This window comes from Natrix helvetica (genome assembly GCF_964273705.1).
Source record: "Natrix helvetica genome assembly, chromosome: 5".
Lineage (NCBI taxonomy): Eukaryota > Metazoa > Chordata > Lepidosauria > Squamata > Natricidae > Natrix > Natrix helvetica.
In genome coordinates, this window is record NC_138551.1 from 47,048,191 (window position 1) to 47,190,913 (window position 142,723).

At 37.0% G+C, this 142,723-nt stretch overlaps 3 protein-coding genes across 13 annotated transcripts; 1 reads left to right on the plus strand and 2 right to left on the minus strand.

Annotated features, from left to right (window-relative positions):
• Positions 1-3,418: 3,418 nt before the first annotated feature.
• AMMECR1L (AMMECR1 like) lies at positions 3,419-29,171 on the minus strand. Of its 3 annotated transcripts, none has more exons than XM_081953507.1 (8): positions 29,053-29,171; positions 27,354-27,463; positions 25,301-25,745; positions 13,005-13,115; positions 12,734-12,848; positions 11,596-11,686; positions 10,730-10,826; positions 3,419-4,132 (listed from the first exon to the last, which is right to left on the minus strand). In XM_081953507.1, the coding sequence occupies exons 3-8, from the start codon at positions 25,705-25,707 to the stop codon at positions 4,021-4,023; spliced, it is 933 nt and encodes a 310-aa protein (XP_081809633.1). In that variant the 5' UTR covers positions 25,708-25,745; positions 27,354-27,463; positions 29,053-29,171; the 3' UTR covers positions 3,419-4,020. The 3 variants fall into 3 exon arrangements, with proteins under 3 accessions (XP_081809633.1, XP_081809632.1, XP_081809634.1); XM_081953506.1 differs by lacking the exon at positions 29,053-29,171 and adding an exon at positions 28,662-29,026; XM_081953508.1 differs by lacking the exon at positions 29,053-29,171 and adding an exon at positions 28,118-28,141.
• A 5,020-nt stretch (positions 29,172-34,191) lies between these two features.
• On the minus strand, positions 34,192-61,286 carry SAP130 (Sin3A associated protein 130). Of its 7 annotated transcripts, none has more exons than XM_081953505.1 (21): positions 59,830-60,255; positions 58,889-59,003; positions 58,511-58,749; positions 56,423-56,590; positions 56,054-56,165; positions 53,735-53,859; positions 53,165-53,289; positions 52,635-52,785; positions 52,233-52,323; positions 52,042-52,146; positions 50,393-50,534; positions 49,284-49,402; positions 47,969-48,271; positions 47,032-47,206; positions 46,476-46,580; positions 44,857-45,215; positions 43,149-43,259; positions 42,589-42,714; positions 38,501-38,604; positions 36,055-36,168; positions 34,192-35,120 (listed from the first exon to the last, which is right to left on the minus strand). In XM_081953505.1, exons 1-21 carry the CDS (start codon positions 59,830-59,832, stop codon positions 34,962-34,964), a joined length of 3,051 nt encoding a protein of 1,016 aa, XP_081809631.1. In that variant the 5' UTR covers positions 59,833-60,255; the 3' UTR covers positions 34,192-34,961. The 7 variants fall into 7 exon arrangements, with proteins under 7 accessions (XP_081809631.1, XP_081809630.1, XP_081809627.1 ...); XM_081953504.1 differs by having other exon boundaries at positions 34,194-35,120; positions 43,149-43,262; positions 59,830-60,254; XM_081953501.1 differs by having other exon boundaries at positions 34,194-35,120; positions 38,501-38,601; positions 43,014-43,262; positions 59,830-60,254.
• A 2,210-nt stretch (positions 61,287-63,496) lies between these two features.
• On the plus strand, positions 63,497-113,944 carry UGGT1 (UDP-glucose glycoprotein glucosyltransferase 1). 3 transcript variants are annotated; one of them, XM_081954785.1, is made up of 41 exons: positions 63,497-63,626; positions 65,353-65,489; positions 65,811-65,893; positions 66,251-66,381; positions 67,157-67,269; positions 68,222-68,396; positions 69,330-69,426; positions 72,350-72,428; positions 72,636-72,736; positions 73,766-73,865; positions 74,758-74,818; positions 77,204-77,295; positions 77,409-77,559; positions 77,999-78,118; positions 78,872-78,957; positions 79,882-80,017; positions 81,069-81,200; positions 82,013-82,177; positions 82,533-82,653; positions 83,689-83,787; positions 86,357-86,380; positions 86,861-86,955; positions 87,849-88,055; positions 88,220-88,351; positions 90,135-90,265; positions 91,749-91,844; positions 92,170-92,272; positions 93,737-93,816; positions 94,261-94,450; positions 95,936-96,094; positions 98,798-98,883; positions 99,774-99,858; positions 100,200-100,288; positions 100,904-101,008; positions 102,506-102,590; positions 105,522-105,704; positions 107,276-107,436; positions 107,597-107,711; positions 109,797-109,913; positions 111,879-112,047; positions 113,026-113,944. In XM_081954785.1, exons 1-41 carry the CDS (start codon positions 63,588-63,590, stop codon positions 113,049-113,051), a joined length of 4,656 nt encoding a protein of 1,551 aa, XP_081810911.1. In that variant the 5' UTR covers positions 63,497-63,587; the 3' UTR covers positions 113,052-113,944. The 3 variants fall into 3 exon arrangements, with proteins under 3 accessions (XP_081810911.1, XP_081810910.1, XP_081810912.1); XM_081954784.1 differs by lacking the exon at positions 63,497-63,626 and adding an exon at positions 63,803-63,926; XM_081954786.1 differs by lacking the exons at positions 63,497-63,626; positions 86,357-86,380 and adding an exon at positions 63,803-63,926.
• Positions 113,945-142,723: the final 28,779 nt, after the last annotated feature.

Sequence of the window (142,723 nt, forward strand, 5' to 3'; positions counted from 1 at the left end):
ACTTCTACGTTCGCGCTAATCATTTCTCTTTTTACAATTTTGAGTTTTCCCAAGGGAACTGCTGCTAACATTCCATATTCTAATTTGATATAAAATGCTTTATTAGATAAACTAAAAAGGGCAAGACAAACTTTACTGTCTTAAGTGACTTATTTTAAAAATAATTTGCATTGATACTGGTATTCCTAGAATATAATCTCAATTCTTGTTTATAAAAGGGAAAAAAAACCATACAAGGCCTATTACTCAATATTCTATATGGAACACAAGACAAAATACTACAGCCAAACAAATGTGAAGGCTTTATTTTATTTTTTTAACGAAATGTCGAATCTCATTCTTTCTGAGACTTTATCTTGTAAAACACAGTAGTTAACGATCCCCTCCCCCTTTTCATGCTGATTTTGCCACATCTTAGAATTCAATTAATTTTTTTAGAAAGAGAATTTGTATTATTAGATTTCTATGTGAAAAGTCAAAACGGACAGACTCCAATAAAAAAGGGACAAGATAAAAATGTATCCACTACAATTTATTTTCTACAATACTTCATTAGAGGGTAAAGTTCAATGATTTACACTCAGAAGTTATATAGCTAGGAGGCAACCAAGTGTAATAACAAAGAATTGGTCTGACATCTCTTCACTGAAGGTTTAAAGAGGTTCTTTAAAAGGAACAACTTAAATTAACCAAAGCATTATTCATTTTAGAATTGGGGAAAAGGTACAAAACAGCACTCAGTCAGAGAAGACTGCAATGTTAAAATGAGTAGAGAAAAGGGTTATGTGCAAAACTTGAAATGTGGAAGGTTAAAATATGCAATTAAAAATAATATTCAGAACAGGTTGATGTAATACGTTGACTGTAACATCTTTTGAATTGAAATGCCTCTATTGAGATTGCTATTTATTATGAAAAGAAAATCTCTTGGAAAATATTAAGAATAGTGAACCTCTGATGATTAATGATATCCTCTGCTGTTAGTTGGAAGGGATGGGAACTTAAAAAAATCCCTTAAGAGTTTCTAGGCTGCAACAAAGGAGATTCTCAACCACTTAAAATAAATTCTCCTAGACCAAAAGGCACTTGCTTGTAGCTAAGGATGAGCCATTTCCCAATCACACCAGAATACTATTGCTAAATTCGCTGTACAGTTACATCATCAGATGGAAAATACAACATTTAGGACTCTTGAAAAGACAGCGCTCTTCTGGCTTTTTTGTTGGTTTCCATATCTTTTCTGTATTGGGCTCATCACAGAACATCACTATAATATATAGATCCATGATCAATTCATTCTGTAGCATTGACATACCATACTGTGACTGAACTACTGTGATCAATGTAATTATATCATTTATCTTACTGTTCTGTGTGTTCCATTGCCTGTTGCTGTTTTACCGACTAAAAGAAAATCACAATCCAACTTTAACAGAGGCATTTCCATTACTATGGATTAGGGGATTAGATGGAAACGGGGGCATGGAATGGGACCAGCTCTCACTCCAAAACTATTTTGATTTATTTCATTATAATAATAAAATTAGACCAAATAAGTTGTCTCTCTTAAAAGTCTGTTCTTTAAAATATTAAGGCCCCCATCTGACTCCTAAACTCCCCTATACTCATTAAAACAAAATCAAATAATTAATGCTATACACTGCTGATTACATGTAACGGCAAACATTTTCTTTTCTTTTTTTTTTAAAAAAAGCAATATTGATACGGCACTATATGCTTGCATGACCAGTCTTACCAAATGTGCCCAGGGGTGAAAGTTTAGCACCATTTTTTTTCCTTTTTCCTTAAAAAAAATCTTTACAATTGAAATTCTAACATAGAACACTAAGAGTAATTTGTGTAGCCCTATAGTTCAATACTGTCTGAGAGCAGAGATGGATGGCATGACCGGAGCTTAATTTTCCCTTCCCGTTCTACAGTTTCTTTTCAATTGAGGGCAGCAGTAAGAGTAATAACAATTCATTTTAATTTGTAAGAAGACTAATTTACTCTCAGTAATAGGAAACTGGAAAAATCCCTTCATGTATATTTACTTTTCAGCATAATCAGAAGGTAAAAAGTAGTAGTCCAAATGAATAATCCCAGTGCAAAACTAAACACTTAACAATATTGTGCATGGCTAGTGTGTATTCCTCTTTTACCCCTCCCTTCTACAAGTATTAAATAAACAATGTGATTTTTCTTCCTGAAATACATGAAGAGTGCTAGAAAAATAATGCAGTTTGAACGAATTCTGGATTCTCTGAAGTAGGCCTGTTGCAAAGAAGGTAATATACAGTTGTCATTTTCTAGACAGCAGTTTAAGTGTTGCCAAATAACGTTTACCTCAATATATAAGCAATTCATATTTACTTATACTTCTTTCTAAGAATGGGGCATCTGCTTGGTCTTAGAGGCTTTGCTTTGAGATTGCTTTTAATCTTCTGTCTTGCCATGATAAGATTAATTTGTTCAAAAGATATGCAGATTTTTTTATCCTGTATTCAAAAGGGATTTCTAGATACTTTTTTTTGTTTTTTGTTTTACAAAAGCAACTGCTGTTCCACATAGTGCAATATGATATCATACTGCCATTATGCCGAGTTCATCATCTGATTGTTCCTGGTTTTCAAGATGATTATCACTTTTTTCAGAAACCCTGCATTTCATTTCATTTAGAAAATTAATGCTACCATTTTATGAATTAACTTTGGGGATATTGCTGTTCTTACGATAACACTTAATGGACTCACACAGGAAAATTGAGATAGTGAATATTTTGGGGGAAAAAAATCTTGTTTACTATTCAGTGTCCTGCATATTCAATTAACAATGGAAAATCTACAGGATATTAAAACTTGGATCCCAGTTAAATTTTTTGGTGGGTAAATAACATTGTTTAGGTTCCAATTCTAAGTACAATTAACTGGAAGCAATTAATTTAAACTAATTTGTTTTACTTCCAATTACTGTATATTATTTAGAACTGAAGCATCGGTGCAGCAAGGACACATGCAGATCTGATAACCCACTTCAGCTAACATTTAATGTGTTTTATTACCTATTAATGTTACACTAGCAAAAAAACCCACTGCCTATGAAAAACACAGGTTTCATGGAATATTTTCAATAACAAAAACCCACACTCTTTTTATTACAAAAAAGGATAGCTTTGTGGGAAAAGATCTGCTGCAATTCATTTTCAAATCCTACTACCTCAACTTTAAGTAAGACACCCAAAACCCCCCAAAGATTATGCTTTTGGGATACAAGGAAACCTATGCTACTTCCATACACAACCCATGGTTTGCCTTCTTGCATGCAGTATCTTATCTAGTAAGTTACTTTCTTTTTGTGTCAAAAGTAAAAGTAGCTAGGTGTATAAATTAAAACCTTCCGGATATGAATAGGCAATGCATTTTATCTGCAGTAAATTTTATTTTACCTTTTAAATCTTTGATTAATTGCCATTTTCTGCAAGGAGAACTTCCAGACATACCATCCTTATAACAAGTCCTAAAATGTTTGCTTGGGACATGTTAGGACTACGTAGCTTATGGCAGATAAATATTAGAGATTAAAAAAAAGAAAATACAAATAACCTAAAAATCTTTTGTTGGACTCCGTTGCCAGACTGCCAGAAGAAATCTCCTACTTGATCAGGGGGCATTGTAATTAACAATTCAAATGAACACAGTGCAATTTAACACAGAGACAGAGCAATCTGAAAAGGTACTGCCATTCTTCAAGTTTCTCTCTATCCAACGGCAATGGTCCCAGGTACTCAATCCAAATGAACCCTCATTCTGAAAATGAAGTAAGCTTGGGCCTCTGAAATTCAGTTGCACTCACTTGATATCCCCCACCACCCATAATCAACTGGAAGGCAGACTTGGCAACGGAAGCTAGCATCATAAAATGGTGCAGTAATAGAAGTAACTGGACCAGGAAGAGGAGGCATCTGCTCCAATGATGTCATAGCTGGCAGCTGGGGGGTGGGACTGGTCATGCAGCTTTGTGTCAGGAGTAATGATTGTAGAGGGGTGGGGCATGAAGAGTGCCATTTTGAAAACAATGCTGTCGTGAAGCCATGTATTCTGCATAACTGATTGTCACCTTCTCACTGCGGTATCTGAAAGAAAAAATGATGGGTTTTTAAAAATACATTTATAAATAAAACAGATCAAATTTTTCATAGATGAAACTGAAATCCTATTGCTATATGTTGATGCAATAACCTATTGAATTTTCTATCAATACAGTTCTCTTAATTTAGGCTTCTTCAATCTGCTATCGGCCAGACATAAACTTCAGTTATTGAAGCTGTAGTCCAATAAACTGAGACAATAACAATTTTGTAGGAAAGGCTTTTTATATTGCTAAGTATTCAAATAATATGAAAAGATCAATATTCCAATAAAAAGTGATATATTATTACTGTGGCCTTCCACTCAACTCTGGAAGCAGAATTGAAAAAGGCTTTGAAGTTGCTTCTGGTCTGAGGAGATATTTCCTTACAGGTTTTGGAATGACAAACCAGAAAGTGCAAGGGTTATGAAAATGTGACGTGTATATAAATTCAGTGTACCATTTTCTCACAGCAGAAGCAGGCATTTCTACAGTGGACCGTTCCAGAGGGATCCCTGAGAATGGATCCCTTTTTACAAAGTAATGGAGTTACCTTTTAGCTAAGGTACAATTTAAGGTTATAATGCTTTTAAAAAGAGTACATAGAGATCTATGTGAAAACCCTACAGGTGCCTTTCTGGATCATAAAACTAACAGAATAAAAACAATAATCAAGTCAAGGACAAACATACTGCAACTGATTACCAATGAATTCAGCAACCAACCCACCTTGCTTCAATTAACTTTTCAACACTGGCGTTAGCTGCTCAACCAAGGACTCATAAATAATTCTGATATGAGAAATGGGGAACAGTCTAGCTCTGTGATGGCGAACCTATGGCATGCATGCCAGAGTGGCCCGCAGAGCCCTCTCTGCTGGCACGCGCATCGTCAACCCAGGTCAGATCTCCGTGGCATTTCTTTCGTGAACTTCTGTTTCCCTGTAAACGATGAGACAGAAGCTCACAAAAGAAAAAGATCTCACCTCTTGCTGCACTGCTGATGTTGGGATGCCCCGCCTCCTGTCGGCCAGCTGGTCTTTGGGTCTCTGCTGTACATGCCCATGCATGCGCATGCTAGTGCATGTCCATGCACACATGTGCACGTCCGCACATGAGTGCACGCACCTTTCAGTTTGGGCATGTGCACACTTGCAGTTTGGGCACTCGGTGTCTAAAAGGTTCACCATCACTGGTCTAGCTTTTTGGTCTCCCTTTCTGTCCCTCATGACTTGGAATAGTTGGGAAGTCCCAACATAGGCTTTCTTGCTTTTTATTTTGCTCTGATGTATGGTTAATTACTGTATGTGCCTGGTTCAGTGAGTCTGCAGCCTGCCTGGGAATGCTTTGGATTTTCCCATTAGCATCTGGGAAGAGAAGATTGTTATGAGTGGGAGTGTGGAGAAATTAAATGATTGAACTAGTTAGGAAGGTTGGAGGTGGTTGCTGTTTTGGTGAATGGATTGTGGAACTGGGTAAACAGTATGGGCAGTTAACATCCCCTCTGGTGTCTAGGCCAACTGGGTCCCTGGGGTGCAGTCTCTGTTGGCCAGTACATCTGTGGAGAGTGCAGTGGGGAAATGAGGGAGCACGTTGGTATTTCGCTGGAGATTGGACCTCAGGACTGGCCATAGTTGTTGGAGAAGTCATCTGCTATAACCTCAGGCAGCAAACTGCTATACATGTGGCAAACATGGAAGAGTTGAGGGATCCATGTGCTTTTTGTAGTGACATGCCAAACTGAGAAGAGGTTATCACCTCCCACTCCTCTGAACATCAAAATAGTTCTCAGCTCATGTAACTTCCAATGTAATATTGATGCATGCTTGATAAGGGGAAAATCATAGAAGGAATCAGCTATAATTGAATAGTTTTAGTATCTATTTCTCCATCGTTTTCTTTGTGCTTCCTTTTTAGTTCAACTAAATCCACTAATGGCAGTAGTGACCAATAGTTCTCAATGTTCTTTTAATTAGTATGGTAGGTGTTATTGCTATCTGGTGTTCCACTCACTACTAGATTCAAAATGTAAACGTGGAGAAGGAATTGTTAATGTTATATTGGAAAAAAAGTGATGAAGTACCAGCACACACATATTGAAATTATGAATAGAAAAACAGAACATTAGCTAATCAAGTGAAACTAGGATGGCTCTAGGAGAAGAGTCCACAGATCTGGGGGAGATAGTTAAGTGCATCATAAGCTTAGAGTTGTTATATTCCCCTAAACGGCCTAATATATTCTGCTGATGTTTATCTGATGCCAATTTGGTATTGAACTTTAGTTGACTGGATTCTTTTGTATAGGCTTGAGTAATAAATCTTCTGAACTGCAACTTAAGTAATGTCCTGATTCTTTATGCCTGACATTAATCTAGTCAGCTGAAGTTCAATACTAAAATGACACAAGAATCAAAAGGAGTTGGACTTGGACCGTTAGTAGGAACATAATGACTCTAAGTTGATGGGACAGACACTGCATTGGTCACACTTATGGATGATCTCTAGTGACGGTGGTATGGTGTTAGTGCAGCCATCCTGATTCTCCTGGACCTCTTAGCAGCCTTCGAGACCATTGATGATGGTATCTTTTGGTCCAGCTACAGAGTTTAGGACTGGGTGGCACAGTTCTGTGCTAGTTTAGCTCCCTTCTCCAAGACCACTCCCAATCGGTATTGATAGGGAGTGAGAGATCCAGCCCCCGGCCGCTCTCTTATGCTGTATTGCAAGGCTTAGTACTCTCTCCACTCCTGTTTAACATCCACATGAAGTCGCTGGGTGAGATCACCATGGGTTGACATATCAATTTGCTGATACTGATGCTCTACATCTTGTGACCCAAGTGATGCTATTGTTATCCTCTCATAGTGTCTGGAGGCCTGGGGCCTGGAAGGGGACAACAAGCTGCGACTGAACCTGGCAAGTGGCTTTGGGTGAATGGAGTTTCAAGATTCGGGTCTGAATGGGGTTGTCCTACCCCATTCAGACTCAGTTCACAATTTAGGATTTCTCCTGAACTTGCAATTCCTGCTCGAAGTTCAGGTGGTGGTCATGACTTTGACAGCCTTTGCACAGCTTTGGTTTGTGCACCAGCTGCAATCTTTCCTTTTTAAAAAAACAAACAAACAATTTTTATTTGTTTTTGAACAAGGACAAACAAACATAAAAATAAAAAATAAAAAAGTCATCTTCCATTACAAATTGTAGAAAGTGTGTCAGTTGGTTACAGTATTTCCATGCATCTCTTCCATAGTCACCGCCTTTTTTCATATCAAATCACATATTTTAAATTCACCTATATTCATGTATATCACAATTATTATATCTCAACCCTAATTTGACTATAATTGTTTTTACGTCCTTTTATATATAATATTCAAAATCTAGAATAGGATTATATGATAACATTCCATTAAATCATCCTAAAATCATCCAATCCCAATATATCTTTATAATATATCCTAGATAAAGCTTTTAAACCTCCTCTCATAATCTCCATATATTGTTTATATAAAATTTCATATTATCAAAGTGATATATCTATATTTGTTATAATTATTAATCATTATTTAACTATAGCTATTGTCGCTTCATTTTATACATACTACTAGTAAATTAAATTTAGCTTAATTTTTATTATACATTTTCATTGCATCAACCTGTATCCCTCCAGCAATAGTGCAGTCTTATATCTCTTACCATTTGTAACATTAATGTTCTAGTTACATTCTTAATAAATCTTGTATAAACCTCCCTTGGCAACATGCTGTTCCTTCTGTATCTCACAAAAGCTTGAAACACAACATCTGCTCTTTCCATCAGCTTATCTTTGGTTATCGCTAGTGCTTCTATCAAGATTTCTCTCCTTCTCTCCGTCATTTTCTCTCTCTTTTCTTCTTCTGTGCTTTGAAGACTGAGGTAGAGTTCCAATCCATCCATCTCCCCTTTCCATATTCCACTCTTGCCATTACCAACCAGGCTCACTTTGTTGTCAGTATCCACAGTTTATTATCTCTTGGCTCATTTTTTTCTTCCATCTTTTGAACTCTGTCCTCCACTTTCTTCATTTGGTAAACATCCTCAGTTTCTTCATCAGATTTTTCTGTTTTGTATTCCATATTCTCCAATCTCATTTCAGTTGTCTCTGTCACAACTAATAGATTTTGAATTTCAAACATAATCATTTGCAATGTTAGTGTTTCTTTTTCCTGTTGGGCCATTTTTTCAATTTTGCAGATACTGCCACTATAGGGTTCAAGGCTATTTTAATAAACTTCAAACAGGTTCATTTATTATCTTCCAAGTCAAACTGTTGTCTTCCCTCCAATAGCTAGTGATAGAACTTCCAAAAGGTACCTGTATAAACAACTTGTGCTCTTCCTACTATCACTGTCAGTAAACAAACTGAAAGAACCTTGAATCTCAAGTGATCAAAGAGAAAGAAGAAAAAACAATGTATCCAGCCTCCAGCCTCTAAGTGGCAGTGTAGCTGCTTTTCCTCCTGTTGTTACAACCCTCTTTATAATCCTTATTTTCTTCTTTATATTCCAAGCTTAAGAAAGAAAAAAAAACCTTAAATGGAGATCAAAAACAAGTCCAATCAATCAAATCAAGCATTATATAAAAAATGAGAATTTTAATCCATAGGTACAAGCAAAAGTGAAAAAAGAAGAAGAAAGAATTAATCCATTCAGTTTAAAAAATAGGGAGCCCCTGCAAAAGTTCCATCCATGGGAAAAAAAATAGAAACTGGATAACACACTAAGTTCAATGCAGATCAATCTCGCCGCCTACAGTCTTCTGTCTTCAATCTTAACTTAAATTTTTTTCTTGGGTAGTCTCTTCCTCTAATAAAATTTCCTCACCAATTCAACACACTTTCTCTTTCCGCTTTCTTCCCGTTCCGGAGCTGTCCCAACTTCAGCAGCTTCATTAGCTGTGTTTCCGTTGCCGGAAAAAAAGGGTATTCCTGGATCTTTCAGGGACTTTGTGGTGTCCCTGAGATCAGCAGGAAGTGCCCTTCTCGATCACTGTCTCTGCGGGACAGTTTAGGTCCGAATGGACCGTCCAGCGGCTGAAATTCGACTGCAATCTCGAAGCACCAAGATTGCACGACGTGCCATTGCGACATCAGCTCTCTTCTCAGCTGCAATCTTTCCTGATCAGGACTTCCTGTGCTCATTCATTCAAGCCCCAATCATCTCTTGTCTGAATTACTACAATGCATTTTACATGAGGCTACCCTTGAAATCCCTTTGGAAGCTTCCACTGGTACAAAGTGTAGCAACATGAACAAGCTGTGGGGCCGGTAGAATGACCCATGTTATGCCACTGCTCTGTGACCTACACTGACTGCTGCTTTCCTTCTGAGTGCAATTCAAGGTGTTGATTATGACCTTTAAAGCTCCTCATGGCATAGGTCCAAATTACTTGATGAGCCGTCTCATCTTGCTAAGACAAGCCTGCCCTACCTGTACTGGCAGAACACTTGTTGAGGATCCTGTTGGTCAAGGAACTCTTGACTGACAGGATCTAGGAGAAGAGTATTTTCTCCTGTAGCGCCAGCTCTCTAGAACTTCCTGCCCTTTGGGGTAAGGTTTGCCCCACCCTCCTATCCTTCCACAAGGGCCTAAAGACCTGGCTTTGTGGGATGGCCTGGGAACCGAATTGGGAAGTATGTCACTAGAGGTGGCTACTAGACTAATTAGCTCTGTCTACTCTTTTCATACAAGAGCTGACTTAAATACCTGTTACAAAAGAGCAACAATGGAAGAGGACATTTACAATTCATGAAATTAAACAATTAATTTTCATATTATTAAAATAAAGTGGTTAGTCTACCCCACATTATGATACTTCTAGAAATATCAAAGCCTAAATGTTCCCTAATGTTTCCATTTTATGGTTCTTTTTAAATTTTTTGACTGTTAATTATTTCAAAATTATTGAAAATCTTGTTTTTGAATGAGCAGAAAAAATAAGCAAGATTCCACTAATTAATTCATAGAGTATATCCCCTACTTTTTGGAATATTCTCCCCTCATAGATTAGGATGGTGCTAACACCACTGACCTTTCATAAAAGGCTTGGAATGTGTTAGGAGCCCTGTTTCTTTGCTTTACTGTTTAGCTTAATTATCTCAGTTGCTGTATGAAATTATACTTTGGATGTTTTTATTGTTTTTAATTGCTTTAATTGTGTTATAGTTTTATAATTGTAAGCTGCCCAGAGTCACTTGGGTGAGATGGGCGGCTGTAGAAACTATAGAATAAATAAATAAATAAATAAATAAAAATAGTTTAATACTGTTAAAACAGTAAAATAAATGTTAAAAGATAACACAGATGTTATTTTTTCAAGATGTCATCCCCCCCCCCCCTAAAATTTCTTTGTAGATTTTTTAAAAAACCCATAAAAATGTAAAATAAATTCAAATTGTTAGCAATTTGGCGAATGGGGTGATGGTGGTGGTGGTAGTAACTACAGGATCAGGAACATCTAATTTAAAATTTAAAACCTGGCATGAAAAAAACAATTTTCAGAAACAATTAGAAACAGAAGCAGTGATAATAATACTAAAACAAAAATTACAAGAAAGTTTACCTGGTGAGTTTAATAGTTTTCCTAAAGTCATTGGTAATTGGAGCCTTAAAACCACCTTTCCTGAGCAGGGAGTCTATTGTTTGAATCTGATCCCAATCTGTTGAAAATGACAGCAGCAGACTTATAAATACAAGCTTAATTTAAAAGAGAAAGCCCCTTAAAAAAAGCTCAAGTTACTCAGGTTATGATACGTTGCTGATAAATAGCTACTGATAAATAGAATAGTAACTGTGAATATTGAAAACTACATGATTAAAATTTCATGCATACTTATTTCAATAATAAACATCCAAAATTATCACTTCTAATATTAGAGGAATTCATACTATTTTATCTATATAGTAAACAAATCTAATCATGCTTAAAAGTGAAGTATACTATAGCTATAATTTAAAATTTTAAATCTACTAAATTTCCCTGTAGGGTTTAAATTATATTTTGGTATTTTCATGCAGGAAGAGAAAATGTGATTTTCTTCATGCTGGAATAAATAATTTGCGGAATTGTATTATATTTCAGGGCAAAACATCAAAATAAATCATTGACTCAAACCATAATCTGTTTTCTCGGTTTCAAATATTTAAAAGTCCAAATAGTTACGAATAACGCAGCATTTAAAACAAGACTGCCACGTTGTTCCTTAACAAAAATTAGCATATAAATCTAACAAATAAATAAAAATAAAATACCTTAAAAAATCACCACCCACTGAACATATTACTATTTTGAGCCATTTAAAGTCAAAGCCTCTGAATATTTCAGCCAGATGAAATGGTTTGATTCAGTACATCACTATTTCATGATTTACATTCTTTCATTTATACAGTTTTTACTTAATATAGAATTACATTTTATTCCTAACTCACCTTGTTCCTTAGCAACTTCAGGTAAATATGTAGCTGTGCGTTTAACACCTTTCTCATTGATGAACTCAATCCTGATCCCATGGATTCCAACCTAAAAATAGAAATATTAAGTCAGTTGGGATGTATTTTCTGGGAAAAAGGATTCACCCTTGCCATGGATCTTATTCAAACATCAACCAAAAAAAGTCTTGCCTTGCCACCAATTCTTGTATTAGTCCCTACTGACCACAAAGATAGCTTCTCAGGGTGATTTTTGCTTGGCATTTATTATCCAAGAGTAAAAGGTGACTGATTTATCCTTCTTGCTTTGTTATTCTTAACAACTGTTTCCAAATCCCTAATTTAAATGTACCCATTTCTTTTCTCTTTCTACAGTGTAACTGTAATTTCTGTTGTCATTGTCAAGATTATAAAAGATATGTATATTTTTAAATTTGTCTTCCTCATTAGAACTGTTCTTTTTATTTTTCCAGTGAAATGTCCGTCTTTATTCCTTAGCTTAAGCCTTAAGAAAACAAAACCGTGTATCACCCTTTAACATTAACTTTGCTTTTTTCATTTTCATAATGAGATGGTGAAATATTTTCCATATCACAATTGGCTCATGGTTTGATTTCTAATGTTTATTTCAGCTCCTATCTCATCCAAACCTTCCATTCTTATAGTGTATTTGCAAAACAAATATTGGAAAAATATTCATCTCTATCTCATTCACTTTCCTGTTCTGAAATGTTTTGTTTCTCCAATCTCAGTTCTTCCTGCAACTTTTCCTAGGAAGTTGGCATCCTTTATTTCTATGGAGGCCTATCAGCTCACATGTAAATTACTCTTAGCTTCATCTATTCCTCTGATTTTGAATTTAATTAGGTGTCCTTATGAGGAATCCATGTTTATATTGGCACCATTCCCAGGTTCACTGAAGCTATGAAGTCCTGCCTATGTATCAAGGTAATAATCATTTGGGAGGGACTGAAGTAATTTATTCAGTAATTCAGTTTTAATCATCCCTTTTTTAAAATTTCATTATTTAAATTCTATCATTATAACTTACCCTTACTATGTATGCGTAGTACAAAATATTGATCTGAATCCAAATGGCACAAAAGGGGTGATAGAAAATTCAGATTCACAGTTTTACCTCCCAGTCCAAGTAGTCAGTGGCATCCTCAAAATTAGTGAGGAGGGAGACAGAGCAGAAAAGTTTAGGCAGCTCTTCACGAGTCAGGGGTGGAAATCTGCTGTCCTTAAGTGCACTAAAGTGGAAAGAGAACATGCTCACAAACATATAAAACAGCTCATCATGGGATAATTTGGAAGTTTTACTACATTCTAAGAATTATTTAGTCACAATTAAAATTTATACAGAAGAAATCGGGCTTGGTTTTCTGAGAGATCACTGTTGAATTTACCTGGTTAATGTGTATTCCCTGAGTCCTGAGTGAAGATTCATGGCAGAGAAAGTTCCAATGCAGCCCCGAAGTCGTTTGTCTCGGCCTGTCTTCCATGTCACAAAGAGTGGGCTGAAAATGCATAACACACAACTTTCAAACAATTCTTGCTAAGAAAAACGAATTAAAATACCAAAAATATGACTGCATTTGTAATTAAAAATCAATCTACGCCTTTTTCATCTTTCAATGCCTCCTTTTCAATGAACTAATATTGAAAATTACAATCTGTTTTCCTTCTTTTATACTTTCCAAAACCTTAGAAGTACTTAAAACGAAAGGTTACATTGTTTTTACCTGCTTCCTTTCTGTGCAAGAAGAGAGAAAATTGCTTCTTTTGGGGGGCAGGACTTGGCAATATGTTTGGATGACCTAAATCAGGTTATGTAGGCAGCATAATCCTATTGATTCTTCTGACGTATTCAAATGAAGGGCAGGGAATCTGAGGCCCTAACAAATTTTGCTAAATGTCAGCTACCAACTTTACTGTTTCTTTATCAGCCTGTTGACCGCTTTTATTTAGCAACATCTGAAAGGCCACAGGTTTCCTGCTGCTCTGCTAGTCACTTTTAATAACTCTGGTAATGGTTTAGTACTTGACTGATGTTCCAGTCCAGAAGCAAGATTTTATGATGGCTCTTTCCTCAAAACAACAGGTTCCAGAAGTGTTGGGAGTATGATGTTCTTCCTCATGGAAGCCATCTTATCCTCAATGTTCATTTCATTGTCTGTATTGTTCACATTGGGGAGCCAGTTTGCTGTAGTGGTTAAGACATCAGGCTAGAAACCAGGATCAATATTACAAGAATTTTTGTTACTCTGGATGTAAAATACCACATTAAAAAATTCTGATCAGACAATCAAATTGCATATCTAAGAGCACTTTAGACCCCATGCAGAAAATAAACTTAAGCTCAATTACCACAGAAGAGTTGGACAAACTCACTTACCGGTAACTGCTGCCAGGAAAAGTATCTGTTCTTGGACAATAAACTCTTTTGTCTAAAATACTAGCTTTGAACTGGGGGAAGGGATACTTGATATTTGTGTGAGTTTGAAAAAAGGTACTCTTGTTTTCATATTAAATTTAATAAGTAGATTCCTTAAAGCAATAACACTTTTTCACATTCACTGGATAGCCTGAAAATATTGGGCTTTTTATATTAATAGAGAGAAATAAGGGCAGGAATGCTTCTAAAACATTTTCAAAGTTTGCAGTCCTGGTGTACTAATTCCCTAAAGACTGGAAACAAACTTTTGTATTTCATTTCCTTTTTTACACTTTATGTTTACAGACATAGCTTTAGCTTGGAATTACCAGTAGTGTTAAAACATAAATAGGTGACTTTTTAAGTCAGGTACAATGAGCTATAGTCAACAGCATATTACACTTGTATTTTAGTTTGAGCTTGAACATTGTATAAAATACTAAATTATCACTGAGGAGAAAGAATCTGAAAGCTCACATGAAAAGAAAAAGGTGCAACCAAGCCTGAAATTTTTGGGTCTATTGTCTATTGTGACAATTTGCAACCGCCAACTCGACACAGCCAACTCGCTGCAGTACAAGACTTACACTAATAAAGAAATAGTGGAATAAAATGATTAAAGAAAGGATGCAAAAGGAGGGACAGAATGAAATGTGAATGACAAAAATTAAAACACATTTTTATTTATTTCAAATAATTAAATTGAATTGTTAAAGTGTCCCATGGCAAGTTGTTCTTTGGCAAGTTGTCCTGTGGTGAGTTGGGTGTGGTGAGTTAGTTGCGGCAAGCTGTCCCAGTCTGGACATTTTTCTGACTTCTTGAGTCTTGAACTTTTCTTAAAGGTAATTTGAAAACTCTGAATGTATCCAATTATTAGTAAATGTAGAATTGGAATTGCTTAGGTAAATGTTATATAGGTTATGTTTTCAACATCTAAGCCCAATGCAAAGTGCTATTTTTTATTTATAAAATCCTAAATAATTTGACTCTGTACTTTGGTGAAGTTTTCTGATTATGCCTTTTATAATAACAAATAAGATCCTGTTTCAAGAGTCATGTTATGTGGGTGCTAAATGTCATGCACCTACAGCATTTTGTACTGATTTCTGCAGTACAGGTTGTTTAACCCTCTTATCTTTGCTATCAATATTTTTTGAAATAAAGCCTTTTGACACATTTTCTGCTAATATATTTATTTGTATTATTTTGTGTTGTTTGCTTAATCAAGCATATACTAAATGCTTCTACTACCATGTTATCTGTTTTTTTTTAAATTTGTTTATATTTAAGTTTAATATAGTAACCTTCTAATGGCAATTGTTTTCTTTGTCATATGAAGCCTGCACAAACAACCAAAATATGCTTTCACAATGTCTAAGAATACTTAGATGGCCTGCATAATAGAAGTTTTATAACAATCTGACTCTGTTTCAAGTGTTCTCACACATAAACGCTAAACAGTAATATGTGATGGAACTCAAGAAATAAGCCATAATTATAGGCAACTATAAATGAATTAATGCATACCTACTTTTATCTCTATTTCTCTTTTCCATGATGTCATACAGTACTGCCAAAAACCATATTTAAGAACCAAACTAAATACTGTATGGCAGATCTTGCGGAAATGAAGAAAATATGTATCATATGCTTTTTGAAGGAATTCCATTCTTTTTAGCGGGATTCTCGTACTTTTTTCTCCCCGTTATGATTCTAATTTAGAGTGCTCTTCCATGATGGTTATTTATCCTAAGAGGACAGATAATTGGAACTGCTACAGTGTTAAAGTGTCCTCTGAATCAAATCTAAATAAATTCTTCAAGAATTATTTTTATGAAGAAATTCTAAAGCCAGGATAATGTTATGCCTAATTTAGATTAAACTTATCTAACTCTTAAAGGTAATCAGAGAAAATACAGTAGTTGTGGTACCATTTGCTTCTAATTTGTTGGCTATGCATATTCATGCATCTATCAAATCTGTGTTTTTAATGTTATATTAGTCCAATGTGCTTTTAAATAAATCTTAACTGTTCTCCTCTGTATTACCTCCTGATCAGGTTTCTGAGTTCTTCAGTATGCTACACTTCTGTTGATATCCAATGATTAAGAATATCAATGGAATTAAACTAGTTTTAATAAGTATTTCATATCTAAATCTAAAGCTCGTTCTAGCTTTCTAGTACATAATTTTCAATTTTGTTTCTATTTTTAACATGGCTAAAGATGCTACAAAAAACTAGTTTGCTAGACAATTAATTCAAGCATACAATAATCTGGATGAAAATTAACGTTGCCATGTCTATCTAAAAAATAAGCCTGCTGTTCCATTTCTTCATCTGAACAGCAAATAATCTATTAACATTTATCTTCTATTTGTTATATTTTAAATTAGCTCTTACGAATTGTAATGTTATTGTTACATAAACTATTTTTAAATATGAGCCTTAAATCCTTGATAACAACAGTAAACCCATGCTCTTTTTAGCCTCTCTGCTTAGAATTTCTTTAGATTTAGACTTATCCATACAAAGGGAACAAAGCAAAGTCAGAAATAGAGATGATTTTTTTTCGCTCCAAAAACTGGTATTGACTACAGTACATCACTGACTTTATGCTTTTGGTGTTCCAAGCTGGAAGCCAAGAATTCTGTACTGCTAGGATTGTTAGCCTCTGGTACAACGTTTAATAAATTCTCAGTGTCATGGATTGAACAGATACACTGAAATCGCTCTCATATATTAAAAAAACAGGATTAAAAGAAATAAAAAACTGCATTTTTTAAAAAATAAGCTAACTTTAAAATATAGGCATTGAACATAGCTATGTTCAAATAACATAGCTTAAAACAAACAAACAGTATAGTATCTTAATTAAGGCCAATTGATACATTACAAAGTAGCAAACAAGTTTTGAACTCAGAGTTACTATTCAAACAGACTTTTAGGCAAATAGGTGGGTATGACTTAAAAAAACATGCCTCCTGATACACTCTGTCTTGTAAAAATTGTAAATTTGATTTAAATCTCAAGTGGAATCTCCAACACTCTACACTGCAATGTAGAGTGCTCTTGTACAGGATAACAACTAACATCTTCTTTTTCAGGGCAATTTCTCCTTACACTCTTTATCTGCTTCCTTTTAAGATGAACATCTTTCATACACACTGTGCAAAGACAATGTGCATCATTCACTTGCTCCTCTCAAGAACTTTTTCAGTGAAGCTTTTCCATTACTTTTGCAAACCTCAGAGGTAACAGAAGATTCCCAATTATTCCTCCTCATTATTGGATAATGTTACTTACTGCATAAAGAGTCTCACTTATGGAACAAAAGCCTTTTTTGTAGCTCTAGATTTTGCTACATGTTTTATATATAATTTGATACCTACCCTTGCAATAAAAACAGGTAAGACTAAATTTGAAAAAAGCAAAACACATATATAAAAGTAAAAACTGTTGCATGCCACACTGCCAAACCTAGAATAATCTTAACATGGAGAAAATGTTCTCTTCTCCAACAGTAGCCAAGCACAAAGAACTTCACCTATAATGGTGTTTGTTTCATTTTAGTGAGTTCTGTGTGTGAACTCACCAAGCAGAGTTTATTCCAACAGCCATGGTTAAACAATTTTAACACTGTGATGAGTAATCCAGCAACTTCTGCACTGTGATAAGAAACTATCCCCAATCACCTTTTTCTACCAAATAAAACATGATTACCAATACATATATTATATGTCATGGCACACTGAGGTTCAGTTAGCAAAAATCTAGCAAGTGTGAATCTCTCAGAATTAATATGCAATTTTCATTTACTGTATGGAACAATCATTATTTATCAAGGAGGCTCTAAAAACCTGAAAACATAAATTCAAGCTCTATTGTGAGAAATGGTAGAGTAAGATCCAATTCATCTTCCGCATACATTGATAGCTAAAATTAAGTTAGACACAAGCATGAAATAGTAGGCAGAACGAACTCACACTATAGTCTAGAGCAACTCCTTATTCCATCATCAAATATATTCCCTATATATTATATATATATACATGTTCAGACATTTACACCTTTAGTTCACAGGCTGTAAAGGAACATTAGATCTTTATTGTATTATAGCAGTAACATATACAATAATTTTAAGTTCAAGCTATGGATGCAGTCTCACAACAAAAGACTTTGGGAGAAGTCCACACAAACAGATATAGATATGTTCTTTTAAGTAATCAAGGGAATGCCAAATAGACATGCATACGACAGCTTGCTATTAATAAGATATCTTTTCTCCATCAAGCAATGTTAAACGACTGTCTTGTTTACCGAACAAGAAACCAGGCTTCCTGTTTGAAAGCTGAGGGGCCTACTTCCTTAGTATAACTAACACTCAAGTGGCTGGATAATAGAACCATCCACGCACCAAACCTTAATATTAAGAAATCTCTCTTTTTACCTAGTATGATTATAAAAAATAGAAACCAGATGTTAAGTGAACATTACCATCTATACTAACAAAAAGACAAGAGCTGCAATAAAGTGAAATCCTTATTTTTATTGTAAATATATACCCCACCCTTCTACATGTAGCACTTATAGGGCTGTAGTTCTAAAATAAAACCACACAGAAGGGATCGCAAACCACCCTGTCACATTTTATAAACAGAAAACTGTATAATAGTGGTGGGTATTCTTGCTTAATTTTCCATATAGAACATTTTTTCACTTGTTATGTAACTGGTTGCTGAAATACGGAACCTATTGGAATATGTTTGGCAACCACACAATGGAATAGTTGGAGTCACATTGGTCTGGTTTTGCTGTAAATTTTCCTTGTAGTCTGCATGGCACCGAGAATGGAAAATATCTAGCCCTCCACATCTAGCAAACAGAGTATGTAGAATCTAAAGAGATAAAGAGAGAGTAACAATTAGCAGGTATAAAGCACAAGTCTCTGGATCTAAACACATAGTATTTATTTGTGAAGAAACCACTTGATACTCCTGCAGGTGCTCAAATGGTATAGCAAATCTTACCCTAAATACCCACCTTTCACTGAAGAAAACCTCTGTATGTTTATTCTTGTGTTCAGGTTTTGATGCTGTGAGGCAAAAGGGATCATAGGTATATGATTAAGAGGAGCAAGATTTAGAATATCTAGCTTTCACTAACAGCTATTTATTTGCATTTACTGTTTTCATGGCTATACTGGAGCACATACGCTAAGCCTGCATCAAAGTATTATAGAATAAAATATAAATTTGCTGATAAAATTAGTCAAAATGCAGCTTTCATTTTTTTATTGGAAGGGGTGAGAATATTTATGGAAACTCTTATTCTTAAGTATAGTTTCAAGCTCTACAAGCCTGGCTAGTTTCGGAAACAAAAATCTGAAAAGATTCCTCAAACATTCTTTATTGCTTATAGAGTAATGTAACAATATTGAAATGAAATTTACCAAGTAAATTCATAGCTTGTATGGACTGTAATTAAGGTACAGTTAATCTGGATCATCTTTTTCATGTTTCTCCTCTTCCCCAGATTCAACAATCTGCTTCACAGTGCCCCTATTTCCTCCTCCCTTAACTGTTTTGTTACCTCTCTGTGTTCCCAAAGCCTCTTTGGCATTCCATCATACATAGCTTACCTGTTCAAGATGCTTTGTCCTTTTATCCCAGTTGTAGGAGTATTGTTGATGATAGACGTTCATGTCTTAGGATAAGGTAGCTGTTGGGAGTTCTCTAACAAATGTCAGCAGTATCCTCTGGGCAGGGTGAGCTATTGTGCAAAGTATTCTTCTTTTGTATTTCTCATCATCACACAGTCCCTTGGTCAGTTGCAAATGTTCAACATATTTGTAAGCAATTTGATTAAAGGATTACTATCTATGGTTATCAAATTTGCTCAAGACATGCACATGGAGGGACAGCAAACTTCTCAATACATAATATAAAGATTCAGGAAGATCCTGATAAACTAAAATAAGTAGCAAGAGCAGCAAGATGAAATTCATAGCAACAAATCTAGAGCCTTATACTGAAATATGAAAAAATTAAAAGTGTATGTACGACACAGGCAGCAATATATATCAAAAGGATCTAGTACCATGATGGTGAACCTATGGTACATGTGCCAGAGGTGGCACACAGAGCCCTCTCTGTGGGCACGGGCGCCATTGCCCCAGCTCAACCACTGGTCATTTGGTTTCTGAGGCGCGCATGCATGCGCACACATGCACCTTCTGGTTTCGGCACTCTGTGCCTAAAAGGTTTGCCATCACTGATCTAGTAGATTACAAGCTGAATATGACCCAACAATGTTATGCAGTTCTAAATAATGAAACAAGAAAAAGCAATCCTAAACTGTATTAATAGAAGTACAATATCAGGATCAATATAAATCATGGGTGTCAAACTCAATTTCATTGAGGGCCACATCAGGGTTGTTGTGTTTGACCTCATGGCCAGCTCGAGATCACTGTCGGGGTGCCTGTGGCGGCCTAAACACTATGCCAAGGAAAACAGGCCTTGAATTTGACACTCTTGATATAAATCATTGTTCTTCCTACTTCTCACTTAATCATCCTACTTCTAGAATACTACATCCAGTTATGAGCACATATTTTAGAAAAGACATGGTCAAAGTAGACCATGCCCAATGAGAGCAACCAATATGATAAAAGGCTGGAAAGCAAAAAAAAAAAAAAAAGTTATGAGGAGCAGGTGGAGGTTTTGGTACAGTGGGGCAAAAAAGTATTTAGTCAGCCACCAATTGTGCAAGTTCTCCTACTTAAAAAGATGAGAGAGGCCTGTAATTGGCATCATAGGTAGACCTCAACTATGAGAAAGAAAATGAGAAAACAAATACAGACAATCACATTGGCTGATTTGGCAAAAAATTATTTGCAAATTATGGTGGAAAATAAGTATTTGGTCAATATCAAAAGTTCATCTCAATACTTTGTTATATATCCTTTGTTGGCAATGACAGAGGTCAAACGTTTCCTGTAAGTCTTCACAAGGTTGGCACACACTGTTGCTGGTATGTTGGCCCATTCCTCCATGCAGATCTCCTCTAGAGCAGTGATGTTTTGAGGCTGTTGCTGGACAACACGAACTTTCAACTCCCTCCAAAGGTTTTCTATGGAGTTGAGATCTGGAGACTGGCTAGGCCACTCCAGGACCTTGAAATGCTTCTTACGAAGCCACTCTTTCGTTGCCCGGGCGGTATGTTTGGGATCATTGTCATGTTGAAAGACCCAGCCAAGTTTCATCTTCAGTGCCCTTGCTGATGGAAGGAGGTTTGCACTCAAAATCTCACGATACATGGCCCCATTCATTTTGTCCTGTACACGGATCAGTCATCCTGGTCCCTTTGCAGAGAAACAGCCCCAAAGCATGATGTTGCCACCCCCATGCTTCACAGTAGGTATGGTGTTCTTTGGATGCAACTCAGCATTCTCTCTCCTCCAAACACGACGAGTTGTGTTTCTACCAAACAGTTCTATTTTGGTTTCATCTGACCATATGACATCCTCCCAATCCTCTTCTGGATCATTCAAATGCTCTCTAGCAAACTTCAGATGGGCTCGGACATGTACTGGCTTAAGCAGGGGGACACGTCTGGCACTGCAGGATCTGAGTCCCTGGCGGCGTAATGTGTTACTGATGGTAGCCTTTGTTACGTTGGTCCCAGCTCTCTGCAGGTCATTCACTAGGTCCCCCCATGTGGTCCTGGGATTTTTGCTCACTGTTCTTGTGATCATTTTGACACCACGGGGTGAGATCTTGCGTGGAGCCCCAGATCGAGGGAGATTATCAGTGGTCTTGTATGTCTTCCATTTTCTAATTATTGCTCCCACAGTTGATTTGATCACACCAAGCTGCTTGCCTATTGCAGATTCAGTCTTCCCAGCCTGGTGCAGGTCTACAATTTTGTGTCTGGTGTCCTTCGACAGCTCTTTGGTCTTCACCATAGTAGAGTTTGGAGTGTGACTGTTTGAGGTTGTGGACAGGTGTCTTTTATACTGATAACAAATTCAAATAGGTGCCATTGATACAGGTAATAAGTGCAGGACAGGGGAGCCTCTTAAAGAAGAAGGTACAGGTCTATGAGAACCAGAAATCTTGCTTGTTTGTAGGTGACCAAATACTTATTTTCCACCATAATTTGCAAATAAATTATTTCCAAATCAGCCAATGTGATTGTCTGTATTTGTTTTCTCATTTTGTCTCTCATAGTTGAGGTCTACCTATGATGCCAATTACAGGTCTCTCTCAACTTTTTAAGTGGGAGAACTTGCACAATTGGTGGCTGACTAAATACTTTTTTGTCCCACTGTATGTTTAGCTTGAAGAAGAAAACATTGCAGAGAAAAGGTGGATGTCATCAAATCTCTGAAAGGCAATCCTATCGGACAGAACTGTTTAGAGCTGTTCCAGAAAATGGGACAACCAAAAATGGGTTTGATTTAGCAGGTTTTACTAGAACATAAAAAAAATGGTAAGAACTGTACAGTATGGAGCAGATTGCCTCACAAAGTGGTGGATTGTTTAAACAAAGAAGGTGTTAAATCAGTGGGTCTCAACCTTCCTAATGCTGCGACCCTTTAATACAGTTCCTCATGTTGTGGTGACCCCCAACCATAAAATTATTTTATGTTTTCCATATTTTTTGGAAAATATGTCTTTTCCGATGGTCTTAGGCGACCCCTGTGAAAGGGTTGTTTGATCCCCAAAGGGGTCCCGACCCACAGGTTGAGAACCACTGTATTAAATAGAGGCTGGATTAGCAGCTGTAGGCAATGTTGTATTATTACCGTAGATTTGTGCATCATCAGGAGGATGAATCTCCAAGTTAACTTCCAACGCAAGTTAACTTCCAACCCTTACATTATACAAGTAGCATTTCATGGAGAATACAAATTACAGGAAAAAATATCCAACTATTGAAGTCAAATGTTATAAGTGTGGCTGACAACACATGGGCCAAGAAACTGTCAAAGTATCAACAGCATTCATATATATATATTATTTTGCAGAAATATTTTGCCATGGGATAAAACTCTATTAAGTAGATGTCTAGATATTTATTACATTTATATCTGACTTTTCCTTCAGGTATTCAATGTGCCATATATAACACTTTCTCTCTAATACTTCTCACAACATCATGGGGAGTTTAGGCAGAAAAGAGCCAGGCAGAAAGACACTCAGTGAGCTTCCATGGCTGAGAGTAATTTGAACCTAAGTTTCCCTAGACTTCATTCAACATGTTCACCACTAACCCATACTGCTTTGTTAAAGTCTTACTGGTTATTAATTATTAAAATATTTCCAGTTATTAATATATTCATAATTTTCTCCTATTCTTCTAAAAATTATAACTGTACAGAGCAAAATGTTCACAGGCACATCTTGATGTAGCTACAGTTGAACGCTACACTAATCCAAGATTACTGAATTAATCAAAATGCTTGGTTCACATAACAATTTAAACCATAAACTAAGCACAGTAATAAACACAATTTATTAAACCATGAAGTAGCCAATCATATTTTATCCTAAAATATTGTGCAAAGTCACCCATATCTTTAATTACAAACTATGATTCAGGAAATGTATGAGTTACAAACTGGGAAACAGTATAAATTGACCCTATATGTTTATTTAAACCATGACTTTTAATATTTGAATCTGATATTGAATTCTCCAATTTTTCTTGGTATAAGCATGTTTTAAAAAGCATAGGATATATACTATATTCTATTAGATTATATTGCTTTATCCCAATACCCCCCCTTTGGTAACTAGCAATGCTTCCCAAACATATGCAAGAAACTATGTAAAATTGTCATCATTCAACATACTACTTATTGCTCTACTGGTGAGGCCTTCATGTATAGTCAATTTTGTTTAACATAAATTGAATTCAGAGTGATTCTTAACTAATTACATGAGCAATACAGGGGATCAGTGCTGTATAACTGGTCAGTAAAATTGACCATTTCAGTTATACTACATGAGGTTTTATTCCTTTAAGAAACCCTTTGCTTTTCAAAAAAAGCAATACGCATCCTGAATCAGGACAATCTTCCTTGGTACCCATCATGAATCCAACAGCAATGATGAGAAGTCGCTGTTGTATCCAGATTTCTGATGCAGGAAAAAGTCATGGAAATGTATCATATACATCAGAAACTCTAGAAAAGAAGTGCAACAAGGTACCATTGTTGCATTTCATTTTCTACATGGATTCTGTAAGTATCAATAATCTATAAGTCAGTGGATACTAAAAAAATAAGGAAGCATAGCACTCATTGCTTCAAGAAGAGAACATTCTGGATAACTCACAAACCTTCTGTTCCCCCTCTAGAGTTTGCTGTTCTGGGGATAGTTCTGTAGTTTCCAGGTAAAAAATCCTTGAGACTGGATTTTGGAATACCATGCTCCAGATTACTTTCAGTTCAGGGGATTTACATTTAGAAACTAGTAATTGTCTCTAGAATAGCATAGTCCAGAGGAGCTTCAGCACAGCCTAGGTAGTAGAACAGAACACTCCTGAACTGTTTTGTATATCTTCCCACTCAAAAAACAAAGACTACATTGTATAAATATGAAATATTTAGGTAATTTTAAAAAACTCTCTAGCAGATCTTCGATCTCTATCATTTGTGTACTTCTCTATTCTTATCACAATATTAAACTAGCACTACATAAATATTTCTGTTCTTACAAGTATTATTATCCATTGCCAGTAACAAGTTATAGGACTTTAATTTTGTTGATAGGCTGATCAAATTGAGCTATTCTGTTTTTTGTGAAAAACTAATCAGAAACCGTGACCAATCAACTAATTTCTTGGGTAAATAAATTATAGAAAGGAAAATTCTATATTCCTTGAAATCATTTGTAATTACAGCTCTTTTTGACACCTTCATTATGAAGTCTTATTCAATAAGCTCAATTCCCAATTACAATGAAAAAGATAGGTACAAGCTAGAATAGCTGTTTTAGTCTACTGCTGGGACTCTCTTTCCTCAGCCCTCCAAGATCTAATGCTCTCCAACTACCACTGCACAGAGCTGTTTTATCTCATAAACACCAATATAATGCATGCTTTCTGTTTATAGCAGACAGTTTTATTGTATACGTTAAGCCATCTACAAAAACGACTCTTTTAGATTTCTTAGCAGATAACCTGTATTTTGAATAACCCTTCCATTATCCTTCTGGATGGATATTCAGTTTCCCTCCCATGCCCATAAATTTACTCACTAGGGATCATTGGTAAATCGAGGAAGTCGTGGCTGAGGGAAACCATAAAGATGACAGTAGAGTACATCAAAGCAGTAGCAGCACATCTCCGCTGTCACGACTAGATTTTTGGTGCTGTTGGCAGTTCCATTAGGGCGGGCAAGTGGGCTCAATGCTCCTGAAGTGGGATTCATTCGAGTAATTGGAGAATTTCCAGGGCATAAAGTCAAATCTGATACATTCTCCCTTCCACTGCCCCCATCTGCATGCTGGTGGTTCTGAAGAGGACCTGAACTAGAGACTGGCACAGTTGTGGCTTGATTCCCGTGACTATGTGTTCCACTTCCAGACAATTTGGGTTTCTTTACCCCACAACAGCCTGCTGCCAACTTGGGCTCAAGTGGAGGAACACAGCGTCTTTTTCCCATCCTGATTCAGCACCTACTGTCTGAAGCACTGTAGAACCCTGATAAAATACACAATATGCACAATATGTCATTTCATTAATGAAAAAAATATACACCAAAGTACTTTTTCCAGTAATAAAACAGCGTAGTTCACATTATGACATATATATTATATAAGAAAACTGGCACATGACATAGCCAAAAATTAAACAGAAACAAACTGAAATTACATGACATCAAAAGTTAATTAATTTAAAAATGTATCAGCAATTCAAGACTAACCAGAAAACGCTGGAGTACCATTTTATATAGTCCTCAAATTATGACAGCAATTGGGGCCAGGATTGCTGTCGCTAAGTAATGTGGTATTCATAAAGTGTGATGTCATATGAATGCATAACTTAGCAATGGCAATCCTAGTTAGCGTTGTAAACCCTAGATTTGCTGGTTGGTAAATGGAAAGTGGCAGGAGTTCTAGGGGAAGGTGTATGGGAATGACACAGGGGTGGTGGTGTTGCGGGGGTACATCAAGCAAGGGAAGGCCTGGGAAGGCTGATGCAAGCTGTGCAAGTTACGGAAGATAGGAGAGAAGCTTTCAAGTGTGAAGCTCCAACTATCTTGTCTGGAGTGCAGCTTGACTGCTTGAGTGTTTTGGAAGTATTCCAAGCTGAAACCAGAATGAGTTCTAAAATGTTTGAAACTGCATGTTTCATACTTGAAATGGGACATGTTGTGAAATTTGAACTTGAAAAATTTAAAAATTTAAAAACCCAAGAATGATATTTCTTCTTGGTTAGGCTTCTGCTCCTATTAAAAAAATATTCTGGATCAAGACAGATGATTATCCATACCTGGTATTTATTAGGAGAAAGACATTTTTTACTTCCTTGCAGCCACCCTGCACGGTCTTCTAGAAACAAAATGGCTGTATCTTGTTATCTTTATATCTAGTGAATGCATCCATTCTTGGAAATGTTATTTCCTCAGTTATAATTGGGCAATTTGCGCAATGTGGTATAAGCGATCCCTAATGACTTTGATTAGGGAATCCCAAATGATAACATAGATACTTCAATCTCTGGCAGAAGAACTGTTTCTGCAGCATAACTAGCTATTTTTCAAATTATAAGGTGAGCAGAAAAACAGTCCTAGCTGTAGGCCTCTTATTTAACAAGTCTGAAACAAATTGTTACCCAAAGTGAGATAAGAATATGCAAAATTTGCAAAAATATAAAAAAGTGTTAAATTACATATTTTTCCACTGGCAATTAAATTAATATGCTGAGTAAAACTTCAGCATGCAATATATTTATAAATATGTTTATAAATATGTTTATGCTAAATTGATATTGTTTACAGCTATGTGAAGGAACTGTATACTAATACTATGTGCAAAAACTCTGAAAATGTGTATACACAATACTTCATGTTCAATATTTGTAAACATCAACCTCCAAAAAATTAAGAATTAAGTACCTATTCAGTTCCTTTTAAGAGAGAAATAAAATAAGGGGAAAAGTTATACAGCTAGAAGATGACCTTTTCCATTTTGCTGGAGTGTAGAATAGCAACAGCTGTCACAACTGTTAATATCACTATTTACAAGCTATTTGTTTTTTTTTTATACTAACAAGCTTTTATATATTAGGCTTCAGATAAATGCTTACTGAAAGGAGAAACCTTGTACTGCCAAGGGGGAAGTGGACAGGTGGAAGGGGAAGCTATTTTATTTCTGGAATGAATTTCCTTTTCTCACGGCCCATTCCTGTTTCCAAATCTGAAAAGAAAGACATAAAACCCATAAATTTTTAGATGTAGTTCAACACCATTAGACTGTTAGACTGTCAACAGACCTGCAAAAGTGACTAAAATACATTGTAAAATATTTCCTATATGAGAGAAAAACTTTTTTCCTTCTCTCCCCATTCATCTTTCTTATATTTCACTCTTGAAATCTTTATTTAAATACATTTTATGTTACAAATAAAATGTTCTCTCTCTCTCTCTCTCTCTCTCTCTCTCTCTCTCTCTCTCTCTCTCTCTCTAACTATCTCAATGTCTGGAACAATTTTTCTTTAATATATAACATATATGGGGAGCATTGTAGAAAAAAGTGAGAAAAGTAGAAGAATACAAATTATTAGAAATATCCCCCCCCCCAAAAGGAGGGACAAGGACATGAACTTATCACTGAAATATGTAACACTGGTGTGGAATAAAAAGATTAGAGGGAAAAAAGTGTTTTCAGAAAATCCTCAGCATATTTCTCGCTACATTCAAGTTGTGAATTTTACTTCTAATTAAGGCACAATTATATGCAGACTTTCTCTTGACTCCCACCCCAAGTAAAAAAAAAGGTAGAATATTGTAAATGAGTTTAGCTGACCATAGCTGCAATTCTAAGAACATATTAGGGACCAACTGTATTGACCTGGGGCATGTTCCTGTATGGAGGCACTACTGCACATACGGTACAGTACAGAGCAAGGAACAACCTGGATAATTTTAGCAAATGCAAAAAAAATAAAATAATAACTTGGATTCTCTTCATTCATACAATTCCCCAACACCAATCTATAATAACAGGAAAACAGCAAGGAAAAAGGAAGCTTGCCAAGCTCGATCCGCGTTTTGATCGTTAATGGGGCTACCGCCTGCCTTTAGCCAAGAACCTGGCAATCAAATAGGCTCAAGACCCCCAAGACCCTAAGCAGTAGAGCGGAACAAACGGGAAGGGACCCGCTGGCCTGGCAGGAAAGGAAATGCTTTCCAAGATCGCCGACAGGCAAGGAGACAGGAGGGCGAGCTTCACCTGAAGGTCTGAAGCTTCGCCTGCGGGATAAGAGGCGAGGCAAGCGGTCTGCGGTGAGATCTGAGGAGAGCCGAAAGGCTGCCTATACCCTGCCTGCCTGCCTGCTCCTCTCCTCTCCCCCAGGGACGGGATTGCCCCAAAAAAAGAGCCCGGCGCGGCGCACCTTTTCTTTCCTTGACGCGAAGACGGTTCCCTACTCCAGTTACTTTTCAACCTAACCACCGCCGTCGCCACCACCACCGCCGCCGCCACCGCCGCTCCTCCTGCTCTTGCCTCCTCGCCGCCGCCGCCGCCGCCACCACCTCTACTACCCCGCGCTTCATGGAGCCATGGGCCAGGGCGGGCGAGAGCTGGAGAAGTGGACCCAGCGGGGCAGGGGAAGGGAGGGCAAGACAGGCCGTGGGAAAGAACCGCACAGCGGAATCAGACGAAGAAGCGCGGAGTGGCCGCCGGCTAAACAGAGCTGAAGCAAGGCAGGAGAGCCCTGGTCCTCCACCTTCCCGGCGGCCCCTTCTTTGAGTGTGAGGTAATGGGAGAGGAATGTGCAGACCGACCTCCCATCGGCCCCATGAAAACCATAGACAGAGCGAGGACAGTTTCTCCAAAAAGAACCATAGATTACAGGAACTTCCACCCGCCGCATAGTGAACCGTTAAAGAGGTCACGTGAGAAGCCCCGGCGACTATAGAGATCGAAGGGAAATGGAGACGCTCGTCCTTTTAACGGATAACTAGAGACGATGGCGTACGTTAGGCTTCCCTTTGGAGTTTCCTCAAAAGGCTATTTTGTCGGTCCACCGGTAACAACTGGCAGCCTCAGGAGGACCAGGACTTTTAACAGCATGTAGGCGAAGAAAACAGGTCGTGAAAACTACTTCGGGACAACCGTTCAATGTTTAGAAGCCCAGGCCTCTTTTGCACTCGTCCAGCTAGCTAACGATGGGATTTTTAAAAAAAATTCTAAGGTTGCAATTCAAAAACTCTCTGTTCTACCGATCAGGGTTTTTTTTCCTTTTTAAAATTCTATCACATAAACTAGAAATGCATTACTTTTCGGCCAAAAGTCTCACCACTTCAAGTACACGCTTAAAAAAGGGAAACCAAACTACCGGATTAGAAGCTGTGGCTAGGCTATGTGTCTTTCCTTGCATATGGCCTATTTCTCACGGGACGAAGATTGACTGTGGTCAATAGCATTATGTACAGCTCAAAGTGGGTTTTTACCCCCAGTCGTGCAACAATATGCCTTTTAGACTTCTTCAGAAATTGTACAGATTGCAGGTAATGTATAGCTACAGTTTACCTGATTGTAGAAAGTAAGGTGAACCAAATGGAAGAGAATTTTCTTGTAGCTTTGAAATAACTTGCTTTCCACAAAGCTGTTACTAGCTACTAATCTCAGCTTCTTATTGGCAATATTTCAAACAGAGGTCAGCAATAAACTCTATAAGGTTTACATAATGCTGCATCTAAGTACATAGATTATTATTAATGTCATACATCTGTGTACATGATACTCTTCTATTTAAGACTTGTTTTCCAGGTACTTCTGAATTTTTGTGATCTGATGAATATTGTTTTGCATGGACTGTTGGTACTTATTAAAAAAAAAGTGGTTAAATAATGTCATCAATCACCCAAGCATGAGCTGTACTTGGGTGATTGGTAACATTATTTAACCACTTTTTCTTCCTGTCAGCTGCTTTTTCATTTGTCTTCAATTTTTCTGAAATAAATATTGCATTTGTTAATCAGCACAAGCGAACAAATATACACATATACATTTCAATTTTTCTGAAAACCAGGTTCTTTTCCAACAATGTTTGTTTCTGCATCATTGCTGCAGAATAATTACGTTTTAGCTTTATTATTCCTTTAGTGAGCAGTCTGATTTTATTTCAGTATTATTTGTTCTTTCTGTGATCTCATTAATTTTCTCTAGCGTTACAGTTGAAAGATCAATTTTTCTTGATTCAGATTTTCAAATAGTTCAACTTTCAGACATATACTATAATTAGAAAAACTTTTTCTATGACAGAGCACATCTTTGTTAGCATGTCTGCGCTTTAAATTTTAAAATCAACATTTAAAGATTCAAGATAAATTTGATTACATAAGGACTAAGTGTCTTTTTTTCAGATAATTAAATCACCTATTTTCACAAAGGTGCTGACAATACTACACATTTTTACTGAGATGTACATTCAGCTGAACTCATAGAAACTTCCTTTAGTAAGTATGCTTAAGGCTGCAGATTTAAATGACAAATGTAATTGTATTGGGAGATTGAATTGTAGAGCAGGCAAAATCAATTGCAGATGTTTGTGACACAGCATTTTAAGGAGTTTTCATATTTTGCATGATAAATGATAAATAGTAAAGCTTGATTGCTGTAGGTAAGGGTAGCAATTCCCATAACCAGTTCTCCTATTTGACAAAATGACATAAAGCTGGAGGTTTTGAGTGAAACCACAATATACTAGAACACAAAATAAAATTAGGCATCCTGATTCAAGAGGCAATTTTGGAAAATAGAGTAAAACATTCATAGGCTGCAAAAAGCCATATATTGTTTTTCATGCATTTTATATCTCCTATGTATATCTGTAGAAGACATCTTGCTATTCTTGCAACTCTGCTCCTGAGAGTAAGGATTTTGGGACAAACTGAGGTTTCTGGGGACAATCCACAGGTCAGTCAGTCATCATCTCCCTTCCTTCTCCATGTAAATTTCTCCTTCTTTAGGGACTGCTTTCTGTTTCAGAAGCATTTCATCCTCCTTTGAAGCCTGTCTACCTGACTAAACATATGACAATGGGAAGGAAATAAATTCACTTCCTTTCAATATGTGCAGAGTCTAGTGGGCTTTTCTCCAAATAATTTGCTGTTTCCTTAATCTTGGCCCTAAAGTTCAAGGCTGGACTGTGGGTAAGGCTGCAAGTTGACCTGCAGGATTAAAGCTTATAGTGGACCTGACCCCCCAAAAATAGGGAATACTGGCCAGGAGAGGGAGAGCTGAGCACCTAGTTTAATTTAGATTGGGAAATGATCCAGCAGGTTCATCTACAGGTCCGACTAGTGGGCAGAATCTATTGTCTCACTGGGGTTCTTGTACTTCGAAAGCTCCCCTTCCATTTTTGAAATGGGCATATATTATCTACCATCCAGAAGGTTGGGACAGCATGGCTAAAAGTTATTTTTTTCATGAATGGCATAGAAATCCTTCCTTTCCCCCCAGCAGAATTGAATCTATCTGCAACTGGCTTGCCCTTCTCTGGCAAGATTAGTGCAGTTTTGCAAAAAAGGGGTATGGCTGTGCATTAGGCTTTTGCCCAGACCCAAAATTCAACAAAAAGTTGGTCTTGCTCTGGGATAAAATTCTCATAGATGCTTCTGATGGCAAGTCCTTCCAAATTGTGACTTCACTTCAGATTTGCTAATGGTACCTGTGGCGATGATGAAAATCGTTATTGTGTTAGAAAAATAAGAGCAAAGAATTCCCAGGTTGACTGCTAGTGAATACATGGCTATGTCTTTCTTTTTTTCTTGACATCAGTATGGGTGTGATTTGTGATTAATCATCTCAGTGCTTATTAGATCTGATCCTCTTTAATAATATAATTATTACTCTTTTTATTAGATTTATATGGCTATCAAAATATGAAGGACTGTAAGTTACTAACAACACAGTCCTTTACATATTTTTAGAAATAAATCAGATGAATTCATTGAGTCACTTGTGAGCAAGCAAATATAGATCAAGCCTTAAAAAGTCTGATTTTATGTATAAAATTCTACTGAATCTTATAGAATATTGTTTCTAAGTACATAGAATTGCACTGTCACATTGAAAAAAATTATTTTGAACCTAGTGACATTTGTTTGCAGACCAGAATCTTAGTACCTTTGCAGAATTACTTGAATTTAAGTCATTTTTGATAAATTTAGTTGCTTATTAGAATTAGGGAGATATGGGAATGCAAAATTAATAGTTTTTCTTTTCTTTTACATAAAAATTGTGAAATCAAATTAATTTTTAATTTCATATAAAAAAGATGTCAAGGAACCCTTGATGCTGCCCTAGAATATAAGTATTCTTGAGCTGTAGAGATGGGCAGCATGCTATAGAATTCATCAGATTTATTGTATGTTGACTCGAGCTGAGAGCATATTAAAAGGGTATTCATGTGCTGTTCATTGTTAATTGAGAAAGCTTGTACATTAGAGGAAATCCTCAGTTTAAGGTTCTTGTTCTACAATTGTCCTTTTAGAGTTAATGGGTTGGTCTGAAATGTGGCTTCCGGATTTTATTATACTGTATGTTTGTATGGTATTTTCTACACTAATTCATATAGCCTGTGTTTTAAAATAGCTCTGTAAATATTTGCACAGAAATAAATACATAAGCTTTACCTCAACTTTTAACTGTCACAACTGCTACACAAACTCTCACACAAGTACAAGCAAAAAGCCTTATAGCAGAGCAGCCCATTGCAAAGAAAATACCCATCTTGTGCAAGAGTGGTACTTAAACTTTACATCATGCAGGCAGGAAATAAGAGGTGCAAGAATTTGAACTTTTATCCCATTATAGTTTGCATTTATTATAGAGCAGTCATTGGAATTTTTGTGGACTGGCATCTTTGTTAATTTTGCTACAATAAATCTACCACATACTTGGGGTCCTTGAAAATCTATTCTTTAAGTTGCTTTCCTAACTCAGCTGGCAAAAGTGCAATTGTTTTATAAGTAGAACACTAGAATTGTGTAAGAGAATGTAGTACTTAAATTGTTCCATTTTCAAAAGTCTTCGTTGGCTTTATAGTGTTGAATCTGCAACAATAAAATGAGGGCAGGCATATTATTGGTAATAGGGAGTCATATTTAACATTAACATTTAACATACTGAACAACAGCATGTTCCTTAGCAGATAGGGTTGTCTTAGAGAATTTTCTGTTTTATGAGCTTAAGAGGGGAATGATGTCAAAGAGCCACAAAAATTTTATGTTATGAATCTACACAGTGCTCTCAATGTTTGGATTTGAAATTGTAGAAGTTTCCAGCTATAAAGATATTGTGGCCTCACTAATCTGTGGGACTTGCTAATCTTTTCAGTAGAAGTTGACATTTTATTATCCAAATAAACATTTTTCATATGTCCATTTTGATGTTACTTTTCTTGCTATTGGTAAATAAATTAGAAATAGTAAGAGTTGTGTGTGCTTGGGGTTTTGTGGATTGGTCTCTCTTCCCGACTGCTAAAAATTGGAGCAACCTGACGTTTAAGAAGAATTAAAAGTGAAATACAGATGTAGAGAATGATAATCTTGGATTACCTGCATGAGACTGGATCATGCGCATAATGGGAAACACTGATAAAACCACATATACATATTAAACTGAGCTCTGTTTAGTGCATAATCTTCTTATCCTGTGAAGTCCTAATTGAAATAAATAAGAGCAGAATTTCTGTAAAGTTTGGATTCTTGTTGTTTCTGTCAAAATGACAAATTTATACAATCTGGATATTTTTGTTTGTTTTATCTTATTCTAGCATAATAATTATAAGATTCGATTAAAAGAACCATTGGCTTCTAAAAATCAAATTACCTGTAATCTTGATGGATTATCACTGTCCTTAACAGCTTGGAAGGGAAATATATATTTTAATACAGGCTCTTCTCTTTGCCATTTTCATTTTTCCACACAATTATAACCATTATTCTTATACAAAATCTTCCAAATCCTTTATTTACGTTTTCAGATGTTATATAGCACAATTTTATGCAATATAATGAACAGCATCACACCAGCTACAGAAAGAACTGTGCTGTAGTTGAAAACAATATCCTGGAGCACCAACATGGGCACAGCACAAAATTCACAACACTACAAATAACTTTGAAATGTATTTTAAAAATAGACAGCTAAGAGACTGCAGAACCACTTATGATTCTAAACATAGCAGAATTGCCAGTGCAAGAACACTGGTTTATGAAGGCTGCTTCAGCCACTGCAAGGAGCCTGAATGGGCAGGGCTTAGTGGAAGTAGTGTCATCTCCCCAACTTTTTCCAATTTATGACAGTTTGCTTCAAGACAGATGGCTCTTGAGGTCTGTTGCAGGAATCCATTGTACAAATCAGTGAAGTAATGTCTAAAACTGTAAGATGAAAGGAAGGGGACTATCACACCTGCGTCAATGGTTCCAATTAGTAGGCACTGGGACATATCAAGAAAGCTAAACAAAAAGAGACTAAAGAGTTTAAACAGGGACGAGCCTGAGAAAAATCTTTGTTCCATTGACAGATTATTCATAGTCTCTTAAGGTCACTGGGTTCCATGTTTTAATTCATCTTTCTCGTCTTTTTTTACTTAAATGTTGCTTCTTACAAGAAACCTCCAATAAAAGAACCTTAACACTGTTCTGTACATGTTTTGTTTTCAGTCCTTTTAGCTTTGTTTCTAAACTTTTTCTTTTCTCTTCAATTTGGATACCTTCTTGACAGTTCCATTTTTGTTAAGGAGCTTCAGAACGCGCTCTTTGTGGTCCAAGACCTTTAGCATGGATTCTCGAGCCTCATTTATTTGATCCATTACAAGTTTACATCTCTGCATATTTCCCTGAAATATAACAAATATAACCCATTGAATTTTAAAAATGTTAATACTTCAATGTACTGCATTTTATCTTCAATCATCTTGAAACACCAAAAAATAACTGAAGAACTATGAAGTATTATTATAGCATATCAGAAGGGACCATTCAGAACAATGTTTTAATGTACATGCCTACCCAGTTCTTTTTTAATACAACTGGTTCCTATAGAAAATGTGAAATTATTGCACACAATATAAGTGAGATAAATGATAACAAGGTAAATAATGACAGGTATTGTATGTCAACACCTTAATTCTGTTCCCCAACTCCACATCCCCTTCCCCACTCTGCTTTTCACTAAAATGAAGTTTCAGATGTATTTATGCAGAGCCTAGGGAACTTCAATTGAAAAAGATTCCCTTTCTTATTTTAAAGTGTAGGTGAAAGATTCAACTCTGTTTAACAAGAAATGGACACCAGAAAGTGGAAAAGGTGGCCTTCAGAATGTAAATGTATAGCACAAAAACTATGTAATAGTTTAGCATACACAAATTTATGGACTGTATTATGTAATGCTATGCTTTGAATGCATTATTGTCTGATAAAAGAAATAATTTTAAATGGGTTGATAACAGGTTCTAATATCAGGGCCTAAAAAAACAAACTTGATAATATCAAATTATTTTTTTATGATAACTTTCGGTTGAGTACATGCAGCTTTATTTTTCAGATATTAAACATTTATTTATCCAAAAGATCTTCAGTTTTGATTTACAGTTCAGGAAATATGAATTAAATCAGTTTGCTAAGAAAAAAAGGAACCAAATGAAAACCTTCAATTTACATATTGTATGGATTACCTTTCTTTTACACAGTTGTTTCGTCTAAAAAAATGAAGGCTTTATTCTGCAGCTATAGCAGAGGCCAAAGAAAATTAGCAAAATAAATACAACTCACCTGTATCAATTCATTTATTTGATGCAAATCATCATCAGTTGCTGCCTTTTTCTTGGGGATAATGCCTTCTTGTAAGGAGGTGAGTCGTTCATACACATCATGTTCCAGATTAGTCTATAAAATATTAAAATTTGACAATAGCTAAGCTTCACACTTTTTCATAACAGAGTACAAAATTACAAATTCCAATCCAGTGTTTATCTGATTTCAACATTCAGTATAATTTCATTGCTTGCAGAACAGCAGCAAAAGTCTTGATATTGATAACGACATCAATATGTTTCAAAGAGGAAGAAGGAACACCCTAATTCACTGAATGGGAAAACATGAATTCTAACTGCTTACAGTGTAGAAACACTACACCACTCTTTCATATAGAGCCAAGAGTTCTCCAATGCTTTTAGTTCTTAATTCTCATATAACTACCACTTAGTGTGCAGATTAAAATCTTGATTTGCTCAAAATCTTAATATACTTTTTAAAAAAACAACAGATGTCTATGTATAACAACCATATCTTGGTTTTCCTTTCTACACTTCTGGAATATAAAGACATGGCACTAAGCCTAAGCGCTTACCTCTCTTGCAATAGGACAACCAGGAATACACAATAGTATTGTCTCAGATAAATGGCTACATACCACTTCTTTAAACCAGTGCACCAGAGGTAAGTTTTGAGCATTTGAACAAAATGTATCAGTAACTATGCCTGACTCAAAACCTCATCCCTTACTAAAGTTTTAGGTTTATTTGATACAAATTTATTTGCATCATTTTTGAAGAGATAGTTGTGGCAATTAGTGATAGTTTCTATATGTAACTTTTTTTAAATATAATTTTTATTTTCAAACAAACACACAAAACATATAACATAAAAAACCTCTTCAACTACATACAGTGTGTCGATTGGTTATAAAATCTTTCTCCGTCCTTTCCATAGTCATCACTTGAGCTTTATCAAAAATCACTTATTGTCAATCAAATATTTTAGTATACATTATTATTGTACTTCATTTGTTTAATTATCACTATTGTTTCACCATTTTAAAAAAGGTATTCTAAATATGTATCCATTTATATTATAATAATTCATTATATCACCTTCAATATATCCAATAATAAAGATTTTTTTGTATCGTATTCTAACTCATTCTATTATTTTAGCATTAATAACATTTTCTAATAATTTTCAATTCCATGTTTTTTCCATTATTAGTATCATCAATCTAATATACATTTATACAAATTATTATAATTGTCAAACTTCTATTAAGCATAGCTATTATATCCTTTTTATATGAGGCATATTAAATTTGAAGTAAATTTATATTATGGCATTTCATTACATCATCCTGAAATCATCCAATGATATTACACCTTTATATTCTATTCTATATAGAATTATTTATCTTTTATAAAAAGGCTTTTCAACATCATCTCCATCATCCTCACAGTTTATATAAAATTTCATATCAATGTAGTATATATAAATGCTTTATTATCAGTATTGATCATTTATTTGACTATAGCTATCATTACTTTATCTTATACATAATACTCATACATTTAACTAAATTTTATTGTGACTTTCATTTCATTATCCGGTATCCTTTCAGAAATAGTGCAGTCCAGTATCTCTTTGTAGAATCTGTATTCTAAGTATTTTCTTGGTAAGTCTTATGTGGCCTTCTCTTGACAACTTGTTCATTGGATATCTTAAGAAAATTTGAAACCCTCCATCTGTTCCTTTCATCTGCTTGACTTGTTATCACTGGTGCTTCTACTGAAATTACTCTTATTGTTTCTGCCAAATTTTCTCCCCTTCATCTATGTTTTGACATCTGAGATAGAGTTCCAGTTCACTGATCTCTCCTTTCCGTATTCCGCACTTATCATTTCTCTCCACACTTGATTTGCTGTCAATGTCAACAACTTTCTTATCACTTTCATATGTCTCTGTAATTTTTTGAACTCTGTCCTCAAATTTAATCATTGTTTTATAAGTATTCTCAACTCTTCCCTCCGTACTTTCTGTATTTTGATATTTTGTATTTTGATCTATAAATTCAAGACTCTTTTCAATTCTCTCTGTAGTTATTAAGATAATTTTTTGCAATGTTAGTTCCTTTTCTTCTTCATTTAGTGCCATTTTTCCAAGTTATAAACACTGCCAAAACATCCAAGGCTTTTGCTAGGTTTCAAACAAATTCAGTGAAGTGTTTTCCACTGACCCTTTCAGTAAACCAAGCTAATAGCTTTGTAATATCAGATGTTGCCAAGCCTTTAGCCACTAGATGTGTTACATCTTTTCCCTCTGTTTTTGGCTCTCTTTTCTAAACTCCGAACTCCGGAAAGGGTTTTTCTCCAGATATATGTAACTTTTCAAATGACTTCCTAAACAATTCTGGAATTATTTTATACAGAATCAACATGACTTTCCCACTTACCAGCTGTAATAACTGTGCTGCGCAGAGATGGACTTTCCATCCCTGTGCACGACAAGATACCCCTTTCTGATTAGCTATCTCTTGTAGCATAGCTTTCTTCTCTTCTAGAAGGAATGAGATGAGAAGGAAGCAAATAACCATGCAAAAAAGAAAGTAGATTATTTTATTTTTACAGACTAAAAAGAGACATGGATTGTTTAGTAAAAGTATGTATAATTTATACATTGATTATACAATGGTCAACTATTGGAATGGAACAGCCTTAAAAATCAAATTCTGATTTCAATATGTGAAGATGTTTTTTTTTTTAAAAGCTAAACCTCTATTCAGATGAAATGAGTGGGAAAGTTATTTCAATCTAGTAAGAATGTTCAAGTTTGAAAATAGGAATTTTAGCCAGGGAATGTTGTTGATTTCTGAGGATAAAGAATGATAAGAAAGGTAGTGGATCTGGAGCTCAAATATAAATAAAAAAGAACTCAAAAAAGCAAGATGGTCATTGGACAGAACAACACTGGCAGTGGGAGGTTGGCAGAATCATGTGACACAGAATAACTTCATTGTCTCTAAATGTATACTACTTGTCATACATTAAAATGATGTTTTGTTGCATACAGCTCTCAAAGGGTCACCACCTCCAATATACACTGGGAGATCATGTATCATGGGAGAAGCATCTGGAGATCTGAAATGTGGGCTTCTTCATTCACAGCTATTGTGGCTGGAGCTGCTGTAATATGCTGCTGTTTGGTGATCAATAAATAACTGGAAGCCTAGATAGACTGCAGTTAAAATTCTGCTATTCAGAGTATTAACTAAGACCCCAAAAGGAGTGGAAATAATTTGGTTACAACAAATTAGGAGAGAGCACTACCACAGCTAAAGAAAGGAAGACACGTAGCAATTGACAGAGATAGTGAACTGAATTAGATGAAAGACAGAAAATAATTAAGAAGATTAGGTTGGAGGAGTGAGTTACATTGTGAGAGGAGCACAAGATAAATTCTCTCACTTCCCCCCAAGAAAAAAGGATAGCAACAGAACTCTGAAACACTTTGCCTGGGTGAGAGCAAGAGAAATGGGAGATGAGGCAAGGAGAAGACTAGTATAAAGCAAGTTGTAGATCTATGAGTAGGTAAATTGGAGGTAGGTTTGGTGTGGGTGGGTGGTTATTTATCCATGTTTTACTTGGCCACTTGGCAGATGCCATCAACTCTCAGGATTTGGGGTTAGGCAACACCGTTTTGTGCTGATTCCCTTTCTCCAGATTCTAGTTAGTGATGATTGGGGAGGGGAGGTCTCTGCTTCGGCCCCTACCATGTAGGGCACTATAGGGATTGGTGCTGTCTTATTCAATAGCAGACTGCTGGATGAGCTTATCTGTCACAAAGGGGTGAAATATCAGAATGCTGAAATTGTATATCTCTGCCCCTGGTGAATTAAACAATGCTATGGGTGTCATCCTGGTGCCTGGAGATTGTAAGGGTCTAGATAGGGATCAGCAGGCTTCCATTGAAACCTGGCAAGAATGAGCGGCTTTCAGTTGTAGGGCCTTCTACTCACAGGACTATGCCATCTTTGGTTCCGGATTGGGTTATGCTGTCCCAAACAGACTATGTGTGCAATTTAGGGATCTTCCTAGACTCACTACTCCTACTCGATGGGTAGATGGAAATCATGATTAGGAAGTTCTTTGCACAACCTGTCTTCTATACCAATTAATGCCAGCCCTAGATTGTGAGGCCCCACTCATGCCCTGCTTTTCATCCTGGTATAATGGGCTCCAATTGTGGCTACCCTTGAAGAGTATCTGGAAAATTCAGCTGTGGAAAATGCAATGGTGTGAGCAGTTATATGTGTTTCTGGCAGAACACATGTTCCACTCCTGCTTTGCAAGCTGCATTGATTACCAGTTTGCTTCCAGGACCAATTCAAGTGCTGGTATTGACTCTTAAAGCCATACATTGCATGCACTGGGTCATTTTAGGGACCACATCTCCCCATTTTCATCTGCTCGTCCCACTAGCTCAATCAAAGAGCATGTTATGGGCTCCATCACTTCTGAAGATCCCTTAGGACTTCATGATCCTGTTAGGCTTGGGGACACCAGGGGACTGGTGAAGTAGTGTGGTGGCTCTGTTATTATTAACAGGCTCTGTTACTATTATTAACAGGTTCTGTTACTTATTTTCAGCTATATTTTTTATAGTTAATGCTTTTTAATAATAATAATTGTTTAAAATATTGTTTTATCTTTGTTGTATGCCATCCAGAGTCATATATTTTCTGAGATGGATGTCTATATAAATTGGACAAATAAATGTTTTACTGAAGGTACTGAGTGATGTTGATGCCAAAATATGCCTGCTGGGATCTCTGGTACCATATCAGCCTCAGGGCAGAGTTGCACTTTTTCATTTGGAGCTGTGATAGTTACCAGAAATCCTGTTTTACAGATGGCTGTATGATTGAGCCAGTGGGACCAGGTAGAAATGTTTTTTTATACTGTCCTGCACATGGCCATCCCCCCTGAGTCAGTTGAATCAATATGTGGTTGGTGGTTTCTACTCCTAGGATGCTGCTGCTGGGCAATTTCTATCTGCTGTCCCTAGAGACAGAATTGGAGGTAACTCAATATTACTACAGGCCTAACCAATATTGTGCTGCATGAAGCCTGCTAAACACCCCTTTGATCCACTGGCATTTTTTGTTTAAAAAAAGGTCAAAAGATTCACATTGTCACTGCTCTTAAAGGCACCTGTTAAGCACTTCCAATGCCTCCAGCTCCAGTGCTGCTACCTCTCTGTTAGTTGGGAAACATCTGATCAGTGCACTGGGTATTTTTAATGTATCAGTGTGATCTTTCCCCTTCTACAAATTGTGCAAGCCTGCACAAGAAGGTGGATATCACTTGTTTATATCTACTTAATACTTTACAGTAGAGGTACAGGATCTGTTCATATGGTCTGATCAAATTGAAAACATGGGAAATTCCCAATAACCTGGATAACAATTCTGTTGGGAGACTTATCAATCTCTGGAATATAGAGATGATTAGAGATTTGATAGGCACTTGTGCCCTCATTATTTCCAGATGGAATTTCTCTAATTTTTGTTATACATGGGCTTGCTAGAAACTTTGGCTAGTACAAATTCAAGCTTGTAATAACCTATAAAATGCCATGGTTTGGCAGCTGGGAATTTGTGAGGCTACTTGTTCCATGTAGAATTTGCTAGCAAAGAACACATACTGAGAGTCTCTACTTCCTATAAGGTGCAGAAGGAGCAGATTAGAAGGTGAGTGTTCCGTACCAGAATTCTCTTAACATGGATATCCCCACTAATAAGACTACTATTAACCAACATAATACTTGCTAAGATCTGGTTGTTAGACAGGCATTTAACAAATGAAGAATTGATGAAAAATATATTTGGAGTATGTATTGGCACTGGTTATTATTATTAATAGTGGGTTCTATTTTATGTGGATATTTATTAGAGTAATATAATTGCTTTAGGTCAATAGGCACACTACACATGTAAAGGTCATACCTTGTGGTCCAAATATGTAATGCAGTGTAAAAAAGTCTGTGTTTTTCCCCCATACAATTTATTCTATTCATATTAGCCATCAAGAAAAAACAACTGTTGCAAAGCTCTAAAGATACTTTCAGCTCAGATATATTCCAATAATTGTTAGATTAAAAAAATATATAGTAAAAGACCGCATTTTCTTAAAATGGGGGAGGGGAGAGATGGGTTGCGTTGGCCAAGGACCATCAAGTTTATGGTTTAGGGTAGCTGTGGATTTTAGTGAACTAAACGTATTAAGCTTATTGTGGATCTGACACATATTATTTTAATGCTACTATGAATTTTAGAACAATAATGCCAGGAGTTGCTGGGGCACAAAAAAGAGCAAGATTATTGGAAATTATTGTACATAATAGGAACTGGAAAAATGATATAGATTATCTTATATATACAGTTGAAATGTTATATACTTTTAAATATACTTTTGCATGCATCGTTGATGGCTAATACATCATTTCAATACACCTATACTAAATGTGTAGTGGAAGACATACCTTTTACTCTAACATCGCTGTATCGCTGGAAATGATGATAGGCTGCTTTCCATGGATTGCGATAGTGACGGAGCAGAGTTATGGGTGGTCTTGGACGTACAGGCACATACCTCACTCCTTCTTCATCTAAGAAAAATGTAAGAATAACTATTTAGGCTTCACTGAGAAGTTTGTATTATGAACTACAAAAAAATTAATGTAATCCTATGACTGACTCTTAAAGCAGAGGTCAGTTCCGCTTTGTTTAATTCTAGTTCCAGCATTAATCTGGGAAAAATATTTAATTTGTAATTGTTTTTGGAAATAAAGAAGTTCTTCCTTTTCCCCTTCTCCTGAAATTTGGTATTTGGGTGGCTGAATAGATACAGTTTTGAGAGATGACTAATTAGGAAATAAAAGTTTTGTTTCTGAATTCAAATAATCACCTATATATTCTTTTGGAGGTGATTTGCGCTTTTCTGCCTTTATCAGCAAGCTTTTGGTAGTGGATTTCTCATCATCTGTGCTATTGGTCTCCATCATATCCCCTTCCTCTGTAGAGATGATGTGTTGCTGCTTACGTGGTTTTTTCCTTGGGGAAGCACCTGGCAGTAAGTCACTTTGGGGCACTGTAAGATTGTTGGCTAGCAATGTAACAGATGAAGATACACTATTTGTGCTCAGTGGAGGGACTGCTGGAAAGGAAAAAGAGAACCATGCTTAAGACATTTCACAATTAGGGTTTAGGAAATAGTCCAGATTTTCTGGCTTTTTCTTCGAGAAAATGCAGTGGGCTGCATCACTTGATCTATTTGTGACATGCATTTATATGACAGTCATTTTAGAATATTTTGCAAAATTATTCTCCCAAATGTTTTAAAAGCATTGCAATAGTCTGTCTTCCTATTGGGGGTTCTTTTCAACAGTTTGGTATTGTACTAAGAAACCAAACAATTAGCCTTTTTGATTACATTTGAGAACCATACCTGTGAAAATTTCAAGCCTCATAAATACAATTAAAAAATGATAATGTTTAACATTTAAAGTTGGGGTAACTTAAGGCAAAATTCTTTTCTGTAAAAAAAACAAGCAGAAGAGCCTCGGGCTCTACAAACTCATAATGACTCGGTTTCCCTTTTACCTTGAACACAAAACAATGATTTGCTTATTTAATCAAATTTATATAGCCATCCATCTTCCTCCAAAAGGGAAACAGGATTGAAGCCTGTTGTTCCCCATTGATTTCTGACAATTGAAGCAGCTCCTTGGATGAGAAGTGAAATGTTTTCAAAGAAAAAACCAAGAAAGTCGAGTTTCCTTTTGGATAAAGCACCTTTGGGACAATTTAGATCAAACTTGTGTCATCATGGCATTATCATATGACGTATTGCATGACGCATCCGGCCTGCGTGCTGCGAGTTTGAAAGCCCTGATCTAGATAAACCACTTCCTCCAAAGTTCTCTGGAATTGTTGCTCAACAACCACCTCTATCACCAACTTCACAATGTTCAATGCTGGGTCCACTTTTGGGAGCCAAATAGGTTCAAATGGGTTCCAGATAACTGGGCAAGATTTGACCTAAAACATCTCTGGGTTTGTGACAACACAAGTGTCCAACTGGGAATGAATCCAAGCATCTTTATCTGACAGAAACTCTGCAAATTCTTCCATGCAGTACTCCCCTTATCCAGGAAGATCTGGGTTATCTGAAGCAGGGGTGTAGAATAGTAGTTTGCAGCTGAAATAAGGACACAGATGTACCGGTGCTTTGCTACCCATACCACCATGAGATAGACTTTAATAGCAGCCCTAATCTATGTTGGGTGAGACTCTTAATTCATGTCTCATAGTTGCACAAACATTAACATTTTTAACAGATACTTCAATTACAGGCAATTACAGTACCTATGTAGGAATCCCCACCACGTTTTCATTGATATGCTAATTTTTGTTTATAAACTTCTTTATGAAGTCATATAGAAAACCAAAGCAATTAAAATGAAACAAGTCTTTTCACCATTATTTATTTATTTGATTGATTGATTTATGTGCTGCCTATCTCATCTAAAAGTGACTCTGGTTGCCACATATAAAATCAGTTTGAAACAAATGCTTAAGTTGGCTTTCCTAATCTCTTTTATAATTATTTAAACAAGTCTAAAGGTTTTCAAAGTAGACTGGAGAACCATTTTACTGGGATGATTATAATATTCCCTCTGTGAGCAGGACTAGAAGACCTCCAAGGTCCCTTCCAGCCCTATGATTCTATAAGTTTAAAAAAAACGTACCTGAAACTGGTCGCATTATATCCAAAGGTTCCACTTCCTCTTTTATTTTTATCTCTGGTACAACAGGACCCAATACTGTAGAGAGGATACCACTTATGGTTGATGGAGGTGGAGGAACAGTTACAACTGTGGCTGAAGTAGGTGGAGGAGCTGGAAGTGTTCCTGGAATGCTTGATAGAGCAGCTGTGGGCTGTGAAGGTGGGCTAGCTGCCGTGATGATTGTTGGAATGGCAGACTGTGGCTGCTGAGAAGTAGGAACTGAGACAGGAGGTTGCTCATTACTCTGTATGGATACTGCCTCCACAGACACTGTTACAGGAGTGGCCATTGACACATGAATTTCTGGCTTAGGTTTAACACTAGACAGAACACACAAATTAAAGTTAGACTCTTTCTTCAAGCTCCTATAACAATAAACTTACAATGGTTTAGTGAGTCATATATACAAGCAGAGGCATACATGTTCAGACATTAAATGACCATGAACCCACTGCAAATCTTGAAGCCTTCCCCAACACAAGTTCTGAGCTTTTCTCTCTTTAAGAGCTTCCACATCTCAGCTTCTCCTTTCTGCTGAACCAAGAGCTATGGAATCCAGGATGATTCCCAAATCATGTACCACCTCCTTGGGTGAGTGCAACCCTGTCCAGAATAACTTTGGAGACCATATTATTAGATGTTTGCTGATGACCAGCAGCTTTGTTTTGGTAGGGTTTATTCCAAACCTGTTTCATCCCATCCAGACCCTCAAATCTCCAGATAACTGTGCAAAATGTCTGTCATTGTTCCTGATGGCAATATATTATTAATGACTTTGATCAACATACTGGTGATACCTCACCTGAACTAATAGATGACTTATCCCATTGGTTTCATTTAACTATTAAACAGCATGGGAGAAAGCCCTGAGCCTTATGGGACTCTCTGCTGCAGCTTCTGTGTATTTCAGCGCTCTGCATCCATGATCACCACTGAAGCAATCTACTCGGGTAGAACTATTCTAAAATAGTGCCCCTAACTTCCAGCTTTTGCAGCTAGTCCAGTAGAAAGCTGTAATTGAACATTATCTACAGGTGTAATAGGACCAAGACAAAATTTATGTATATTCCCCACATGTATATTCTGATGAAGTAGTTTCTTTCCCATAATGGGGCTTGAATCCTGACTGGAAAGGATCCAAGCAACCAATTCCCATTTTTGTCCTTTCTAGCTGATTCCACATCATTTTCTCAATAATCTTCCTTAAAAACAATGTGTGGAAATGGCATCCAGGAGCACCTTCTTAAAAAAAGAGATGCCCTACCACTCCTTTAAAGCAGATGGCATTACCCTCTTCCTTAAAGAAGTATTAATATCATGATTCAGGAACTCACGCCCTGCTTGGCCTCTATAGGAGCTAGGATGGGTATGGATTGAGATAATTTGAGGCAGAGTTCAATTTGCAGAAAACCGTATCCTTGAATTATCTCGAATTACAGAAACTAAAAAAAATTTGCTCAGTGAACATCTATACATATATATTACTTGTTTTAAATATTTACCATGAGATTCATTTTGGTTTGCAAAGCTAAAATATCAGGGTTTTTTTTTTGGGGGGGGGGAGGGGGCCAAAATCTTACCCAGCTGGTCTTGGTGATCCACTTGCACTTCTCACAGAACTTTCTACACGAGGGCCAGCTACTTCAGTTGGTTGAGGAGGAATTAGGCTTTTCCTCACTGCCAGTCTGCAAAAGAACATGCCAACTACTATGATTCCTTTGTTTATAAGCACAAATACCTGTGTAAACAGTATAGATCAACATTGTAATTAACTTAAAAATATTGTAGTAGCTCTCCAGTGAGGATAAAACAAGAAATGCAATGTACCATTCTGTTCTGCAAGTCTAAAGATTCATTCAAAACTATGCCCAGCAATTTTGACAGCTTCAACAAAAAGGCTTAAATATACTTTTTATAGCTTTGATCTGCTGCATATGATAAAAAATGCAATCAGACATACCAAAGTTTGATATTTACAGTTTCTTTTATGCTTTATTAGCAGTGTAGTGTCAACGGTATGAAATATGGTTGATGAAATAAATGTTACAAAATAAATTTACTTCTGATATGGTGATGTGCATATCATAAATATAAATACTTGCATGAATATTACTGCAACTGCAATTTTTTACTCACCCGTCAGTAGTAGGTTTCTTTCGGAGAATGCTTGGGCGTGGGGATGAACCCTGAGCTGATGTGCTAGAATTGGCACTCTGGCTGTGAGCTTGCACCACTGTAGTTGAAGCTGAAGCAGAGTTGAATGTATTGCTAATTGGATTGGCCATAATGGTGGCTCCATCTGCCAAGACCACTAGTGAAAGTGGTCAGAAAAATAAAAATGTAGTTGAAGTGATTATCTGGAAATTATAACTTCCTTTCCTAAAAATAACCTATGTTTGGATCACAAATATTGATATTTTTAATTGATAGGGTGCTTTATCTATATTTTTTCATAATTAAATCTAATGATGTTCAATATAGCATTCTCCTTCAGTAAGTCTCCAAATAATAAATCAGATTGTAGTTAACTCCTTCCTCAGAGAAAAAGGTGATATACACTTCTAATCTTGTAGATTGAAAGAAAGCAGAAATTTTATCCTGCTTGATGACACCAGAACATTTGCAATAAAGTTGCAAGTACGAACAACAAAATAGCACTCTCACTCTAAATAATATGTCCTCCCTGCAGTTCTTTGTATGTTTCCTTAAAAATTCCAGCATAATCAAAATAACTTCTTTAAAAAGCCTGTGTTCAGAATGTGTTTTTTTAATAACACAAATGTTGTCCAAATAGCAGATGGCTACTAGAAAAAAAAAAAACTTTAATTGGGGCCTACATTATGGTTTTTTTACTACTAAACGAAGACCACTTTAAATGGTATGCTTTCAATTCTTTGCATATGGTTAAATTTTATTGAAATTTGGTTTTATATTGTTGATGATTCTATTTTAGATTTAATTCCTGCATCTTTTATGGTTTTAAATTTTATATTGCAATCTACAAAGAAAATTGTAATTATTGGAATATATCTATATCTCTATATGTCACGAATAAATCAGAATAAATAAAAACCTGATGTCTTGGTTTCAGTTTGTGGTTGCTGAGGCCCCAATGGTGCTGTTTGAAGACCTTGAGTGCCAATTGGTGTAGCTGGATGTAGTCCTTGGGTTCCAATTGGCGTAGACTGTATTCCTTGAGCACTGATGGGTGCTGGCTGTATCCCCTGTGCACCAATTGGTGTAGACTGTATGCCCTGTATATGACGGGCGTGGGATGCATCTACTGTCATCAGCTGCATGGGATTAAGATGCACTGTCGAAGCTACTCCTACTCCAGTCTGAGCCGCTATGGCAGAATTGGGAGCCTGGGCTGAAACTGGAACAACATGCTTAATAAATATTCTGGTTTGTGTGGGAGTAATGAAGTACATACAATTATATAGCAGTAGTTGATCATAACAAAAGTTTAAGATTTATGTACATTAGGTTTAACTTTAAATCCACACAATAACATTTTGCTTTAATTATATTATAACTTGCATGAACACGATTAGTGCCGCTAAACTTATTTGCTTTCACACCAACTCAAGATAATATATTCAATTCATATCCCAGCTCCATTCATCACAGCACATTCAATTAGCCAAATTATTATAGATGATATAGTAATAATCCAGTATAGATAAAAACAAACCATATAATTGCAAAACTCATATAATAAGTGATTGTGAATTTAAATAAGAAAGTATCCATTTCAATATTCATTGAACTTAAGCTTGTTGGATTATTTTAGCTTGTATTTTCCAACAATACAGTTTATACTTACAATGAAGAGATTGCATAACATGTAACCCAAGCACATTGCCAGAGTTGTTTCTTTGCAATGCATAAATCAGAACTTAATCTCTTATATGATTTCTGTAATTATTACTAAATAATTCATGTGGCTAACCTGTACACTTAGAAAAGCACCGAAAAAGCATTTTTCATATAGATTTCAGATTTTTATTGTATTAAAATGCCATAAAACACTGCCATTAATACTACCTGTACTGCTTATTTACACCTGAAGAAACTAGTTGAATAAATTACTAGCATTTTGTTGTAAGCCACCCAGAGACTTTGGATATGAGATGAGCGGCAAATAAATTCCATAAATAATAAGTACATAAATATTTAATAATTTCATTTTTTTGTTTCATTATTTTAATTAAGCAAAATATGATCAGCATGTTTTTCTACTTTTGTGCTTGGTGGTTAGGGTTTCTTTTTTAGACCCCAATAATTTGCAGTCAGACCTTCATCTTAAATATTGTTTTTACAGATAAAGTTACACTGCTACTCAAGTAAAACACCACTGTAAATTACTGAAATTAGTGAATTCTTACCAGGATATTGGCGGATAGTGGATACAGAACTGGTAATAGGTGTGTAAGTGTGGGCAGCCAAAGGGTACGAAGGAGGATATGTTGGCAAGAAATACTGAAATTGAACAGGCACTGACTGTCTACAGGAGTGGAAATGAGAATTCTTAAATATAGTCTTGCAATTAGATCCATTTAATAAATTATAGTTATGATTATTACATTTTATTATAGTACAAATTATAAATGTTATTTGTTAGCTTATTTGGAAACAAGGGATTTTAAAAAAAAGGACATTTGAAAAGATTCTGGAAGCAACTCATTTCTTTCTATACCTTGACACATTATAATCCAATTAAAAGAATAAATATGGGGTAAAAGAAAGGACATGTTTAATGCCTCAGGTTTTTTTAAATCTCTCATTTCCATTGATAATTAATCTAGAACAGCACTGTATACATTTGACACACTTTAGAAATGCATTTTTAAGCACATACATATTACAATCATTTCTAAATACAGCAGGGTTTGAAATGCAGGATTTGACAAGGAGCATTATAGGTAGTCCTTGGCTTATGGCCATAATTGAGAACAGAATGTCATTTTGACCACTTTTACTGCAGTCCTAAGTCAAGCCACCATGACCATAAGTGCAAAACCATCTTAACCAACTGCCTAAAAATATAACAAATTGTGATCACATGACAGCACGATGCTACAACAGATTATTCATAACTGTGTACCAGATGCTAAGCACCTAAATTGTGATCATGTGACCATAAGAGCAGGGTGATGGTCATGTTCAAATTTAGGCCATAAATGACATTTTCAAATGTACAATGGTACATTAATTGGTACCGTCATTAAGTGAATGGTTGTAAGTGGAGGACTGCCTGTATTTGCTCTTAAATATCCTTCATTTCCTGGCATCCTAATGCAACATAATTCAAGGTATTCTCTATTTTTACTACCTGAATGGGTTTGTGCCCATGGAATTTTAATTCTTTCGGAATCATAACAGATATTCAATAGAATTATATAAAAATTTTATTACTTTACAAACTGTAATAATATAGATTCTATCTATCCAAGATTAAGAAATTCTTTTTCTGTATGAAAATAAACTCACTTACCTATTATCATTTCTAGCTTCCATTGCCACCGGATTTGGAGATGCACGGTGACTAGATATAGGAATGAGATTACTCCTCTCTGCTGTATAATCAGACTGGATGCGGGGAGAGGTATGTGTGATTTGCTGGGGGACGACTTTAGCTGTATAGTAACAAGAGACAATCCAGTTATTCACCATACTCAGTAAACTAAGACTAAGAAAATAACATGCAGAAATGATGTTCAGGGAACCAAGCCTCTCCGTATTGTCCTTTTAACAGAAAGACAGTGCATGATAATTTAGAGCTGAAAACATAGAGCTGAGTAGAAATGTGATATATACAATTCGTAAAGTATTATATAGGTACAGAGATACCTATAGCGCTTCTGAAGGAAAATGAGGGATGAATCTGACCAGTTATGAGCTACAGTCTCTATTAAGACCTTACTTGTGGCAGTAGGAGCACAAAAGCGCCATTATTTCTCTGCTCTTTTTGTGTCTGCAGTGTCGCCTAGTGGCTTGTTTCAAAATCACCAGGTCCTTCCTGGGACGGGAGGGGGGGAGTCATGTGATCAACTTTGAGGCCATGCCGAGAAATGTATAGAACATCTGATGGCCAGTGACTTGTATCTGTTCCCAGTTGGAATACAGGCACGGTGCGGGTCCATTAGAATCCCTGGGGAGGACTTCCTCAGTTATCTAGAAACAGTTTGACCTTGTTGGTCCTGATGAAGTGGACAGTGTGCGCAATGCTGTCAGTGTAACCACCTGCCAATTAGATCCCTGTCCCTTCTGACTAGTGAAAGCTTCCAGGACAGCAACTGCCAGGTGGGTGATACAATTCTTCATTACAGGAGGCATGTTTCCACAATTAGATGGCAGCCATGGCTAGGAGAACCCTTGCACAACTATGTGTTATGTGCCAGTTTCCTGGATCTTGCATCCCTGCACACAGTCACTCAAGTCCTGGTCATCTCATGCTTGCAAATGGGGCTACTCTTGAAGAGTATTCAGGAGCTACAACTTTTGCAGAATATAGCGATGTGGACAGTTCTTGGGGCCTCTATGGTGGTTCATATTGCATTGATGTTGGTTTTTGTGACAATTCAAGATGTTGGTTATCATCTTTAAAGCCCTTCATGGCTTTTAAGGCTATCTGAAGAAATATCTCACCCCAATGGAATTGGCCCAACTCACCCATGTTGGCAGAAGGGACATGCTCTTGATTCCATTGGCTAAGGAACTCCAATTGGTGGGATCCCAAGAGAAGAGCCCTTTCTGTCTTCCGAAACAACATGTCCTCTGATGTGAGATTCACATCCATCCTTGGCCTTCTGAAAGGACCTGAAGACTTGGCTCTACCAACTGACTGGGACCTCACCGGGGTCATGCCATTCTGGAGATGGTTAATGGACTAAGATCCCACTTCCTCTCCTGTGTACATCTTGCTCTCTTCCTTCCCATCTGATCAATTTTAAATCATTTTAGTAATAATATGTATCATTTTAGAGTTTTATTCTTGTTTTTATGATTGTAAGCTGCCTCTAGGCAAGATGGGCGGCACATAAGTTTATTAAATAATAAACTTCTGATTTCTTGGAAAAACAAAAGTAAAATATTACTTAAATATTACAAATCAAATTACAGTTAATAAGAGAACCCACTCACCAACTGGGATGTTTGAAGTGGTCACAGCTGTTGCATGGGATGAATGCGATGGCATAGTCACAGTGACAATTGTAGTAGGGGCTGCTTGAGTGTGAGGTATGGAGCCTAGAAGAAAAAAGTAATACAATTACATCTTTGTGTAGAAAATTTCAATGAATATAGATGAAGAAATGTGAACTACAGATACTTACCAGCTGTAGTCACAGAAGGAATAGTATTTGTTGCTAAAATTGGTGCCACAGTTGCTGCTGCTACTGGAGTACCAGTACTAAAAATTGTTTTCTGTAGAGGAAAAAGTTGTACATCAAAAACTGTTGAAAATTTGCTTTAAAATATTACTATATCAGCTTGAACTAGTTGCCAAGCTATTAGCCCATGGTTTATTGATTAAATTAATAACTTTTGAATAAAGTAACAACTGAATGATCTCAGTTACTTTATTAAGCCATTATTCATACAAAACACGCAGTAATTGAGATCAGGCAACCTATTAAGTAAAACAAAAAACCCATGAAGTTGCTCCTGAAGTGTGATGCGTTGAATGCCTCAATGAAGAAGAACTAACTGGTTGGACTGCATTCATAATAATTTACCTGAGCCATGGGGTGAAGCTGTTGTTTTTGTGTTCCTATGGCTGGATGAGAAGGTAAAGTAATTCTGGTTGCTGTGTCCCTTGGCTGGGCAGGACGCTGAATACTGATAGGTGCAGAAGGTGGGTGCTGTTGAATTGACAGTGCTGGCCGACTGTAAAAATATATATATATTTTACCTAGGTTAATTAAAAGTTAATGACACAAGAGATATCATGAATTAAGATGTGCATTACCTAAATTAATATGTCAGTAGCAAGTACTGTCCTCTTGGAACAAGAATCAGGATGATTTCACATTACATGGATAACTTACAGTGAATGGAGACTCATTAGCATAACAAAATACTGTGCGAAAATGGCTTGGCTGATGGAGCAATTATCTAAGAAGGCAATCTGAAACAGCCTGTATGTAGCAGCTAGATCGTAAAAAATGATCCTCAGATGCAAACAGATCAACATGTAAATACTGTACATATATATCTTCCAATTATATACTTGGTCTACTTAATGCTGTGTTCTGTGATGGTTTACCTGAGGGTAGATTCTGTAGCATGTGTGGTTGTTGTAGTAATAACAGGCGACTGAGCTCTTGTGGCTGAGACTGTTGCAACTACAGCAGGCGGAATAGTAGTTGAGGTTGTCACAGCAGGCCGAGACTATATAGGCAAGAGAAAAATAGCATCTTATCAGCATTGCAATTTCGTTATTATAAGAACTTTTAATTATTTCAGAATCTGTTTCTTTAAAAAGTGAGAACTGATATTTAAATTATATCCTAGATAATGTTCAATTGTATAAAATATGATAAAATTGCCATTACTTTTAGAGAAGTAGAAAAGAAAAAAGAGAGAAAAAATACTTAATCAACTATCACAATTAAAACTCTTAAGTAGAAAGACATCTTGAAGTTCATTATTAAGTATATTTTATTTACAGTAGCTTCTCCAAAACCATTTCCATAATGTTAAGAAAGGAAGCTGCCAGAATTCCCAGATTATTTATGTAATGAGCCACTGAAACTGCAAAGTGATTTCTTACCGAAAGAGACAAAAGGTAAGTATTAAAACAATTAAATGACAATACCTCATGACTGCTACTTGCCTGGATAGGTTGATGAATGATATGCTGAACTGCTGATTGTGCTGTTGCTGCATTTGGCAACTGTGAAGCTGGCCTCAAGACAGTTGTTACTTTAGAACTTGACATCACAGCAGCAGCAGCTGCACCTGAAAGAAACCATACTCATATGACTGAATAACATTTAATGTTCCATTTTAAAAGTGTCAGGTTAGCTGCAGCTTTTATGCAGGATAAAAAACTAAGAAGGAATACTACCAGTGCATATGCTTCCAACTGCAGTGAGCTCAGCCACACTTAAAATCAGATTGGAAGAAGCCAAGTGGGCCATCTAATCCAACACCTCGTGCAGAACTCCAAATTAGAACGTTCCTAACAAACCACCACGTGGTTAATCTATCCAGTGAAGGAGAGCATCTCCCTTGGAAGTTGGCTTCATTGTCAATTTCATTATCATAAGGGGAAAAAATCCTAACATTTAATGGTAATTTGCCTTTCCTTTAAGGCCACTATGACTCCCGCACATGGGATGACAGAGACCATAGAGGACTTTTTTCTAGGCAACGTCCTCTCAAAAACTCAAGCGGTGCTAGATTTACCCATGTCTAGTCTCTTTTCAAGGCTAGTTATATTCAGTCTCAGTTTGGTCATATAAATGTTTCCTGATGATAATGGATCCTTTGCATTTCTTCAATTTTTCTGCAATCTTGAACTAGCACTCAAGAAGGCTCTGTCCAATGCCAAAGACAATTCAACTACACACAGGAGCCTATCCAGTATTATCAGGAAACTTTTATATAACTACACTAGGGAGACTTTTTTTTTGAATGCTTTAATTTTCACAATTGGCTTATGATTTAGATTCCCCAAATTTTGAGGGGCAGCTTAACTCTGGGTGGCACATTTTTAATAGTATTTTGATGAAAAATTTGAAGGTTGGCTTACTCACAGATGATCTTATTCACGAGTATGTACAGAATGTGCCAGCACTTCTAACAAGGTTACAATATATATTTACAGATGTCCTCAAACCAAATTTTGGAGTGTATTCTGACACTTAAAATTATTGGTTTGTCTGCAAATGTCGATTATTTATGATATTTTATCATATATGTTTATATATACATATTCATTCATAATTATTAGGAACATTCATTATTATTAAGGAAATATGCTATTGGTCTGTTAAATCTTTGTATATTATCCTTGAGAAACAGAGAAAGAGGGGAAGACCATATGACTTCAGGAGAACAAATACCACTATATACAGTATATATATATGAAACACTGTACGTCTGGTTCAGGAAATCTGAATTTATTTAATGTCAGAACATCCACCCCATGTTTCTATGATGACATCAAAGAAATTCAGCCCTTCAGCCACCTCTTACAATTGCCCAATGGAACATATTTCCTGTTTTCAAAGAAGATAGGTCTGACTTATTTCGATAATTGGTTGGATAAATTACAGTGGCTCAGGCACTATGGTAAACCATGAACTATGACATCACCATTTCATCAGGCTGCTAAGACAAACCTAAACAACTGTTCTTAGAGCTTAGCATAATGTTTGGTTTGGTTTGGTTTATTTGGATTTATATGCCGCCCTTCTCCAAAAGGACTCAGGGCGGCGTACAACATTAAAAAACACACATCCCAAAAGTTAAAAAAGACTAAATCCATATCCAAAAAACAAACTGAATTTTTTTTTAAAAAACAATACATTTAAAATAAGTTAAAATTAAAATTAACAGGCCAGGCCGGCTTGCTGGAAAAGCCAACTTTTTAGGGCGCGTCGGAAGGATCAGAGGTCAGGGATTATGCGAAGCTCCGGGGCAGCTCATTCCAGAGGGAAGGCGCTCCCACAGAGAAGGCTCTCCCCCTGGGGGTCACCAGCCGACACTGCCTGGCCGACGGCACTCTGAGGAGGCCAACTCTGTGGGATCGTACTGGACGGTGGGAGGCTACTGGTGGCAGTAGGTGGTCTCGCAGGTATGTTGCGAGAATGCAACTTAAGACTAATCTCTTTAATGAGACTTGAAGTGGAAATCCCATTGACCTTAACTGCAGTCATTAACATTAACATACAACCATAACCATATTGTAATATTTCCTAAGCAACTGAGATTTTCATAGGCTCAATGAACTATATAACACCACAAAGATGTAGTATAATATCTCCTGACAAGAATGTAATTAAATGGAATTGCTTCAGATTCAAGTCCAGCCTTCACCACATGCTTCACTTTAGGAGTAACATCTATATTATCCATATCTAAAACTTATCCAAACAAGATTGCTATATAATCATTTGCTCCAAGAAAGTACAATTAACTTTACTACCTCGAGGCAAGTGAGAAGCTCCAATATGTAAAGGAGGCCCAGGAGCACTACTTCGGATAATTGACATCTGAACATTGGTTGTCATAATATGGTGCACGCTATTGGGATGTCCCTGCATATAAAATAAAATAATTTTTAAAAAATTACATGTAAAATCTTGTGTAGAATTGCCTGGAAAAGTTTAATTCACAAACTACAATTAATTGAATTGTACGGTTATTATACAATAATAACTATGGTTAATCTGAAGTTTTAAAACAAATACAAAAGTAAAATTTAAGTATACATCTTTACAGTAGAAGCGTAATCAAGGCTTTTTAATTCTCTTCCATAGTCTTAAGAAATATATTTTAACTGGAAAAAAAATACCTGTTGTCCACTTATTGTTGCTACAGGAATAGCAGATGCCTGTGGGATGCTATTTTCCATTGTTACAGTAACCTGCCCAGGGACTTTGGTGGGGCCAGACAGACTAGATGGTGGGGCTGGTGGGGCTGGTGCAATAGGACGACTGGGTATTGCGGGCTTCAAAGGAGGCTGCAAATAACAAAGATACAATTGTTTGCTCTTTACATAGAAATAACATGAGTATGTATCAGTTATTTTTCCTTATGGCAGGAGCAGGCAACAAGTGGTTTTTCAGATACTGCTGCATTATAAACTCTCACCATCCCTCCCTATGGCCATGTTACCAAGGTAGCTGGAATTTGGCAATAGCTGGAATTGTGTACCATCATTGTGTACCACTGCCTTAGAAGCCAGAATTGAGAAGACAGCAAGTGCCACCTAATGCAAAGAAGCTGAAGAAACTGTGGACCACCTGGTTAGCTGTTACAAGATGATCACACAGACTGATTACAAGTAATGGGATGACAAAGTAGCAACAATGGTGCATTGGAAAATCTGCAAAAAATATCACTTGCTTGCAAGCAAGAACTGGTGGGACCATATAATAGAAAGTCATAGAAAATGAAGAAGTTAAATTTGCTCTGGGACTTTAGAATTCAAACAGGTAGGCACAAAAAAGTCTGGATAGTGGACATGGCAGTAGTTGGAAAAAGCAGAATGGAACAGAAAGAACTGGAGAAGATAACAAAATATGAAGGCCTGCAAACAGAAATAGAACTGGCAAAAGAAAGCAAAGATAGTACCAATAGTCATAGGCACCTTGTGTGCAATCCCAAAACAACTGGAGAACCACTTGAACACCATTGGCATTGACAAATTCACTATCAATCAATTGCAAAGGTGGCTTTACTTGGAAATGGTTTACATGCTGCGACGAAATCTGTAACACCATCAAACATCCACCTCTGTCTATCCTAGGTCCTTGGAAAGAACTCGATAGACAAAAATGCCAAATCCTGTCTTAATATCTGGATGACTGCAATGAATCATCATCATAATAATTCATCAGTCAATTGCAAAAGGCATATTTACTTGGAACAGCTTACATTCTGTTCCTTAATAAATGTATACAAAGCCAATACTGAGAAGACAGAAACAGACAATAAATGTTGCCTCTGCAAAGAAGCTCAAGTGGACCATCTAGTTAGCTGCCACAAGATCACACAGACTGACTACAAACTCTGGCATGACAAAGTAACAACAATGGTGCATTGGAATATCTGCAAGAAACACCATTGGGCTACAAGCAAGACCTGGTGGGATCACAAAATAGACAAAAGTAGTAGAAAGCAAAAATGCTGAAGTGCCCTAGGATTTTATAATTCAAACAGATAAACACCTGCCACATAACATCCCAGACTTAACAAATGTCATTAAGAAAGCAAAAAACTCTGAATAGTGAATGTGGCAGTAGTCGGAGATAGCAGAGTAAAAGAGAAAAACCACAGAAAGTCACAAAGAACTGCAAATAAAAGTTGAACAATTGTGGCAAAAGAAAGCAAAGATAATACCAATAGTAATAGGAGTCTTAGGTGCAATCCCAAAACAACTGGAGCACCATTTGAACACCATTGGCATTAACAAAATCAACACTAGTCAATTGCTTCATTTGAAACACCTTACAACCTGCAAGTATTTTTAATACCATGAAACAACAACATATGCCTATCTCAAGTCCTTGGGATGGAGTCAGTAGGTGGATTAAATGGCCAAATTCAGTCTGATTTGGCTGACTGTGCAACCAATCATGATATTAGTGTATTAAACATACAGTATATGTTCCCAATTCACATTCAAAAAATCTAAAGAAAGGCATTTAGTAGTACACATAAAAGTTGGGTTATTACATACTACTACTACATTTCTACTGTATTCAGTTACTTTCTGTAGACTTTCTGTAGTTTAAAAAAACTATCACTGGATCTAAAAGAAATCTAAAAGAAATTTAGATTAATTCTTTGTGTAAATAAAAAATACCTAAGGCATCAAATGCCAATGTGAGAAAAATATTTACAATTCAGTGTAGTATATAAAATTAGTTTCCATTACCTTGATAAGCCCTTCAGAAAAGGTAAGTGGCACTGCTGGAGCCAAATGAGTTGGAGGAGCTGCCACTGTAACTGGTACACCTGATGGCACTGTATGGTGTTGAGTCAACATTTGCACTTGTGGATATGGTCGAACTACCACTGTTTCCTGCTTCTCTTCACGGGACTGAAGAGAGCCAGCAGGAACCACATGATCTCTGGGAGTCATTTCCAATTCTCGATTAGGTTCATCATTCACTACTGGAAAAGGAAGAAAACCAGTATAGAAAATTTGAACCATTACTGTGAAATGTGACAATTTATTAAACTGTATAAACATTATATTTAGTGTCAGCGGACTTACTTCCATGGAACATCGTTCTTGGTAAAAATGCCTTACCTGTTGCTGCTGGATTTATCAGTCCAGCAGGTCCACTGGCGGACATAGGAGGAGCTGGACCTAGACTTGGGGGAGGAACTCCAGTACGGGGAAACTGCTGAGAACTCATTTCCGCCTGTGAAGCACACATGCAATTGTAAGAAATTCAGATGCCCATGTTACAGAATACTTTGTTGAGAAGTCTCAGTGAACTCTATTGCCTGCATTTTTATTTTTATCATAGTTATTTACAACTAACTTATAAGCATTATCAAACCAAAATTTTAGTTACATAGTTCAAACAGCTCAATTATGTTTAGTAACAATTGTAATAAAAATGTATGAATGCAACGGCAGCTGGAAATCAAATCAGTTTATAGACATTCAGGAGATAACTATCAATGCTAAATAATGTCAAGCAAATCAACTGTTTATTCAAAAATAAATTACACTGTGTTCAGAGATAATCAATTAAGTTTGCAAAGAATGAAGTTTTAAATGTGTTTGGAGTACGTTTTAATAAAATACTTAATACTTTATCACCATGAACTTGTGTAAGCCTGACACTGAACTCCAAGTGCTGTTCTAATAATTAAGTCACATACTAAAGATCTAACTCACTGCTTGGCACAAACTATACAAACTGGGGATAATTATCAGTGATTTCATATTTTTGTAAAGTGGTAATGCAAGTTTATATACACTTCTTGGGAAATAGTCATTAAACTAATTTAGGAGATGATGGGTGGACAGAGATTGTAGTTCTCAAAGTGTGAGGACAGTGTGCTCTGAATTGTTTCTGGTGGGTATAAAAGCATTTCTATTTCAAAAGTCACCAGTGTCTATCAGGTGCCAGACTGAAAAGGAAAAGCTGGCTATTTCTGGGCGCTGCAGGCAGATATTTCTTAAAACAACAAATTAGTCTTAAAGTAAATTGTAAAAAAAGTGTCATTTCATCACACCATTGATCCACATTAAATTGGTACTTTTTGCCTGAAATTGTCCGAAGACTCAGTCAGAGGTTCTAGAACCTCCTTACGATTCTCTGCGTTTCTCGTTCAGCTTTCAGACTTCTTTCAAAGTACATTGCAGGCATGCCCTAACGCAGGCCATTAGGACCCACAAGGTGAACACAGTGCTGCAGCCTCTGGTCTAACATCTTACAAATATCTTTTTAAGCGAAATGTGGCTGGCAACGGCTCCAAGGCGACCTAGCCTCGTGCCTGATAGCAAAGGGACCTTCGCCTTCCAAATAAGGCAGTCCGGGCTAAAGACTCTTTCCAACTTTCCGTGCCGGAGAGTGTCGCGATCATTAAGGGTAAAATTCTCAAGACGAAAAGCGAATCATGACGGACGCAGAACTAGCTGCGAAGCCCACAACTAGACACCCCCCCCACACACACACACACGCCAGAGGCGTCACACGAAGCTCCTCCCTTTCTCTCAGATCCGGGCGGAATTATTCTCTTGAAATAAGTTCCGCCCACTGGCTTCGCCGTTAAAAGTCCAGCCCCTTCTCTCACCAGCCAATTGGAAAGTCTCACCTTCCAACAGCCGACCAATCCGGATCAAAGAAAAGCACTACAGGCCAACCAATAGGGGAGCCCACTTTGGCGACGCCTGGTTACCAATAAGAAAATAAGTAATGGCTAATTAGGGCTAGCTAAAGCCCGCCTCCCATTCCTCCCTGGTCACTATGTGAAACAAGACGCGCAGAATAAAGGACCCGGATGTTCAGACAGAATAAAAAAGCAGCAGCTACCGATAACAAACTCCGCACAGAGCCTCCAGGAGAAAAGAGAAAGGGATCAGTCGGGTTGATATCTACTGAACCGTGACTAGAAGGAACGATGAAGGGCTTCGAGCAGACCCCTGTCTTCAAGGCTAGCCCTTCCCTCGACTCAAGACTTACCTGCGGAGGAGGGCGCGGCGGAATCCCTCCGGAAAAACTCCCAGAAGCACTACGACGTTCACTGACACCGAGGGGGCTCAATCGGGAGTGTTGCTTCCGCTGCTGCAGCAAACCACCCCTCCCCCTTCAGATCGATTGGGTCTCGGGGCGCCCCGCCCACCGTGGTGAGACTTTCGCCTCGTTTTGCGCGGCCATTGGCTGAGCCGAGGGTGGCGGAAAGAGTCTTGGGAGTTGCAGTTCGAGATCCGAACGGCGGCTCAGTCAGGTGTCGCGAGAGATTGAAGCAAAAGGAAGACATGCGATTGGTCGTCTACAAGGAGGCGGAACACCTAGGCTTGTCTCCGCCCACTAGCCACAGGATTGGCTGGCCATCTCCCATGGAGACAGCTTCGGGAGGCAGAGCGAGGGTCTCCTGTTCCTAGAAGACGGCGGGAAACTGGCTTGCTCTCGGTCAGCCGGAAGGAAGATCGCACGCCCTTTTTAATTTTACGTTAGTTGGCGTCTATTTTCCGAAAAGCAGCATTATCTTCTAATCTTCCGTGAATTTTTTCTCTATGCATAAACAGTATTTGATGAGCCGGATCTGCTCTATCGCGCGCGTATTACTACTACAAAATACACTGTTCAAGTAGCTATTGGTTGAATAATCGTTGCGATCTGTCTGCCAAATGTTAGGTAGCAATGTTAAAAATCTCTAGTGCAGCCTATAACTACTACGAGAATCCTGTGGCCATCGGAACAGCTTGAAATCCCAGATGAGTTGTGATGCTCAGGAATTTCAGACGCTTAATTCTTTCCTCTCCATTTTTAATCCTCTAACATTTTACCCACAATTATAAAGGAGCCTCGCATATGAAGTAGACTTCGGTGTCTGAAATAAATTGCATTTTGTGTGTTAAGCCAGGAACAATTGAGAGTGTTGCTGGACTGATTAGCCAAATTATTTTTTTTAATCCTGAAGATTAGCAGAATTTATCTGTTGTCATAGATCATGTTGAAAGATTGAAAGTGTTTCTTTACAATTTTAGAGTTTCAGAACATGACATAAATTACATTTTTAAAATTTTATTTCCAAAGCTTTAGAGAAACTAGACATATGAAAGATTTTCCAAAGGTTTTTCTACTCCCTGGTGCTGGGAAAAGTTCCAGGTTTAATAAGATTTGTATCTAAACTCAACCCGTATTAGAGTATTGCTCAAAAGCACCATGTAACAAAAACGATTCCAGCTTTACAAGCTGAAACAATTTCCTGTTTCAAATATATGGAAATCAAATATTTTGGTAGAGCAGGTTGGAGGGGTCAAACTCCCAACCATGTCATGTGACATATTGCAACTTTCCCCCTTTGCTAAAATGGGGTGGGTGTGGCCAGCGTGTGATGCATCTGGCCCGCGGGCCACAAGCTTGGCATGTCTCTTGGTAGAGCCTTCCTCTTGAGCCACACACAATTATTTCTCTATAGCATTCTAATTGTAGTTGGAATGGGTTCTGACAGTAGGATTAGCATCTAAAAGTACTTCTATTGTTCTGCCATGAATAAAAGTCTTGCATAATCTAGCATGAATTAACACTAGAACCATTTTCTCAATTATAATATACCGGCTCCCTATGAGCATAAGTTTTCCACTGCATTTATGAGATGTAATTTCAGGGATTCACACTGAAAGGTCTGCTGAGTTATAACTAACCCCCTGCCTCTTACTCCTATTCCTTCCCATCGTATGAAAATAAAGGTTGAACTATGTGGGAGAGAATGACCCTCAGAAAGTCATGCTTATTGGAGAAGTCATATATGAGCTGACTACAGAACAGGAAATGGATTATGGACCGAGCAAGGTTGGCTTTCTTGTAACTGCAGCCTAAAACATAGGCCTTAGAATCTACCCTCTGCTTTCATGTGCACTGCTAAAAAAAAGTGTGAAAAGTGAGAGGGACTTTCATTTGTGAGAAAAGAAACTTAGGTAAGTTTGGCTAATAACTCAAAATTAAAATTATTCTCGCCAGCATTAAGTAATAATGCAATGTAATGCTCACTTTTCTGCTTTTTTGAGGTTTCGCCAGGCTGCGCTGTTTAAAAAGGTAACCTTGAACAGGATGGGATGGAACTGAACTCTCTTAGATAGGAGTTCAAGGTGTTCACGTTACCTTTACAGCGCAGCCTATATACAGAGAAGATTAAACAAAGGCAGCAATTCCCATTAGTAATCAATGAAAGAGATTATGCAATTTCCTTATTGGTAAATGTAAATGAGAATATATTCACAGGCAGAAAGGTAAAATAAGAATCCAGGATCCCGGAAGAACACGGCCAGTATTAGCAGCACTTCAGCTACTTCACAAAAGAGAGACAAACATTAAAAAAAAAACCACGATATTTAATAACGAGGGGAGACGGAAGCTAACTTCCCACCGTCTTATGGCAAACCCGTAAGCTCTGCTTTGCCTCCCGAAGCCGACCGCACCGATAAGGGCAGCCAATCGTGATGCTAGTGGTCGGAGACGCCAAGCCACCTAGGCGACCAATTAACATTTCTCTTTGTTTTTTTTTCTCGACGTCTCGCGACACTTGAAGTAGCCGCCGTTCGGTTCCCGAACTGCAATTCCCAAGGCTCTTTTCGCCACCAATGGCTCATTGGCTCAGCCAATGGCCGACTTCAACGAGGCGAAAGTCTCCCCACGGTGGGCGGGGCGCCCCGAGACCCAATCGTTGCGAGGCAGAGGAGGGTGGTTTGTTGCAGCAGCGGAAGCCACGCTCCCGAGCGAGCCCCCTCGGTGTCAGTGCATGTCGTAGTGCTTCTGGTGTTCGGGATGTTTCCGGAGGGATCTCACCGCTCCTTAACGCAGCAGGTAAGGCAGTGGATCGAGGGAAGGGGCTGGCCTCGAGGATCGGCTCTGCCTCAAGCAACCGTTACTGTCCTGCTAAACTTTACGTCAGCATTTCCCCCAGCCAGATGCCTTGGATTGTTTTCATCCCGAATCCTCACGGTTACGTTGCGTGGGCATAAGGGAATCTGCAGTACAACATATCTGTTCTGTCACGCTCTGGGAGGCGATCGCGTTAAGTTCAGCTATGCCCAATAACCTGCCACCAGTTTTAGGCTGATCATGTGCCACCCAACCGGTTTCCTTTTCCTGTATTTGCAAAGAGTAAGTGAAAGTGCCTCCTGGTTTTTGTGTGCCCGTGGCATGCAATGTACTTAAGCAATCGGGACTTTTTTTTTTTTAACTCTTGCTAGTTTGGCAGTTGGGAATGGAGCGTTAATGCATCGTCCGATCGAAATCAAAATGATCTGTATCTTTTCTGTGGAAGGAATGAGAATCGGGAAAAGCCGAAGCGCTTCTATACTTTTTGTGTGGGGAGATAGAAGAAAGAAGAGCAGAAATATCCGTGATGGCAATTTGCTATCTGGTGCTTTCGAGTTGTTTTTGTGCCTACAACTTTGTGTTTATATATTTATTTACTGTATTAAATGCATATGGCTGCCCATCTACTAGAACAGCGGTCACTGACCAGTGGTCTGTGGAGCACTGGTGGTCCATGACAAAATCTTGGTGGTTTGCAGAAAAAATATTTTCATTTTTATATTGCACAAAATACTATTTATCTTTTAAAAAATCATATTAGTGGTCCGCAGGATTTAAAATTATGAATTTAATGGTCCCTGAGGTTTGAAAGGTTGGCTACCCCTGTGTCAGAAGGAACTCTGGGAGGCTAACAAATGCACAAAACAAAATACAGTTATAAAAACTATTTGACTGCAAAAGCACTGATGCTCTGATAAAACTCACATCCATATTCAACCACAGCATGCCAACTCCATCAACTGTCTCACCCCCTGACCTCTTTATCTGGGGAAAAGGCAGATTTTTCACATTTTTCCTGAAGGTCAGTAGGGTTGCGACTGCGTGCATCTCTAGTGGGACTGGGGGGGGGGGGCTCTACTGTAAGGCAAGGGCCATGACAGAGAAGGTATATTTCTGAGGTTCCCACCAAGTGACACTGTTTCATCAACAGTGCTCTAGTTGTATCATACAATACTTCATATCCTGCAGTGCCTTTGAACACCAGGGGGACCATGCATAGAAAGTCTTCATAGCCACAATCCAATCTGAAAATGCTGTTGCTTTTTTATTCCAAAGAGTGTCTAAGAATTCGTCAAACTGGACCAGAACTTCAGAAACCATTCCCAATTTCCTCTGGAACTCTACTGGGTTCAACTTTAATAAATCCCTACCTTATGTGACCAACATTTAAAGATAATAATTATCTGACACATAAGGAGGGCACCAGACTGGTTACTCCTAATCTGTCATTTAAATCAAGATCAGGATTCTCAATTGTCTAAGTGTTACTGGACTTTCTTCCATGAACTGTAGCCAGCATAGTTAGTAGACAGGAATAATGGATATTGCAATTTCTGTACCATAGATATTATTATAATTAAATCTGTCCTAGAAGTGCTTTTAATTTTGGTATAGAAGTCTGATAATCATAGCAAGCCTTCTTACTATTGGTGGGTGGTTTACATTTCTTAAGGACTGCATTTTAAATATTTGTATTTTCACTTTTTAGTGTTTTTTTAAGATGGGGACTCTAACTGCACTTATTGGAATTTGGATGACCTTCTCCCTAGTTGAAGCACATTCAAAAGCTGTTACAACATCCTTAACTACTAAGTGGTTTTCCACACCTCTGTTACTTGAAGCAAGGTAAAAATGTCTTTTTCCCTCTGAAACATTTTATGTGTATATATAAAATCTCATTTATTCATGTTACAGTCTTGTATGTCATAATAGTATTATTGTATGTTGCTGTGAGTTGGATGGTCTTAGAAAGTTGACGAATCAATATATAATTTGAATATTGTAAATATATGCAGGTAAGCTAAGAGCACTGGTTTGCTTAAAAATGCCCATTGAATTCATAATAAAATAACATTTGAATCGTCTTCTAAATTGTAGTGGTTTTTTGGTTTTTAAAATTTAATGGATAAAGTACTATCTTTTTAAAATGAAACTATTTTTCCCCAGTGAATTTTTAGCAGAAGAAGATAACGAGAAATTCTGGAATTTTGTTGAGACTTGCCAAAACTTTGAGTCATCTAATCATGATGGTAATTGTTTTTATCCTTATTTGGTTTGTTACGGTAGTTAAATATATTATTTAGCCTAGAAGATTGTTTTTTTTTAAATTAAATATCTTCATTACAACTGCAGAATATTATGTTCTAATATTCATAATTGGAAGATCAGACTGTTCTGAAGTCAGATATGGATGGCAGTGATATTAGGCCTGTCTTAATTATTAATTGATTCTTTATTTGTTTTATGTTATGATTTTGCATTTTACTCTAGGCAATTGTATTCCTTATTGGAAGAAGCTGGGTTGTAAAATCAACTGAAACAATTGTTGTTTGAAATCCTTCTTGTGTTTCCCTGAAAACTAAACAATGTCTCTTGTTCATTGGCAGGTACTGATTATTCCTCTTACAATGCAGTGCTGCAAGCTGCTTCCCAGAATCTCTCACCTTTGCAGCAGAACTTGTTGAAGTTTGTTTTGTCTTTACGCTCCTATTCAGCTACAGTTCAAGCCTTTCAACAGGTTAGACAAAACATTGGGAACTTTATGATGTATATTTTCTTTTAAGCAATAATAATGTAAAAGAAAAATAATAGGTTGCTTTTCCTTTTAACCTATCAAGACATAACTTAAAGTTGTCCCCCACTATTAAAATTGTTTAAATTAATCATCGTCAAATTTGTTGTTATCCTAATAACTATTCTCTATCCTTCCATTTTGCTGCTGATCCAAAAATAAGGTCATTGTAATTAATACTGTCAAATTATTGCATAGAAACTCTACTGTTTAGATTGGAACAGTTAAAATTGCAAAAGCAAATAACTCCTTTTTAAAATCTTTCTTACTGACTGCCATTCTTACCATGAACAGTATACATGAACACAAAACACATGTACAAAGAGAAAAAAAGTGCTAAAAGAGGTAGAAGAGAACAATTGAGATTATTATAAGACTGTTCCCTGTTTTTCATATAGCTTAATGATTATTTATTTCCTCAATTGCAAATTAAGTGGCAATTTCTTTGTGGGATGTACATCTGGAAAGGTTGGAGAAGTTAAATTCTATATTACTTGCTCGTATCTACAGTATCTGGACTGAAAGCAGAAAAATTATGAAAAAGTTCTTATTTAAGTTATTGCTGGTCAACATTATTCCTTTTCACTGTTTAGTTTTATTGATCAAATTATGCTACGCAGATGAATCCAATAAGATAGCATAAGACTAAGGTCCCATTGCTCTGATTTTGTTGAGCTGGAAGCTGTCATCATTTTATTAAAACAGATACATTTTAATACAGATAGCCGCTGATGAGCCTGCACCAGAACAATGCAATGCATTCTTTGTTGTTCATGGAGAGAAAACTTGTGAAGCCGACAGACTTGGAACACTCATACAGACTGCATCTAAAAGGTGGTTTTGTTTTTTGACCGAGACATCCTAAAGGCCTCATTTGTTAATGAAAGGGTTTTACTAAATGTCATCTTTTTGTAGATTTTATTTCTGGAGAATATGTAAGCCCTGATAAAACCTTCTTGCTCATTTTAAATGATTCAATATTACTTGGAAAATGTGGAGGTGATCTTAAAGGGAATGGATATTTATCTGTGATTTCAGGATTACTGCACCAATGAGAGCATTTTGATCTTTTCTTTTTTTAAATCTAAGAAATGGAAGTAGTTTTTAAAATTTAACACGAGGATTTCTGAAGATTGATTAGAAAAGAAGAATAGGAGAATTATTGAAATAATAGGTGGGGGTTCCCACCCTCTTTATACAGGCCTTGACTGAAATAAGCATTTAATTTGCTATGCGAAGAAGCAAGCAAATAAAAGCTTTTCTTCAAAGTCCTCATTTATAAACTTCAGTCTGCTTGACTTAGCAAGCAAAGGCCTTAGTTTTCTTTTCCTTATATTTTATTAGTGATGGCTGTCACATTTAATGATTGATAGTGTTCTTTCAGATATAATTGTTAATAAAATAACATTTTGGGCTAATTTGGATCAAAGTATAATTTAATGAAAGTGTAGGCCTTGTCCATTCAATTTTGTCTGTTCATTATGTTGGAGCTAAGGTTCTCCTAAATGGTATTTCTCCCGTTTTCTTTTGAAAATATCCATCGTAATAGGAGTATGCATATTTCCAAAGACAGTAAAATCTATGTCATTTGGAGTATTAATTATGCCTTCTTATTTCAGAAAACAACAATAGGTTTCATGTGTGTATGAATTGAATGTTTATGTGTCTCACTTTGATTAAATACTGGATGACAATCAAGTAACCTTTATATACTGTTCTTGTGTCTCTGGTGCCTGATTTAATAAAGCACTGCTTTTATTTATTTATATATATTTTCTTGTTCCAGGCCAAAACCTTTTATGTTCAAAGGGGATCACAAGTACCCAGGATCAAACTCTGAAAGTCCTATTGTAATCATGTATGCTGAGATTGGCTCAAAGCAGTTCTCTGAATTTCACAGACTTCTTGTATCAAAAGCCATTGCAGGAGAAATCAACTACATTCTTAGACATTATGTTGCTGTAAGTTCTAATACAATCGTACAGAGCAATATGCATTGTTTCTAAATGTTTTATCTTTATTGCATTCTAGTCTAAAATTGAAAGTGCTGATTTTTTGTCTAAAGACTATTATGAAATCATAATAATTGCTCATACTGTTGCATAGTTCTGTGGTTTTCTTTCACTATATATTTCCAAAGAATTTTGTAAAATACTTCATGATACTTTTATTAGTTATGGATGGCAAGACTACTTTGCAGTGGAATCATTCCAGAGTATTAACTTGCCATCTAAAAATGAATACCATTGTAATCAAAAGCATCACAATACTTTGTCTAGAATAATATTTTGTTCCAATTCTTTTTTTTTTACTTTTTTGGACTTGCTGGAGAGTATTATGATATGATTTTTAAATAAGTAGATTGTTCCCTCCTATTCAAAGCAGGGGTGAAATCTACTTACATTCGCTACCGGTTCGCAAATGTGAGCGTATGCATCACTTCTGAGCGTTCGCAGGACCTTCTGTGTATGCACAGAGCATCAAAACGGACATGATGATGTCTGGGTGGGTGGGCAGAGCCTGCTACCGAGTGCTTTTGCAAAGATAAGTAGCACATAGCCAATATAAATCGCGTGTCACAGCTGATTGTCAGAAATACTGGTTCACCTGAATCGGTAGAATTTTTTTACTACCGTTTCGGACGACCCGGTCCAATCTGGTAGCATTTCACCCCTGATTCAAAGGCACTTTCAAGAAAACAAAAGATTTCCTACTGCAGGTTGTTATGCAGAGGCCATAATTCTCCTTTGATCAATGAACGTTCTAATTTGTGATTTATCTAATTTAAATATAGTTGGATAATATAACTCATAGTCTTGCAAAGTTGTAAAAAATAATCTAGCAAATGTTTTGTTGGACAATATTCATGTGGTTTTACTTTTATTTCCTTGTAGAATCCAAATAAGGAAAAAGTCTATCTGTCAGGCTACGGAGTAGAGTTGGCCATTAAAAGCACAGAATATAAGGCCAAGGATGATACCCAGGTGAAAGGTGAATTCCTACCTTTAAAAGTAGTAATAGTTTCATGATGAAATAAGATATGATGAAAAGTTCATTGTGATTCTCTTCATAGTCTAACAGCTTTTCAGGGCATTTTAAGGCTACTTATTTATAATCATTATTCATCCCTTTCTTTAGCTAGAAAGGGATGTAGTAATTGTATTTATATTCCTTTCTTTAGCAATGCAATTTTCATATGGATAAAATAAGGTAGTTCCTCTCCTCAGGTTTATGAACTAAAAAAATCATGATATAAAAGGTAAAGGGGTACCTTAGTACTCATTCTTAATGCTATAACGATCTTGGGCCTTTTGTCCCAACTCAGTGGAATTCCTGTGAAGAAAGAGAAAGTCTACTGAATCTGACTTCTTAGGGCTGCAGCTGATAAAGATGCCATTTTTCTCTCTCCTCCCACAGCCCTTTGTTGATATATTTACCTCTGTTCATTTTCTATAAAGTGGGAGACTGAGTTCTAGTCGCAGCTTAGCCATGAAAGCCAACTGGATTTCCAGACACTCTCTCAACCCAGCTCACTTCACATGGGAAAATAAGATCAGGACTAGATCAGTGCTGTCAACTCCCAACCTGCAGGCCAGATACGTCATGTGCTGGCCATGCCTGGTTTAGCAAAGGGGGGGGGGGAAACCCCAATAACATCACGTGACGCCACCATGATGGTGCGAGTTTGACACCCCTAGGCTAGATCAAGGAACTTATTTTTTAAATTTGATGCCCTGCTTATATGATGAGTCATTTGTTTATGCTGTACTTTGGATAGAGCCTCTGTTGAATTCTGCCAGTCAAGGAAAAGATTCTGAAGATGGTATCCAGTTCCTTGACTTAACACTGATTAACACTGATTTGTTGTATGATTTGCTACTGGCTTCTGATGGATTTCTCTTTGGTGTAATGGTTAAGGCTAGAAACTATAAACAGTAAATTCTAATCCTACCTTAGATACAAAGCCAGCAGGGTGACTTTGGATCAGTCACCCTCTCCCAGCAAGTCCTAGAACAGTGATGGCGAACCTATGGCACGCGTGCCACAGGTGGCACGCGGAGCCATTTGTCAGGGCACTGAGTTCACCTTTTTAAAAGCCATTTTTCGCCCTCCCCAGGCTCCAGAGGCTTTATAGGAGCCTGGGGAGGGCGAAAAGAGCCTCCCCCGCCCCCCGGAGGCCCTCCGGAGGCTTCAGGGACCATCCAGAGGCTTCCCTGACGCCTTTGGAGTGCTTAAAACGACCCTCCGAGCAAACCGGAAGTGACTTCCGTTTTGCTCGGAGGGTGGTTTTAAGCGTTCCGAAGGCTTCAGGGACCGTCTGGAGGCTTCCCTGACGCATTCGGAGCGCTTAAAACGACCCTCCGAGCAAACCGGAAGTCACGCGTTGTGCACGCATGCACACTGGGGGGGGTGTCGCACGTTGCATTATGGGTGCGGCACGCCCGCACATGACCCCCCCTGCGCTCCCCCCACTTGTACGCGAGCCAAAAAAGGTTCGCCATCGCTGTCCTAGAAGAAAGAAATGGCAAACTGTTTCTGAAAAACCTTGCCAAGAAAACTACAATGACATGTCCAGAAAGTTGCTAGGGCTTAAACGCATCCTCCTAAAACAAAAAAATACCATATTTCATCAATATCCTGATTGTTATTAATGGCTTTAAAATCTTGGAAATACATGAGAATGTGTTGACTTTTCAAAATGTCTTATTTGACTACTAATAAAAACTATTCTGATTGTTTTTGAGGCAAGTAGAGTAGAAATAGAATGGAATAGAACACAACAGAACAGAATTGAATTCATTATCGGCCAAGTGTGATTGGACACACAAGGAATTTGTCTCTGGTACATAAGCTCTCAGTGTACATACAAGCAACTAGTAATAAATCACGACCATAATCATAAGATACAATCATCATATATCATAAGTTACAACACTCAGTAATAGTCATAGGATACAAAAGAAGCAATTAGCATAAATCATAAGATACAAACAGCAAAATCATAAGAAGTTAAGGAAATAGGTATCTAATAGGAAAGATGAGAGGGATAATAGTAATACAGCCCTACTCAGTGGTTTGACATCCCAGGGCACAAGACAGTGTTGAGGGAATTAGTTGTTTAGCAGAGTGATGTCATGGGGGAAAAAGCTGTCCCTGTGTCTAGTTGTTTGGTATGCAATGCCCTATAGTGTTGTCTTAAGGGAAGAAGTTGAAACAGTTTATGTTCAGGATATGAGGGGTCTAGATATTTTTACAGCCCTCCTGGCCTGTGCAGTATACAGGTCCTCCATGGAAAACAGGCTGGTTGCAGTGATTTTTTCTGCAGTCCTAATTAACTGTTGAAGTCTGTGTTTGTGTTGTTTGGTTGCTGTGCCAAACCAGACAGTTATAAAGGTGCAAATGACAGACTCAATAATTCCTTTGTAGAACTGTATCAGCAGCTCCTTGGGCAAGTCTGAGTTTTCTGAATTGGAATAGGAAGAGCATTCTTTGTTGTGCTTTTTTGATGATGTTTTTTATGTTAGGTGTCCATTTTAAGTCCTGAATGACTTAAATAAGTGACTTCTTTTAGTTAAGAGAAAGGTTTTCAACACCAATCTCCTTTATAGTCTATAGATATATTGGGGTTGATGAGACAGCATAAAAGCAGAACAATCAAGGTAGTGGGAATAATTGGAAATTGCCACCCAGTTAGAATGTGGCCTTGATAACAGGATACAAAATACAAAATCAAGATCAATAATATGAAATCCTTAAGAAATGGGATCATTATATTTTAGAAAGTATAGTGATTATCCTCATATTAGAAAAATAGAAATGACTTGCTTTTGTCCTAGCCTGTCTTCTCTGTTATTGACTGTTTCCTGTCTATTAGAATAACTTCATAATTTACATGTTGTTCATATTTTTGTAGGTACAGATATAAATTCAACAGTAATAGGTGACAGTGACCCAATTGATGAGGTGCAAGGGTTTCTGTTTGGAAAATTAAGGTATGTCATTGTATACGTGGATAAGCCTGCTGAGCTGCTTTTTTAATATTTCCAAATCAAACATTCTAAAAAGTGGCTTTCAGTTTTGTGTTTCCCAAACTAAAACCTATAAAATAGTGGAAAGGTAACCTAAATTCATATTGACTAGGGCAGTTTTTGTTTGTTTGATGATTGAGATTGATTGTCTGATGTTTTTTGCCCTTTCAGGCAATCGCATCCCCATTTGGAAGAAGAACTGAAAGAATTAAGAAACCATCTTGTGGAAAGCACCAATGAAATGGCACCATTAAAAGTGTGGCAGTTACAAGGTAATCTGCCCTTCATAGATTTGTCTCTTGGGTCTGTATTGGGCAAATTTCAAAAATATGCTCAATGTAAATTTGTTGTGATCAGTAGTCTGATTACAAATTGATCACATCCTTGGTTTGGAAGTAGTTCTGTAACTTCAGCACAAAGTATTCTTGTGACAACAAAATTATTCACACATACAAATGTGTTTGGAAGTGATGCAAGATTTGTTTCTTCTACATACTGAAACTTTTCAGGAACCCAAAGCTAGCAGATATTGGCAGACATGTGAAGCCATCTTAAAATGCATTTAGGATTATGCTAAAATGGTTTAAAACATTTGAAAAAGAGCTTGTTCAAAACTATTGTAAAATGCAAATAAGAGCATGGATTATATAGGAATAGAAATAAATACAGTAAGTTTGTGATATGTGGGTGTTTAATAAGATTAAAAAAAACAACTTCAAGGGCAAGTTGTTTTTTTAATCTCATTAGCCAATTACAATTTGACAATTGTCATTTCTTTACATTAAGGTATTCAAGAAGATGTCTGCAATCAAATTGATAAAATGTTTACTTGCTTGCTTGTGAAGTTTGTTGTTCTACAGAGAACACTCTGTGAACATAGTTCAATAAAGGAACTCCAAAGCACTTTTCATCTATTAATTTATAGTCAATTGGGATTAGGCAGAAAATCAGAAAATCCTTAGGTAGAAAATCATTGGAAAGATGGGGAATTTCACAGAATTTCTCTTACAGCCACATTAACACTTTATAGTATATAATATTGTTCATTGGATTTATCCAGGTGTGTTTAAGAATATAATTTAAACAGGTATTGGTATGCTTATGAAATTGGGTAATATCTTTACTTTGGGTGACCTTTTTGAGATAAAATTACAGTTTGCCTGTATTTTTTAAGTACTTAAAAATGAAATGATTAATATACTAGCTTGATAGAGTGAAAATCCCCAAGTATGAGCCCATCAACCTGTATGCTTGATTTAAAAGAATTAACTATTGATTGAACCTGTTGTTTTCATTTATAGATTTAAGTTTCCAAACTGCTGCTCGTATTCTGGCTGCTCCCACAATGGATGCTTTGACAGTCATGAAAGATCTGAGTCAAAATTTTCCTACAAAGGCTAGGTAATTATTCTGGTTCCTCTTAAGTAGATATATACATAAGATGAATTAAGGGAACAGAGAAGAGTCTTCATTGTAATATATGAAAAACTATTTTTGGGGAAGTTAAACAATATTGGAATTTCCCTTTGGCAATATATCCATTACTATTTGATCAGCCCACCCTATGTGTATGATGGACCCTTACGGGCTTAAGAAGGAGCTTGGGGTTGTTCCTAGGGTCGTGGTACATGACTCAGCCAAGGCCTTAGGTGCTACTTGGAATGAGAGGGCGACAATAGCTTTGAACTGGATTACACCTATGTACTCGCTTTAGGCGCTTGGATTCAGAAAGGCTGACTGACTTTCAGAGGAACTCGGGGTGATGAAGCAGTATAAAACATGCCTAGAGCTTTGGGGAAAAAAGTATGAATCTGGTTCAGTGCAGATAAAAGCCATTCTTTAATATTTTCTATCCTTATTGTATCTGGGGAGAGCCAGCCAGGAGTCTTTTTAGAATAGTCCATTCCCTTGTGGCTAATCAGGATAAATTCCCTCCTTGAATTTCTATTTCCTCGCTTGGTAACGAGGGACCAGACATTTGGTTGAGTCCATGCAATGCCTTTTTGTAGGAGAGAGTAGTTCTGCTTGCCTTGAAAGATGTGGTTGTTTGCCTCCTTGAAGAAGCCATTGCTGAACCCGATGGATCTAGATAATTTTCATCCATTCTCCAATGTTCCTATTTTAAGAAAGGTTGTTGAGATTAGCGTACAGTTCCAGACGACTCCTGGAGGAACTGGATTATCTGGACCTCTTTCTAGCCATAATACTTAGATGTACTTGTCAGTAAGCTTAATTTAGTAAAAGAAAAACTGAAATGAGTCAATGATTTAATGGAGTATTTGGCTTTTTGTAGGGCAATAACAAAGACAGTTGTTCCTTCAGAACTGAGGTCAGAAATTGAAGAGAACCAAAAGGTAAGAGTATGTGCATAGGGATATATTCATAGTTAAGGGGGGATATGTCCTAATCGGACAGTAAGGTGAATTAGTCATCTGTTCGTATACACTACAGTATTTATTGCCAGATTCCTGTTCTCCCTTTCTGTCAAAGCAACTTTTTATACTGCTAAGTACTTTCAAACAAATAGTTCTTTTAAGAATAGATTGTACTAATAAAATGCTTACTACATTTTATATATTTTAAATTTCTGCAACTCTTGTTCAGGTTTTTAAAAAAGCAGAATAATTGCAGAGTATCTCTTTTTGCACAAAAATATTAAAAATATCTCAAACATATATAGTCATAACTTTCCCCCCCTGAAATGATAGTTTTCATTGATAAGCTTTTGCAAGACTTTGGACATTTTGCATGTTAACTTGGTAACCAGTTTTCTTCAGAGTATGTTGAAGTACAGTTTATGTGAACAATAATATGGGGCTATGATTACCTGAGGAGGAGAAATGCAGGAAGAGCCAATAATAGGGAGGCCATGGGCAAATTTTGTCTCAGGTGAATGAACATTTGTTTATACTGCTGTAGCTAAAGTCTGCAGTATTGGGATGAATAGTATTGTTTTTTTCTTTGGCTGTAAAAAAACTTGGTTTCTGCATTGTTGTTAGTTCTAAATGCTCAGAAATATTGAGCCAATGTATTCATAACTAGTTTGATTCTAAATATTTTCTTTGAGATAACAATTAAAGATTACTTATGAGAAACGTATATTGTACCACACAAAATGAAAGCTAGAAGATTTAGACATTTTTAAAAACTGTATTAAGAGTAGGTTTTTCTATTAGGTCATAGTACAGAAATTAATGTTGTTACATTTGTGCCTTTAAATAAATCCCCCACTTCTGTCAGGATTTATGGTTCAATGTGAACTGTTACTGGATTAATTCAATACAGATCTAACTGGCAGAATAAATACTATGAACCCCTTTCCATCTATATATTTATAATCTGCCTCTTCAAACCAAAACTATCTTTTGTCTGACAACTGCTGCCTAATATTTGTTTCATTTTTTGTCGTGTGATTGTGGGAACATAGACTGCGAAAAATACTCAGGGACAAGACTATTTAATGAGCTCTCAAGAGTCCTATTCTAGAAATAGAATTACTCTAGAGGAATTGGATTGTCACAACACTAAGGATATAAATGATGGGATAAACTTAAGATAACCTGATATCTGTCCAAAACATTCTCTTTTGACTTGCTTTAAATCGGTATCCACTCAACCTGGTACCATCTAGATAGATTGGGACTACAGTTCTTAAAATTCCAAGTCAGATGGCAGAAATATTGCTTCTTTTTTTGCTTTCTTTCCTTGAAAAGATGAAATATAATGGCCAAATTCATCATTTTAGCTGATTTAGCATGCATATATTGTTTATCTGTGATGACTGTAACTGTTCAACTTAGATTGAATTCAGCCATCATATTAAATGTTGCCATCCATGAAAGCCTTGACGTTTGTGTAGAACACCTTGTCTTAATGGATAAAATTTTCTTTTTCATTGACCATTTTGCAATCATTAAGGCCGTTCAACCGTTGTTGGTAGTCATAGATCTTAAAGCTAGTTGTTATTTCTTTCCTTTTAAAAAAACAACCCTAAATCCCTAGGCTGGTTATATTTATCTCAAATAAATATACATATTTATTTTTGTGACTCTATATTTAAAAATTTAAATAAATGTTTTATTTATATGCCCGTGGGTAAGTAGATGATGTGTAGCCATCTCCAATCTGGCACCTTGCAGTTATATTGGTAGAGCTACCGTACAGTATTAATACTTTGGGAGAATACCAGGTTTGAAAAGGCTGAATTGAGTCTTCCTTCATCTTACTTCCTTCATATGGGCATATAAATTGAAATCTTATAAATAATAGGAGTAAAATACATAGCAAAGAGGGAGTAAGTAACCATATTCTTTACAAAATGTTAACCTCTTGATGCTGACATGAAAGTGAATCAGATCAGCTGCTCGCTAAAAGTGAAAATCAACTCATGATTATTATGACTCACTATAGACAGCAAGATTATTTTAAAATGCATTCTCCCATTATTATGTTTCTGCAGAAAGCTCAACCATTTATTTCACTATATATGATCAAAGGTGGTATAGCATATTGTTATTTTATTAAACAGTTGGAAAATAGACAAAATGAATTAACTCAAAATGGGAAGGTTAGGCCAACCAAACTCAAATCCTTCAGTGTGGATGAGAATTGCATGTAAATGTAAATGTAAATGAACAATTTGATATCTTTATGGGTGAACGGTTTGAGAAACCTATATAAACATGGCCAATTTCAATTCCTCAAATTGTATTAATGGCTTTCTTACACTCTTTTTCCAGTACTTCAAAGGGACTTTAGGTTTACAGTTGGGAGATTCGGCCCTATTCATCAATGGACTGCATATAGATCTAGATACACAGGATATATTTAGGTATGAACTCTTCAGAATGTTCCTTCTTGCTTAGAAAAATAAGTATAATAATTCTAAAAGGCTAGAGTACATGAGTACCTATGTTTTAAAATTTAATGTGATCTGGTTTGTAGCTTATTTGATGTCCTGAGGAATGAAGCTCGTGTTATGGAAGGGCTGCATAGTTTAGGAATTGTCGGGCGTTCCATGCACAATGTGCTGAAGTTGAACATCCAGCCCTCTGACTCTGACTATGCTGTAGATATCAGAAACAGTGCAATTTCAGTAAGTATATGCTCTGTCTACATTATGGTGATGCGAGGACTCCAATGGTATTGCTAGGAGAAGTAGAATAAATTCTGTGTGCAGAGAATTTGCACTTTAGCAAAGAAGCCCTAAGACTGGGCAGCTTTGTTCTATGTTTGCTTTATGGAATATTAAGATGGAAATAGTTGAAAAATAATGCTGTATTATAATATTACATATACAATAGCATTTATTCACACCCAACATTTTCATTTAATCTCTATTGCATTTCATTTTTTCATTTAAGTGTGATCTCTAAACATAAGGTAAAGTGGCAAAATTTAGCTCACCTTTCTCTAACTTAATATTTTCCAATTGTACTGACCTATAATGGCCATGCTAATGGGAATATGGAGTTGTGCTTAAAGGATCTGCTTAGAAAAGCTTGTTTTAATCTTGGGAATTTGTTCTTTTTTAGTGGATCAATAATCTTGAAATTGACAGCAGATATAATTCCTGGCCTTCCAGTGTCCAAGAACTGCTTCGTCCTACTTTCCCTGGTGTGATCCGACAAATAAGAAAAAACTTCCATAATTTTGTGAGTAATATTACTTTACACTAACTGTATTCTTAATATCTAAGATAAGATTGCTTATCTTTTGCCTTCTAATAGGGCATTTGGATCAGATATTTCAATTTTATTCTGGGTGTTCATTGTATGCTTGAGGCTAATTATAATTTTAAAAGATGACATTCTTTCATGAATCACCTGGCAAATTTGAGAGAATAGTCCACCCAGTATTAACTTATGAAGTCAGATAAAACAAATGCCTGCATTTGTTCATTTGCTTGTATGAAATATGTAGCTGAAAGGAGAAGACTCTTCTGCATTTAGTTAATTATAACTTTCTTACTCAAACTAGGAATAATAGTAAACTGGCTTCAGAAACAGCAGTTGTTATGTTATCTCATTTTAATTCTATCCAGAGTTCATTGTTCTAGCTGTCAGGACAAATCCTTGCCTACAAGGAACAGCAAGTTAGGATTAACCATGTGGAAAAGGAAAAGTATATGAACTTGGAAGGATATTGTAGTTATTCATGCCATGGATTTGTAAATTGCTTTAATTTGATCTTTGGACATGCATGCTAAAAATCTAATTATTAGACAGCTGAAGCCCTAATTGAAAAAGCTTCGGAATTTGGCTGCACATGGGCACAATTATATATTAGGCAGACCTATTTTAAATTTTATATTTTGGCTTGTTTGCTTTTGCTAGACCTAATTGTACATTGAATTGTTTCAGAAATATTGAATGAAATTCATATTCCTAATTTTGTTATACTTTCAGGTGCTTCTCTTAAATCCATCCCAAGAGAGTTCAGCAGAATTGCTGGGTGTGGCTGAAATGTTCCTGTCTAACCATATACCACTGAGGTAAAATGACAGCTTCTTCCATTTAGAACTTTTATGTTTGTTTTTGAAGCTGAGTAATATTCTCATCTATTCCCCTTTTTGAGCCTGAGAAAAGAAAACATTTCAGGATGTTGAAAGTCCTTTTCCTAGCCATCTGGGAAAAATGAAATAGAACCCTTTTGAGTTTGTTGACAAATGTGAATTATATATATCAGAACATTTATATATATCAGAACATTTTCCCATTCCTCACCATTTCTGTATGTTGGTTTTGTTATTGCATTAGCACTGTGTTGGCAAACCTATGGCATGCGTGCCAGAAGTGGCACACAGAGCCCTCTCTGATGGCACGTGAGCCGTCGCCCCAGTTCGGCTCTGCCGTGCATGCACATATGCTTCCTTCTGGCCAGCTGTTTTCGTGTCTCTGCCATGCACGCATGGGGGTGAGGCAAGTGCACCCCCCCGCACATGCATGCACAGGGCAGGCACATGTGGCGTCCCTACATGTGCATGTGCGGGGAGCATGCGGGGGCAACACATATATGTGGGGAGGGCCTGTGGGGGGTGCACATTGCATTTTGGGGCTTTGGCCATTCGGTCCGGAAAAGGTTAGCTAGAACTGCGACTAGCATACAATTTGGTCTGTCTATAAAGTTATCTATCATGTTTAAGAATGGTTGTGTTTATTTTTGAAGTTGAGTAATATTCTCATTCCAAATTTTAGCTGTATATAACTTTTAGAATATTAACATATTTAATGACAGCAGAGATTAAGTGGTTTGTTTATGCTTGGTAGATCCATAATCATTCCCATTCTCTTGGTTGCAGTTAAGGAATGGACAGAATCTGCATTTACTGAAATGATGGATATTGCTGTTGAATCATGAACATCAGTGTTCATGCTTTCAATTTTTGAATATGGTTTAATCCTTTTTTTAAAAATAGGATTGGCCTGGTCTTTGTAGTTGATAATTCTGAAGACGTTGATGGTTTACAAGACGCTGGAGTTGCTCTCCTTCGAGCATATAATTATGTGGCACAGGAAGTAGATACGAATTATGCATTTCAGACAATTATATCTGTGAGTAATCTGTCCCATACGAATGTAAATATATTTCAAATATTTTGACCCTTGGGTGTGATAATGAGAAGAGATACCCACGTTATCTCTTTCGTATTATTGAGTTTGTTTGTTTATTTTAATAAAATATATATGGCTTCCCATCTCACGGAAAGTGACTCTGGGCAGTGTATAATAATCTTAAAAGAGTTAAAGTCAGTTTGTACATAAAGCCTATTTGTTTCTAAAAATACTTCCTTCTGGAAAGGCAAAGGATCTTTCTTTATTCTTCAGGATAAACTGGACTTCCTATGATTTGTCTAAGAAAAAGAGATGTAACATTACCCAAGGCATCTTCATTTCTCCTTCTCATACTGTAATTATACTGATACCAGTGAAGGACAATATATACCTTTCAGGAAGTTTGTTAAAATTTCTCTTTCAGTTTCCACTCTCTTTTCTCTTTCCTTCATTGCTGTTATATCTATGCTATGAGCAATTCACTATCTCTTGGAGAAGACTCATATACATTGTACAGAAAGAAATATTTCCATCTCTCCTAACTTTAATGGTGCTTATTTTCACAAATGATTCCATTCTAGAGGGCCAATTAAATCAAACTAACTTTGTTATCCCTTCATGAGGTCAGACTATATATACTAGACACTTTCTTCAGGGAAAAGTCAGAAGGAAAAATTGTTTCATTAATAAGAACCTATAAGAATTCTAAAAAGAACAGTGTTTAATGCATTTTAAAATGTGTGTTGTGTGATACACTAATTTTGAGGATTACACAACCTTCCAATAAATCAGGTATTAACCGATTGTGTTCCTATACAAGATACTGAACATATTATTGTGAGATTAAAAAGATACAGTACTCCTACACTGTGTTGTGTAGATATATATTATTGGGGGTGGGTGGGGAATGAGTAAAAAACAAAACACTAGACATCAATGGCCAGTTCTGAACTAGTTTGGAGGAAGAGAAAAAGTGATGCCAAGTAGGTGTTCCAGGAGAGATGTTTCAGTAATAGTCTGAAGATTGTGTGTTTCACATTTCCCGTTACAGATGTATAATAAAGTGAATGCAGGAGAAAAATTGAAGGTGGAACATGTGATTAGTGTTCTTGAAAAACAGTATCCCTATGTAGAAGTAAACAGCATCTTAGGAATTGATTCTGCCTATGATCAAAATAGGAAGGTAAGGAATTCATATTATTGTTACCATTTATACTTTTTAACTTCAGTATATAAAGCATACACATGCTTCAGATGTGTATGGAAAGGACTTACTTTTATCTGCTTGAGGTAGTATTAAAAAGGAAAGCTAGTAAAATAATTTCCTGTGTGGGAAATAAAGTATAGGTACTCAGTGAAGATTATATATCAAAATACAGGTAGAATAAGAAGCAAGCAATGCAAACTTCTTTTATTATTGAAATTAGAAATTAGAAAATGAGTTAGTTCTATGCATGGTATTTAATATGTATATTCACCAAATGTACCCTCTCCCCTGATATGTCAGTATTATCCATTATGGTTGGGAATTCTTTAAATAGTAGTACCATCACACCTGGATTAGGTAGGAGATGTCTGGGCTTTGAACTTTGGGGAAATTATTTTAAAAGTTTATTTTCATTATTATACCCCTATAGATCAGCGTTTTTCAGACATGCGACTTTAAGATATATGAACTTCAATTACCAGAATTATCCAGCCTACTTTCAGCTCATTTCTATAGATGATATTTTAGCACAAAATTCTTTTATCGCATATCTCTTCAATATATAAGAAGCTACTAATTCTACTGGCTATCTGGTCTACCTATAGAATATTTCTTCCAGGTGTTTGCATTTAAATTAGATTGAATAGATAAATAATACTGCATAAATAATGAGTACAATAAGGATATTGTGCTATGTTGGTACAATTTATTCATAAAACCTATTAATGGAGTATGTAGTAATTGAAAATAGGAGTCATTGTACTTCCTCTGTCTTCTTTGTATTTCAGGAAGGATATAGTTACTATGAACAAACTGGGGTTGGTCCTCTACCCATTGTACTTTTTAATGGAATGCCACTTCAAAAAGAACAACTGGATCCTGATGAATTAGAAACAGTAACTATGCATAAAATCTTAGAAACCACTAGCTATTTCCAAAGAGCTGTGTACCTGGTAAGTTCGATTTCTCATTATCAAGAGTTTCAAGAAATTGATTGAATATTTTAGTGTTACAGCTTATTTTGTGTTCCTTAAAGAACTTTAAATCTAGATTTGTCAAGCAATCTTCACTGTACTACCAAATATTTTTAAATGGAATATATACAATATATACAGCATATCAAAAGTAGTTAATATAGTATGAAGTAAGCTACTACAGAAATAAATCACTTTTTAGTGGATGTACAGAAGGAGTGTGATAGCAATCTTATAATAGTGGAATACAACTTAATTTTTTTAAGAAATGATTTTTTAAATTATTCTTATTTTCCAAATACTTTCAGCATTTTTATTTTGATCTGTGTTTCAGGGTGAATTATCCAATGATCAGGATGTAGTTGAATATATCATGACCCAACCCAATGTTGTTCCAAGAATCAACTCTCGGATATTGATGTCTGACAGAGAATATCTAGATTTAACTGCAAATAGTAAGGCCAATATAAAGAATTTCTAATAAGCATGATTTGGAACATAACCCCCCAAAAAATGTTTCACATAATGTTCATGAGCCTGCTTCTCCCCTCCCCCAGTTCTAGTTTAATCATAAATTGCAATTGTTCCTTTATTGTGAAAAACAAGAAATTGATTAGCTTACACTGTGGAATGTTTAGAAAACCCAGGATCAGAAACCCTGGTTTATTGTTTAAACTAAATGTAGCTTGTCATAGGTTAAATGAAATGCTGTTTTAAAACAAAACCAATATTTACAAACTCTTACTGTTAGTCATACTAGGTGAAGAGACGAAGATGTGTATGATTTCAGAGGAACCTAATATTTAGCAATGATACTAAAATGTTCTTAGTAGTTCCTTGATTAGACTGTTATTTACTGTTAGCTTGTTTGTCTGAGTTAGTATCCTATTCCCTTATTGTACTGATGATGTTATCTAGTTGGGTAATGAAATTTCTGCAAGAAAATAACCAACCTTAGAGAGCACCACATTTGCCAATGATTTAATATGACTTCTGATGTTTTATTGAAAACATGTTCAACAGAATACCTCCTCAGATATGTAAGGGATGCAAAGAGTTCCTTCATACATGCCTAAGAATATTTAAATGCACATATGGGGGCTTTGTTTATTTCTTTCCTACATGAAAGTCTCTTCATATCAGCAATAGAATATCACACAACCTTCAAAAGCAGGGAATTTGAGAAGATATTAAAAGAAAGCAGAGGGCAGAAATATTTTGATGAATAATTGACAATTCCAACCGGATCGCAATGATTTGAGAATGCAAATCCCTTACATATTTGAGGAGATGTGCTGGCATAAAATGCATACTGTACAAAGATAGTTTTAATTTTGTCAGATCTATAAAATCAGACATTAAAAGATTGATATGACCATGCTTGTGCTTATAATGGTTTGCTGATAAGGTGTCTCATTTATTCTACTTGCTCATGTTGTTAGATATTTCTCTTCTTGAGAGTTATCACAGTTGTATTTATTTTTTTCTAGATAATTTCTATGTGGATGATTATGCTAGATTTAGTACCTTGGATTCCAAGGACAAGACAGCTGCTATAGCCAACAGCATGACTTACCTAACCAAAAAAGGTACAGTTATGAGTTCTTTCTTCTTTGGGTATTGCATCTGATGAAGAAATTATTTATACCATATTATGCACAGTTGTGTTTTGTTGAAAAGACTAATGAAGTCTTACAGGTTTTCTGGTGACCTTTTATGTTAGTTTAAAACATATTCCCTCTCAATCTTAGTACATAATCACCTTTATTTACATTTTGTAGTCTGTGGAGCAGAATATAATTTAGAATAATTTAGAAAAAAAGGTTCCATTGGAAGGTGAAATGATTTTCCTCTGATCTTTTGTTTGCTCCCCAACCTCTGGTCCGCGGACCACTACCAGTCCACGGCCCATTGGGAACCGGGCCCCACAAGTAGCAGGTGAGCGTGCAAGTACACAAAGCTCCATTTGTACAAGTGGCAGGTGTGCACACAAAACCATTCTTTCCCTTCCATGCCACCGCTGCTGCCAGTCTGCGGAACTGGGAAGGTTGGGGACCGCTGTGCTATACTATACTATTTTTTATTTGCAAAACATAATTTTTTGCCACTTCTTTCCTGCCCTGCTATATTATGCATTTGTTTCTATAAATCCAACTGTGGCCAACTGCCAACTTTGTTTATAAATAAGCATTGAATTTTATCTCTATTACCCATGTTGGTCGTAATCATCATAAACTGCAGCTGAGAAAAATAAGGAATACTGTGGAACCAATCCACATACAATAATTTTATGCCAGATAAGCATAGCAATGCTTCAGAAAAAATCCAAACTTGTTAAATTGACTTTGTTCACATTCTGCCATAAACCATTGCTTGTTTTAAGCATGATATGCTGATTAAGATACAGTGGCTGAGTTCACAGATTGTGCTAAGCCAAAATGTAGTTTGGATTTTGTGTGAATTTAATAATTTAAATTGTGAATAATATTATATTATGTGTTAATAAACCAGTATGGCTAATTCAGCATTCATAGCTTAGGATAATATATATAAATCTTACCAGTTATTATAGTTATGACACCTGCTAATAAAAGGAGATGATAGGTAATCTTTTTGCATAATAGAAATTATATTTACTGTTTATTGCTGATATATGACTCCCTTTCCCCTCCCCCTCCTCTATCCTATCCTATCCTATCCTGTCCTATCCTATCCTACAATATTTGATATCTTACATTGATCTTTGTATCTGTGATGTTTCTGATTTAATTCTGTTTCCTACATCACCTTAAACATTTGAGGAAAAGTAGTAAACAAATTCAGTAGTCCAATTAAATTAATATGCACATCCAGATTTTTAACTAGCCACTATATTAAAAATATTTCATCCAGTGTCTAGGAAACAACATTTACGTGTATGGGCATCCTCAACTTTCTCTTACTCTTTCTTATTCTCTTATTGTTACTCCTTGAATGAGTTTTAGTAATGAAAGCTTGAAAATCTAGATGAGAACCGGGGATTTATTACTCCAAAATTTTGTTTAACTTCTGCGGTAGAAATTGGTTTAGGCCAGGGATGTCAAACTCAATTCCATTGAGGGCCGCATCAGGGTTGTGTTTGAGCTTGGAGGGGGCGGGGGAAAGGGGGCATGGCCAACTCAATGTCTCTCATGTTGGGGCATCTGTGGCGGCCCAAACGCTCTGCAGGCAAAAACAGGCTCCTGAGCTCTGCTTTTGGCTGCAACGGCCTCCTGCAACCCTCTGCTAGTGAAAATGGATGGCCCTCCCAAGCTCCATGTTTGCTGGCAGAGGCACTGCGGGCTAGTCCTTCGCTGTTTCCAGGTCGGCTCCGTGGGCTGGATCCAGCCCCCGGGCCTTGAGTTTGACACCCCTGCTTCAGGCCAGTAACCTCTCAGTTTTATTTATGGAAGGAATGGACCAAGTTTAATTAAAGGAGTCACCTCTTTAGACATGATGGGACTGTATTTTTGGAGGGTAGCTAGTCTCATCCAACAGAACATGAAATTGACTGGCTAGCTTCAGATTAGGTTTCATTTCAGAAACTCTTTTAGTCACATCAGTGGAAGAGCCTTGGTAAGACAGTGAAGTATCCCTTCAAATATCAAATATGGCAATAGTGGCTAGTTATGATACCTCTGAAAGACTCTAGTATGGTGGGCTGCAGATTCCATGCTAGATAATTGTTTAACAGAAGAACAAGTGAAGCAAGAAGCTTCTTTTAACATTAGGTATAAACATTCCTACAAATTGTGGCCAATATTTCTAGCAAAGGAAACGCAACAGCTATGTTTGCTTTCTTTGGGAGAAAAGGGCAATTTAGGTGATTGTCTTTCTTCCATCTGAGGGAGAAAAATAATTCTAGTAAAAGGAGTTCAAAAGTGCAGCTAAAAAGAAAGACCATAGGAGTCAGATGCTGGTGCAGGTAGGGAAACCTGATTTCAAATCAGATGTGATACAATTTTGGGATATGGAGTTTTATTTTCCTTTTGCTAGAAACAAAATCAGTCTTAGTTGATTTGCATTTGAGTTGGTTATAAGGGTACTAGATGCCTGACAATGGCTCTTGGATATTTAATGAAGTCATTTCTGTAAACTAATTGTATGTTTTTCCACTCTTTCCTGTTTTACTTTTGTCAGGAATGTCCTCCAAGGAAATTTATGGTAATGAACTTGAGTGTTTCTTTCTCTCATAGTTTTGTTACTAATTTTAATCTTTTAAGGAATGTGGTCTTTTAAGTCTTACTGGCTTAGGACCTATTGTGAATGAGAAATCATTGCATATTGTTCTAAAGAAATCTTTGAATAACAACTTGAATGAATAGTATTCGTATAAATATTAACATATCTCTTAACTTTCTTGCAGGTTTTCTATATTACTTTTTAAAAAATGTTCTGAAATTAGTGGTGTAATAACAATTTCATTAGAATAACATCTTCATAAGATATCACATGCACATGCTTATTTTTCATCCTTTGCAAAATAGGCTTGATTTAAAATTAGTATTCTTCATAAATACTATCCCAATGATTTTGATATTGTCTAGAAATTGCTTTCTATGCACTGCCTATGCCCAATGTGTGCATTATGCATTATGACAGTATCATATTCAATTTTCTTCATGTTATCTTTTTCTTACACAGATGATACTTTTGTCAGGCCAGTGACATTTTGGATTGTTGGAGATTTTGATAAACCATCAGGAAGACAACTGTTATATGATGCTATCAAACATCAAGTATGCAACTAACAATCTTCATCAAAAAACTGGGAGTGGGGGAAGACTGCGTTTAACACTTGTTTGATTTTTGAAGATAGATAAGAAAAACTGTTAGGCTTTTATATTTTCAAACAGGGACTGCCCTGTGTGGGCTCTCCTTGGGTGGAGAGGAATTATCAAACAGCGGGTTTACTCATCATGCCAGTTCTCCATTCTGCCATGGTCATTGGCTCCTTTTTTCAGAACTGTCTTCAATCTTTCATTTCTTCTTACTAGTTTTTAGGTTCTTTCCATTTTTTAAATAAATAACTCAAGGCAGTGAACATACCTAATATTCCTTCCTCCTATTTTTCCATACAACAATAACCTTGCTGAGATGGGTTGGGCTGCGAAAGAATGAAGCTTGATTTAGAGCTGCCTATAATTGCAAATAGGTTGTGGAGAGGTTGATGGATAAGCGTAAATTGCAGATGGTTGCAGATGGGCTGACACACATATCTCTTAAACCCTGTGTTGTGTGGAGGTGCACGTCCTATGTTTCACTGGCTGATCTGACTACCTCTTTGAGCACCTCCTAGCCAGAATGTTAACATTTGTAGAAATATAAATGCACATTTGCACCTATGCAACCATCCCTGAACTGCAGACACACATGTTCCCTGATGTGCAGTGATGTAGAAATCTAATCCAGGCTTAATTGGCCAAAGTCACACGGCTGATTTTCATTCCTACGGTGGGATCAGAATTCACAGTCTTCTAGTTTCTGGGTCAGCATTTTAATCACTATATCAAACTGGCTTGTGATCTCTGTAAAAAAAAAAAAAAGCTGACTTGCTGGTTGTCACAGCTCTTTCTTTCATTTAAGAACTGTAAAATAACATTTTAAATCTGCATTTCATTTTCTTCTGTAGAAATCCAGTAATTTTATCCGGATTGGTGTGATTAACAATCCCAGTGAAGACCCAGCAGCTAAAAACACAATCATTGCCAGGGCGATATGGGCAGCCTTGCAGACACAGACATCAAACAATGCCAAAAATTTTATCACAAAATTACTTAAGGAGGAAAATGCAAAGATGCTGGAGGCTGGAACAGATATCACAGAATTTGCTGTTGGAGTAAGTGATGAAGGTGGCTTTTTTTACTGTCAGATAAACACAGTAGAAATAATAGCAAAACACAATGACATTTTTTCTAAATCCCAGCTTCCTTCTGAAGTAACCAGACAGCATAAGATGCATCACATTGTCTTTTAATGAAATATTTTCCCCCTCCCTTTTAGGGTATGGAAATCAATACATTTAAAGCGGCCTTCGAAGCTCCTGAAGTGGGTTTTATTCTTTCACATGCTGTGTACTGCAGGGATGTTCTTAAACTGAAGAAAGGACAGAAAGCGGTGATTAGCAATGGAAGGGTGAGCAAATTATATTTATGAAGCGAGAAAGGCTTTACTTGCAGATATCTTTGGTCCTAATGTGGTACTTCCACTCCCCCCCCCCTACACAACAGAATGCTAATTTTGGATTCATTTTAATGTAAATCAAACTCCTGACCATAATTTTAAGTCCTATGGGGACTCTAAAAAGATGATAAAATAAGCTTCTTTTTCATTAATTATTATTATTATTAATTAGAATTATTATGTTTATTCTTTGTTACAGTGTACTTTTATAGATTTTTCAACTGTGAATCCTCTATCTCTGAACTTGACGTTCTGATGACCTGTTATTATTTATTCATGTATTTATTAGATTTTTTACCTCACATAATGTAACAATCCCTTGGTAACCTACAGCTATTAATACAGAAATATAACCAGAGATCTGAAACTCATAAATATACAAAGCCTAACAAAGAGGTGTTACAAAACCAAATTTCGTTTGGAAAAATTAAGTATTTCTTCCTCTTTCAGAAGGTGGTCAAGATTGCAATAGCTGAAACCCAAAGCTTTTCCAAAAAAAATTAGCACTAACATCAAAAAACACTTCTGATTTTACCTCCCCGGATCTCCAAAAATTGGGGAACAATCAGCTGCTTCTCTCTGCATGAGTGTAATAATCAGACCAGTTTTTATAGGCAAATGTGGTATTGTAATCTGTGCTAAAATGTTCCAACTCCAGCTTGTTACTGATTATTCAGGATGGGTTTATAATAGCATTTATCTTAGAATATGTTGTCCTGAATAACTCCTTTGTGATACTAAGATTTGCACAGAAAGAACTTAATAGACTGCTATAAAGCTGAAGGCATCTCCCTCCCTCCATCCTTGTATCTCCAGTTCTGAAATACTTTTCCAGTGATGCAGATTTGGTCCTCCCTCAATTATTTTCTATTCCAGACAAACCTATCTTATTTTCCCAGGCATTTTGCCTTCTCTTTTTGGGCTGCAGAGTACTTATGTCCTACTTTCCACACTAACAGCTGTTTAAAGTGCTAGTATTATGTTAAGCTGTTCCCAGCTTCAGTCTTTAAATGTCTAATATTGTGTATTGAAAATACAACTTAACATCTAGCAGTGAAATGTTTCTGTTTTTGTTTTTTGTTTACTAATAATGGTGTGCAGTAAACATTCAGTGTAGAAGTCTATGGAGATTCTCAGTCATCCAGGTCCACTGGACCTTGGTTTTGCTTTGAAGATGTTTCGTTTCTCATCCAAGAAACTTCTTCATTTCTCTTGGATGAGAAGCGAAATGTCTTCAAATAAAAACTAGAAAATCTAGTTGCCTCTTGAAAGAGCATCTTTGGGACATTCAATGTAGAAATATTTGCTTATTGTGAAAGACTACCAAGGTAGTTAGCAACAATAGCAACAAAACCAAAATAAAACAATTGGATCAAATAATCAAGCATCACATTGATCCTGCAGGCCGTAAAAGTTAGTACAACCTCAAATGTCAATAAACCCTCATACTAAGAGAAACTGAACAACCTTCTTGAAAGAGAATATTCTTATCCCTAGGTGACATAATCAGAATGGGCCTTTTTTCATGTGAAATCTCACCTGATATGGCAGAGTAGTACTGATACCAATCTAAATGAATATTGCCATTTTTTATTGTTCAAAAAAATTGCAAAACTATTGTATGTGTTGTATTCCCACTGGTAATGCATATTAAGATACTGTGCTGGTTGCAGATTATGTCCAATTCAGATTACTTTGTAGTGATCATGATCATACCATTTCATCTTCATTTCAGATTATTGGTCCATTGGAAGCTGGGGAGCTTTTTAACCAGGATGACTTCCACTTGCTAGAAAATATTATTGTAAAGACATCTGGGCAGAAAATAAAAACTCATGTTCAGCAGTTAGGAGTGGAAGAAGATCTGTAAGTAAAAATTGAGTAGGTTATAGAAAGGAAGTGAAATTCTTCACTGAGCTCTGTTGGTGGTTTCAGTGTTTATAGAATACATAAAAGAGATTCTCCCTCTGTCATGCCACCCTTCACATAACGGTACTGGTAGTTGTGTATTAAAAATAGAAGAATAGTATCTTTGGCAAAACCAGAGCATATTTTATTTTGCGGATGCAGTCATTCCTTTAAAATTAAGGTGATTTTAAATGTAGAGAATTTGTATCGTAAGATTTTAACTTACATTGGTTCTGTTACTTTTATTTACATTTTTTTTCTGGTAGCACAATATCTTTCATGTGTTAAAGGGGTATTATAGTTTGTCTCCCATTCATAGGATTTCGAAGAACGCTTGACTGAAAAATATGTAAACCTTATTTTATAATAGCAGTACATGAGCAGATAGTATAAAACATAATGCAGGTAGTCCTCGACTTACAACCACAAGTGAGCCCAAAATTTCTGTTGCTAAGCAAGACAGTGGTTTAAGTGAGTTTTGCCCTATTTTACAATCTTTTTTTGCCACAATTGCTAAGCAAATCACTGCAATTCTTAAATGAATCATGCAGTTGTTAATTGAATCTGGCTTCCCCATTTTGCTGGGTTTTTTTTTTTTTAGAAATGGTGATCACATGACCCCAGGACAATGTAATTGTCAGAAAGACATTCCAGTTGTCAAGTGCCCAAATTTTGATCATACGATCCTGGGAATGCGGCTGCAACAGTCATGTGAACACCGGTGATAAGTCTCTTTTCAGTGCCATTGTAACTTCGAATGTCACTAAATGAATAGTTGTAAGTTGAGGATTACCTCCACATTGCTTCTCTTTGAAAAGCAAATAAAAAAACGACTTCGCTCTTAATTACAGAATGAGTCTCATTTGGGATCCTTGGGGCTCATTGAGCTTTCTGGGTTTTCTTGCAGACCCCCAACTATGTAACTTCAGTGCTAATCTGGATGTTACTGAGTTTGGGTAATGAAACATCTGCAAGAAAACAAGCCATCTCAGAGGACACCAAGGACCCCTCGGGTCAACCCTGAGCTACAAATATTCTCGGTGATGAGTCTCATCTCTTATTCTCCCTTTGCCTTGTAGCTTTCTGGTTTGTGTTAAGTTGATCTTTTATTTGCATTCTAATGGAACAGCAGGCTTGTGGCTTCATCCTTCTTCTGGTCCTTCCATCTTCCAGTATCCCTGTGTGCCCCTCCCAAGCCAGTTCTCAAAGCAAGGGAAATGAAATAGATATCTCTTGTAAGCAAGCAAAGAGAAACAGCCAGTTGGCTGGCATTTAAGCCACTGGATTTCATATATAGTCTATTTTATCATTTGCAAAAGCAGCACTTACGATTTGTTGGTTGTTGTTTTTTTTTGGTTAATACATCTCATCAAGTGACCTTTTTAAGGATAATAACATTGGAAGGAAACATTGGCAGGATGGTCTTTTTCTCTCTCTTCAGTGCAAGTGACCTTGTCATGAAGGTGGATGCTCTTCTGTCTGCACAACCAAAGGGAGAGGCAAGGATTGAATACCAATTTTTTGAGGACAAATACAGGTAAAAATAGTCTGCAAGAGTGGTTCTTAATTAGTCTTGTCTGTCCGCCAAGAATAATATGCATTCAGGTTCTGTAAAATATAAATAATCCTGAAAAGATTTCATTCATTAGAATTTCCATGCATGTTTTCTTCAAAAAGTGTTAAGGAAGTATTTAAAAGATAAAATATAGTAATGGATTATATGTAAACATGAGTTGACTCTTTAACTATTCTAAAAACGGAATTCATAAATTTTTTAGACTTTTGTTGATATTTATGTCATAGACTAAATACAAACATCATGATTGCGCATACTGTATGTAGTTTTTTTTCCCTTTTTCTAGTGCAATTAAGTTGAGACCAAAAGAGGGAGAAATATATTTTGATGTTGTGGCTATTGTTGATCCCGCCACTAGAGAGGCACAAAGACTTGCTCCATTGCTTATGGTATGAAATTATTATTATTATAATCACTATTGGATCATTGTTGTTGTTATTGTTATAATTATTATCTCTTTTATTCATTAAACATGAAACTCAGTCAACTGGACATTTAAAAATGTATCACAAATATCATTGACTGGTGTTGATGGTTGATATGGGTTCCTGCGAGCATCCTATCATTTTTTCATCATCCTATCCTCCTCCTCCTCCTCCTCCTACTACTACTACTACTACTGTTGTTGTTGTTGTTGTGATTATTATTTATATTGATAACTGCAAAATGTAATATTTTGGGTAGTTATGGATATTCCTTCTTTACCAGTAGAAGAAATTAACTTCTCATTTTACAAGCAGTGTGTGAAAACTATTATAAAAGTATTCAACCTTAACATGCAAAATACAAGTAGTCCTCCACTTACAACAGTTTGCTTAATGACCGTTCAAAGTTACAATGGCACTGCAGAAAGTGACTTTTGACCATTTTTCACACTTATAACCATTGCAGCTTCCCAGTGTCATGTGATCAAAATTCAGACACTTGACAACTGACACTCTTTATGACGGTTGTAGTGTCCCGGGGTCATGTGATCATCTTCTGACAAGCAAAGTCAATGGGGAAGCCTGATTCACTTAATAACCATGTTACTAATTTAACAACTGCAGTGATTCACTTCACAAATGTGGCATGAAAAGTCATAAAACAGGGCAAAACACATTTGTCACTTAACAACATAAATTTGGGGCTCAATTGTGGTTGTAAGGACCTGTATGCTGGCACTGGTTGAAATTTTCAAAATATACTATTATCTTGCCTTATCTTAGTTTTTTGTGAGTAATAATAACTCTTAAGAACACACTTGTAAACGTTTAAACTAAAAAACTTAATATAGTAGAAATGCTGAAATACTTAATTCATGACCTGAGCAAATCCTTTGGAAGAAGTGCTTTATTAAGTGCAAGTGTGCATATGACACACATCAAATTTAAAAAAAAATTAAAACAGATGTACCTTTTTCCAGATTTGGCTCTCTGGGTAAGCCAGTCTATTCTCCCCTACACATCTGTTTCACTTAACTGAGGGGAGGGAGAAGAAAGGAGGAGGGCCTGAGCATGCACACACACATGGAGGCAGGAGTTAGTTTATGAAGCAACTGTATGAACTTTTAAAAATGTGTAGCTGTTTTTAGTGATTCAGTTGTGCTCCAAGAAGATAATAGATTTGAATTAAATTGAACACATTTAGAGAGGACTTTGATTTTTCACGTAACTAGCTTTTAAGTTTTCTTATGTTAGCTACAGTATATGTGTAATATCAATTAACAGACTAATAAGTTGTTCCCCTATAGCAAATGATGAGTGCATTTCAATGTTTATCAGCTAGTAGAAAGAACATTAGGGATATGAGAAGAGGAAGAAATTAGTACTTTAATTGCATTTAGATTTATGTGTCCTTTCCCCTCGATTTAGGTATTGAACAAACTCATAAATATGAACCTCAGAGTTTTTATGAACTGTCAATCCAAACTCTCTGACATGCCTCTGAAAAGGTGAGGAATAATAAGCTGAATCAAATATAACAGAATATAGTAATACTGATAAAATGTTATGTTTACTGTGCTTTTAATGCTACTGTTGAAAAACTGCAGGCTGCAGCTAGTTATTAATTTTATTTTTTATTAAGTTTATTAAGTTTATTTTTGTTTTCACTCTTTCACTGCTGAATTGTTTGTCTGATGTTAATCTTAACACTAGAATTAACATCAGGGAATCAAGCAATAAACAACAGTCTAATGAAAGAACTATCAAGGAGTACACAATTCCCTACACCCACTAATACTAATAGCTATTGCGTATAAACAGAGTAGCAAACCCCACTCCCTTCTAAGATGAAGTGGTTATCTAGTCTGGTAATGAAATGTCTGCAAGCAACTAGCAAGAGAGCAAATGTTTAATACTAAAACATTTAAGTGTTTGTCATCTTTACCTCTTAGCTTTTATCGCTACGTTCTGGAGCCAGAAATTACTTTTACAGCAGAAAAACACCTTATTCCTGGACCAGTTGCCAAATTCCTGGATATGCCTCAATCACCATTATTTACTCTGAATCTAAATACTCCAGAGAGCTGGATGGTGGAGTCAGTAAGAGCATCATATGATCTTGACAACATTTATTTGGAGGAGGTAAATATATTAATATGCATTCAAGTTTTAGAGAAGGCTAGAAATATTCCATTTGGAAAATAAAGCTTTCAGCTAAGACTTTTTAGTCAACTGATTGAAGATTAAAATCTGCACTGTCTTAACCAGTATGATGATTTGGAGGATAGGATGCACATAATTTATTTGCTTCTATCTTCCAATAATATGCACTGATTTTTGTTTCAAGGAGTTGGATTTCTCCATTATAAAATAGGCTTTTCAATAAAGTTTTTTTTTAATGCTGTGATGTTAAATAGCAAGAAGATAAGTGAAGCTGGCAAACAATGAATGCTAATTGTTAAATAAACTTAACACTGGTAATTGGGACCAGCAACTCCATTGTTAAGCAAGTCAATTGTAAAATTGATATTGTATGCGTGCCAATTTATGACAGCAGTTGTGGCTGGCACAACTGTTAGACAAATCCTGCATGATTGCAGCATCTCGCTGTCTCATGATCTCCATTTATGATCTCCTGCCAGTTCCCCATTGACTTTTCTCGTTGGAAGCCTACAATGAAGGCAGCAAATGGAGATCACATGATTGCGGAGTGCTGCTACCATCATAATTGTGAGTCAGTTTTCAAATGTCTTGTGACTGATCATTCAGTGAAGACTACCTATATCAGTAGAGTTTCTTCAAGCATTTTCCAGAACAATTATTCTAACTTTGTACTCCCCAAATGAGCTGGCATTGCAAGTTCCAAAATTCTTTACCTGGCATCATTATTAATCCCATTTGCTGGGAACTTGGGATATTGTAAAGTCCGGTATCTTTGAAGAATATATAGTTGTGTAATGTTGTCTTAGTAAGATGGTTGCAGAATCTAGAATTGAAAAAAATATTTATCCATTGACACCAGTTTTCCCAAACTGTATAATATTCTGAGTCTTCCTTGTCCCTTAACTCCAATGTGAGTTTATCCATCTCTGTGCAATCAAAGATCTTTTGGATTATCAAACAGTCTGTCGGCATGGTATCACTTTTCCAACATTGTGTGATTATTATTTATCAATGGATAAATAATAGGAACATGAAATGTATAGCCTAGAAACATAGATGTATAGATATAGGAATAATTAGGAATGTATAGAATTGAAAAAAACTGAATTAATATAACAATTGAACATAGCATATGCTATGTTAGAGTTGCCTCCAAGTCAGCTGGGTCTCATATAAAATTAATAAAAAATAAATAAAATATCTGTAGCTCTTTTAGTGGTAGACATTTTCTTGCAATGCAGAGTTGTGAATATTTGGGGTATATATTTCTGGGTCCAAATCTAATAAAAGAATGGTCTTCTTAGCTGTAGCTATCAAGCCTGCAATATCGCATTATCTAAAATTATAAGATAGACTTATTTATTTTACTTTTCCTATTTCAGCTATAGCTTCTTGATGCTGATCATTGTTTTTAATTATTAAAGCTTTTGAATGCTAAACTAGTGGTTATTTCTTTTTACACAGGTGGAGAGTGTAGTGGCAGCCGAGTACGAATTAGAACACCTCCTTTTGGAAGGGCACTGCTATGATATCACTACAGGGCAACCTCCCAGAGGTCTTCAGTTCACTCTTGGAACATCAACAAACCCTGTTGTTGTTGACACCATTGTCATGGCCAATTTAGTAAGTGACTGACCATCTTACTGAAGTTTGATAGAATGCAATATGAAATAGATTCGTAAATGTTTAATTGGCTACACATATGTCAGACAGTTTTATAAAAGCAAGCAATCCATTTTCTGGAATCCAAAATTCAAAATATCCAATATTCCGCTTTATATCTCGTATATAAACAGATATGTCAGCGATGGTGAACCTTTTTTGGCTTACGTGCCAAAAGGGGGGGAGTGCAGGGGGGTCGTGCACGGGCATGCCGCACCCATAATGCAATGCGTGACTCCCAGTGCGCATGTGGGCATGACAGGTGCGACCCCCCCCCATTTTTTGAATTCTTTTTTCGCCCTCCCCATGCTCTAGAGGCTTTATAGGAGCATGTGGAGGGCGAAAACAGTCTCTCCCCCCCCCCCCCGGAGGCCCTCCAGAGGCTTCAGGAGCTTCCCGCCTGTTTTGTGCGCTCCTGCGCATGGGGGCTTGAGGGAGTTAGTTGTTGGTCAGTCAGGCCTGGGAGGAGGGAGTTGTCTGTTTTCCTATTCCCTTCCTTCCCAGGCTCTTCTTGGACTGGACCATCGATTAATCTGGGGAGTCAGGAGGAGGAAGTTGAGGGAGTGGCCTCAAATTTAATCCAGTCTCCGGGCAAATGGGGCGTGTTAATACCCACATGTGACTCCTCCCATGCAAGCTTCGAGACATGCAGTTCAGTAAGACCAACTGACATTTTTAGTCCTCCAGAGCCTTCAGGGAAGCCTCCGGAAGGCCCCTGAAGGCTCTGGAGTAAGCCCTCCGGAAGTGACTTCTGGTTTGCTCGTATGGTCATTTTTCATCCTCCAGAGCCTTCAGGGAAGCCTTTGGAAGGCCCCAGAGGGCTTAAACCAGTCCTATGAGCAAACCAGAATTCCGTTACTGAACTTCTGGTTTGCCCATAGGGCCGGGGTTTTTTTGCACTCTGGAGGCTTCAGGGAAGCTCCTGTGGCCTCCGGGGGGGAGGGGGAGGCTGTTTTCGCCCTCCCCAGGCTCCTATAAAGCCTCTGGAGCCAGGGGAAGGCGAAAATGGCCTCAAAAAAAGGCTAAAGTCAGCTGGGCAGCGCGCACATGCACACTGGCCGGCTGACAGGGTAACGCCTCACATGCCCTGACAAATGGCTCCGTGTGCCACCTGTGGCACGCATGCCATAGATTCGCCATCCCGGGATATGCCATTCTCTTGTTTTATTCCTAGGCAAGTAATCATGTAAAGAGGAAAAAAAGCCTTTGCCTCTTGACTTTCACAAAAATTTTTATTGTGGCTTTTGCTAAGCCAGAAGCGTAAACTAGAGACTAGGTTGAATTAAACATTAAGCATTATAAATATTTTAAAGATTTTTTTGAAATTGTTTTTTTTAAAGCATCTCGCAGTCATAACATAGAGAAAATAATCTAATAATTAAATACAATTCAAAACAGTAAATTACCCAGCTAGAATCTCTCACATCATTTTAGCCTCCTTTTAAAAAAAAAAGAATCTGGGTGAGAATAACTGATACTCTCTTGAGATCTTGCGAATGACAGAATTCATATTTGAATAAGTATCTATAAATTCACTGGAGAAAGAAACTCTGTTTAGAAGAATTAGCGGTAAAAGGAAACTAGGCTGCCAAAGAACATGGTAGCTGGACATCATTAAAGCTGGCACCAGCCAGAGCATAGAACAACTCAAAGAAGTAGTGCAAGATTGGAAGATGTGAATAGAACTGGCTTATAGAATTGCCAAGAGTTGGACACAACTGAATGGATAACATCATCATCTATCTATAAGTATGTTAGGATTTACGATTGAGTCTAACAGCTGATAGGTATCTAGTTGGTATATGCATTTCGTATTAATTCTTAAAAGTATTTACAGAATATATATATATATATTCTCAATCCTGATAAAGATATCCTTTGTAATTATATTTTTTTAAATTTGAAAATTTTAGAGAGAGAGAGGGGAAAATGCAAAGCTGGTGCAGTTCTAGGGTCAAACTTCAACTTTTAAGGATGTAACAATGTTTTTCAAATGTAATTTTCCCATGTATACTGTATTTCTAAGCATCTAGACAGCTCCATTCCCAACTGGTCACCTTAATAGGGTAACATTTGTAAATCATGCAATTCTTTATATGATCCCTGAGATTTTATGAAAATCCTGTAATTCTTTTAAAATATTTTTTCTTGTGTTGGTTTCAGATTATATTTTATTATCCGGTGTCAAATCATATGTCATTTACATTACATACATACTGTATATATGTCTAGGATCTAATTAAAGCTTATTGATAAGATATTTTAGACATTGGAGGCTGGTATCTGTTTGTATTAAGGATATAATATTTTCTGTGCAATGAATAATTTAAAGATAAGTAACATGCCAAGTTTAGTGTAGTGGTTAAGGTACTAAGATAGAAACTGGGAGACATTAGGCACAAAGCCAACTGGGTGACCTTGAGCCAGTCCTTCTCAGTCCTAGGAAGGAGGCAATGGCAAACCACTTAAGAAGAATCTTGCCAAAGAAACTGCAGGAACTAATATTCAGGAGTTAAAAAACTGACTCAAAAGCACACATGTGCACACACAGCTTGCCAAGTGAAATCCAGGTGAATTAGGCATCATAATGGGAAGTTTGGTACCTGGTAAATTGCCTAAGGTCAACTAGAGTGTTTCTTTTCCCTTCCCCCTTCTCCTTTTTAGGGATATTTTCAGTTAAAAGCCAATCCTGGTTCCTGGTTTCTGAGGCTCAGAAATGGAAGGTCTGATGATATTTACAAAATTTACAGGTTGGTTGGTAAAAATCCCGATTCTACTTGTTTATTTTTATACTCTGTAGGATATAGCGATTCCATCAAGATGGGTTATTTATTTAACATACAGTATTTCTATGCTACCACAATAAAAATAAGTTTGTTAGCAAGAGTTAGCAAAAAAATTATATAGTGTTTTTCTGGATAAAAAAAAAACCCACTGTAAAACATCCACTTAAAACCCCCACCACAATGACGCTATAACAAATCAGGGAAAGGATCTTGGAAACAGCTCAGTCTTCAAGAGTTTTTTGAAAGTCCAGCAAAGAAAGAGCTACCCTGATTTCCATAGGGAAGCAATTTCAAAGAATTGGCACTGCATTAAAAGAACTTGGGTGGTCTTACGAATTGGCACTTCAAACAATTCAAGAGTCAGGTTGGCTTCATTTCATTTCCTTAATTAATTGGACAGTTTTGAATTTGAAAACTTCTGAACTTAAAATGCCTCCCTCCTTTAAGTTTAGAACAGCTGTTCCACACTTACTCGAAGTGTGGAGTGATGTTCCAACTATTCCAGAAATGCCCTGATGTTTAAAGCTTAATTTCAAGCTTTAAACAACTACTCTGAATTCAAAATAAGAATATTTCTTTCTCCGGATTTTGAAATATTTTGAGCAAGTTCATTTGCACTTTAAAACTTTTTACATTCATCAATAGTCAGGGGTTTTTTTGTTTTTTGTTTCATACATAAAATTTATATGAAAGTATATATCCATAGTTGGATTAATATGATTCTGGAATAGAATTTGGGAAACATAAACTATTTGAAATAAAACTAGTTTTGAGCCAGATTTTGACAAAGCAGAGAAAAGTGGCAGCAAAATAGTGATTACAAAGCTAATATTTTAAATGTAATTAATTTTTAGTCATGATGAGACAGATTCTCCTCCAGATGCCAGTGATGTTGTCGTTGTTATCAACAATTTTAAAAGCAAAATTATTAAAGTGAAGGTGAGTTTGAAAAGGATGGTAAAGTACTATTTTCAACAATATTTTCCTTATATGTTTCAAAAAATATTTTTATATACGGATATAATTTGTAATTTAGTTGAAAAAAACCCAGACTATTAACAATGTTAAAAGAACTCTTTGCAGTTTTGTATAAATATACTTAAGCTAATTTACTATTTTCTCTTTGTCAGGTTCTTTGTGTTCTCTGAGTTTAATTTTCTTTTAGTTTTTTGATGACATTTCATGTTTCTGCAAGAAGAAAAAGAAGTTCATAGATCACTAAGAACCCAACAGTTCAATCCTTGGCACATTATATTCTCCTTTGTATTCTGTCTTTGTAGGTTCAAAAGAAGCCAGATATGCTAAATGAAGATTTACTTAGTGATGGTACTAATGAAAATGAGTCTGGATTTTGGGAATCTCTGAAATGGTAAAGATATTTGCAAGTCCTTCACTGTTTCTTGAATTTCCTGAACCTAATTCTTACAACATAATTTTAGGAATATTTGGAATCAGTTTTTATTATTTATCAATATGTTTCTATTAAAGCCATAATAACAAACGTAAAATAATAAAAAATAAAAGGGATTCAGTGGCTAAGACGCTGAGCTTGTCGATCAGAAAGATCAGTGGTTCAAATCCTTAGCGCCGTGTAGCGGAGTGAGCTCCTGTTACTTGTCCCAGCTTCTGCCAACCTAGCAGTTTGAAAGGGTGTAAAAATGCAAGTAGAAAAATAGGGACCACCTTTGGTGGGAAGATAACAGCGTTCCATGCGCCTTCGGTGTTTAGTCACGCCGGCCACATGACTACAGAGACGTCTTTCGACAGTGCTGGCTCTTCAGCTTTGAAACGGAGATGGAGCACTGCCCCGTAGAGTCGAGAATGACTACCACATATGTGCGAGGGGAACCTTTACCTTTTTATTAAAGCCATAATACCACTGTTTGCAATAATGACTAGTAGTTAATAAGGATGACATAACATGAAAGAAACTTTTTTTAAAAAAAAATTGAGCATTGCAAAAGGTTTTTTCCCATTGTTTTAGGGGATTTACAGGAGGCCAGAAGAAAGAAGAAGTGAAACAGGATAAGGAAGATGTAATCAACATCTTTTCAGTGGCATCAGGACATCTCTATGAGAGATTTCTTCGGTAGGTGTAGAATTAATTTTATTCAAATTGTAAAATGCTGCTTATACATGGAGGTTTGCAGGATTTTTTTGTTTTCTTCATTTATTAGGGTTTGGAGTTTATTTTACACACGATTCATTTTGATAAATAAGAGAATAATTTTACAATTATGGATGAATGCCATTGTAGAATTGTAAGGGTCAAAAAAGATCCAGAGGAAAAAAATCCACAGCATCCATAGAGAGATTGTTGTACAGATCTTACCATCCAAAAGTTTTTCCTTATATTTAAATGAAACCTCTATATCTGCAATATATACCTCTTTATTCTGACTCGTAATTTCTAGTTTCAATGGCAGTGGAAAATTCTCACTCTTTTAAGAAATGAAACACTAATATCGTATATGTTTTATTTTAGTATGATTCATATCTACACTGGTTTTTTCTGTTTCCTTAGCACTAAGGCTACACTCTATCCTGGTTTAACAGTTTTGTGCTTACGCTTGAATGAGGATTTATTTTAGAGTATTAAGACATTAATTCTGCACCCACTCATGAGCTTTTGTTAGGTGGTGATGAGAGGCTTCAAGACGCCCACGGTTCATTTTTAACATACATAAGTACTGATGTTCATCTCTAATGGGCCTTCAGTGGAATTTCATAAGCTTTATAACAGTTGGTATCTGACTCAAAGTGTAAAAATCTTTTTGAATTTTTCAAAGAAAGCAAGTGTTGGTCTAGATTTTTTTTTTTAAAAAAACTTACCACAATCTTTTAATGGTGTGTTTTAAATTAGCAACTACTCTTTTTAAAAAAATTTCCTCCCCCATCTGTCAATTGTGCATTTGCAGAAATCCAAAACACCTAGTCGTAGAAACCAAGAGGTGTCAGTAAAGACTCAACATTCTATGTTTGGTCCTGACTACATGCTCAATCCAGAAATATGAACCCATGTTTAATACATTCCTTAAAAGTTTTCCTACTTTTATATCTTCACCATCTTTTTCAGCGATCTTAATTAGTGGGGAATCAGAAGTTCTTACTAATCTGTTAGAGTACACAGAAAGTTTTCAAAGATCCCTAACGATTTTCAGCCTATACCTGTTCTTAAATTATCCAGAATCATTCTAGCCAATCAGAAAAAAATGATAATTCTAAAATACAATGTATAATCATTTTAAAATCATGTGGAGTACTTCATTTTGATAGACCAATTTATATAGTCTTATTCAGCTCCTGATACAGCAGTGCTAATGGGAAATCCTACAATCTTGTGTGTTTTCATTCTTTGGAGCCCTTTGTTTAAGAACAGCTTAAAACAATTAACTAAACTTTTTATCTCCTTCCAGTGCTCTCTTATAGTCAGTTTGTTAAGATTTTTCATAAGTTTGCAATTACAGTGACAAAATAGGTGAAAAATAAGACATAGAGGTTTAAATTAGTTCTAGATTTTATTGGTTGTATTTTATCTTATTTGTTTATAATATTTGTTATATTATTTCTTTTATTTCATTAACAGCATAATGATGCTATCCGTGCTGAAACACACAGAAACGCCAGTGAAGTTCTGGTTTCTGAAGAATTATTTATCACCCGCAGTTAAGGTTTGTTGTAAGAAAAAGAAGTTTTCCATTTTCTATTTTTAAGAATTTTATGTACATTTATTTATTTAATAATAACATATGGTTGACCATGTTCCAAATCCTAACTTAGATGGCTCACAGCAATAGTAAAAAGAAAAAAAATCACAAAAAATCAAAAATATTTGGGGGAGGGCCAGCTTTTTAAGGTCAGGTGGATCTGGGAGAGGGGGGAGTGTTCCTTAGAGCAGGGCCACTATTGAGAAGGTGCATTTCATGAGTCCCACTTGATGAAAACATTTGAAAGAAGGTACCTGGAGTGTGCCCATCCTATCCAGTCTGGTGGAATAGGCAAATATACCTAGGTAGAAACAGTTCCTCAGATAACTTGGCCCCCTCCCAGATAGGGCTTTAAGGCTAATCGCCAGCATCTTGAATTACACTGGAAAGAAACTGTAAGTCATCTCTATAAGTCAACAACAGGGTTGTAATATGGGCAAACAGAACTGCCCAAAACAATTACAGGCAAAGTTCTGAGCTCAACCATAAGCAACCTGTGTCAGCGTTCCAAGTATCATGCAGAATTAAATCAGAGTCCAAGGCAAACCTTTCCTTAAAGTTCCAATTTAATAAGTCAGACATGTTGGTACATCTGTGGAATCCCAATTCTGGAAGTTACCTAGGATTCCCACCCAGTTGAAAGTTCATGATCTTGTCCGCACACCCACTAATCCATCACATGGTCCAATCTTCTTCATCCACTCTGTCATCTCCACCCCGCTGGTTCCGGTCAGGTGCCAAGGTACGGAGACAAAGAATAACCTTGAGCTTCTAGAAAGGAATTTTTTATTTTGAAAACAACACATTCTACCCATTGCTATTCCCCCCCTTAATGAATATGCATACTAAAGATGAAGCTAGAAGAGAGAGTGTGGCAGGCCAAAGATTCTTAAAGAAACCGCTGTAGGCCTGACAACTTGCTTAAAAAGCAGAAATGCTTCTGCTTTTGCTTCAACAGAGCATTCAGTCCATAGAAAACAAATTCTCTGCATTTCAAGCAAATCATCTGCTAAATCTCTTTTCTAAACTCCGAATGTCCCTGATTTCTTTTTCCTTTTCATATTCTTCTTGTCTGTTTCCCAAGATCTTCAACTATTCCATGTTCCATATTTTCTTTCCAGGGCTGTTTCTCATTTTTTTCTACACAGACGGGTCCCCATCCATTCATTTCCCCACACTTTCCCATCTGTTCTTATTTAATCATTTCAATTTGATAATAGGTAGTTAGAATGGTTGAGAGGGGGGAGTAAGATTTTGGATCCAGGTTATGGGAAATCCCAGCTAAAGAATACAGCTAGCTAGAATGCAATTAGTCTGGAGACATATGTTTAATTTAGGATGTGGCTCATTTATTGCTAGAACTCCAAGCATATTCCTAGCTATTTTTTTCACACAGAATATCAAACAATGTAAGAAAATGTAGTCCATTATTCACTTTCCTCAAATTGGAAAATATAGTACATTTTAGAATCATTACACATTTTTTGTGCCAGGAGTATAAAAAGGTGGTAAAGGTGAAAAATGTGTCAAATTTCATACATATATTAAACAACATGCATATGTATATATCTTTTCCTGCCTGCCCTCCTGCCTGCCTGCCTGCTTATCTATCTATCTATCTATCTATCTATCTATCTATCTATCTATCTATCTATCTATCTATCTATCATCTATCTATCTATCTATCTATCTATCATCTATCTATCTATCTATCTATCTATCATCTATCTATCTATCTATCTATCTATCTATCTATCCATCCTGTTTCCCCGAAAATAAGATCTCACTAGGTAATAAGTCCAATCAGGCTTTTGAGAGCATGTGCTGAAATAAGCCCTCCCCTGAAAATAAGCCCTTTCCAAAAATATTGCAACAGAGCAGCAGCCATGAGGTGACCATGCTCACCGGCTCCTGCACTTCAAAAATAATAAGACCTCCCCAAAAATAAGGCCAAGTGCTTATTTCAGGGGGCAAAAGAAAATAAGACCCTGTCTTATTTTCAGGGAAACACTCTTTCTTTCTTTCTTTCTTTCTTTCTTTCTTTCTTTCTTTCTTTCTTTCTTTCTTTCTTTCTTTCTTTCTTTCTTTCTTTCTTTCTTTCTTTCTTCCTTCCTTCCTTCCTTCCTTCCTTCCTTCCTTCCTTCCTTTCTCTCTTTCTTGTAAGCAGACTCTCAGATCTATACCTATATATACTGTATATACGTGAATACCTTCATACAAGCCAAAAGTGGTTTCTCTACCATATTTCAAAGCAATAATGAATAGTGATTGGAAATGAAATTGCTACAGTCATTATAAGTAGAGATAAAATATTATTGTGAGAATGAGCTTAATTCTAGTGAGTTGGAAAAAAAGCTTCTATTATATTTAATTGCAGAAATCTCTCTCTCTCTCTCACACACACACACGCACACACACGCACGCACACACCCACACACCCACACCCCTCTTTGGCAGCATAGATAACTTAAGAATAATTTCTTTGAGAATAATACTCTGCTGGAAGGAAAAATATCCTGTGGATATGTTCCAGTGTACTAAAACCTCTATTCCTGTTTGTTGTTGTTGTTCCCATTTTAAAATCCTATTTGCTGGGTAGGTGAAAGGACAATATACCAATATCTCTTATTTCATCTACTTATAATCATTTTCTCACACTAAAGTCTTTGCTTATAAGAAATGTAGGAATGCAAGAAAATTAAATTTCGTTGTTTATGAGAATCAGGCAAAATGTGAAGATTCCTGATTTTACCCTTTGCATATTTACCATTATCCTTGAATATTTTTCATAGCCAAATATCTAGCTTTCTTAAAAATAATGTAATATATCCTTTATGTTTTTTTTGGTAATTTGTGTTAGAAGCTGTTAGGACAGTAACTAATATTTTGTTCCAGGAATTCATCCCATATATGGCTCAAAAGTACAATTTCCAGTATGAATTTGTCCAGTACAAGTGGCCACGCTGGCTTCACCAGCAAACAGAGAAGCAACGTATTATCTGGGGTTACAAAATTCTTTTTCTGGATGTGCTTTTCCCCCTCGCTGTTGATAAATTCCTTTTTGTAGATGCTGATCAGGTAAGTGGTTTTGAAGACTCAAATGTTATTTATTTTAAAAAGAATGTCTGTGGTGTCTTTTTTTAGCTAGGGCACCCTACAACTTACATTTTAAAATTTAAAAATAATTTATACATTTCATAGGGATTTATAGGTAGAAAAAAATAGCTGATAAATGTAAAACCTCTTGAAAATTTAAGGCGATCAAATGATTGAATAGCACAGTTAAATCTAAAGAAAGAAACTACATTTCTAATTTCTTTAAAGAGATTGTTTCACAGCTTAAATGCTAGTATACAAAAGGCCTTGTCCACTGTCCTCATAAGTTATCCATTCTTGATGGTGGGACAATACAGGTGTATCCGAAACAGACTTATATGAGAACTGAGATCTAGAATGTTTAAGGCTTTATAAGATCAGCCTCTTGGATACATACTTGGACACACAATAGTAGCCAGTGAAATTGGATCTAGAATCATGATTCAACAAAAGCGCAAATCAGAAAGTAGTCTGGTTGCCACTTTTCACAATAACTTCAGTTTCCAAAACCTCTTTAGCTTACATGTAGCACAGCTCGTAATCTGAATGGACTTTAATGTATTGAATGCTTTGGCTAGCTCCAGGATGAGGCAAAAATAAAAGATGATCCACTATAGGGCCACCTAATCCTTCATGATTGATACCAAATGACCAAAGCTGCAAAAACTCAATCCTGCATTAGACTATCTACTGACCAACAGTGCACTTGCCTTAAGCCACTTCTGATTGATTATTATTTGGCTTCCTACATTAATGATTTACATAGTCTTCTTAATGTCAAGAAAATGATGAAACCTGACCCCAGAATTCAGGATGATTTCTTCCAGGTAATGAGACTATTAGGATTCTTATGGAAATTGTAACAGATCAGTGGGATAACATTCCCCTTAGCACCATCTTTTAGGAGATAGTGGTGAGGTAAGATCAAAATTAATCTACCAAATTCCCATATTTGGTACGTGGCAAAGAAAGGCCATGTTTGATATACCCAGCAAATGAATATTGAATCCCCTGCCTATGTCCATGAAGGTTGTATATCATATCCTGGGCTTCTGATTTGACGTTTATTATTTCCCCCCTATAAAACTTGGAATTTGATTGTCTTCATTAATTCTAGATTCTTTCTCAGCAAAGAAATATTAAAAATCAGCATATAATTTACTGTGTGATGAACACAGTATGTGTTCAGTACAGATGAAAAAGTGATAAACATTTTTTTCATCTGTACTGATCTACTGCATGATAGTCACAGGAAACTAATGGAAAGGAGTGGTGATATGGAAACCTCTAGCTTGCAAGCAAGCTCTCAAATGATCGTAGGAGATTAAGCAACAGTTGGGATGATTGAGAAGGTTGGGAGCATATAATAGTATTTTGGACATACCCTTTCCCATAAAAGTCCATATAATTGGGGTATAGCTTTTGGGAATGGATAGAAAAGTATTGTTGCCATATATCATGTTTAATTAAGAGGAAAGTGACTAGATAGAGATCCAAATTCCACATTTCCTATGGAATATCTAAAATTTTAAACGGAACTATTTTTTCTTTAGATTGTGCGTACAGACCTAAAGGATTTAAGAGATTTCAACTTGGATGGAGCACCTTATGGTTATACACCTTTCTGTGAAAGCCGCAGAGAGATGGATGGCTACCGATTTTGGAAGTCGGGATACTGGGCAAGCCACTTGGCTGGAAGAAAATATCATATTAGGTGATAGATTTGCACCCCAAATACTTCTGATCTATTTAGACTGAGAGTAAATAGTAAATTTTTTTTGAAAGTTACAAATACATTCCAATGTGAATTTATTTTGCATTTTACTTATTTAGTGTACAGGTGACTTTAACAGCTGTTCTTTCTCTGTTCCTAGTGCTCTTTATGTTGTAGACCTAAAAAAGTTCAGAAAGATAGCTGCTGGAGATCGACTCAGGGGACAATATCAAGGACTTAGCCAGGATCCAAATAGCCTCTCCAATCTTGATCAAGTAAGTTTATCTTCTATATGTATCCTTCCAATCTTTTGTTCAAAAGAGATGCAAATCTTACAGTAATATTGCTTTTTTAGATAATTTCCCCTCATTCGTGGCAGATATCAGATTCCAAAAATTTGAGTTTTGCAGACACATTGCTATTCTGTGCAAAATCAACTCTTAGAAACTTGTAGAATGGGCATTCCTCTATAAAGCTTTGTGGGATACAAACATAAGATTGGCTAAGAATAACAAATATTAAGGAATAATGTTGAAGTTAAGAAAGATAATATTTTGTGAAGAGATGCATTATAGTTACTAGTAGGTGGACAAATAGGAATATGTATTAGTGGCATCTGGACTACTGGTTATATGTCTGCAGGAAAGGTGGTAGAAAGGTAGAAAGGAAGCATTCACAGACTACCATTCCATCCCCTCTGCCTACTTTCTGAAGTATATGGATATAGTTGTTCCCAAAGCAAATGCAATCCATCTGGGTTAATCAAGCTGGCATCCTTATTCTTGATTCAGCAGATGCCACCTGTTTTCTGGAATTTAGATGGGACAAAACAGAAAATCTCTCTTCCTTAGCACTAGGTTTTTAAACAAAAGTGTTGTTCCTTGTAACAGGATGAATAGGACCAAAAACCTTGGAATATTTGGTGCAGTACAAACACAACATTAGAGTAGGGACAAAGAATTTTAATGTTAACAGTAGCGCAAAATATGTACTTAGCAAATAGCATAATGGAATCAAATTCTGGCAGTTTAGGTTATATACAATAGTGGCAACGATTAATCCAGAAAGAGAGAAAGAAAGTACAAGTGAATGTAAAACTATACAGCTAAGTAAAACAGCACTGAAATTCACCCACACATACACAAAGTCAACACCACATTATTTTGCTATCCTTTCTCAGGCCAATTTTATCTTACTGGTTTCAGTTCTCTCAGGACTTTGCCATAGGACTGAAACCCCAAACTCAGTTAAGAAATCTGCTCCTTCATTTCTTGATACACTGAGGACTTGCAGCCAAGGCTACAGGACAAAAATAACGTCCATGTGTTTCTTCTGGTTAGAATCCCACCCCCTGCCTCTCACCGTAAGAAGAGAAACGCTTTATAGAGCTGTAGAATATATGAACTTCCAAAGTATAATCCCTTAATCTGCCATAGACACGCAGCTGAGCCGTAGTTGCCATCTGTTAAATGCAAGGTACAATAACTCAATATAATTTAAGAACTTCTGGAATTCTTCAGTGATATGATTGCAGATGAGATAGGCTCAAAGGTAATTAAAGATAAATGTTTTCCGTTGATGCTTGGTTTTTTTCTAGCATGCTCATCTTAAAGTTTTATTGTTTTACTCTACATGTTCTGAGAAATACAGCTCCAGTGTATTTCTCTATATTATTACTTGTCCCTAGGGCAGTGATGGCTAACCTTTTTCCCATCACTTGCCAAAAGCGAGGGTAGGGCAGGGGGGTCATGCGCAGGTGTGCCAACACCCATAATGTTATGCGTCTGACTCACTGCGCGAATGCTCGCGTGACCCCTGCCCTTCCCCCCGCTTTTGGGTGCAATGGTCCCCTTTTCCACCCTCCAGAGGCTCCATAGGCTTTCTAGGAGCCTGGGGAGGGTGAAAACAGCCTCCCCTGCCCCTCAGGAGGCCCTCTGGAGGCTTCAGGAGGCTTATCTGAAGCCTCTGGAGGGTGAAAAATGACCCTATGGGCAACCCGGAAGTCTGTTCCCAAACTTCCAGTTTGTGCGTTGGGTTGTTTTTCACCCTCCAGAGGCTTCAGGGTGAAAAATGGCCAAAAAAGAAGGCCAAAGTCAGCTGGCCAGCGTGCGCATACGTGCTGGAGCTGACAGGACAATGTCTCACGTGCCCTAACAAGTGGCTCTGCATGCCACCTGTGGCACGCATGCCATAGGTTCGCCCTAAGGCAAATTTTTTTAAAATAAATTGGTCAGCAGACATTTTGTAATGTGTGTAATCCGTTTGTAATGGATTAATTTTAATTTATATGCAACTGTAATGCATTGCATTTTTTTTAGAAAGTAAGCAATGAAAGAGAACTGTACATTTTTGTTTTATAGGATTTGCCCAATAACATGATCCATCAGGTCCCCATTAAATCACTACCACAGGAATGGCTTTGGTGTGAAACTTGGTGTGATGATGCTTCAAAGAAGAGAGCAAAGACTATTGATCTGGTAAAGTTGCTTCATTATATTGTGTGTGGAGGGGGAGCTTATCTGTTGCATAGGAGTTCACCAGCCTGCCAAGTGGCCATTCAGAAAACCTCCAGTAGGAAGGAGTCCAGCATGGTTTTTAGGCAGACTGTTCCACTGTTTTGCAGCTCTTAGTTTAAAGATGTTCCTCCTAATATTCACCCTGAACCGTCTTTCTTTTAATTTAAAAGCCTTTTGTCCTTGTCTCAGTTTCAATGGGCCCTGCCTTCTGTTGCACGTGGCGGCTTTTCAGATATTTTTATTCCCTTTATTTTTTGCAAGCTAAACAACCTCCAGTTTCCTTAACTATTCCTCAAGATAGCTTTTCTGTGAACCTACACCAATATTTCCATGTTGAAGGCCAGTTCCCAGAACAGTGCATCAAGTATAGTCTGGCCAGTGTATAAAGTACAGTGGAACTACTATCTTCTATGAACTGGACACAGTGCTTCGCTATATTTAGTTAAGGACTACAGTGGTTTTATTAGCGTCTGGAACATGCTGCTTATTCATGTTTAGCATCCAAAAACATTTTTAGGTGTGAGCTGCTACTAAGCCAATTCTTCTTACTCCTCTTTACCAATGAGTTTGTTGGCTGGTCCTTGGTGTTCTCGGAGCTTTGTTGTTTTCTTGCAGAAATTTTGTTATCCAAACCAGGTAGCATTAAGGCCCACCCATCATTGGCTCATTATTTTATCATATCTAGGTTTTAAATTTGATGATATAGTTATAAATTAAAAGTATAATTATTTTTTTGTGGATGACATTAGGAATTCATTTTTTAAAAAGATAAGATTTTACAAATCTGGAAAATAATCAGCCCATGGTAGTAATAATGAAACTGAAAAAGAAGTGTAATATTGATTTTCTATTGCTATGTCAATAATGTATAATAAAAATATAGCTATTGTATTGCTATAGTTATAGATTATATTAATCATGCTCTAAAAAAGAAAAGAAGACTTATGGAAATATGATAGCTGTCTTCAGTTATATGAAGGGCTGTCAGGTAGAAGATAAGGCAGAATTATTCAGAATTATTTCAAAACACGTCAAGAAACAATGGCATTAAATTATAAGAAAGACATCGGGGAAATGATAAAGGCAACAGCTGTTTAACAGTGGGATATATCGCCTTGGGAGTGTTCTGACCTAGACTTCCCAAGAGCATGAAGCAAATCCCTGGTTATGACAAAATCCCCTTTTATTAATTTACTGTGAATTCTGCTCATTCGCATCCAGCAAAGTCTTTCAAGGGAGGATTTATTGTCACAGACCTTATCTGGCTTAGAGTGCTGCCAGGCCAATACCTGCAAAACTTGGCAACGAGTCTTGGAGAGTCACAAGCCAATTAAGCGAACTAATTGTCTCCTGAAAACTCCACTTCCCTTTCGCTCCTCTTTTATTTCCTCTGGGAGGGGGCATTCATCATCCACCTGTGGCCGTACTCCCAAGTCAACTCCTGTTCTTTAGCTGTTCCCTTCATCTGGCAACTCTGCGCATGCGCACACCGGGAACAGGTTCCAGCTGTTCATCTGTCTCACTGATGTCTGACTCTGAAGGCAGCTGATAACTGGCTCTGCCCTCCTCTCTGCGTCCGACATAGAGCCCTCATCAGAGCCTTCCCCAGACTCCAGAATTGGCCCATGTTCCTACCCAACCTCTTCACTGTCCGAATCTGCTGCCAGTTCCATTGGCCATTGGCGGGCCACAACAGGGAGATAGTAGTTTCCTCACCAAAGGGTCTTAGGCAGAGCCTACCTAGGTATCAGTCAGGGGTACTGCAGTAGTGAAGCCCTTTATCAGGCAAGTCATTAGACCAGACGATATCAAGATCCCTTCCAACCCTGTATGATTCTATGCTTGAAAGTTAAGTTCTCAGGGAGTGTTCAGTACATTTTTCCCTTATGTGTCCCCATTGCCATTGACGCATGTGTTATATTGCAGTGTAATAATCCAATGACAAAAGAACCCAAGCTGCAGGCAGCAATGAGGATTGTCTCTGAATGGCAGGATTACGATCAAGAAATTAAACAGTTATATAATCAATTCCATCAAGAGAAGGAATCAGGAATATTAATTTCAACAAATGAAACTGAATCCCAAAGTCAGAAAGGTAATTATTTTTCATGGCATTCATTATTTTAAGAAATATCTACAGTATTTTCCATAGAAATTGGGAGAGGTAAGAAGGTAGAAGGGGACTAAAGCTACTGTGTCTCCATTTTTAGAGGAGAACTTAAATGTAAGCTACATACTTCAAGAACTGGCCCTATGTAACTTTTTGAGTCCTTTTTAACTGAATAGGCATTAAGTAACTATCTGTAATTTGAGCTCAGTAAAAGTATAGAAATGGAACTACTTTTTTTCTTAATATTGTTTATGGGTAGTCCTTGCTTAACATTCATTCATTCAGCGACTGTTATGATGGCACTGAACAAAGGATACTTATGAATGGTCTTTGTAGTTGTGTCCCTGGATTCACATGATCACAATTGGTGGGCTTGGCAATTAACCTGAAATTATGACGTAGCTGCATCTACCTGTGACATGAACAACCTTTGTGACCTTCATTGCCAGTTTCCGACAAGCAGTGTCAATCGTGAAGCAGCAGGAGATTTCAAATAGCATCATCACAGGATATGCCTAACAACAGCAACTGGGACTGCAACAATTACCATTGTAAACAGGATGTTGTGCCCTACAAACATGTCACGTAGTGACCAAGTTCCCAGTCTCAATTACTATCAGTGTGAGGACTACCAGGATATTGTTCATGAATGTATTACATAATTGTCCATTTATGAATTTGAAAGGTTTTTTTTCCTGAAAACCAACCATTCTGCATTGGTCTCTATTAGTTGTAGGTAGAGCTGTTGTGTAATTTAACCATGTTTGTTTTCTAGTTGAGACTTCTCTGTTAGAAATAGGAAAATGTAATAGAAGGAATGGTTCTCTTATTTATTTTATATATTTTATTTATTTGCCGTAACAATACATTAACTTTCAGACCTATGTTATTAATGGCATTTAAATGATATGCGGTTATTGTATTTGTGCATCTTCATATTTCTCTCTCTCGTTTTTTCTACAGACACGCTATTGCATGGGGAATTATGATCATGGTGACATACTGAGTGAGACTATTTCATAGACAACTTTTCTATCAAATACTAGTTTTTCTTAATACACTTGCAAAACTGCTGAATAAAATGGAAGGTGTGGGTCTTGCATATTAATTGCAATTCAATTGATTCTGACAGATTGAATGGGAACTGGATTATTTGAATTAGCTGAACTGTTTTTCTTTGCACCTGTGAGAGATTGAAGAATCTACAGAAGGATATGGAAATTGAGTAATAAAGAAGTGTGATGAAAAGCCTCATTTGCCAGCTTTTGGTTAAGTCTACCACGCTATTCCAATCTAACTCAATACGTCTCTACACCTTCCTCAGGAGTCCCGAGAAAGGGTAGCTACCTTGAAGATAAAATATGGAGAATACACAGGCATTTCCATCATTTCAAGATGCTGAAGCAGAGAATGCTCTTTCAGATTTTTACAGGGATTTTAATGATATTTTGGACTGCAGTCAGAAGTCAAATGGATTTTTTTTATCATAGCCTTTGTCCTAATGGGAAAGTCACAGTTCTTTATTTAAATATATTACATTGTGAATATCACCTCAGACAACCCATAACTGAGCAAAAATGTCAAAAGCAATCCACAACTTTTGAAATATATATTTGCAAATGTGTATTTTAATGAAGCAGACTTTCTGTGGTACTTAACATCTTTTTCCACTGACAACCTGAAAGGACACTTCTCTCCAATTTATCAAAAACTGCAAAATTATTAGGGCATTAAGACTGCTATAATTTGTCATCGTTCACTGAATGTACTTTTTGTTCATGAAAATCTGTGGAAACGTTTTGATTATGTAAATTTGATAAGTTTATTTTTTTTTTCCCTTCAAAAAAAGCGATGTCAGGTGAATAAAGCCTTAGAGTTCCTATATTTTTTTTCTTTAATTCTTCTCTTGTGGATCTGCTATTTGTAATAGTTGTCTTGTTTTTGCATATTATATATGCACAACTTCCTGGTCAAATTTTCAATTGTACAAACACATTTATTTAAATGTAAAATGGTATCTAAGGAATGTCCAATCTTGTCATGTCCCCTCCTCCCCACTTGTAATACTTTTTGTTACTGCTTTTCAGATGAAATAAGCAACTTTTGTAGAAAAATATCATATTGAACAACTGCCTGCAACTTTGAAATGGTTTCAAATACTTATAACTTGGTTTTTTTTTTAATATAAAAATACCTGCTAGAAGGATTAACATCAGGAAAAAAAACCCACCGCCAGATAAAATCTAATCTGTGCGAGAAAAAAGTGTTGGCAATTCACATCTAATACTGGATATTGAGAACAAATTGCAAGCTTTTCAGTGCAGGCAATAATTTCTAATTTTGCAGTCATATTATGAATTCAATGAATTCTTGTTATTATCACATTATCTGTTATTCTACAGTGTAGAATTTAAAGTGCAGTCTTGTAAGATTCCAAACATAAAATTGTATCATAATACAAGGACACACTATAATCCCACATTTGAAAAGCCATCTTTTGGTTTGTGTTGAATGTTTAATAAGCTAAATACACACAGTCCTCACTTTCTAACCACTCAATCGGTGACTATTCAAAGTTTGACCACAATTGAAAAAAAGACTGAAAATTGTAGTTGTTGCAGCGTCCCTGTAATCACACAGTTGCAATTCAGGAACTGGCACACATTTATTTATTTACTTATTCATTTTTTTTATTTATACCCCACCTTTATTATTTTTACAAATAAGGTGGTGAACCGATCCAACACACCTTCCTCTTCCTATTTTTCCCCACATGAGGTGTGTGAGCCTGAAAGAGTGACTGGCCCGAAGTCACCCGGCTGGCTTTCATTTACAACGCTGCTTGCTGCATCCTGTAGTCATGTGATCACCATTTACAACTTTCACAGATCGCTTCCAACAAGCAAGGTCAGTGGAGAAGCCAGCAGAAAATTAAAAGTCACAGACCCATGAGGTTCACTTAACAACTCCAGGTGATTGGCTTAACATCACAGCTTAACAATTGTGGTCAGAACTGATGTCATAACTTGACATGGTCACGTGACATTTCACTTTACATCCACATCACTTAGTGACAGAGTCACTGGTCCCAATTGTGGTCAGTAAGTGAAGACTGGAGGAAGGATACTTTGTTTCCATTCTTGGAGAATTCATATCTAAAGTAGCATGTAAGGACAAGCCTCTGATAAAATTCTGCTCCTAAGAAGATCGATTGTTTTAGAATGGCCTTTCTCAATCTTTTTATCCTGAAGGAAACTGAAATAATTTTCAGGTCTCAAGGAATCCCTGCATAAAATCATACATTCCCCCTCCAATGTAATACATCTCTAACCTACAATCCACATTTTACAATATTTACAGAAACATCAAAGCCGCAGGCTGGCAACTGAGTGGTGGTGATGTGAAAATTCTGATTGGATTTGGCTTTTTTTCAATCACGATCCCTTGCAAAATCCCAGTGTTTTTTGGGATTCCCAGTTGAGAAAGACTATTCTAGAACAAGAGCAAGCCATTGTTACACTCAAGAGCTGCACTTGGTTTATATTACATGTGGACTACAAATAATGCATTAGCAGAAGAGTAATATCACAGGAAAAGGGTGAACGAGTATTCAGCTTTCTTGTATTTATTATATTCTTAATTTTACTAGGGGTTGTATAATCAACATGTCCTAGCTTTAATTCAAGTATTTTACATAACTCTTCTTCAGAATTTTACAGCCAGATTATTGCCGTTTGATGTCGGGTGAAAAACCACCTGTTACAGACTGCTGTTCCTGATCCTAGAATACAATCTTAGATGAAAATGACATAATATTTTTTAGAATACAGGTAATATTTTTGGGAACATGGCAGTTGTTTGGAAGGATAGGAAATCAAATAGCTTCTTGTGCTGTTTTCTTTAGTAACCCAATGTTGACGCATAGTTTAGCAGCAACAACTTGTGCTTAATGTCACTAATTATTTTGTTTTATGAATTATTTAAGGTTTCAATGTCAGTACAATGAGTGAAGACTGTTCTGTGGCTTATCAAGGTAATATGGCTTCCACTGTTTTCCTCAGTTCCTTTCTCTTCTTCTTCTATTCTCTCTTTTACCCTCTTTGGGTATTAAGGGATCAGATCCTTTTTGATTGCCATAATGAAAATATCTTTAGAGCTTTCAGAGCAATATTGTCTGTCCAATTTTGTTACTTTCTCCCTTAGCATTTTCTTTTTTATCACTTAGCTGCTCCATTAATGGTCTTTACTTTTATTTAAGCATCATATGATATTAACAACAGTTTTCATACTTGCATTTTAATAACATCCTATGTGTGGCAGCCTCTTCATCTCAGTTGCTATTCACAGCAGATTTCACGAATAGTCCATTCTTTGATCACTGAGATCCACCATCTGGAACAATTGTTACAAGTTAATGTCCTCAGGATTGTGTAGCTTTACCATTTCTAATTCTGATACCAGTTGCTTCTGACTATACTCCTAATTCTACAATTACTGAGATGTCCAAACTAGGTTTTGAGGAAAAATGCACTCTACTGGGAAATAGAAAAAAAGAAACTGGCCTCTTCCGTAGGCCATTTGTCTAATGATAAAGATGTTTCTATGCTCTCCACGTGCCAATGAATATGTGAAGGTGGAGTAAAAGCTGGATTATGAGTCTGAGGACTCAGTCCTCAGCCCTGAATCAAAACAGCCAGTCTGGGATGATGGACTTTTCTTAAGGGATAAGGGCTTGTTTACTCAGTAACATCTTGGTTAAGTTGCAAGCACTCAAGACAAAGATTAAAATGATGCATCTCTGGTCTTTGAAACTGTTCTATTAATCTTAATACTAACATTGGAAAAGTCCGCTGTGGCATTTATCCTACAGTTAAACAATTTCTAAAGTCACTCCATCTCCTTTTAATGTTAATGAGAAAGTTATTTTGAACCACTGATTTGTCCTTGTTACATGAAATACGTGTTAACAGCAGTGTGAGTCAGTGTGAGTCCAAGGTGTTGGTGAGTGATGTGCACTTTGGTTAATTCTCCTCATATGATCTTGGTTCATAAAATTTTGTACTGAGACCAAACCAGATATTTTGCTTTTTACCTCCTAGGGCTGTGTAATTTGAACAGTCGGGGGATGGTTGTAGCCGCCCATCTTTGTCCAATTCATTCTGATAAAAAGTGAACTTCTGCCATCCTTTTAAGAGTGCAAACTTTCCCAACACCATCAGAATCCCATCTATTCATGCTATCGTAACATCTGCAATAATGGACACACATTCCATTGAATAAATCATGCAGAGTAGCTACACGGACACAGTCATCAATATTTGTAGTGCACAACTAGATGATAGTATAGTACAAGTACATGAGATAATCTTAACTATGGAATGTTTTAAATGAGGGCACTGAGTATATGCAAAGTTCAAGTGTACGGATTCATAAGTGACCAGTTTAAGATCCTTAGTTTTGAATGAGTAACCAGTTATCAGCCATTTCTAGCCCTTCTCAATCTTTAATAAACTTACAGAGACAATATTTTCTAGCATTAGTATTTTGCTTTAAAATCTGATTGAACTTGATATCATTTGATATGTTAGATAACAAAACTATGTCAGTATGCTGGTCAGTATATGAACATAACATTTAAAGAGTTACTTCTTATACTAACGATCCAAATATTATGGTTTTTTTAATGCTTCTTAGGAGCCTGAGAAATATACTATATTGCCAAAAGTATTCGCTCACCTGCCTTTACTCGCGTATGAACTTACTGTAAGTGACATCCCATTCCTAATCCATAGGGTTCAATATGACGTCGGTCCACCCTTTGCAGCTATAACAGCTTCAACTCTTCTGGGAAGGCTGTCCATAAGGTTTAGGAGTGTGTTTATGGGAATTTTTGACCATTCTTCCAGAAGCGCATTTGTGAGGTCACACACTGATGTTGGATGAGTTTACGTGGCCTAGCACTTCGTGGCTGAGTTGCTGTCATTCCCAAACACTTCCATGTTCTTATAATACAGCTGACAGTTGACTGGAATATTTAGGAGCGAGGAAATGTCACGACTGGATTTGTTGCACAGGTGGCATCCTATCACAGTTCCACGCTGGAATTCACTGAGCTCCTGAGAGCGACCCATTCTTTCACAAATGTTGGTAAAAACTGCATGCCTAGGTACTTGATTTTATACACCTGTGGCCATGGAAGTGATTGGAATACCTGATTCTGATTATTTGGATGGGTGAGCGAATACTTTTGGCAATATGATGTATATAATACATGCTATCTGTTATGGCCTGAAAAATAGAAAACGGGTGTCTTTAAATTCTCGATACGGAAAATAAACACAGTATAAGTAATGTGGAATGGAATATGGTGCACTATGGCATCTCATATTCAGGACAGAAAGTTTTATTTTCATTTTGTAAAGGTGGAATGAATTGTGGTTTACCATACTCTCTCTAAAGAAAAGACGTACAAACTCCCTTGCAGATTGTTTTTTTGTTGTGCACATAGGTAAGCAAGCATTTAGCTCTAGATTAGTTGTCATCTTTGTACTCTTATTTGTAATGTACAGCATATGGAAACAGAAGCATTGAGGACAACTGAGGAAAATGAATTTGTCATCTCAAATGTATGATTCAACATGAAGATTTGTGCCTTTCCTAATCAGGATGATATGATGGAAGTCTTAAGTGTGAATAAAGATTTAATTTAAAGATTTAAAATTCTTGAAAGAGTTAGGGACTCCACAATTTATATTTTCCAAAATTGGACTATGATTTTTTTTAATGTATATACTGCCAGTGAATCATAAAGCATAATACTGCTATGCATTTTTAAAAAGGTGATACTTGGCAAGCTTTAATAAATTTGTTTTAGCTACTCTGAAAGCTTTATCTATCTACAAACAAGATTTCTTTTAACATATATCCTGGTTGTGAATATTTGGTGTCAGTTTTAGAAAAATGAAAAATAGGTTAGGTTTAGGTTTAGGTTTATATGCCGCCCTTCTCCCAAAGGACTCAGGGCACCGTACAACATAAAAACACATATTACAAAAGTTAAAAGAAAGATTAAATAGAATATCCAAAAAACCCAATAGATATTTACAATGAGATTTAGAAATTAAATTAAAATTAACAATTAAAATTAATAATTTATTTTATTCAGGCCAGGCCGGCTTGCTGGAAAAACCAACTTTTTAGGGCACGCCGGAAGGACCGGAGGTCAGGAATTATGCGAAGCACCGGGGGCACCTCATTCCAAAGGGAAGGCGCTCCCACAGAGAAGGCTCTCCCTCTGGGGGTCGCCAGCTGACACTGCCTGGCCAATGGCACCCTGAGGAGGCCAACTCTGTGGGATCGTACTGGATGGTGGGAGGCTACCGGTGGTAGTAGGTGATCTCGCAAGTACCCTGGGCCTAAGCCATGGAGCGCTTTAAAGATCACAATTAACACCTTGAATCGCACTCAGAAAACAACCGACAACCAGTGCAGGGTGTAACATGGGAGCACCTAGATATCCGCACGGCTGCATTCTGGATCAGCTGAATCCTCCGGGTGCTCTGCAAGGGCAGCCCCATGTTGAGAGCGTTACAGTAGTCCAGGAGAGAAAGGATGAGGGCGTGAGTGACTCTGCACAGGGCATCCCGATCCAGGAAGGGGCGCAACTGGCATACCAGGCGAACCTGGTAAAAGGCCTCCCTGGTCATGGCCGTCAGGTGTTCTTCTAAGCTAAGCCGTGTATCCAGGAGGACTCCCAGATTGCGGGCCCTCTCTGAGGGGGCTAAAATTTCTCCCTCTATCATCAAAGATGGTACAAGATACACAAATCGGGATGACGGAAATCACAGCCACTCAGTCTTGGAGGGATTGAGCTTGAGTCTGTTCATCCCATCCAGATCCATACAGCCTCCAGGTATTGGAACATCACGTTGAGGGCATCGTTTGGGTGGTTTGGGGTAGAGATGAAAAGTTGGGTATCATCAGCATATTGATGATACCGTACACCAAACCCATGGATGATCTCGCCCAGTGGTTTCATGAACAGGAGGGGTGAGAGAACCGACCCCTGGGGCAACCCACAAGTGAGGTGCCTCGGGGTCGATCTCTGCCCTCCAGTCAACACAAACTGCGATCGATCCAACAGGTAGGAGGAGAACCACCACAAAATGGTGTCCCCCACTCCCAACCCCCCAGGTCATCGCAGTAGAATACCATGGTCGATGGTACCGAAAGCCATCAAGAGGTCTAATAGGACCAGGACAGAGGAACAACCCCTGTCCTGGGCCACCAGAGATCATCAACCAACGCGACCAATGCCGTCTCCATGCTGTACCCGGGCCTGAAACCCGACTGAAATGGATCCAGGTAGGCAGCTTTGTCCAGGTACTGGGGAAGCTGACGTGCTACCATGCTCTCAACAACCTTCGCTACGAAGCGAAGGTTGGAGACCAGACGATAGTTGGCTAAAGAGACTGGGTCCAGGGAAGGCTTCTTAAGGAGGGGCCTCACCACCGCCTCCTTCAAGGCGGTGGGAAAGAACCCCTCTCTCAATGAAGCGTTGGTAATCGCCTGGAGCCAGCCTGGTGTCACCTCCTGAGAAGCCGAAACTAACCAAGAGGGACACAGGTCCAGCACACAAGAGGCAGCACTGAGTCTCCCCATAATCCTGTTCATGCCCTCGGGAGACACAGGATCAAATTCATCCCAGATAGTTTCCACAAGATTCATCCCTGTCGACTCGCCCGAATCTACCCAGTCAGAGTCCAAGCCTGTCTGAATCTGAGCGATTTTATCCTGTAGATACTGGACAAATTCCTCGGATTCAGACCGGCTGGCCCTCCAATCACTCTCTAGGCATCTTTTCCATGTTTCCATGTTTTCCATGTAAACTGGGGAGCTACCCGGGATCGGCACCAGGTCAGAGGCTGCAAAGGCACAATGCGGTCCAAGGCCCCAGTGGCCGCCCTATCCCAGGCTTCTGCTAGGGCTTCAGTCGAACTGTGAGCAAGGGATTCAGGAAAAGTCCCAAGCTCCATCAGGAACCTTTCAGGGTCCATCAGGTGCCTGGGGCGGAACCATCTAATCGGTTCCCTGCAGTGAGGGGTGGCAGTATGAAAGTCAAGCCAAAGGAGGAAACGATCCGACCATGTTGGATAGAAATATCCCCTAAATCTAGATCATTCATCCACTGTCCAGAGATGAAAATCAGGTCAAGCGTGTGTCCCCCGTTATGAGTGGGCTCTTGAATTAACTGAGTTAGGTCCATAGCCGTCATGGAAGCCATGAACTCCCGAGCTGACTCGGATGTCTCGCCAATGGAAGGCAGATTGAAATCCCCCAGGACCATAAGCCTGGGGAAATCAACCGCCAATCCGGCTAACACATGTAGCAGCTCTGGCAGGGCTAATGAAACATAGCAGGGAGACAGGTACGTAACAAAAAGGCCCACCTGGACTCAAAGGCCCCACTTCACAAAAAGGGACATACACCCGCCTATCTAAGGCACAGTGACCTCCTGAGGTCCAAGACTAAAAGTGATAACATTGAAGCCAGTTTTCCTGCTACCTCTACATTACAATTGTTATACTCAGGTCAAATGATATACAGATCATAATGGTTTGCATGATTGTTTCCTAACTTCAGCAGACAAGCAGCTCCCAGACAAGTGGAAGATAAAAATGCCAATTTTGAATACTTCCTGTCCTTCCTACCCTTTATTGGCTCTTAGCTTCAAGGGAGAAATTTAGTGGTTCCAGTGAAATTTGGTATTTAGATATAAGCAGGCAAATAATGGCTTGTGAGTCACATGTTTAGGAAGAGGGATAAAAGATTAACCTGAAAATGAACAAAATGTAAAAGCCTTGTTAGATCACTTGTAGTTTTTATGAAGGTTGGGCTACAGCTGATCCTGACTTCACTACTTATATTACTTAGATTTTATACTTAGATTTCCAAGCTTGTGCACTTTCACTGCTGGGAACTGATACTGGGGAAAATGTTTAATTATGAAACCTAGTTGGATAAAAATAGATGTTGGCTTCCAAACTGTTGTGTGATCATTCATATTTGCTTTGTGTTGTGCTTTGAATTCAGTCTAGAAAAGATGCTTTAGAACAGTATTCTTCAATCTCAGCAGCTTTATGATGTGTGGACTTCAGCTCCCATAATTCTCCAGGCAGCATGCAGAGAATTGGTTCACAGATCTTAAAGCTGCTGAGGTTGAAAAACACTGCTTTAGAGTATCAATATAGCATCTGTCTTTAACATCTTAAGCATTTACATTTCTCCCAAGGAGTGTATATGGCTTTTTAAAAATGTTGCAGACAGCTGCTACATTTGCATGGTCCCTCACCTTTTGAAGATTGTAAAAAAACAGATTCTTATCCATTCCATGCTGTTGAATATTTTAAAATGTAAACAATGTCTCATCCCTTTCCAAATGTTATTCAGTGCCTTATAATTTTTGTTTATTTTCCACACTAATGCTAAGGGACGTTTTATGTTTCCTCTTCATGCACTTGTAATAGATATTTATGTCTTGGAATTAAAATCTGTTAAATCAGTTAAATAATAGTGTTTTGCTATCTGTTTACTTAGAAAATGATTACTATCAATCTGACACGTTCTGTTAGCAATTCAAAATAATCAATTTTATTGAATGTATTTGTCTCCCTTTTTAGAATGTTTCAGGACAACATAATGTATTAAAATTTAAATATGTGACTAAAACCAAAAGATCAAAAACATACAGCCATGAGTAATAGAATAAAAACTAACCAACACTATTAGTCACTTAGTCATTAAATCAGTTAAGGCAAGCCACAGAAATAGATTCATTGTGTTTTAGTTTGTATTGAAAAAGCTTCTTAGATGAGAAGCGAAACGTCTTCAAGGAAAAACAAAATAACAAAATCCTTTTGAAAAAGCACCTTTGGGACAGGGTTTTATTTACTTTATTTACTTAACAGATTTTTATAACTGTCTATATTATGTAACAACTCACAAATAACAATAAAATAATAAAAAAAGCATGAAAGCCAACAAAATAACACTCCAGCACCCCAAACACAACCCTTTCCCACACATCTAAAAGAAAATTTTCCAAGGTTTGTGGGAAAAGCCAGATCTTTACAGCTTTGGGAAAGCCAGGCATGTAGGAGGCTATGGAACCCATAGGGGAAGGTGTTCCAAACCAAGGAACAGGGACCCCTCCCAAGAGGTGTACTACCTAGATCTCTCTGGATGCCAACTTTTCAGGGAAGGGAGCTAGAGTGTGCCCAATCCAGGGGTGGGTTGCAGGGGATTCAGGAGAACATCTAGCTAAGATTCTGTACAATTCAGAGAACACCCAAATCCCACCGACCCCATCCTGCCCCTCCCAGGAGTCCCCACACAGCCCATTTTGGATGCAGGTAAGTGCAGGGTGCGCACGGAGGCTTGGACAGGGCGAAAAGCGGGCCTACTGGTAGTTCGGCTGGAGAAGGGCCTCCAGAAGGCCTCCGGAGCCTGGGGAAGCCGTTTTCACCCTTCCAGAGGCTCAAGGTAAGCCTCCGGAACCCGGGGAGGACAAAAACACACTCTCTCTGCCATGGTGCAGGAGACCAAGTAGGCCATGCCCACCATGGCCACACCCACCCAGCAACCAGGTAGAGAACCTCTTGCTAAAATGTTTGAAGCCCACCCCTGACACAACCTATCAGTCCTAGTGGAATTGGCAGATGCCTTCAGGGAGAGGTAGCGCTGCAAATAGCGTGCTTCGGTACCAAAAAAGGTTTTAAAGGTGATAACCAGCATTTTGAACCATACCCAAAAAGAGACAAAGTCAGTGCAGCTCTTGCAGCAATGGTGTAAAATGGGTAAGCAATGATGAACCCAAAACTGCACACTGTACAGTTGTAATTTCTGGATTGTCTTCAAGGGTAGCCCTATGTCGACAGCACTGTAATTATTCCACATGGTGTCATCAGAATGTGAGTGACTATGAGCTAGGCCTCTCAATGCTGCAAATGATGCAATTGACACACAAGATGAATCTATATAAAAGTCCCCCTAGGTGAGGCTGCCACCTGCTCTTTAAGCAGGCACCGTGAGTTCAGGAGGGACCCCAATGAGGGTGTGCAACCTGGGAAAAGGCAAAGATGATATCTCACCCAAATCAGATTAGAAATATAACACAATCAAATAAAACAAAGAATTTGGGAAATTTTGAGTAATCACATCCTTGGTGTCTCAGATCCAAGTAGACAAATTATTCAAGAAAAACTTTCTGTTTTTAGTTGGTATGTCAAATTAAGACTGAAAACATGACTTAAATGATAGCTCCCTAAATAAAGGGTAGCACTTAGTTCAAGGTCCATCAAGCATTGTGAGCTCGGAGGCAGGCTTGGCATTTGGAGAGCACTGCCTCATGTTGTGATATAATTGTTGAGATGGATGTAGTCAGTTACAAAATAGTAATTTTTTTTACTTAAAAATGTTGGGCCACTCATTGTCAACATCTATAAGACATTTCCTCCATTTATCTCTTTTTCTGTGCATAAACCCATGCTTCATAAAGTACTAAATTTACAGTGTGTTATTATCCATTATTTTATTAATTGGTGGTGCATTTTGTGGCCATGGCCACAATGTTAAGAATCCAAGCTTAAAGCAAACAAAATATTGCAGAGATAGAGAACTTGCATTTTGTAGGCCTGGTCCAGTCCCTCTAGATCAGATAAATATTTCCCAATCCATAATCAATAATTATATATCTCAATGAAATTTCTACCATGCAGCAATCTTAATTAATTCTGTGTTTCAATTCTGTAATAGACTGTGCCATTTTCAAACTAAATAAACTTGGGGAGAAACTACTCTGGTAAATATGATGATGGCATTGAAAATAGACTTTAGCTGCCACTAGCCAGAAGCCTGGATGTCTCTGTTGGCAGATAATGAATTGGAATTTTATCCCAGCCAATTTAATTAAAACTTAACCTAAAACAAACATCAGTGCAACATTTCTAGGGAAAAAATAGCAAAAGGTGCAGCGGATGCTACTGAGAAATTTACCAATTTTGGAAGAGGGGGCTGGAATTCCATGTCATGAAATAGATTACTAGGAATATTCCTTCATTCATTCGTTTGTTTGTTTGTTCATCATATTTACATAGCTGCATGTTTCACAATCAAGTGATTCTGGGTGGCATATACAAATTTAAAAAGAAAATATACAAATTTATATTGTTAAAGTAAAAAACTTTAACATTATAAAAGGCACAAAAACAGAATTAAAAGAGATTAGGCAAAGAGGAGGTGTTAACTATCCAGGAGCCATGTCAATATTCTGCCAGTAATAATACTATCCAAGTGAATTGTCCCAAGCTTTTCCTATTTTAGGCTGAGCTAATGAAATAGGAATAATATGCATCCACTGTTTTTAGGACAAGAAAGGGACAGTGAAAAACCTACAGATGGAACACTTGTACTATCAAAGTGCTACATATAATGATATAATGTGACATATTTTCATTAAAAATCCAGATTTCAAGAAATTAGAGATAAATTCAAGTTTGTATGGTAATTGTTTGCTATTAAGTTGAATACACAGTTTGGTAGCAAATTCTATCAACAGCAGGAAATAACATTGGAGGGAGAGAGAAATGTGTCTTATTTGTATTTGCAAGAGAAATGACCTAATTTTTATTTTGGAGCCACTTTCAAACGGAGCAAAATTTTTGAAAATTTTATAGAACATAAAATTCATTGATGTGTACTTTATACTTAATTATGTAAATATGAAGAAAAATGAGTATTAGGAAAATTGCTTGCAACATGCATTTATCAGTAACAAAAATGCAATTCTGCTAGCTTCTGCCTTGAAACCAACCCATGTTAAATATTCATGGAGGGAACCACTCTTGGTCCTTTTGTTGAGGCACAGTAAAACTTGGCTATAGAGAGAGTGAAAATTGTGTTGACATTCTTTTTTGCCAATTCAAGAATGTGAGGAAAGGACATTAACACATCTGTGAGGAGCTATTTATTTATTTAGATTGAGACACTGCCCAATTTCAAAGCCGTTCACAGTGTCAAATAGAAAACAAAGAAAAAATACAATGCAATAAGAAAGCATCCAATATCAATACAAAACCTCATCCGATCAGGTTTAACAGATGATACCTCAGATATTTGGAAGGAAGAGGCTTTGCAGTATGGATGCTGTCTATGAATTCCCTCAAATGGGCCTGGGGCAAAGGCAATCTAGATAATCCTCAATTTACACCACAACTGGGACCGGCAACCTCCACTGCTAAGTGATATGTTTAAGTATGTACCATGTTAATTTTACAACCTTTCTTTTATGCATTTGTTAAACAAATTCACTTTCTCCCATTGAGTTTGCTTTTCAGAAGCTGGCTGCAAAAGATGCAACTGGTGAGCATGTGATCCCAGGACTCTGCAATCATTGTAAACACATGCTGCTTGCCAAGTGCCCAGATTTTAATCATGTGACCACAGGAACTCTGTGATGGTCATAAGTAGGAGGATCAATCTAAGACACTTTTTTCGGTACCATCATAATTTCAATTGCTAATTGATGATCATAAATCGAAGATTACCCATAACTTTCCTGAGGCCCAATGCTTTTCTGCCATTCTGGAGTCATTCATCATTTCATGCTTCTTTTTCATCCATCCATACACCTGCAGGAAGACTATAAGGGAAGACAGAAATAATTAATGATGCAGGTAAGAACTACAGAAATATAGACTAGAAACAGGTGGTTCCTCCATCTGTTTAGCTTTGTCACCTTCCTCCAAATATGGAAAGTAATGTTTACAAAAGAAATAAGGAAGTAATGTTGTTCTTAGGGAAACCATATGGAATAGTCCCAACCCTTATTTTATGGGTTTTTTTTTTTTTACAAAGAGGGAGGACTTTTTTTCCCATTAAAAGTTCTATGTTCCCATATATATAAGCATTTGAGTACATTTTCATAATGTGGAATTATCGAATGAAATAATTCTCAGTTTTAATACTGTTTTCCATCAAGAGTCACTTGTTGAGATGGGCAGTATACAAATTAAAGGAAATGGCTTTTCCTTTGGAGAAGAATTCAGAAATCAAATTCTGCCTTCCTGAAGTAGGAAAAGGAATCAACCAAGCCTCACAACATCAAAAAGGACAAATTTCACAGTTAAAAAAAAAAGCTTCACATGTTCCAGTCACTGAATTTTTCATTTTATGTCCTTAAAGACTAAGGTGGTATTTCAACATATGGTACCATGCATTCAGAAGTAATTTCTTGCCAAAAAGCCTTGTTCTGATGAGCCAAACCCAATCTGGGGAACATTTAAATGCCATCAATATAATTCTTCCTTTTCAGTCAGGAAGCATGGATGAAATTCTTTTCCTTCTTTTGAAAATAAGATAAATTTCAAGTTGCTACTCACGCACTTCATTTTCTTACATGTCACCTAACCTTGTTATTCCTCAGTGAATGAAATATTTCTTTGAAGTAAGAAGTCTGAATTTTCTTTCTGTTCCTGTATAATCACTAGAAGGTCTGTTTTCAAACTGAAAGAAAACAAAACTGTGTTCATGCAGTATAAGATAGCACAACTGGTTTGGTGTAAAGGTGCAGGATTAAAAACTGGACACTGTGAGTTCTAGTCTTTCCTGAGGCATGAAAATCAGCTGATTGACTTTGGACCAGCCACTCTTTTACAGAATTGTTGTGGTGGGAAACAGGCGAGGGGGCCTCATGTATGCCTCCTTAAATGGCAGAAAATAAAGATGAGATTAAAAAAAAAAAACTATGCTTAAACCTCAGTTAACAAGTGTGCATCACCATGCCACACACACCGCCCTCCCTTTCCCTCCAAAAATAGTGCAAACTGAATTTTAACAGGACATGTGTCAGGAAAAATGGAAAGACACTGGGCCAGGTAGGTAAACACCCCCACCCCCACTTCAAATTGGCCAGATTGGCATCAGCCCTGATTATACCACAAGGTTTTTCTTTAACTTCCCTCTGATTAAAATAATGTTAAATTAGGAAATGACAACATAATTTCTTATCAATTGAAAGTATTGTAAAAATAGTTAGCCCATAAAAGACCCAGCTATTGTGTGTTGTGCACTGCAGATGCACAAATGGAGTCTGCAAGGTGCAATTTAAAAAGTCACGATGTGAGTTGTCACATTGGTGCAATTGATATTCTGGATGTTTCTTTTTAATGTTTACTACGTGTGCACTGCATATATAAAATGGGCAGAGCTTCAATTGCTACCGTAATAACTTTGCTGATCTTGCCACCCTGTGGACATCCAAGAGCTTGAAGATACAGTATTTGATTGAAGCAGGTTGTTGCCAGGTTGTTCATGTCATTTTGAATTTCTGGAAACTATGACTTATCCCTAAGATTTGTTGGGGTTACAAAATCTGGTTTTAGAACATTCAAAAGGGATAATGTAACAAACCATAAAGCTTGGTTAGCTGATCTTGGAGATCAATGGTGGGTACCTACCTGTTTGGACCAGTTCGGCAGAACTGGTAGTGGTATGGCGGCCTGGGCCTGCCACGCCCCCGAACCAGTTCTTCTGGTGGTGCTGTAGGTGCCACCATCTTGTTTTTTGCTTCTGCGCATGCGCAAAACATTTTTATTGAACTGTGCATGCATACGTATGCATGCAGAATGTGCTTCAAGAGTGTGAAGTGAGCATGGCACAGCCATGAGCGAACCGGCAGTAGTGCCTGCCAGAACCCACCCCTGTTGGAGATGGATGTTAGGGATGTAACCCTAGGCTTGGCTTGGCAATGTATATAAGCTATGATTATTTTACTGTTACTTTAAATGTTAGAGAGATGTAATTGGTTTGTTACCTCAAGCAGCTATAAGAGGGAGCCAGAATGGCTGTTAGCTCTCTCTGTTTTGTTAGATGCTGATCGTGGATACTGTTTGATACTGCTCGTGAGTTACTGAGGTTTGCTACTGTTTAGCTGTTTTGTGTGTTAAACTGAGAATATTGATAACTGAATTACTGAACCGTGTATGACTTGGACTGTTAACCGGACTCTGAATACTTCTATATTTCTATATAGTAAACTACTATATTTTTATACTATTCAGTGTCTCTGTATGCTGGTTTGTGCGCGTTATTCCATATCACTCTCATTACGCTTTTCTGTATATTCGCTCTTCTAACGGGGAGCTTAATTACTTAACAATGGACACAAAAAGGTGTCATGGGAATGCAGTTCGAGATGCAATTTCATTTATAGGCCACCGTTGCTCTCTACTCCTGAATGTTTATCCAGTAGCATGGCTAATCATATATAAACCATACAATGTTCTCTGTTTTCTCCCTAGTATATAGGGATTAAATTAAAGTACACTGGCTGTTCAATGTCCTTATAGTTTTGTAAGGCTCCCATGTCAGATTTAAAGATAATAAACTATAAGCAAAAGAGCAGGGAACATAGAATTGATAGCACCTAGGCAGCAAGCTTATAAACAGGCAATCACTTGAAGTGTACTTACATTTTATATAATGATCGTAAGTATTTTAAAATTTGCACCTACCTTTTATAAATTAATCTACCCGAGTTTTTGCAATTTTTGTTTTGTACTTTTGTCTGTTGCTGACTGATGGCATATTTCTAAGGTGACCAACCGTCCTCCTTTAGGGAGGACAGTCCTTCTTTTGTAAGTTCTGTCCTCCCTCTTAAAGCGTCCTCCTACATGTCCTCCTTTTTGATATTTGAAGGCTAATCTGTTGCGCGTTATGTGACGTATTTTATTAAACAGTTTTAAATGGTGTGAACATTTATTTATACTTGTTCAATTTACGTTGGGCTGCCCTGGAACTAATGCAGCAGTTGAAAGAGTTTTTTTCAATTGCCAATGATTTTTCGACAAGTCGAGATTGAATGTTGATACTCTAGCTGCAGCACTTGCCAAATTCAATATGAAGGATATTTCTTGTTCAGATATTTCCAATATATTGTTAGAAGATGATACATTGACAAAAAATATTAATTCAATGGAAAAGTACTCATTTAAATAATAATTAACAGGCATGTAAGCATAATTACAATATTAAATGTTGCAAATGTTTTATTATGCATATATCATATTTTAGTGTATTATTGTTGCAATGAATAAAATATTTCTTTTATTTACGATATATTTTTTCCAATTTATTTGTCCTCCTTTTCATTGTAAAAAAGTTGGTCACCTTAATATTTCCCTTTCTTAGTGATGCCTATGTTGCCACTTTATGTTGCATCCATTATCTGATCTGCTATACAAAGGGCTTTCTTGCAGTCATTCCCATCACAATGGAATAAAAAAAAAGTGTATTTCTCATTATGGAATTAATCAAAGAAGAGCTGTGTTTCATAAATACAAATCTGTTTGAAAATGGTATGACAAATGGTGGCAATATTTTGTAAAGGTGCATTTTCATTCAGAGTTCTTTCGGTCGTTCTTTGAAAGAGTTCTTTTGAACAGAGGAAAAGCCCACAAAAGGAACTGTCACTTGGTTCCTTCAAAAGCTCACTGTGGATTGGCCTGACTTTCTAGCTGCCAAAAAAACAGTGTGAGGCATTCTTTTTAATGGCTGCTTGCTTATTATGCCTTTCAAGTGAAATACTGTATACCTTTTGACCCCAAAACTAGAGTACACTGATTTCAGATAGTGTCTTCAAGTAAGCTGACTGGGCAATGTGTGAAATGCAGTTCAGATTTTAGGTGCCGCTGAAGGATTGGAAAAGCAAGCTGCTCCAGAGGACCTAACAATGCTGGTGACTCGTGAATATGATCAGGGCAGGGGATGAGGAACAACAAAGAAACCAGGCTTAATTGTTTATTCCTCCCACCCCTTTCAGTTTGCAGTAGCAAGTCTCAGCTGCTACAGTATTTGAAAACAGATTTATTTTGTTTTTCTGTTTGCTTGCTTGCTTGTTTGTTTTTCAAAGTTTTTTTCCTTGATGGGTAACCAGAAGCTTGGCCTTTGGGCCTGTGGTGCAGCAGTTTTCCATATTGCTGAGAAGGGGAGAATGTGCTTAGAATGTATTCCGTTCTCCACCTCTAAACAATGGCTTTACCTACTGCAGGCTTAACATGCTGGACTCCCATGTGTAACTTGGCTAGAAAGGAAGCAGATTTAAGACATGTCTTTCCTTTCCTTTGTCCACAGTAATAGCCTGATATTCTGCTTAAACGAGTGTTTCTCAACCTTAGGGGTCTTCAACTCCCAGAATTGTAAAGATTCAGAGGAAAACATTCCAGTACATTCCTAGTAGGTGTTTATTACTTTTCTTTGTGGAGATAGGTAAAAAAAATAAAATTATCATTTTAAGAAGTGTCAGGAGGCACGAGGAGGGGAAAAATAGGGTCTCAGGATCCACCAGACAAACGTCAGCATGTAAAACTTGCGTGTGAACTTTTTTCTACTCCTGCTTTATTCATAGATTTTGGAAGGTAGAAAGAATTGGATTCTCTTTTGACTGTGCAAGGCAGCATAGGTGGTATTTAGCTCAAATTTTCACAAAAATTCCTCCCCTTTTTAGCTTCTGCCTTAAAGACTCTCGTATATATTAAAAACAATGATTTATTGCTACTTTCTCTAGTATTTCTTTAATAACTATTTCCATGTTTGAGAAACTACAGCTTTTTCCAGTGACTTTGTGCCTGGTCTATTCTATTGTTTTCTATATTAGCTATGGGTAATCCCAGTGACGTGCGGTGAGGTTTATGACTGGTGAGGCTGGTGACGTCATCAAACCGCATGGTTGCTCCGATCACACGGGCGCAGCCCAAACAGAGAAGTTTTTCTTCTCAGAAATGTCAGAAAGAGGCAGGCAGGCTGCCGCAGCTCCACTCAGAAGACATTTCTGAGAAGAGAAACTTCTCCTTTCTCCTCCTCCCCCCCCCCTTTTTAGCACTGATGATGTTACCTAGGCATTTTTTGCATCGGGCGAGCCCGGGATCCTTGCAAGGGAAATGGGACCACGTGTGCAGGCGGCTCCTCAGCAGCGCACAGCCTCAGATTAGCACAGCCGCGATCCCCTTCCCCTGCACACGTGGTTCCATTCCCCTCCTTCCTAAGCCAACATGAAGGGGACCACGGCTGCGCTGATCTGAGGCTGGCATTGAGGAGCCGCCTGCACACGTGGTCCCATTCCCCTTGCAAGGATCCTGGGCTCGCCCGATGCAAAAAATGGCGAGATCAGCACACTTGGGGCTGCTGCTGAGATGTCCAGGGAGGCTAAACCAAGCCGCGCGCCTCTCCCAGCCACTTTTACGGCTTCCCAGAGTAATTTTTTTTATTTTCATGATGAGAGCGGTGAGGCTCTGCCTCCCCTGCCTCCCCTGACTGCACGTCACTGGGTAATGCTTCTTTAATGACCACTTGTTCAATAAATGTTCAAATGCACACCCTCTTGCACATCCAACAACAGCCACTTACACCGCACCAGCCACTCACAGCCCTCTCCCACTTGCCAGCAGCCATTTACCTCCCTACCAGACTGATTGTGAGCTGCCCGAGACATGCAACTTCCTGTCAGCTTTGCCATTGCCTGTTGGAAGTCACCAGGAAGTTGCAGGGAGATCCTTGGTTAATGGTCTGTAGTCCTTGCTTAGCAATGGTAATGGGGAGAACCAGGATTGCCATTTGTAAGTGATGCAATCATATGATCTCACCCTTTACAGCACCATCACTTACCAAGCAAAATTCTGGTTCCAATTGCCATCATAATCTGGGAACTATCTGTTCTAAACTTCTTCCTTATAGTTAATCAATTTAATTTAATTTAATTTTATTAAATTTATAGACCGCCCCCTCTCCCCAAAGGGACTCAAGAGTATTGATTATGCTTAGCGGGTCATTGGTGATTAATGGGAAGCTGATTTTCCTTCTTTAAATGTTCTTCCCTGCCTGGCCTGTTAATGATCTTTCATGTTCTGGTCCTTCTCCATTCTCAGTTATCTTCTATTCCCCCGGAGCCCTTCTGTGGCCCTTATTTATCCCTGGACCAGCAGATCTTCAAGAGCCTCACTGTCTAAGTCTATTTTGGTTCACTAACCACCTTCTTCCCTTGCAAAACTACAGCTTTCTCCTTTCCTGCCAACTCATCAGCTCATTTTCACTTGTTTTCTCCTCCGCTGTGAGAAGGCATCTTGTGAATATGTGAGAAGCTGTTTATCTAGTTTACTCCCTGCTATTTTGCTTAACTCAAACTGATTGCTCCAAGTACAGTTTGTTTGTCTGGGGGAGCACAGAGAGGATGGAAGGTAGTGCTTAACTTCTCTATTCTGTCACATCACTTTCCCCTTAAAATGAGGGTTTGGGTAGCTTCTCCAAGCCTTATTTTGGACATGTTCATAAATGTTTTTCAGATAACAATCTCTGAGTTAGTTCTATATCTATACAGAAAACTATCAACTTGACACTATGGCTACAACCTTGAGGAATAAGCCTCTTTTTAATGGCATTGTATATATATTTTCCTCTGGGTAAGAATACCGTTGAAAGATAGAGCATGTACTGGATAATGAACTCCGTATGGGACTGTACTTTACCATGGGAAGGGTATGGCGATTACAGTTTCAAAGCAGGGGTGCCTATGAATTAGGAATGTGTCTCTGTATTAGGAATCTAAATGTGACAGAAACCTGTCAGAATAAAAGTCATTAAACAGGTGCAACAACACTTACAATACAATACAATACAATAGTAGAGTTGGAAGGGACCTTGGAGGTCTTCTAGTCCAACCCCCTGCCTAGGCAGGAAACCCTATACCGTTTCAGACAAATGACTATCCAACATCTTCTTAAAGACTTCCAGTGTTGGGGCATTCACAACTTCTGGAGGCAAGCTGTTCCACTGATTAATTGTTCTAACTGTCAGGAAATTTCCCCTCAGTTCTAGGGGAACTGAACCAACTCTATCGAGAATCTCTTTTGCATATCAGGCAGCATTCCCATCACATTCAAATATTTATTAGTGAAACTTGCAAATAATGGCTGAAATGAAATTTTAAAAGGGTAGTTGCATTTTAAAATGGCTATTGTTAAGAAAAGACTGCCTAAAGAGCATACATCATAAATATTTACATTACAAATGTATTTATTTATTTGTCAAATTTATTTGCTGCCTATCTTGCTGTCGAGCTACTCTAGGAGGCTTTCAACAATAAAAGGGAAGGAAGAAACAAAAAGAGCTTAAACAAAACAGAAATAAAATAATAGAACCAAAAATAATGAAAAAGAAAACAATGTAAATACATCAATATGATATCAAAAAGATGGACTGGTGGAGTGCAGCGAGCAAGGGGAAGTTGGGGTGTGCCATAAATCAAGCAGCCGCCTTCAGGGTGAAACTCCCCCCATTGTGTCCCCAGGCCAAGAGGCAGAGGCAGGTTTTCAGGCTCCTGTGGAAGGACAGGAGGGTGGGGGCAGCTCTTACCCTAGAGGGTAGGATGTTACAAAGGGCAGCAGAGAAGGCTAAATGGAGCTAAGGGCTATATATATTGGATAGTGTGTGTTGTGTCTAAGGCTAGCAAACATAAGGTGTCAATCAACACCCACCAAATGTCTGGATTGGTCAATTCCTGTAGGAGTCACCAGAGGGAGCTAACATTCATCTGATTGGTTGCCGGTTTGACAGCTGCTATATAAATAGCTGTCAAACCGGAGTTCACTGTTCTTGCTATGGTTTTACTTAGTTGAGTCTGAAATAAAAAACTAGTACTTTACCGGATCGCCTCATGCATTTTAATTACAATTAAGAATATAATAGTGTGGGGAATAGCAGCTCTGGCAGAGAAAATTCTTAATGAAAGCAGAATTTTCTAATCAAATGCACTTTTAAATAAATCTTAAACAATTTTCTTCCTGTTTTGGTAACACAGAGAGATATAACCACAGAAATTTACACTGATCTGCACACCTTAATTATTAAGTAGATGTAGAGATTTAGACTTCCCACGTGCACAAGATTTGTAAGTTGCTAAAAGCTTTGGCAAGTTGCCCCATTCAAAGATAATATCTTCCACAGTATATTGGAACAGAATTATCTCCTCCTGAATGTTCGTTTTAGAGCTGCTTGAAGCAAAGATAGTCTTGCCTTTTATGTTTCAGGGCCTTTTTAAAAAAAAAAAAAACTCTTAATAACATGATTCTTTCCAATAATGCTGACCTTCATGGTTCAATGCTTTGCTGACAGAGATAAGATACACTTGACCAAGAAGCACAGAATGACCAAATAAGAGAAGTCTGTGGAATGGAAGCTGCGTTTTTACAAAAAATAAATCCAACAAAAGTAAGATTATTGTTATTTAAGTCAAACACACATTGCCTGCTAGTGATGCATTATTTATTTGTATTATTTATTACCTGTCATATTTTGCTTGTGGACAGGATTTTCGATGTCACGGGAGAATCATGTGGTCATTAATAACTCATAGGAATGAATGAATAATGTATTTATAGATGTGTCAACAGAATTTTACAGCTGTCTATTCTGTATGAGGACGCACCTACTCATTTATGATATTTTGCACATCTTAAATTTTAATAGTATGCATTACATGATAATTTTAAAACAATGTTTCTCAATCTTGCCAACTTCAAAATGTCTGGACTTCAACTTCCAGATTGCTGGTGGGGGAATTCTGGGACTTGAAGTCCACATATCTTAAAACTTCCAAGTTTGAAAAACACTGCTTTAAGAAATAGCTCCTATTGAAAGCTGTAAGCCTCCAAATAGAAAATAATAGTGGATGTTCTAATGATGCTGCTTAAACTGAAAACAATGACTCTCAAAATCTTGTGACTCAGACCAAGGCTCAGCATTTTATTCTCAATGAATATCTTGAGATCTATGGGAATAATCCACAGGCATAAATGATCAAGACTACTCAGAAGCAATATTGTTATATTTATATTTTTTGTAAGGGCTAGAAGTCCATGATCTATAAATGCTTTGAATATCCATAATATTAATTTAATGATGAACAAAGTAAATTATAAGCATAGTGTTGTTTCTATTGGTAAATCTTGAACCCATGAAGGAATTCTGATAAAGGATGGGGAAGTTCTGGTCCCCACTTAGTATTGACTTTTCTGCTTATTTGTTTGCAATTAGAGATTCAAATATGCTGATAATTATGTCAGATATTATGGTTTCCCTTCTAACTATGGATCAATTGCCAAGTTAGGCATATTTTGTACAGAAACAGAGAATACAATATAACCTGAGTGAATTAACAGGTGATTGGCTAAATTATGAAAAGTGATCCACATTTAAAACAATCACTATTTGAAAAAACAAAAATATACTCTACTGACCTCACAGTCTATTAGGAAAGATTTGGAACACCGTTTAAATTTTCTCTGCTGATCACTGAATAAATAAACATGGTTGATCACTGAATATATAAACATGGATCAATGATAGATTGGGAACATATATTATGCTGAATCTTACACAGCAAAGAAATTTAGTTGAACTGAATTTTGATTGTGAAATTAAACAATGCCTTAAAATGATTTTAAAAGATGTACATGCATCAGGAAAAACCACGAAAACAATCTTGTTCTTTAAATGTAAAATATATTTTTTCTGCATATTGATTGTAAAATATATTATGAATTAGTAGTGTTCTTTCTCTTGTGTGTGTGTATGCAGGTCTTGGCGTATTCGGGTCTTTTCCCATGTAAGATTGAGAGTATCTTGGCGACGTTTCGACGAGGTCCCACTCACCATTTTCAGGCTGATGCCTTCGGCTTTCTGCTTGTGCGAGCAAAGCGTGATCGGAGCTGCCGTCTTTCTATAAATATTGGTGGGTGGGTGTGGAGTGCTAGCTTTGTTGCTGTAAGCGGGTTGGTTGGCTATATTATTACATCTTGATTAGTTGATGGAGTTGATGTATGCAGATTAGTCGGCTGTTTCGTAACATCCTGTGTGGCTGAGGTACTAGCTGTGTGCCCATTAGTTTTTTGTGTTGTAATGACCTGGGTAATGGGCTGTGTGATGACATCCTGAGCTCTAGTGTAGTGATATCCTGAGTCCTGTGCTGCAACATCCTGGGGGTTGGCTGCATTGTAACATCCTGAGCCTTTGCATTGTAACCTCCTGAGTTCTGTGATGTAATGTCCTGAGCAGATGGCTATGATGTAACATCCCGGGCTTTGGTTTGGCTCCGAGTTTGTGGTCTGATCATGTGTTCATGGCGTGACTCCCACACAAAACAAACTGACACGTGCCATGAACACATGGCCAGACCGCAATATATATATATATATATATATATATATATATATATATATATATATATATATATATATATATATATACATACATACATACATACATACATACATACATACATACATACATACATATATATATATATATATATATATATGCAAATTTGTTAGCACACCTTGGTATTATTGTTCCAGAGTAAGAGACAATTCTCTTAGAATGCAGAGATGTATATTATTTGCCAACCAATACTAAAAGCTGTAAAGTAAACTGGTGAAATTTATAATAGCTTATTCATTAGAAGTATGGAGGGACATTTTTCTTGAGAAAAAAATCTAATGAGGTTTCTGTACTGATACTTTTAAGATACTTTCCGGATGATTAGTGACAGCCAACTGACTGTAATTTATATTTAACACTGAAATACCAAGTGAATACAATATGAATGGCAGAGTAGATGCATTTCTATTTTTTTTGCTCTTTTATAATAAATATGTGCCAATTATTTTAATGAAGCAATGAAGAAAAAGGTGAATGGAATATTAGAGCATTGCTATGGAATAGCTGTCTGCAGGCTGGCAGATACAAATACAATTCCAGATACAAATTACGATTCTGAGAATTCCTGAGCATTCCAATTTGGGAGGATGTATCTGTAATTCTGGAAATTGACCGGATGGGAAATTGAGATGTGGGAGCCCTACTCGCAATAGTATCTTCTGTACAATGTAATTGAGCATTTCTGTATTAGGGGTGATTCAGATATGATAAAGGTGAAGGATTGTTTGGTTTCTAGACCAATTAATAAAAAGCAATTCTCGTGGGTATCTGTCTTTTCTTGCCAGGTCAAATAGGTGACTGAAAGAATAAGGGCAATTTCCTAGGCATGATATTTAGCTAACAGAAAATATTGTGCTTTGAGTAAACATAAAAAAGACACTATTCTTCATCATAAAATTGCAATAATGTATTGGATCATCACAAATACTGAATAATAATTATATGCCACTTGTATGTGTGTTTTTTTTTTTGTGTGTGTATGTGTGTGTGTGTATGTGTGTGTGTGTATATATATATGTGTATTTACAATATATATATATATATATGTGTGTGTGTGTGTGTGTGTGTGTGTTGTATTTGTACTGATAAATAAATAAAGGGAGACTAGTATAGATCTATTTCGAGCTAATTAGCTCTCATCAGCTAGCGATACCCTTACTGGGATTCGAACCTGGGCTGTATTATATCTTAGGCAGGAGTCTTAGCCACTAAGCCACAGGCTGTCCTCCTTATCAGTTGAGCCAGGGAAATAGGTATGTATTTGTGTTACAACCCCTGGTATGCCTAAATATGGGAGGAAGGTCACTACTCCCTCTTTCTGTCCTTCGGCTTATCACAGAAGACCTTGCAGGCAGAAAACCATATTTTTATTTTTAATGTTGCCTTTTTATATTTATCAGTACAAATACAACACAAATATAAAAAGGCAACATTAAAAATAAAAATATGGTTTTCTGCCTGCATGGTCTTCTGTGATAAGCCGAAGGACAGAAAGAGGGAGTAGTGACCTTCCTCCCATATTTAGGCATACCAGGGGTTGTAACACAAATACATATACACACACACACACACATATATATATATGCTGGTTTTGTTGTCTTCGGGTCTTTTCCCGTGTAAGATTGAGATTGTCTTTGCAACGTTTCAGCAAGATCTCACTTGCCATCTTCAGGCTGCAGTCTTGGGCTTAAAATGCGACCGGAGCTGCCGTCTTTCTGTAAATCTTGGTGGGAGGGGATGGGGTGCTGGCTTTGTTTCAATAAGTGGAATGATTGGTTGTGTGGTTGTATCATAATTGGTAGATTGGTGCTGATTGGTGCTGGCTGTGTGTGCATTGTTGTTTTGTATTGTAACGGCCTGGGTGGTGGGTGGTGTTCGTTTGTTGACTAGGGCTGGTTTCCAGATGTTTGGTAGGTGGGAGGTATCATCATGTTTATTCATGTTGTGGGGGTGTTTCTCTATTTCGATGGCTTCCATAATTATTCTCTTGTTGAGGTGTTCTGTTTTGGAGATTAACCTATATATGTTGCCGGGCAGATTTTGCATGGTATTTCGTAGACTCCTTATAGGACAAACAAACAGGAGAATAAATGCACGCATTGCAGAACACAAGAACGCAGTAAGAAAAAAAGAAAAAAAACTTCCTCCCTTTTCCAGCACCTTAAAGCTACAGGACATAAAATCAACTTTGAAGGAGCCAGGTTAATCTCCAAAACAGAACACCTCAACAAGAGAATAATTATGGAAGAGAATAAATTAGAAAAAATTATTGGCTGACCATCTTATCATACGGTAACTTTGGCCGGCTAACAGTTACATCTAAGTTTATATTTATTTATTTATTTATTACTTGAACTTATTAGTCGCCCCCTCTCCCCACAGGGACTCGGGGCGACGTACAAAAGTATTATATAGCGTACAGAGGAGGTAAGAATAAATAAATAAGTTACAATACCTAAAAAAGTTAAAACCCCAGTGAAATTAACCCTTAAAAACTAAAATTACCAATTAAAAATGCCCAGGGCTGGAGAGGTTGTAGAATTATGCCAGGTCAGCTAGTCGAAACAGGTAGGTTTTCAGCTTCATACGGAAGGAGCGAAGGTCGGTTGTAGTCCTGATGTCTGGGGGGAGGTCATTCCAAAGGGTGGGGCCCACTACAGAGAAGGCCCTATTTCTGGGCGCTGCCCTCTGGCATTCTCTGGAGGACGGCACCCGGAGTAGTCCCTCTCTGTGTGAGTGGACGGGTCGCAGGGATGTATGGGGCAGGACGCGATCCCGCAGGTAACTAGGCCCTGTGCCATGGAGCGCTTTGAAGGTGGTAACCAGTACCTTGAAGCGCACCCGGTAGGCCACAGGAAGCCAGTGCAGCTCGCGCAGGATAGGTGTTATATGGGAGAACCTCGATCTCCCCATAATTACCCGCGCGGCTGCATTCTGGACCAACTGCAGTCTCCGGGTGCACCTCAAGGGGAGCCCCATGTAGAGAGCATTACAGTAGTCCAGGCGAGACGTCACCAGTGCGTTAAGTTAAAACATTGAAAACTTAAAATCAAATATTTAAACCAAAGACAAATAGGGAGGGTGGAGGTGAAATGGGGGGAGATAGGATCTGTTATTAATCAACCACCTCCATTGCACTGTTCATCCACTGGGGCCCCAAGCTGACTGGCAAAGCCACATCTTTAGGCCCTTACAAAAAGATAGGAGGGTTGGGGCCAACTTCATATCAGTGGGTAAGATGTTCCAGAGGGCAGGAGCACAATAACTCTAAGAATATATTCACTCTATAATAATGATTGTGCAATGACATAATTAGATTCTGATGAGAGAGAGAAGGCACAGTGGTTAAAATCTTAGGGAAAGCATTTGAGAGAATATTTTTGTAATTATAGGCCTCCGGAAAACAACAACAACTATCCTAACAATCATGTGCCAAGATCATAACAAAACATCCTGTTAAGGAACATTTTTTTCTTGTTATGAAAATCTAAACTTTTCCCCACCCCTCAGTTTTCATTCTTCCTAAGCGATTTATTGTCCTTATGATAAGCAACCAGTTTAAGAACTGAACAGTTCTCATTGATCTAAGGGACAAATTGTCTTTAATAATCATAATATTTCATTAGAATTGGCTCTAACAGCCTCTGTCTAAGTTAATTAATTGTCATTTGTCGGACAATTAATCATCTGTCATGTGGAACTGATTGTAGTCCCAAAAGGTAATTGTATCTTTTTGAGGTTCCTCCCTCCTTCCAAGTTAAAAGCAATTCTCAAAGAAGTATTAATGCAACAGAAGCTGACTGGTATTATAACTTTATAGTCTCACCTCATAATATGATGAAAAAACTTTGTGGAGAGTGGGTGGAATAGATGCTCAGCAGACCATCTGGAGATGTAATAAATCTGACAGCCACAGCAATCCTATGTAATCAAGTACAACTTCATTATATTAGGAAAATGACTTTCTAATTAACTCATGAGAAAACTTTGTGATTCATTCACCCTAATATAGTTGGAGAGTTCAGAGTCAGACTTCTTCATCAGTGTCATAAAATCATCGTCCCTTGTAAATGATCACTTCTAGTATCAGTGAAGAGCTTGATAGTTTAATTAAGTATTTAAAGAGGATAGGGATAACTCTCGTAATAATTTCAACACGTACCTAACTTTAAGCAGTATTTAAGGAAAACCCTGTTGAAATAAATACAATTTAATTCAGAAGAATCATCTTCATTGAGTCTAAATTCATACTGACCAAAATTTTGAAAACAGAAACATTTGTTGTCCTTCAACCCTTTCATGATTTCTTTTATTTTCATATCTCTAGGAAGGTGTGCAGTATTTATATAGAAAAATAAGTATGATAAACATGAGAAAGAAGCACAGATATGTATCCCCACTGATAATTAAACTTTTAAAACCATTCTGGAACACAGTTTGTTCTGACCAATTTCAGAGGCTTTTGGTAAGACACGATTTACTGATTCACCATTCAAAGTAAGAATGGAAGGGAACACAACCAATTAATCTTTCAGAATTTCTGTAAAAAGACACCCACACCTAATGAAGTACCCAAATAGAACTAGGAAACATTTCAAGAAAGAAGACAATGCAAACATAGCTTCTAATTTTACACGTACCACAAATACTACCAACATTTTGCATTCTGCCCACATAGTTAAAATATTTTTGTCCTTTCTATGTCAAATCAAAATATCCATGTTGGGAATAAACCTGGAGAAGAAATGTAAAAAAAGAACACAAATACTTTAGCGCAATATTCCTATGAGCGTCATGCCAGGATTACTATTTCTATCCCAACAATAATATAAGTGATAGTTCTCTATACATTTCTTTGTCTTTATAGAGATGTACATGGAATAGACTTCCTTCTGTTTTACATTGTAAAGAAAATAGAAACATGGGACTCCTCCAGTGAAAGTATACTCCCAGAGTAGAAGTGCATTTCCCTGCTTCAGGTTGAACCCTGTTTGTTTGTATGTTAGTAAGGATTCTGCCCTTAATAAACAATGTCTGAAGAAAAAGTAAGATCAAATCAGCTAATTTTAAACTGGGTTTAACATTCCTATCAGGAGAGGTGTTATTTAGTTGGTAATATGCATATCGGTTGATCTTAGAACAATAACAAAACAACAACAACAACAAAAAAACCAGACCCTAAACTTCCATGAAAACATTAGGAAGAAAAAACTTGGATTAGCTCACATGAAAATTGTGGTTAGTATGTTCTGTTAGGTCCAGGAATTTTCCTTTTCATTCTGCTAATTGGGATCATAGAGAAGGATTGCATCGCAATGTACATTCCCATTGATTCACA

What these genes read in the sequence shown, in the direction of transcription:
- SAP130 (XM_081953499.1), bottom strand. An exon ending in TTTCTGAAGGGCTTATCAAG is followed by an intron (nt 56,591 to 58,510) that starts GTAATGGAAACT and finishes TGTTATTTGCAG; the next exon opens with CCTCCTTTGAAGCCCGCAAT. An exon ending in CACTATCCGCCAATATCCTG is followed by an intron (nt 48,272 to 49,283) that starts GTAAGAATTCAC and finishes ATGTTGTTCCAG; the next exon opens with TTTCAGCCCAGGCTCCCAAT.
- UGGT1 (XM_081954784.1), top strand. Translation starts at nt 63,885, where the DNA reads ATGTGCCACCCAACCGGTTTCCTTTTCCTGTATTTGCAAAGA. An exon ending in TTTTCCTGTATTTGCAAAGA is followed by an intron (nt 63,927 to 65,352) that starts GTAAGTGAAAGT and finishes TTCACTTTTTAG; the next exon opens with TGTTTTTTTAAGATGGGGAC. An exon ending in CATTTCAGACAATTATATCT is followed by an intron (nt 80,018 to 81,068) that starts GTGAGTAATCTG and finishes TTCCCGTTACAG; the next exon opens with ATGTATAATAAAGTGAATGC.
- AMMECR1L (XM_081953507.1), bottom strand. Translation starts at nt 25,707, where the DNA reads ATGGGAAAAAGACGCTGTGTTCCTCCACTTGAGCCCAAGTTGGCAGCA. An exon ending in CTGACTACTTGGACTGGGAG is followed by an intron (nt 11,687 to 12,733) that starts GTAAAACTGTGA and finishes TTCTATTTTTAG; the next exon opens with GTTGGAATCCATGGGATCAG. An exon ending in AAAACTATTAAACTCACCAG is followed by an intron (nt 4,133 to 10,729) that starts GTAAACTTTCTT and finishes TTTTTCTTTCAG; the next exon opens with ATACCGCAGTGAGAAGGTGA.